The sequence below is a fragment of the Magnolia sinica genome, chromosome 8 (genome assembly GCF_029962835.1).
Source record: "Magnolia sinica isolate HGM2019 chromosome 8, MsV1, whole genome shotgun sequence".
NCBI lineage: Eukaryota > Viridiplantae > Streptophyta > Magnoliopsida > Magnoliales > Magnoliaceae > Magnolia > Magnolia sinica.
Window position 1 is genome coordinate 87,386,042 of NC_080580.1, and position 144,179 is coordinate 87,530,220.

The 144,179-nt window shown below is 41.3% G+C and overlaps 5 protein-coding genes across 5 annotated transcripts; 2 read left to right on the forward strand and 3 right to left on the reverse strand.

The window, feature by feature from the left end:
- Positions 1 to 6,039: 6,039 nt before the first annotated feature.
- LOC131253602 (probable LRR receptor-like serine/threonine-protein kinase IRK) lies at positions 6,040 to 11,625 on the reverse strand. The gene is made up of 2 exons (XM_058254670.1): positions 8,819 to 11,625; positions 6,040 to 7,813 (listed from the first exon to the last, which is right to left on the reverse strand). The coding sequence occupies exons 1-2, from the start codon at positions 10,276 to 10,278 to the stop codon at positions 6,361 to 6,363; spliced, it is 2,913 nt and encodes a 970-aa protein (XP_058110653.1). The 5' UTR covers positions 10,279 to 11,625; the 3' UTR covers positions 6,040 to 6,360.
- Positions 11,626 to 49,953: 38,328 nt separating this feature from the next.
- LOC131253603 (tRNA-aminoacylation cofactor arc1) lies at positions 49,954 to 70,651 on the forward strand. The gene is made up of 12 exons (XM_058254671.1): positions 49,954 to 50,109; positions 53,897 to 54,001; positions 54,384 to 54,554; positions 57,117 to 57,182; positions 60,350 to 60,415; positions 61,816 to 61,932; positions 63,771 to 63,922; positions 64,000 to 64,090; positions 65,019 to 65,087; positions 66,970 to 67,061; positions 69,713 to 69,776; positions 70,207 to 70,651. Exons 1-12 carry the CDS (start codon positions 50,017 to 50,019, stop codon positions 70,309 to 70,311), a joined length of 1,191 nt encoding a protein of 396 aa, XP_058110654.1. The 5' UTR covers positions 49,954 to 50,016; the 3' UTR covers positions 70,312 to 70,651.
- Positions 70,652 to 76,038: 5,387 nt separating this feature from the next.
- Positions 76,039 to 77,616, reverse strand: LOC131254361 (acyltransferase GLAUCE-like). Its single transcript, XM_058255351.1, has 2 exons — positions 77,448 to 77,616; positions 76,039 to 76,415 (listed from the first exon to the last, which is right to left on the reverse strand). Exons 1-2 carry the CDS (start codon positions 77,614 to 77,616, stop codon positions 76,039 to 76,041), a joined length of 546 nt encoding a protein of 181 aa, XP_058111334.1.
- A 10,663-nt stretch (positions 77,617 to 88,279) lies between these two features.
- Positions 88,280 to 112,190, forward strand: LOC131253604 (protein FATTY ACID EXPORT 3, chloroplastic). The gene is made up of 7 exons (XM_058254673.1): positions 88,280 to 88,518; positions 102,171 to 102,561; positions 103,124 to 103,291; positions 104,201 to 104,247; positions 104,365 to 104,402; positions 110,960 to 111,070; positions 111,833 to 112,190. The coding sequence occupies exons 1-6, from the start codon at positions 88,306 to 88,308 to the stop codon at positions 111,054 to 111,056; spliced, it is 954 nt and encodes a 317-aa protein (XP_058110656.1). The 5' UTR covers positions 88,280 to 88,305; the 3' UTR covers positions 111,057 to 111,070; positions 111,833 to 112,190.
- A 2,158-nt stretch (positions 112,191 to 114,348) lies between these two features.
- Positions 114,349 to 126,173, reverse strand: LOC131253605 (vacuolar-sorting receptor 1-like). The gene is made up of 12 exons (XM_058254674.1): positions 125,347 to 126,173; positions 122,466 to 123,158; positions 121,573 to 121,661; positions 120,794 to 120,863; positions 120,394 to 120,477; positions 120,221 to 120,297; positions 119,681 to 119,762; positions 117,793 to 117,875; positions 117,643 to 117,709; positions 116,367 to 116,495; positions 115,660 to 115,766; positions 114,349 to 114,773 (listed from the first exon to the last, which is right to left on the reverse strand). Exons 1-12 carry the CDS (start codon positions 125,636 to 125,638, stop codon positions 114,672 to 114,674), a joined length of 1,875 nt encoding a protein of 624 aa, XP_058110657.1. The 5' UTR covers positions 125,639 to 126,173; the 3' UTR covers positions 114,349 to 114,671.
- Positions 126,174 to 144,179: the final 18,006 nt, after the last annotated feature.

The window sequence follows — 144,179 nt, forward strand, 5'->3', positions numbered from 1 at the left end:
GCCCCACACCCATCTTTTCGAATAATCCCGTATGATGGTCCTTTTGGGTGGGCCCCACATCCATTTTATTTTATTAACCTCGTATGATGGTAGGGGTATGGTGATTCCACACGCGTGGGAGCCACGTCAGACCACAGGTAGGCACACGTGCTGATGTGGGACATTTTTGCAAGATCGGATCCTTCCATTGGATGGACCACAGTGTTTAGATATTCTTTAATGAAAATCAGGCCCAAAGGGACAGATGGCTAGAAGAAATTTTTTTAACCGTTGGTTGACTTTCTACATTGTGGCCCACCTTATAACTGTAGGTGGATGATTTTTTTTCTGAGGTAGAAGATCTAAACAATAATTTCAACGTGATGGAAAGCTCAGATCTCATACACGCGTTTTGATAGTGTCACCATTCTCTGTGGACGGGTAGGGCTCCACGCGCGTGTGGTATCAGCAAATCTGTATTATAGTAGTGGCTGTAAAAAGCTTAGTTCATCGCAGTCACATTGCACACGTGCCATACGAGTGCATCGTGTTAAACTCCCCCAGACAGTGGGACTGATAGGGTATAACCACAGGTTAAGATTGATTAAGTAATCCTGACCTTAGATTAATCAAGACAAGATGGTCTTACACTACATTTTAGTGGCTTTTATTTCAAAGGTCTAGATCATCCAATCAAGACCATATTTAGGAAATGTATAATCCTCAGTGGGACCCTTCTATCCAACGGTCTAAAATAATTATAGTAGGACCCACTCGGACCCATTTAGAAATATTCACAGTAATAAGGTACGGAAATTTGTACTGGATCATAGTCCGACGACGATTTACAAGCTGTATTTCCACCTATCGTACGCTAATTAAAGAAAAAAGATTTCGTACTGCCCTCATTACCATAACCTTAACGTACAACTGCATGTTATCTTGATTCTATAAAATTATTAGAAAATCAGAACCGTTCATTTGATCTATGTATCCTTTATTATCATCTTATTTAATAATATGGACCATCCATGTATTATATTTTCCATATCTACATGATGGCTCAGATTGTTTGTCCTTCCATGTATTTCTACGTTTTCACCAAAATAATAAGTAAATCGACCTACTTTTCATACTTAGTGATCTGATTGAAAGGTCCAACCTTTTGGACGGATTTGATTTTCCACACGTACGGAAGGTTGGCAGAAAATATGTGTAGTACCGTAAGCTACATGCTACTTATCATCTGTCAAAAATAAAACACCCAGCTCTTTTGAATGTTTTTGTCGGAGCGTATACACACACGATTCTCTATCTTCACAAAATAATAATCAGAACTATTTGATACTCTGGTCGAAGGTTCATACACGTGGCAGATATTGAATTCAATTGACCCGTCCAGATCATGGGGATATCCTTAGATAGGTCAAAACTCGGAGGTCAAATTCATTGGATGATCCTAACCTCTAATTAAAATGCCTTTCTTTCCCACCAACATGTCACTTGTGTAGAACATCTGGGCCGTTGAAAAGGTGTCCCACACCTGAAAGATCACTTCACTCGTTAGATCGGCCACACCCGTATACTGGGTTGGGCCATTGGCTGTTAGTTGATTTCTAACGATGTAGATTGCCTGATCATCATGGCTTTCGGTCCATGTGATCTTTCCTATCTGGGCCTTTTATATCTCTGTCGCATGCATTCGTAGACATGTGGATCTTGAGTTTGATTCGCTTGAACTACTGGTAGGTAGCGTTTGGATATTCTTAAATCGTAGTTTGTAAAAGCAAAATAAATAGTGATAGAAAAATCATCCACTCATAGTGACCGTTCCTTCTCAATCACGGCCACCAAATGAACGGTTAAAAGTAGTCCAGATGGTTTGGAAGGCTAGGATCATCTGATCCATCTAAATTTAGAGCTATGCATCATCCATGATGTAGCCTACAATTTAGATTGTCCGGATCGTGGTTGTATACCATATACAATGTAAGTACTACACTTGGTTGAAATTATCACCTGTCCACATCTCTGCACAGTACACATGGTTTCATAATCCAGACCGTTGGTCCGTTCAGTCCCATCACAGATGAACCATGACTCAAAAATCTCCACGACATGATAATCTCAACCTTTCAACTTGTGGTCTACAAATAAACGGTATGAAAAGAACTACAAGAATCATCCACACTCAAAACTCTAAATAACCATTACACCAGTTCCTTGCATCTAGGCATTGTACATCCACGGTGAAACTCACCAGATTAACGGTCTGGATTAACGAAGGCCCCATTCATTCAAGGTTGAAAATCGTGCAGAATGTGCAACTATGTGCGGCACATGTATATCTTATAAATCCTAAGTGGTCCAATCGCGAATCTTTGTGGGGCCACCGTGGTATGTGCATGACATTCAATGCGTCCATCACGTGCCCGTCATGTTCTCCTCGATACCCAAAATTCAGACAGATAGGGAACTCAGGTGGGCCACACCACATGGGAAAGCGAGGAACGGACCCCTTACATCGAAAGGATTTCAAATTGAATGTAGACTGAATCTGTTCTTTATATACCATCCAATCCATTCAGAAGAATAGATCCACCATGAAGAACGGACACCCTGAAATTCAGGCCATTCTGAAACTCAGATGGGCCACATCACATGATTCTATAAGATTTATATATGATTTTGCATGGTGTGTCTCACCTGAGGTTTGGGTCGGGCTGATTTTTTTTCTCCCAAGATAAAAATAGTGACAGCATGCGATGAACGGATCGGATGTCACACACACATCACGGTGGGCCCCACACACTGCATTGTAAGTTAACCTTAACCTACACAAGCTTTGTAGTGCATCCTGCCTCAATTAAGAAAGGGTAAGTTTGGCATTAGAAAAAACAAGACGAGGGCAAATTCGGAAATGAAATCTCAGCCCTTGGATAGAAACAAGGTGGTCGCTTTTTGATACAGGTAATAGATTCCATCACTCTCTTTGAGGCCTAAGCTTTTCCTTTTTCTTCTCTCTCTCTGCTTTTTTTTTTTTTTTTAAATACCTTTTCTTTATTCTCAGCCCTTTATTTTATATTACTTTGGTGAGTGCAGAGAATCTTAGCTAGGGTCCCTCACCCCATTCTCCTTTTGACTTGGAAAAAATACCCTTTTGGGGAAATTCTATTCACACCCACCCTTTTGATAGCACACCCCCCCTTCTTAAATTTTGATGACTAAAAGTATCAATTTTATATAAAAAAGTGTGTGCAAATATCAATTTGCATCACTATTCACACCCACACCTTTGATAGATATACCCAGTTTTGAAGTCTTTCCATCGTAAATAGAATTTGTTGTATCACTGTACTGCTAAAAGTTAGAAAAGTGGGCGTGTTTATGAAATTAGGAGGGTGTAAATATCATTCTCTCTGTCTATCTCTTTAATTTTGCAATGAAGTAGGATAAACACGATAAATGATTACATCCAACCGGTTGTAGAAGAAGCTGTTCTCCACCCAGCGATAACTTCCAACCTTCGTGTTCTTGCAAAATCCACACCATCCAATAGTCTACATCCACGGTATATATTACCTTAGCCAAAATTCAATCCTAATAATATGTTCCGCACCATAGAAAAATTTATATCCGTTGATAAATAACAAAATAAAATTATTGTTCATATATTTTTTTTGGAGATTACTTTTTATATAAAAAAATGGCATTTATGGTGTTATTAAGCTAGTGAACGGGTTGGATTTCTCATGTACATGAAATATTGGATGATATTCTCTGGTGGACTGAACATTTATAGTCCAACAGGTTGGATGGAATTTTCTCATTATTTTAATATTATATTATGCGTTTGTAACATGAAAAGGATAGTTGTTTGAATGATGTGAGAGAGAAGCACAAGCAGTACTTTCTCTTCTTCTTTTCTTTCATGGAATTGATGGCTGAAAGAACCCCAACCAGTGCAACGAACTGGACAAGTGAAATGACCAAAATGCCCACCTATAACCCATCCAAAGTGGGACCCACAGTTTGGATGGTTTGGATTGGTCAAATCCACGTCATGTCTGTACGGTTGTTGAGTGGCTGTCTACGTGTACGGTAGTGGGGTAGCTGTGCGTGGACCCACATTGGGATTGGACAGGGCTAGTAATTAGAGCTTTGATATGCTCGCACGCGTACAAGTCAGCTAATGCACACGCAGTCACATGTGCCAGCGTGGCAGATAGGTGAGATATCTGAACCATCCATCATGTGCACGGCTGAAATGCGATCATCGGGATGTGTGTTTTTCTAACGGTCCACAACACAGGAGAATCATGTTAACTTTCACTAGACAAAATTGGAGAGCATGATTCCGCATCTAGACCGTTCAATACACAGGACAGCTTTTGGGTTGTCTGCGGCCCAAAAATATCAGTAAATGGACTGTCATAACCATCAGATCTGGTACCAAATATAATTTTTATATAGGCTTAGAAATTCCGATGGCTACATCATGGCATTTTTGGATGGTGGCCCATCCAAGATGAAAGGAATCTGTGGAATGGTCCGGATTGAAGAGTCCATCCACGGCTTGCGAATGTAAATGAATATCAAACTTGGACCGTCCAGTTGATAGGCCACCTTGTAATTCGATCATCTGAACCGTCCATCAACTGCCTAACTTTTTGAAATGGCCATTGGTTATAGTTTTCAGTGCATAGCTTTTTATCAAAAAGCCAAACATTGCATTGGACGGTTCAGATGGATGAAAAACCGAGTAGGTGAACGTGAACGGTGCCGTGGAAGTTAGAGGCACCTGTCAAAAAACAACACGTGACTTCATTTATGAGTCTCGATAGCATGGAATCCCATCCACGTTATTTAATAGCGCGGAATTGTAGGAGTCGAGTATAAATGCACGTACTCGGGTTTCCCAGCTGGATGATCCAAACCGTTGGTTTTTTTTTTGTTTTTTTTTGGTGTACCGTCTATGGATCATGCTCGGACAATGGAATCATCACTAGCGTTGATTGCTTGCTATAGAAGGTCTACTTGACCAATCCAGTATGGACACGTGACTGCACGTGCGGTTGATGTGGACCGTCCATGCAATCGTAAATATCAGTGGATGGTCAGCCACTGCGGCCCACATGCTTAGTCCGATGATTTTAACGTCACTACTGTGAATAAGCTATTATCCCATACTCACGCTTCAGAAGCGATCCTAGCCTTTGATTTTTTCGAGTTGAATGTGAGCCAAATTTTGTTTTCATTGTTTTATATTCATTTACAGATAGTGGTGGCTGCAACCGTCCTTTCAGCGGAAGTTCTATAAGGTGGCCTGTATACCATCGAATCCAGAACATGGATGGCTCAGATCATCGATCATCATAGGATCATTCAGCAGGTGGGCCCCATTAAACATCAATGGATGCTCAAACCGAGGGAGTCAAAACGAGCTGGGAACAATTTAATGACAACTCAGGAACATCATTATCATTTGAGTTGTATCCAGTGAGTTACGTGCATGGAAAACTTACCATGCTCAAGGCTACATCACCTATCTGAGCCGTCCATTAGGTCCGGCACCTGCTTTTCAAATAACGTGCAACACACATCAATCGGTGGGCATTATACGTACATTCATGACTGGGCTTTCCTTCTATGAGCGATCTCGTACATTCATTTTTGCGTGACAAGGGTTCGATGGGGGTGGGATAGACCATCTGATCAGTATCATATGATCTCCAGCATGATTTTTCGAGCGAACTGATCCTAATGGACGGTCCAGACGTGCATGCGAAGTGGTTCTTCGCCCACTAGATAATATTTACTATCTTTTGTGACAACCATGTATCCAACAGCATTTTCACTCCAGCCGACAATTGAATTGTGGATAAAACCCAAGCCGTGAAAAAAGTGGGCCACCCCATGAAGATTTCATTAGATGGGTCACAATTGGATGAGTGGGCCCCACCTGATGAGTGGACCAATTGGATGAGTGGACCCCACCTGATGATTGGACCACCAAAAATCTACAAAACTACCACAAACAAGAAATTCATGAACGGAGAGTAAAGAAAACGTGGTAGCAATTCTCTTAAAAAGGGGTAGGTCTGAAACCCGAATTCGGTGAAAAGGAATCCGGTCTGTCATTACAACATCAATGAAGAGAGAAGAAATCAAAAGAACCAAAACTACAAACAAACACAATCCAATAAAAAAAAAACAAGAAAAATCGAGCCAAACAGGAACGAAAGAAAACAGCATTACAATAAATCCCCTTTTTACTTCTTCTCTCTTCAACAAGCTAAAAAACCGGATTCTTCTTCCCCTGAAAACCCCCCTTCTCTCTGTTGGAAAAAAAAGAAAAAAGAAATTAAGTAAAATTCAAATTCAACTCAGTTCATCCTGGCCTTCTGATGGACATCTGATCAGCTCAAGTATATTGACCACCTCTCCCATATCAGGCCGGTTCGACGGCACCTGTGACGTGCAGATCAATCCCAACTTCATCACTGGGACCGCCTCCTCTGTGGGGAACTCCCCCTGAAGCCGCCCGTCGACACATTCCTCCACCCGTCCTTCCTCCAATGCCCCCCTCACCATATCGCAAAGGACCACCACATCATCTTCCATGTACTCGACGGGCCGCCTCCCCGTGACCACCTCCAGGAGCAAGACCCCAAACCCATAGACATCGCACTTCTCCGTGATCTTCACTGTCCGGCATGCAAATTCTGGGGCCATGTATCCCAACGCGCTCTGTATCTTGCTGCTCAGGACGTAGCGGTCCAGCATTGGCAGCAGCTTCGCCAGGCCAAAATCACCTACCTTGGGCTCCCCGGAGCTATCGATCAGTACATTGCTTGATTTGAGATTGTAATGGATCACATTTAGCTGGTGCAGGTGGGCCAGGCTCTTTGCGGTGCCAAGGATTATGTTGAACCGTTCATGCCACGAGAGGGAGCTTGTAGTAGACCCCTCATGGAGATGCTTGTAGAGGCTCCCACCAGAGACAAATTCATATATGAGAAGCTGCAGTGACTGGGTCCAGTAATAGCCCTCAAGGGCGACAAGATTGTGGTGCCGGATCTTCCCGAGCCTCTTGACTTCCCGCTCAAAATCATCTTGGGACTTGACGAGGCTTGAGACAGTGAGCTTCTTGATGGCAACGGGGCGACCATCACGGAGGACAGTTCGATAGACAGCTCCAAAGCCACCACGCCCTAGCTCGCAATCCTTGTTGAGCAGCGCATGGGTGCTGGCACTGAACTCAGGGTCACCGGAGAACATGACAAGCTTGCCCGAATTGGCATCAGTGGCAGGGGAATGGCTGAAGTCCTCATCACCGGCGGAGAGGGTGAGGGCAGCGGCAGAGCGGGAGGTGGATGAGCGGACGCGGAGATTGAGGACAGTAACAGCAATGACGCCAAGGGCAATGAGAGCGGCAGCGCCGATCGCAATGAGGGCAGAGATGCTGAGGATGATCTTTTTGTGGCGGACATTAGACGAGAGGGGCCCAGCTCCGGAGGCATCTGAGGAGTTAGGATTGAGGACAATGGGCTTGGGGAGGACGGCGGGGCAGGAGCGGTTGACAGCAGATCCACAGAGGGAGGGGTTGCCAGAGACAGAGGAGGGGGTGATAGTGTTGAAGAAGCCGCCAGCAGGGAGCTCGCCCTGGAGGTGGTTGTGGGAGATGTTGAAGGAGAGGAGGTGAATGAGGTTGGAGAGCTGCTTGGGAAGAGTCCCTGTAAGGTTGTTGAGGGAGAAATCCACGGTTTGGAGGTTGGAGAGGTTTGCCATGGTTGGGGGGATGGGGCCTTGAAGGTTGTTATGTGAAAGAATCCTACAAAAACAAAACCAGAAGAGATGTAGAATTGTGTCATTTTGCTGAGAGCTTTCTTAGATGCATCTGCATTGAAATGAAATGTTTTGAGCTTAGGAAATGATCAGACTTTTTTAATTGTTTCATTGTTGAGAATTTGAATGTGGGCTGGAACAGAGTCCAACAACAAGTTGGAAACTAAAACTGTTGGTGTAAGAGTGTTTTAACATTTATAGGGAATTCTTTTATTAGTTTTTTGAAAGCTGAAAGAGTAAACCCAACTAGAAAATATGGCAATTCTGTAGATTGTCTCGTCTCTTTAAATGAGGAACTATCCCTACATAAACTACATGTCAAAATTCAGCATGACAGATATCAATGGTCCCAATCCCAGCACAAAAGGACAATTGATGTTCCAATGCATATGCGGTCATAACACAAAGTCACTGGTCAAAATGGTCCCAACCTGAAAACACAATCTGTGGAGATGTCTGTGTGGACCAGTTGTCAATTTGTCATAGCTTTGCTGGCCATGCGAAAGCAGGCACAATCTTTTAGGCTGTGGCCCATCAACTGGACGTAGAGATCGTTCATACAGTGAATTTCAATACATGATGCATACACTGGAATACGGGGTTTTTGTGTATCTGAAGACAATACTGATTACATTACTTACAAATGCCCTTGCTTCTGATCAAATACACCGGAAAATGAAGCGCCCATTTGGAATCAAACACTCCAAAGGGGCGTTTGAGGCATAAACCCCCTTTGAATAAATTAGAATGAGAATTTTGTGCCTTCAAATTTTCTGTTGCAGGTGGAAGTCATGAAATTCCAAATGACAGTCTGAAATCATGTAATTAATGAACAAGTTTTGATAGTAAAAGCAAATAGCAAAACTGTATTGTTTTTGGTTGGAACATGGAAGAAAAATTAGCTACAAAAGGAAGTTCATGTCTCGAAAGCTTAAGCAGTGCCAATTCAAATGAACTAAAATAAAAAGGCATGAAGTGAAAGATGACTTACAGTGTGGTTAGGGAAGAGCATTTTCCAATCTGGGTTGGGATTTTTCCACTGAGAAAGTTATTCTGCAATCTCAGCTCCCTGAGAGCAGCTGCCCCTCCAATTTCTGATGGAATGCTTCCATTCAATCGGTTCTTGCTTAAATCAATAGCATCCACAGCCTTCAATTCCCCAATGCTCACTGGAACCACACCCACAAGAGAATTCCCAGACATATTCAACAGCTGTAAGTTACTAAAAACCCCAATGTCGGACGGAATTTTTCCAGAAAACAGGTTTCCTGATAAGTCCAAGATCTTAAGGTTCTCATGCAATGCCTCCAACGACCCAGTAGGAGGATTTTCAATCACCCCACTCAAATTGTTGTGTGAAAGTGAAATCCTTTGCAAACCCAATTCGAATAACCATGCAGGAAGATTCCCCATCAATGAATTCCGGCTAAAATCAACTTCCAATAGGCTTCTGCAACTGACAATTGACTCTGGCAAGCTCCCAGTAAATCTGTTTCCAGACAAGTTCAACATCTTCAGTGTCATTAGGTTTCCCAATGAATCTGGAATGCTGCCTGAAAATCCATTGCACGACAGATCCAAAGACTCCAAGTTTCTCATGTCTCCCATCCATGATGGAACTTCTCCTGAGAATGAATTCGCATGTAAGCTCAAAGAACTGCACATTGTGAGCTTCTGCATTGAATCTGGAAGGGTCCCGGATAGTGAATTCTCACTGAAATCCAGTGACTTTAGAAGTAAACAGCCTCCAATGTCATCTGGTAACTGCCCAGTAAGCTGGTTCTTCCTTAAGCTTATCAGTCTTAGATTGAACAACCGTTGGATCCCTTTTGGAATCTCCCCGGTCAGAGAATTACCCGAGAGATCAAGCGATCTAAGACCATTCAGAGACCATAGCCCATCTGGCAACTGACCTGAAAGCCGATTTGATGAGAAGTTAAGAGCTGCAAGCGTTGAGCATGAGCCCAAACTGGGGGGGATCATGCCCGAGAAACTGTTCTTCGCGAGTGAGATAGCCCGGAGAGACTGACATTGTTGAAAGAACTCATCCGGGATGGTTCCAGAGAGACTGTTCTCACTGACGTCAATTGATCGCAAGCTCCTAAGGTGGGCAAGCTCAGGGTTTAAACTTCCAGTGAAATTGTTCTTTGCAAGGGATAATCGACGGAGGAATTGGAGCTGAACAAGGCCTCGGCCAATCCGTCCAGAGAGAGAGAATCCATCAAGGACGAGTTCAGAGACCCGGTTCGTCCTAGGGTTGCATTTCACACCAACCCAGTTGCAAGGACTGTTCTCATCCTCATTCCAAGAGTCCAGCTTAACATCTGGATCTTTGAGATCGGCCTTGAAGACGATCAGTCCAAGGACATCATCATTGAGAGTTGGATCTTCTGATCGGACAAGAGCTGGAAGAAAGAAAAGAAGGGCGAAGAGCTTCATTAGCTTTCTCATTCTAGTCACCGGTTGGCAAATGCTAGGCTGCCATTAATGGATTGTTTCCAGGATTTTCAGATTGGCGGAAGATTCTCAACACTAACCATTCAACGAAGCAGAAATGTTGATTTCTTGATTTCCAGAGATTTCAAGAAGGAGAGAAGCTCAAAAACACGAAAAAGATTCTAAAAAATACTCCAATCTTGAGAGTGTTTGCTGTGCCAGAGGAATGGTGAGATTGCTTCATAAACAGAGATTTCAAGGAAGCTGTTGCTTAGGAAACAAGCAAAAAGGCTGATTTTAGAAACTTCCAGATATACAAGGAGAGAAAAAAGCTATCCGCAGATGATTTTTGATGGATTTTGCAGGAAAAGAACAGCTAAAGATGCCAGCGCTAACCGTTTAAGAAGCCAAAAACCTCTATTTCGGCTGTCTGAGCTCAATCAAATCAAAGATAGCTGCATAAATGACGATCTTGTCGATCATTAACAGTACTTGAAGAATAACAGCAGAAAATCACCCGCATTTGGCATTCGAAACCGGATTTCTCACGGAAACCGAAACTCGCAAATGACGGAGGACACGAATGCAAAAGATTGCTGGCATTCAGCATCCAAAACGAGATCTACCAAACAAATCGAAGATATAGGAGAATGGCAGACAGAAACTAACCCTCGAAATCTCTCCAAACTGCAGATTCCAACCTTCGAACCACAGGAGAATCCGATAACCGATTTTTACACAGGATTTCAATTACAACACTAGGAAATCGCTGGCATTTATGTCGAGATACGAGATTTCTCACAAAAAGCAAAGAAATCGACGAATCGCGAACAGGTTCCAAAACAAAACCCTAGAAATCGGTTAAGACCGTCGATTCTGACCCTAGAAACACCCAAAAAAAAATTCAGAAAATCAGAAAAAATCGACGTTCCAAGTAAAAACAGGACGAAACCTCTCGCATTCGCCTTCCGAACGAGGTTTCTCACGGAAACAGGAGAAAAACCGAGCGATGCAGCTACAAAACCCTAGAAATCGCTCCACAAGGTAACGTCAAAGCAAGAAAAACCACCAGATTCCAAGCTCCAAAAGCAGAATACGTCGAGAAAATCCTCAGGAAGAAGCTTCTAGACTTCTCATCTCAGATTAGAAGATCAAATGCACGGCATTACCAGCCGGTTTTCTGCTCCCATCCGCTGGAGAATGCCGCCGAAATCTGACACACAGACGGCAGAAAGATAAAAAAGAAGAGGAGTATTCTTCGAGAACCCTATGAGTTGGCCGGAATCATCGACCGGAAACGTCGCCGGGAATCGCCAAGCTCTGCTCTCGTCGCCATGGAAAAGCAATTTCTTTGTCGGAAGAGAAGGAGTGGAGCTTTTTGTTAGCAGCGGAGAGGAAAAAGAGCCAGTAGCTCTGTCTCCTTTCCCCTTTCGCTCCTGAGCCGTACACGTGGCAGGATTTTCTCGGCGCAATTGGATCCAAGGTGGATGACACGTGTCGTTCGGTCAGAGCCGTGTACTGACGTGGCAGACGAAAGGGGGCCGCGCCTTCGGAAAATGCCCCTGCATCTGACATTTGAGCTATCGTATGCATGTGACATTTCAACATGTATATAACATCACAGCCCTTCAAAATATGGGCCATGGCATGAAAGATTTCAGGGCTGATCCACCCAATAGGTGGGCCACACCCCTATCCATCATGGAAATGGATTGGCTACTCCCCCTGCCACCCGCCAATGGCTGGTGGTCGGTGCTCTGTGGGCCCCACCATGATGTATGTATTTCATCCCTGCCGTCCATCTATTTTTCTAGATCATTTTAAGGTATCAGGCTAAAAATGAGGTATATCAAAATCTCAAGTGGACCACTTTACAGGAAACAGTGTTGAATGAACATCAACAACTAAAAGCTTTTTGGGGGCCATAAAAGTTTTGGATTAATCTGATCTTTGTTTTTTCCCTTCATCTAGGTCTGTATCACCAAATCAACAGATTGGATGTCAAATAAACAGTACAGTGGGCTTTAGGAGGTTTTTAATGGTGGATTTCCAATCACTATTGTTTTCCTGTGGTGTGGTCCACCTAAGATTTATATCCCTCTCATTTTTTGCATCAAGCCATAGAATAAAACACATACATCATCTTTTGATTTATTTTGAGGGAGTTTTGCTGAGTGAATCACTCCCAATATTTCCATCATGCAATCTTTACGGTGGTGCCCACTCAACCAACAGCTTAGATCAGACCATTGTGCCACGTGTCGAATTGGGCGCTGATTAAATACGTGGAAACCGACGGAGAAGAGTGTTCCAACATGGTGGGGCCCACTGGATGATGACTAAACTACAACGGCCCGACCCGTGTACACCCCTACCTATGGATGCGGATTGCATACTAATGCGTCGCAGGTAGGTGCTGGTCTTGTCGGTTCTATGTAGGCTCACCATGATGTATTTAATTTATCCACACCGTCCATCCATGTTTTCAGATCATTTTAGTATGTGAACTCAAAAATAATCCAGATCCAAATCTCAGTTGGACCACACAACGGTAAACAATGGTGACTGAAGGCCCACCGTTAAAAACTTATTAGGTGCTACAAAAGTTTTGGATCAAGCTGATATTTGCCTCTTGTGTTCGTCCAGTCGAGTGTGACCTAATCAATAGGTTGGATGGCAAATAAGCATTACGGTAGGTCCTAGGAAGATTTAACGGTGGGAGTTCAATCACCACTGTTTTCCTATGGTGTTGTCCACCTGAGAATTGAATCTTCCTAATTTTTTGTCTCATGCCCTAAAATAAGGTGGAAAAATTCATGGACGGCGTGGATAAAAACAAATACATCGTGGTGGGGCCCACAGAGCATCGACCGGTAGCGACCTGGGTACCAGCAGCCAGCAGGGTACTAGCAGAGTCAGTCCGCAATCCGCGTCACCTGCCCTATCATTGGGTTGGTCCAGCCAAGATGCTTTCAATTCAATCCATGCACATGCGTCTGTCAGTCACATCCACACCGTCCGATCAACAACCTGCGGTTGGATGGTCCCTACCATGGACAAACACAAGATAAGAACAAGCAATAATCCAGAGTCCATATTCGATCTGTAAAATTCCTTTGTCTGGCTTCATTTTAAGCTACCCAACGTACATTGCAGGGCCCACTTAATAGACGGTCAGGATCTCATCTACGCCTCACGCATGCGATTGTTGGTTACAGGTATTATCCAATATTGCTGACCACCGTACCATACCACTACTTCTCAGTTAGTACTAGTGGGGTCCATTAAATACCAATCAGAGCCGTTGTTAGGATCTTCCAATCAAGGGTATCTTTGTAAGTCGTTCATCTATGGCGAGTCCCATCATATCAACGCTTTGGATTACAGAAACCGTGGGCCCCAACTTTTAAAAAACCGTGCAAAAAACAAACTGTACCATACATGGGCAGAGCATCGTATTAATGGCGTTCTGGTAAATAAATGCAAGTGAATGGTTGTTTTCTTGAAATTTACGAAGAGATGAAGTTGGGTGAAAAGTAGATATGCAGAGATAGGCAATAAAGTAAGAGACATGTCTCGTAGTCCGCGGACTACTGAAATAAATTCGTAGTGCATTTATTTGGCCATCTTCAAAGATGATCAGAACCGTTCAACTGATAGATCTTTTCATGAATATACTAAAAAGCTATAAATTACCACAAATTATCTGATATTGAACGCTCAAATTTCTAAATTACCCTATACGGCCTATCCAAGTTAGCCTTGTCTCTGATTTGGGTTCTATAATAATCACATGGTCCAGCTAGCGGGGAGCCGTTCTACTTCAGAAGTCGAGGACTACCTGACATTTGCCCATAAAAAGAGAGAGAGTAAGGAATTTGCGGGGGAGGAGATAGAGAACGATCAATCCTACTCGCAACAGATCTAATCTCACTCACGTGCCAGTTTGGCAAGTACATGTAAGATCAACCGTTCATCCGGAAGGCTTACTGGTATTACGTGCTCCAGCACAAAAAACAGCTCACAAAATGGGCCACGCGTGTATGAGAAATAGACGGTTAGAAATGAATCAGCATTCTGCACAGTCAGTACAAGTGCAGAGGCCCTCATTTCGGGTGAGCTTCAATCCAAGTTAAACAGCCTTGATCATCCACCCGTGTGCCAAGCTGGCACGTGTGCTGCTAGAGAGTTAGTATAATACTCGCGCGAGTAGCATTTGAATTCCGTGCGGAGCAGGGCCTTTCGCTTTTATCTCTCTTTTCATAAATGGCCATTGAATGGAGGCCGTTCTTTGCCTTTACTCCTTTACCAGCACCGCATAAATGCGCCTGCTGACTAACCACAGGTAAAATTCCTAGAAATCCAATGTCGACTCGCAGGAGCAGCCTTCCCGAAACCTACTCTCCCCCGTATGCACCAACCAAGCACGCATGTCAGAGATCAGAGCCGTTCATACTGTACTTCCCACAATATTTATTCCCTACAATTAACCATAAAACGTTTTTTTATATGTACGGGTGGAAAAGATTGTCCTTAATCCTCATTGAACTTACACGTGTGGCCCACTTAGTGACTCTATCGCAATAAATTTTATTGGGGTGACATGAAATTGTGTTTCCCAATTGATGAACGGGTTGGATTTTTCACATACATGGTGAGCTAGCACGTGTTAAGATACTTGGAGAATGATGGATGGCTACTCTCTATTTTCTTTTTAGTTGTTCCTGGGGACCACGTAGTTATGGTGACATGGCAGGAGGGTTCTTTAAAGCAGGCCACAAGGGCAGGTGTAGGGTACCGCGTTCTTCGGAATAATCACATGGCTTTTGCTTTTTTAATTTTGAGTGATTATAGACCACTTACTGTATTAATTGGGAATGATACTCGCATGCTATTTAGGGGTAATTTCGTCATAAAATATTTCACTATTTTTGTACTGTGACCGGTTGTCATTGTCGGGATGGAACTAAGAGAAGGTCAGTCTAAGCTGTCGGACCACAAGTTTTGGTCCACCTCGGAATTAACTTCCAAAATTTTCAGTCTATATGAAATCTAATCCTTAAAATTTGTTGGTTCAACCAGTAGGATCTTATTATATAAAAATATTTCCAGTCTACTTATCATATGGGCCACACCAAAGAAATAATTTCAAACCATTGATAAATATAAAATACAATTTCGGTCCACTTGATGATTGGATATGGATGATTTTTGTAGAAGGTGATCCTCTTAATGGGGATAACCTATTGGGAATGTTGGATGTGGCGTAAACATAGAATGTTAGAATTTATAAGCTAGATGGACCCTAACGTTTGGTCCAGCAGGCTAGACTTGAGCCCTTACATTACACTAACGTACAAGCACACGTGCGAATATGGAACGCGTGTGCATAATCTAACCTTAAGTAATGCTTGGGTCTTCTGCCTAAGTAGGCCCCTTCACTCCTCGTGTGGGCCACATTGCACCAATTATAACCGTCCATTTCGTTGGTTTTGCTATGGCCCACCTGGGGTGTGAAATGCACTATCTGTAGGATGAATGAACGGTTTGGATCATCTATATGCTGCACGTATGGTATGAACATGGTAGCCCCTGGTGAACCAGATCCCATACTCCTCACGTGGGCTGCACGTGCTGTACGGGCAATGCCCAAAAAGACCCTGACCCATTTCACCGGTTGGTCGTTTCGTTCAACCAATAAGATCAGTGGGCCACCTACCCATGAGCTACCGTGTGTTCCACCCTTACCAAACACAATTAATACGAAGTTTTCAAATTCATCTGAGCCGTCCATCATGTGAGCTGCACTAATTTGATCTTCCATCCAAAATATTGGCCGTTCAACTCTTCTAGTGGGCCTCAATTTACCAAAAATTTCATAGCCGTCCATTTCTTTCGCGCACTACGGCCTGCGCAGGAATTAAACAGACGCCTGTGCTTTATGCTAGAAGATCTAGACATTGTGGCCCACCTGATGGAAAGCTCCGATCTCAAAATCCTCTGCCACATTGGCACGTGCGTTTGCTTGTAGATGGAAATGGAATGGGCTCTACTAGGGCTGAAAGTTGGGCGGGTTCAACCCCACCAACCGGACATTGGGTTGGGCTCCGGCAGCAGGTCCGATCTCAAGCTTCGGCTATACAAACACCAACCCGATAAAACTTGGGTTGGGCTTGAGTTGAGGTCTCGAGTTGCCCAACCTAACCCGAACCCGATCAATATATTAATTGCTTATAAAATATAATTGAGTGTGGATCATTTGTGCCAAAGGCATACTAGTAATGTCGGGTCTCATTTGTCCATGTTATTTTGAGTACTCAAGCTAACAAGAATTGCCAGATTTCTCTCTCCCAAATAGATTGCGTGCTATGCTACATTACTTTTAAAGGAGTAGTTGTCTTATATTTTAGCTTCTTTTTAAAAAGAAAAAAAGAAAAAAAGGAAGCTCTTTGTGATGAATAATTGCATATATAATTAATAAAATTATAGATATAAAAAATTAGTCTTATATTAAAATATAATAAACTAATATAATAATGAAAATATTAGCACGTATACACTCGACCAACGCAATCAACCCGACCGAGCCCGCTTGGGTTGAGAATTCTTGACCCGAGATTAGATTGGGTTGGGTTGGGTTGGATTGGATTGGGTTGGGATTGAGGTATAGGAATCTTGGGTTGAGTTAGGGTTGAACACCAACCCAACTTAACGCATGCGACTTTCAGCCCTAGGCTCGACACGAGTGCGGGCTAAGCAACCTTGATCGGTGGTCAAAGGGTGAATTGTACAATTAGGAAACCTTGAGGTCCCCACCTAAGGGAGTGGATTACAGTGAGGCCCACCTTGATGTATCTATTCTATATCCACATCGTCCATCCGTTTTGGAATATAATTTTAGAATAGTAGCCCTAAAATGAAACATATCCAGATTTCAGGTGAACCATGCTGTAGGATAGAGTGGTGATTGACCATTAAATTCTTCCTGTGGGCCACAAAAGTTTTGTATCAAGTTGATATTTGCTTTTTGCCCTATATCCAGATTTGTGTGACATAATCAACAGGTTACATGGAAAATAAAAATTAGGTGGGCCCCATAAAGTTTCAATAGTGGAGCATTCAATCACCACTCTTTCATATGAAACGGTTCACCTGATATTTGCATCAATCACCACCATTTTTTTCTGTAAAAACGGATGGACAGTGTGGATATAGAATATATACATTTAGGTGGGCCCCAAGGGGTGCACCTAATCGGCTCCCCCATTGAAATCTTGACTGTAGGATTCGTATACCATACCGTTGATCCAACGGCTAGGATCGTTCGTTCTTTCAAATTCCCTTCTTAACGTACGAGGATTTTGGAGGCTCACGTGATTTATAACATTTTTAGTATCTGAAAAAGAAGAAAGATCGGGTCTCGTGTGTGATCGTCATTGCGTGTAAATAGCATACTGGCGCATCGTAGCATGCGGGGTGTATATTAATGAGCAGCGCAGCGAAACTCGCGGTAGGTACCTCTCGCACCGCGAGCCACGGAAGTAAAAGTTTCATGAGATCCACGCCGTCTATCAGGAACGATGCCTCATGTCCATCTTCGAATCCGAAAATCATGAATTTACGGAACTTATGGTGGGCCACATCATAGGAAATTTTTGGGATGGGAAGCCCACCGTTAGTTTTTTCAGCGGCCACCGTGGTTTTTTTATGCCATCCGGTCCATTCATCATGTGCCACATTGGGAAGAAAGGATTATACGAATTTTACATCATTTCAAAACTCAGGTGGGCCATACCACATGAAATTAAATGTTTTTAAGTATAATTGTATGGGGTGGTCCACTTGACTGTTTAATCATGCTGGATTTTGGTATCAACGCTAGAAAAGGCGGGATGCATACGATGGACGGTGTGGATTTCATGAAAGTTAAGTTGTTTACACATGTTGGAGAAAGTGACTCCCCGGAGGTGGAAGCGGATTGACTGGTGTACCACACACCACCGAACTGGCTGGTGTGTTGACGTCACCAAGTTATGTGGGTCTCATCATGAGGTTTGTGTTATATCCAAACCGTCCATCTATTTGGAGAGCTCGTTGTAAATCTTCAACCGAAAAAATAAGACAGATCCAAAGATCAGTTGGATCACACTGCAAAAAGAAGTGGGGTATTGAACTTCTACCATCGAAAGCCTTCTGGGGGTCACAAAAGTTTTGGCTCAATATTATATTTGGTTTTCCTCTTCTTAAATGTATGTGTGACCTTATGAACGGATTGGATGGAAAATAAACGTTATGATGGGCCCTATAAATGTTTTAACGGTGAGAATCATTCTCCCACTGCTATTTCCGGTGTGGTCCAATTGAGATTTGGATATGGATCATTTTTTGGATTATACTCTAAAATGATATAGCCAAATGGATGAACCGTGTGGATATAATAAATACATAACTGTGGGCCCATATAGCTCGACGAGTGTCAACTCTCGTCTTCGCACGACACGTACACACACCAGCCAAGTGTGTGATGTGTGGAACACCAGCCAATCCGCTTCCCCCGGAGGTGCCTACCCGAGTTACGCAAGCGTCTTCCTTCAGGAGGCGGATTAGCTACTGACAGGTTGAGCAGCGAGACTTGCTACTGAAGTGACGTCACCAAGTTTTGTGGGCCCAACCATGATGTATGTTTTGTATCCACACCGTCCATCGATTTGGAGAGATCATATTAGGGCATGATCCAAATAATTAGTTAGATCAAAATCTGGAGTAGACCCCACCATAGAAAATAGCGGAGAGAGTGACGCTCACCATTAAAAAAGTTCTAAGGACCACAAAAACATCTAAGTGCTACATATTATGTATGAGGCATAATATCTAAGTGCTACATATTATGTATGAAGATGAATCTGGAACAAAGTTGTAAATTTTAATGGTCCATACTAAACTCTAATTATGAAAGTCTTGGATGATCAATGAAGCATGATGATACGGTCATGGCTTCTATAATACACTGAATAGAGAATGGACGGTTCATATCATTCTTTAAGATGCAGTCCGGGTTGAAAACCCATTCCTGCGGTACTCTGTGAGGACCGTACCCTGGAAAAAACATAATATGATCATTCGAGCTCTGACGAGTGTACTTTGTAACTGCAGTCGACTCACACATGGAAATTGGAAACTCGTGTGAGAGATCAGAGCCTCGTATCATATCCGGAAGAACCAATTAAGGAAGGATACATATCAATGTACCAAAAGTACAAAGTATGTCTAATATTTTTTAGGATAATTCACACCCATACTGTGGGACATATTTTGGGATTATAGTGGATGCCAATAGAAGTGCTACATGTTATAAATATACAAAGGGTGACCAAAAAGCGCAAATGGAGGACTTGTTAGAGAGAAAAGTAGTGTTGAGGTGATTACCTAAACAGGTGTCGAAAAAGGGCAAGAAGGCCAAAGCAATTGATATCAACTAAATATGGAGAAGAAGCACCTAGATGCTTGTTACAAGTATATGTACAAATATAAGAGGATTTCATGTATATGTAACGCCCAGAATTTCAGGGGCCAAATAAATACTTGAATTCCGATATTTCAAGTGTCACTTATGCCTTACAAAAGTGAGTATTTGAGTTTATTTAGTTAGTGCATGAACATTTAAGGAATTAAATGAATCATGTGTCATCAACCACGACTAAATTACTAAAATAAAGTGTGACTAATATAACGTATGATCATCAAAAAGAAATAGCATGTATGAGGCACGGAACAGCGTCCCAATCAAATATATGGTCCAAAAGAATACGCAAATGTCCTCTCGCCCTAAGGCCCCATCACTAGTCCTAGGGCAGTTTATGGTGATTCACCCAGAAGCTGAAAGTAGAAAAGCTCCTCCTTTTCGTTTATGCTCACCCCATTTAGTGCGTCAAGCTCTGTGACACCTACATCTAAGATAGAGTTTGGTTGGTGTTTTAAACACCGTCCCAAAGTGGGACTGAGTGATCAACTCAGTGGATTCCATTAATGATAAGTTACACAAGTTATCAATTCCATGGGTAGAATTAATGAAAAGCATATTTTTCGTTAATTGTGAAATGATGCATATGTATGTTATTGTGAAATGATGCATGCCCTCGTCATCAACACTCCTTCGAGCGACACCATCTAACATTTACATATGTCCAATACTCCCTCAGTGCGACCTCTATTGCCAAGTCGTCAACCTAACTAATGTGATGTGATCATGAACATGTTAGCCAAGTGTTTAGTTATGTTCATTCATCCAGTGGGTGGGGAAACTAAGACACCCTGACGAAGTCAATACCCTAACCCAATCGCGAGGCTCAGGCGGCCGCGGCAGCCTTGCACCCGCAATCTTTGATCTGTTTGGGTTCTTCACTCCCAGGAAACACATACGAAATGTGGCTTTGTAAAGTAGGCTTACTCGCTGTCACTACGGGGAGGCTCATCCCCCCAGCGTATGCCGATAGCTCGAGCATAGCATCCCATTTCACCATGCCCAGCTCACGAGATGGGTTTGTACCCTGGATTGCTCACGGTCACTATGGGGAGGCTCGTCACCCCAACGTAGGCCGACATCTCAAGCACAGTGTCTCATTTCACTATGCCCGGCTCCCGAGACATGTGGATCATATCATAATTGTTACTAGTAGGCACTACATGGGAGCAGGGTACCTTAGGTTCAAACAGGAGTAAACATACATGGTTAACGAATATAGTTGGTCACTTAGTAGGCCAATTTGTTCGATTCAGGGGAAATGCGGAACACTCGATATTGGATACGAGCATCCCATGTAGTTCAATTACTGCCGGCTATCCGTGTTCGACCTAAATTAGTCAAATTGGTCGTTGGGCGGCCCAACCAGTGGGAATGCCCATGCAGGCCCTGAAGTTTTGCTCGCCAACCAAAAAAATGATTTAAATTACTTAGCATCATATAGAAGATTATGAACTACTCCTAATTGTAGAAAATTCAGGCATGCATGTTAATAACCATATACATTTAACCCAATCTAAGCATATTGATGACATGCGGCACATAACCCCCAAATTGTCGTAGGTTTGAGGATAAATCAATTTCAAGTTTTACATAACTGAAAGGGAAACAAAGAAGAGGGCAACAATTTAATAAGTTGGCTTAATCTAGCATGGAAGCCAAACATTTATTGCTCTAAACATATTTAGGTAGATTCGTAGTGAAATAACTACTAATGAACTTCTTACAAATCAGCATGCACATCAAATTCACACACACAATCATTAATTTCGGCCTAGGTTCGATAATTGGCCACCTAAGGCTAATGGTCCACACCTAGGAAACGTCTGAGGGTTCGGGATGCCGCTCCTACGGTTCCGGTCCCGCGAGTTGGTGTATTGGTGCCTTGTGTCGATAGAGTTTGCATGTTAGAGCACGTTCAAGTGAATTAGGACACCTAAAATTTAGAAAGGGGGCTAGACTGATTACCTTCTGATTGCTAGTGGGCCGCTTCTACGGCGGCGGAGTCATGGGCCCCGATGTGAGTTGAGGTAGGAGGGAGAATTTCTCAAAATTCAGCTCATTTGGAGCTCCCTCTCTCTCTATTCTCCCCACTCTCCCTCTCTCTTGCAGCAAAATTCGTATGGGAGTGAAGGAGTGGATTTCTTGAACTTATATAGTTTGAAATTTTCATCTAAATGGCCTTAAGAACTCTTATTCTAACATACATGGCTCTAGTGTCTTGATTTCTGGTCCTTAGGGCCATTCCAGTGGCCCCCTGACCCATTTGTATCATGGGACAGGTGTCCCATTGTCGGATGAGTGGATGGTTCGAATTTGACAGCAAATGGATGACTCGTTTGGCAGAGGGGGCCTAAATAGCGATCAACGGTCACCGATATTCGATCAGGGCCCCCAGTTATACGGATATGAGCATGGAAATATCTCTGACTCATGGGCCGAGTCTGATTGCAATTCAACGGTTGGAAAAGTCGCAACTTTGCCATTTTAGTAGCGGGGCCGACTCACTTAAGTTTCAAATTTAAAGTCTCGGAGAGTCACGCCTTTCGAGCTATACCTTCATGGTCCAAGTTGTGCGGTTCGGGACATCGTTTGGGCCCCACCGTCCGCAATGGATGTCAAGCTCAGTGAGACGTACATTATTCTATAATTTCAGAACCAGTGGCCCACTAACAAGCAGTCTAAAGCTTGATCGAATAATCGGGGCATTTTTCGAACGAATTGGGTATGAAGATTTCTTCGGCGCAGTTGTTATGGTCTGGATTAACTGTGTTTATAGTGTGACATATTCGTAATTAGCGAAAATAGCGATTCGGTCATAATCACGCTAAATTATTGGTTCGCAGCTATATGAGTAACTGGGTTGATTTGATTTATTAATTAAGATCCGACTCATAGTTGTCTCGACTTTAAGTATGTCTTTAATTTAGTTGTGGTCATCTTCATTAGTCAGTGATAGGTCAGCTAGATTTGGACCCTATGTAAACAAATCACGAGGTTAAACTCGCTGCTTAAGTGATTGTGGGGATTCGTTGGCTTTCTATAGTTAATTGATTAATTGAATTTGTGCGATTCTGTACTGGTATCACCCACGTATAGGCTAACATCGAGTGTTAATGATCAATAGGTGATAATATAAGCTAATTAAAAAAAATTTAAGGATTTTTGAAAGATCCAAAATTAGCGAAAATCTGGGACGTTACTGCAAGACCCGTATCAGAGACTGTACTGCTCTGTAGACTCTCGCAATCCTCCCCATCGAATTTCGGCAACCCACGACCTGTAATCGGTATTTGCACGCAACCCTGAGTCGCATCCTGTATATCTGAGTTGACTCGACCCAAGACTTGTACCCTAGCGACTGCGCCATCATCGCGGTTCCAGCGCCGCATCTTGCGCGCCAATGCGATTCTCAGGCCAAGAGTTGTGAGCCCGCGTTTATTTCAAAGAAACGCCACGTATTTGCAAACTCAAGAGAATCTCTACCAAACATCAAATCGATCAATCAATATATAAGTCATGTACACATCCATCACTCACCCATCCCTCTCTCAACCAAAGTTAACTCTCAAGTCAAGTACACCCATCACTCACCCATCACACCCATCCCTCTCCGTTATAACCTCTCTCTCTCTCTCTCTCTCTCTCTCTCTCTCTCTCTCTCTTCCCTACCATTTTTCCAAACAACCCAAAGGAGAGAAACGTCTAAGCATTCTAAGAGAGAAAGGAGAAGCTAGGTGTGGCCCACTTCCTACCCCCATATCTCTCATCCTAGCCCTTCAATCATCATCATCTTTCATCAAAGGGAAAGCCTAAGAGCTAAGGAGTCCAAGGAGCCTAGGAGGAGCGAAATCGGTGGGTGCTCATAGCGCTAGATCTTGATTTTGATTTAGGGTCCACACAATTTTTAGGGCCCATCTTGATGTAAGCATGTATATAGAGGAGCTCATAGTGGCGGAGCTCCTCCCATCTCCATAATTTCTCTCTCTCTCTCTCACTCTCTCTCTCTCTCTGTAACATCCTGAATTTTCACTGTTTTGAAATTCCAAAATTCCTTTAATTTTTTTAAATTTAGTTAACTTATAATATTACTTATTAACCATTAGCACTCAATGTTAGTTTATATAGGGGTAATACCAGTAAAGAACCGTACCAATCCGATTAATTAGTCGTAGGAAGCCAATGAATTCGCCCGATCACTTGAACATCAGGTGTAATGTAACGTCCCGCCAACCAGAACAGTGTCCTGGGGCGTCCACGTAGGATTTGTCACAAGGCCATTCGTTTAAGCTACTCGTGGTGAGGTATCACAAATAAATTAGACCAAGATTTGCCCAATTAATTAGGCCAGACGGGTCCTGATAGAACCTGGTGCGGGCCTCCAAGCCAGATGGTCGTTTACACCTAGCGAGAGACCGTGCGGGCTGTACCGCGACGCGGGAAGGTTAGAAAAATCTAAAAATTTAAGGAACCATAGAGCTCATTGGACTTGTGGACCATCGTGGACCACGGACCCAGCAGACACCCAGAAGTGAGATCTGGCACTGACTGAATACACCCCACCAATGCTAGGACCGAAATCTGGCGCTTGCAAATGAAACTGAGATACCAGGCTATCCAACCGTCGGATCTCTTCCACATTCACGGTGGAGGTCTAATGAATTTTCCTAAACCTGTCCACCAACTCTGAGACCTGATCGTAGAACGGTGACCGTCGATCGTAAATTAGACCCGTCCGACCAAACTCCAGATCCAACTGTCTCTAAATTTTGCATGGCCCTTCATCGGGCCATGAAGCATCTATCCTAGAAATTTCATAGCCAGAGGGCCACCAGAACCACTCCAATCACCAGAATGGACCCCTTAGGGCCGTTTAAAGATCAGAACCGTTGACTCAAACCCCACAACCGTCCATCCGTTTGTTCCTAAATTTTATATGGCCCCTCATTGGGCCATAAGGCACCTACACACCAAATTTGGTGGCCAAGGGGGTGTTGCGTCCGCCCCAAAGCCAATGAGGAATCCTAAAGGGCCATTGTGGGAATTCATTGAAACTTAAGGCCAGAGGGCCCAAATCTAACCGACCCTTCGCTAACTAATCAAGGCAAGTATGACTAAATTAAAGATCTAACCAGGGCAGAGTCAGATAAGGCCCGGATCTTGAATAATAGACCAAATCAACCCCATTACTCTTTTAGCCTAAAACCAACGGCTTAGAGTAATCATGACTGAATCTCTACTTTCACTAGTTATGAATAGGCCACACTTTGAACATAGTTAATCCAAACCCTAATCATCGCCCACGAGAAATCTCAATACCTAATTCATTCAAAAAATGCCCCGATTTCCCGAACAAGCTCTAGACCGCTCGTTGGTGGGCCATTAGTTCCAAAATTATAGAGTAATGTTCGTCTTACTGGGTTCGACATCCATCGCAGGAGTCGGACTCGGGTAGTGTTCAGAACTGCTCAACTTGAGCCGAAGGATGAGTACATAAGAAGCGCAAATACCCTAAAGAAAGGATCTGGAACTTAAGTGAATTGAGTCATCCACTCTTATGTAAAGTTGAGGATTTTGGACCGTCGGTTTGCGACCAAACTTCACACGTGGAGTAAGGATATTTCCCTGCTCACATCCGTATAGTCGTGGCCCCGATCGACCATCGGTGACCGTTGAACAGATTTCTAATCATATCTGTCGATCGACGCATCCAAATGGCGGGCCGATCATGTTCATACGTAGATCATCATTAGGGCTAACTATCCTACGGTGTATATCAATATGTATACCGTATAGTGGGCCCTAGATCTTGAAAAGACCCTCCCATAGGTCTAGTATAGTAAAAACCCAACACTTGGGGCCATTTCCACCAAATCTGGCATTATAAAAGGGCCTCATTTGGGCACCCTCTCTCCCCATACGATTTTGCCCTAGAGAAGGAAAGAGAGAAGAGAGAAAAAGGAGAAAGGAGGAGAAAGAGAGAGGAAGAAGAGAGTGAAGGAGGGTGTTGTTGATAGTGGGGCCCAAGGGAGCTCAACCTTGCAACTCTCCACCTCTTCTCCAAGAAAACCCTCCACCACAACCACAAGAATCGTCCATTGGTCGTCTAGGTAAACCCCTTACCCCTTTTTCTTGAAATCCATGTATTGAGAAGAGATTGGCATGGATTCTAACATACAAGTGTTTGCTTTAGGGATTCCGGCCGTTCAACCCTAAAAATCCATCTTCCTAGGTCGTCTTTCAAGCCTTCAACAATCCGGAGGTGCGGACTATTGTTCTTAGGTGGCCTAGCACCAATTTTAATACGAGATTAATGATTTTGATTGCTTGGATGTTATATTTGAAAGCCTAGGGAAATCCTAGGAATTGTATGTTGGTTGGAATGGTATGGATTTATATGTTTGGCTCTCTCTCATGATGTCGTTTATGTTTCTTACATGATTTGATGTATGAATGATCATATGCTCATGCCGTGTTGATTTTTATACGTTGTTTGCTTCATATTACGTATGATTTCATTACTCTTGTGTACATGATTTTTCAACATGGAGGAAGTGTTAACTTCCTCACCAACCCACACCACACACATACACTTTATTCATAATGTTAATAGTTTGCTTGTTAGAGAAATTTGAATTGTATTTTGAGCAACATGAGAACATGGTGTTGAATATACTTGATGTTACTTTGGTAGTTGGCATGCTATGAGTCCCTATTCCTATCCTTGGGTTGGTCAGGAATTTGAGAAGTGACGGTAGTCCCATCGGTTGGACTATGCTATGGCTAGACCCGTGCGTTTGGGCGGGTGTGTGCAGGTGGCTGTAGTTCGACTACATGGGTCCTTTGTTCCCGATGTCACTCGCCTCATGCTCCCCCGACTCAGGTGGTCTAGCCTACTGTCTGACCAACCTTGATTGTTAACCCTACTTGTACACACTTGTATGGAACCTGAAACACCCTACAACCGTTGTAGCTCATCAATAACCCACTTGAAATTTGGTCCACAGCCTCGTGAGCCGGGCATGGTGGAATGGGACACTGTGTCCGAGCTGTCGGCCTATGCTGGGGTACCGCGCCTCCCCATAGTGACCGCGAGCGATCCCTTTCTCATGGCACTCCTCATGTGCTTAAAGTCGGGGATGAGGAACCCGACGGGATCACGGACCGCGGGGTCTCGGCCTCACGCATTGGGGGGTCTTGGCCTCGCAACCCGTTTAGGGCATTGATACGTGGGGTGTACCAGATTCCCAAATCTGCTGGATGAATGGACCTAACTAATCACACGGCTAACACGATCATTGCATCGCATTAGTTAGGGTGGCGACTCGGCAGTCGAGGTCGCACTGAGGGAGTGTTGGCATTGGCGACCGTTAGATGGTGTCGCACGAGGGAGCGTTGTGGTGAGGGCATGCATCATGTCATGCTGCATACATGCGCATTAATAAGATTACTTAGACGTATGTGATTGTCTGCTTTTCATTAAGATCATATTATAATTGATGTCTGTGATAACTTAAGACTAATAGCACCCACTGAGTTGATCACTCACTCCCACTCTGGGACGGTGTTTTAAAACACCAACCAGACCCGTTTATAGATGCAGGTGGCTCAGGGGCAGAGGAGCCTGGTGAGGCGAGCTTCGACGAGGAGGACGAGCCATCATACTTCCAGCTAATGGAGGGTTCTCCGCCAGCTTGATCGGCGGGATTGGGTCACTGAGCAGGGGGCTCAGTCCTATTCTTTTGGTCTTGCTATTCTTTTATGATTTTGTTGGGTAGCATCTTATGCAACCCATGTATTCTTTTGGACATGTATACATATATATATATATATATATATATATATATTTGTATTCGATCTATTTCATTTCAGTGAATTTGTATGGTTGTACTTTATGTTCCAGGAGATTCCAGGCCGCGCATTTAGACTTGATCGCATATTAATGAAAATTAGTTATAAGTGACCCCGGGAACTCGGGCGTCGAGTATATGCACGACCCCCGATTTTCAGGGCGTTACACTCTCTTTCTCTCTTTTATGGTGTTGATGATGTGTGTGGCCCACCCGATGTGACCAAAAATCTGGACTGTTCAGATTTTCTGGATGTCCAGTTAGTGTAGCCACCTTGCTGCCCATTTTTGGGCAAGCTCAGATGAAGGAAAACGCAAATGCTGGCCTACCGTGTGGCCCACCCTGATGGACCCCACCATGAAGTATGCATTTTATCCAAATCGTCCGTGAAACCACACCATGTTCGTGTGAGATCCACATCGTCCAGATCCTGGATGGGGGATCCCACCGCTGGTTGACGTCAACAAGTTCCTGGGTCATAAGGTTATGTGATATCCAACCGTCCATCCGTTTAGACGCATGGGGCCCACCCCACACGTGTGACACGTGTGGGCTGGTGGGACCCCACCTTGATGTATCTGTTCTTCATCTACACCGTCCATTGGGACAGTGCTTTGGTGCCAGCTTGATGTATGTATTTTATACATACCGTCCATCTGTTTTGAACGTGGGGCCCACCCCACATGTGTTGAACGTGTGAGGGTGGGACCCACCTTGATATATATTTTGTATCCATATTGTCCATCTGGACAGGTAGGTGAAGGCCACCGTGATGTATTTATTCTATCCCCACCGTCCATCTGTCCAGGATGGTGGGCCTGATCATGGGGTTGTGTTACATCCAAACCGTTCGTCCATTCATCCAGCAGTCGTGTGGGGCCACCCCACACGTGCTGCACCTGTGGGATGGGACCCATCTTGATGTATATGCTCTATATCCACACCGTCCATTTAAACGGTGTGCTGTGGGACGCACCATGTTGTATGTGCTTTGCAGCCACACCGTCCATCTGTTTTCAGCCGTGTGTGGGGCGCACCGTGATGTATGTATTTCTCCACACCTCCATCGCTGGACTGTGTGCTGCGTGGGGCCCACCTTATGAATGTGTTGTATATTCAAGCCGTCTAGCAAGGACGTGGTGCCCACTGTGATTTATTTATTGTATCCGCACCATTCAGTCTACTTGACGATGGGTTGCCCCGTGATGTGTGATTCAGGTTGCCCATCCATTTTTCTTAAGTTATGGGCTGCCCCATTAGGCCCACTTTATGATGCAATGGGGCCCACTTGATGTATATGAGGCCCATTGTTAAGGCCCATGTGATACAACCCACTTGATGTATATGAGGCCCATGTGATGCAGCCCATTGCGATTTATTTGAGGCCCATGGGATGCTGCCCAATGTAATGTATTTGAGGCCCATGGATGAGGCCCAATGTAACGTATTTGAGGCCCATGTGATGTAGTCCATTGTGGTGTATTTAAGGCCCATTTGGCGAGGCCCATTGTGGTGTATTTATGGCCCATGGGTTGTGGCCCATTGTAATGTATTTGAGGCACATGGATTGTGGCCCAGTGCGATGCATGTGGCCCAATGTGATGTATTTAACCCATATGATGAGGCCTATTGTGATGTGTAAGGCCTATATGATGAGGCCCATTATGATGCATTTGAGGGCCAGGCGATGAGGCCCATTTTGATGTATATTAGGCCCGTGTGAGCAGCCCATTGTGATGTATATTAAGCCCGTGTGAGAGGCCCATTGCGATACATATGAGACCCATTATGATATGGATTAAGCCCATTAACATCCTGAATTTTTACTGTTTTGGATTTCCAAAAATCCTTGAATTTATTTTTATTAATTAAGTTATAATATCACTTAATGACCATTTGCACTCAATGTTAGTTTATATAGGGGTGGTACCAGTAAAGAACCGCACAAGTCTTTTTAATCAACCGTAGGAAGCCAACAAATTCGCCGGATCAGTTAAACAACAAGTTTAGCCCCATGATTTACTCACATAGGGCCCAAATCTAACCGACCCATCACTAATAAATCAAGATAATCATAACTAAATTAAATATCCAATCGAAACCGAGTCAGACAAGGCCCGGTAATAGACCAAATGAACCCCGTTACTCTTTTAGCCTAAAACCAACGGCTTAGAGTAATCATGACCAAATCTTGACTTTCACTAGTTATAAATAGACCACACCATGAACATAGTTAATCCAAACCCTAATCATTGCCCACGAGAAATCTCACTACCAAATTCATTCCAGAAAATGCCCCGATTTTTTCAAACAAGCTCTAGACCGCTCGTTAGTGGGCCACTAATTCTAAAATTATAAAGTAATGTCCATCTTACTGGGCTTGACGTCCATCGCAGGAGTCGGACCTGGGTACTACCCAGAACCGCTCAACTAGAGGCAAAGGACGAGTGCATGAGAAGTGCAAATACTCCAAAGAAAGAAGTTGGAACTTAAGTGAATTGGGTCATCCACTCTTATGCAAAGTTGAGAATTTCGAACCGTTGGTTTACGATCAAACTTCACACCTAGAGTGAGGATATTTCCCTGCTCATATCCGTATAGCCGCGACCTCGATCGACAATCGGCGACCGTTGAACAAACTTCTCATCATATATGTCGATCAGCGCATCCAAATGGCGGGACGATCATATCTATACGTAGATCCTCATTAGGGCTAACTATCCTACAGTGTATATTGACTTGTACACCCCATAGTGAGCCCTAGAGGCTAAAAAATCCTTCCATAGAGTTAGTATAGTAAAAACCCAACACTTAGGGCCATTGACACCAAATTTGGCATTATAAAAGGGCCTTATTTGGGGCACTCCTCTCCCCATACCAATTTGCCCTAGGGAAGGAAAGAGAGAAGAGAGAAAAGGGAGAAAGAAGAAAGGAAGAAGAGAGGAAGGGAGAATGAAGGAGAGTGAAGGTGGGCCATAGATCAAAGTGGGGCCCAAGGGAGTCCCATCTTGCAAAACCTTACCTCTCCCTCAAGGAAATCCATCATCCACAACTTGGAGAATCCCTCTCCGCCGATTGGATAGGTAAATCTCTCATATTTTTAGAAACCCCTCATATTGAGGGAGGTTTTGCATGAGAATCTAACATGCAAGTGCAATGTTTTAGGATTCCAGCCAATCGGCACCGGGTTCGGCATTTCTAGGTCATTTTTCTAGACTTCAACAATCCATAGGTGCGGACTATTATCCTTAGGTGGCCTAGCACCAATTATAGTAGGAGTTTAATGATTTTGTTTGCTTGGTATGTAGTAGGGACGAATTTAGAGGAACCTAGGAATGATATGTTGTTGGAATTGTATGGAATGATATGTTTAGTTCTCCTTGATGTTAATCTTGTCTCACATGATCTAATGTATGGATGATTACATACTCGTATTTGTTTGATTTCTTATTCTCACATGTGTTGCTTCATGGTGTGTATGATTCACTACTCTTGTGTATTTGATCCCTTGAGGTATAGGAAGTGTTTAACTTCCTCCCTAATCCACACCACTCACATGCACCTTGTCCATGTTGTTGTAACATGCTTGTTAGGAATAATTGAACCGTATGTTGTGATGTATGTAAACATGATATTAGTATGCTAGTTGGTAATCTTGATGGTTGGTATGCTATGAATTAACATTGGACCCTTGGGTTGGTCGAGAATATGAGAAGAGACGGTAGTCTCATCGGTAGGACTATGTTATGGCTAAACCCAAGGGTTTGGGCGGGTGTGTATGGGCGGCAGTAGTTCGACTACATGGGTCCCTTGTACCCAATGTCGTTCGTCGCATGCTCGCCTGACTCATGTGGTTTGGCCTACTTACTGTCCAACCCTGTTTGTTAACCATGTTTGCTCACTTATGTATGGAATCTGGAACACCCTACAACCGTTGTAGCCCATCGATAACGAATAAAATATTGATCCACAGTTTTGTGAGCCAGGCATGGTAGAATGAGACAGTGTGTCCGAGCTGTCGGCCTACGCTGGGGTGACGCGCCTCCCCGTAGTGACCGCGAGTGATCCCACATTTCAGCACCCCCCATGTGCTTGAAGTCGGGGATGAGAGAAACCCGACGGGATCAAGGATCACGGAGTCTCGGCCTCACACGTTGGGGGGCCTTGGCCTTGCAACCAGTTTAGGGTACTGATACGTAGGGTGTATCAAATTCCCCAACCTGCTGGGTGAATGGAATTAAATAAGAACTTGGCTAACATGATCATTGCATCGCACTAGCTAGGTTGGTGACTCGACAGTCGAGGTCGCTCTGAGAGAGTGTTGATCATACGCGATCGTTAGACGGAGTCGCTCGAGGGAGTGTTGTGGCGAGGGCATGCATCATATCATTTGTTATGCATGCGCATTAATAAGATTAGTTAGGCGTTTATGAATGATTGTTTTTCATTAAATTCTTATTATAACTGATGTCTGTTACAACTTAAGACTAATAACACCCACTAAGTTGATCACTCACTCTCACTCTGAGACGGTGTTTTAAAACACTAACCAGACTCTCTCGTAGTTGCAGGTGACGAAGAGTATGAGGAGCTTGACGGCACGAGCTTAGACGAGAAAGACGAGCTGTCCTACTTTCAGTTGATGGGCGACTCTCCATCGGCTTGACAAGGGGGTTTAGATTGCTGAGTTGTGGTCTCAGCATTATTTTTAGACATATCATTCTTTTTGTGGTTTTGTTGGGCAATGCCTCGTGCAACCCGTTTATATATTTTTAGACCTATATATATATACACACACACACACTTGATCTCCTTCATTTCAGTAGACTTGTGTGGTTGTGCTTCATGTTCTAGAAAATTTCAGGCTGCGCATTTAAACCTGATTAAACGCACAGTAATGAAAATCGGTTATAAGTGACCCCGAGAACTCGGGAGTCGAGTTTATGCACGACCCCCGATTTTCAGGGCATTACACCCATGAGATGCGGCCCATTGTGATGTATAAGGCCCATGTGATGTATATGAGGCCCAAGAGATGCAACCCACTTGATGTATATGGGGCTCATGTAATGCGGCCCATTGTGATATGTGAGGCCCATTATGTTGTATGTGAGGCCGTGGGCCCCACTATATGTTTGGCCCTATAAGGGCCACTCCTTAGGAGTAATGTTGGTTGAATGTCCACATTGATGGGCAATGATGGTTAAATGTCCACATTGTGACCTTCCCTTAGGCCTCATTAGGCCCATCCTTGATATGAGTAGGTCGTCTAGGCCCATCCTTGATATGAGGAGAGTACATCATCATCATATAATATACTTAGTATAGCTCCATGATCCATGACCATGCGTATCATATGTATGCTTGATATGATGAGTAATTGATCATATCACATGCTATTGGGCAGATTATTATGGGATTCCCTGAGCGACGGAGTTGCCCACATGAGCGCACGGTACGCGCAGGTTTGATGCATGACTGGATGGTATGACTCATGCATCTCGCATTCTATGATATGATCACCGTACGCCCTAACGACATCAGGGCTGTGACCTCCATCGGCATGTCATGGATGGCCAGATGGGATACCGAAAATCTTTGGTTCGAGCATCTGAGCACGTTGGATGTCCGTGAGTGAAAGTCTCTAGACCTTCGTAGCCAGGAGATGCTCCAACGTCTAGACCAATTGGATATACATGAGCGCCCTAGTGCCGAATACCAGTAGGTCGCGTCTCTCACTGTGTCGTAGTCGGTTGGAAGGGGGTGTGGTCTTATCCGTCCGAGTGAGGGGGCTGTAAGCTAGGCTGAGTTTGACCAGCTCTCAAATGGGTCCGCTATCGACGAGTTGGGTAGGTATTAGTATACTGCTTGCAGGCAGGTAGTGAGGTCTTTCCACTTACATGACTGTGCGGCTAGGGAAGCGACAATCAGTGTAAAGTGTACTAAAACCCGATGATGATTCCAGAGATGCACAGTACTAATATGTGGACTTACTGAGCAGGAGTTGTGTACTCAGCATTATATTCATTCATTTATTCATACACTATCCACTTGGGTTGGTGGTGCGCAAATAAATCATTATGTATACCTTCGCAATAGCCAGGATTTCGGTTGGGGCGTGCGACCAACCTAAGATCAGGAGTTTACCACATTGAGTCTATCTATCCAAATTTAGGTATGGGACTAGTTTGGATAAAAGTCTCTTATGATGGACCCCATAGCTTGCGATAATACGTACTATCATCGCGACTTCACACCCCAACTTGGTCATCTCATTCGCACCACATATTGCATTACATCCATTACATATGACATTTTGGGTTGCTATGTTTCTGTATATATATGGCCTAGATATGACTAACGGTATTCGTGGACTCGTAGGATTTGCATATTTCATTGCATCCTCAATATCTATTATTTGGCTTACTATGTCTTCGCATTGCATAGCTGACCTATATTGCTTCCTTAGTATATGATATTGGCTTATTATATTTTTATATTGCATAACCTGGATAAGGCTGATGATATTTATGAACTTACCAGCATGTTTCCGCATTGCTCTAATATTGCATACTTGACACTTACCTTGTGCACACACTTACATCACCCTTTAAGCTTTCTATAAGCTTATGCACGATAGATGCGTGCAGGTAGCGTTAAGTCATAGCAGTGTTGAGTTTGGAGCGTGCAGCTGTCTTCTGGAGCTTTGATTTTCAATATATGTATTTTCCTTTCAGCACTGTATTCAACTGATTATATTAGTGGATATATAATGATGATGTTGCCTTTGTGATTTGGGTAAACTTGTAGTTATGCTTATTACGAGATAAATGTACGTTGAAAAATCTTCCTTATAAGATCCCAAGATCGAAAGCTGGTGTATGGGTGCTGAGAGTCGAGAATGGAGTACTGTGGAGGCTGTCGGTACCGAATTCAGTGATCGGGAATTCTGTGAGTCCAGTTTCCGAGTTTGAGATGTGACAGTTACAGTATAATCAATCCTTTATGTTTCTTAGTATGACCAAGTAATTTATTCTTACATTAAGATTAGTGGTAATCCGAAACTATGCTCATACGCTAGATGATTCCATTGCAATACAAGTGGTTCTTCTCTTAAAAATGTGCTTTTGTAGTTACTCGCCGTAGTCGACTGTAAATGTTTTTTTTTTTTTTGTGACATTCGTGTTTAAAAGTCTTTTTGTATGAAAGACAATGTATAACCGATTCTTAATTCTTGGAGGACGAACCCTACATTATGATAATCATCTGATTGTTTTAAATAACATCGTGCAAGCGGTTGAATATGCAACCGGTCTCTTTAGGGCTTGGTCATGTATGTTCAATTCTAACTTATTTACTTGTTTCAACGCCGGGGGTAAAAATTATTCGGTTGAAATCGAGCTTGAGAGTCAGTTTTAGCATGCCTGCAAATATTATACGTGGCCGGCCTCTACACAGTGTTTATATATAATTTCCTCCAAAAATAAGATCAAATGAGCGGTGGTTATAACCATGCGAGAGAGTGGGCGACCTCATTACTCGACCGTTGTGGTATTTTGTGACGTCGAATCTACCCATTAATTGATAAGATCTTTCCTAACTGTTCCTTATTTCCACACGTGTGAATATGATCTTGCAATGGAGAGCTAGTGCACTCAGCAATCAGCATCCCTCGAATTAGCATTTGACAGCACATGCCGGCCGATACGGAAGCACATGCCGGCCGATACGCTTCCGTATCGCCCGATATGTTGGACTTTGGTAATGACTCATGTCAGCACATCACGAGTCTCATTGACGTATGACCGTATGACCATGACCAATCGTTTACTAGCCGTTAGTTTGGTTTTTAACGGGCGAATAATGACAGTGTTTAAACCCATTGCATCGGTGGCGTGTATCAGGTGGAGAATACCGTCCAGATGACTTAGCCAATAAAACAGGTTGGTCAGCTCATCAGGTGGGCCACAGGTGAATGATGAAACCATTGCTTGATTTAATACACGGCTCTTCTGATGATTGGACCGTCCTGATTTATTCCAGCTCGTCTTTGTTGTGGGTCCCACCAATCATGTCTCAGATGGCCCCCTCATGGGCACGAAATGCGTGGGTGACCTGCCGAACAGAGCCCGTCCATCATAAACTCTGTGGACCCACTGGAATTTCCATGTACATCAATTTCTCAACCAAAATATGTGGGCCCACTGTGATGTCTATATGCCATCCAGGCCGTTGATTAGGTGATTCCCACAGATGAAGGGACAACGTATACCCATCAGCCTTATCCAAGATTTGTGCGACCTCATGCCTTCAGTCCCTCTGTTTCTCATCATGTGGCCCACCTGAGCATTGGATCTGCCTCAGTTTTAATGCCACATCCTAACATTAGCCAGGAAAAAATATATATATATATATTTGAAAAGATTAGCACCGTAGGCTCTTCCCTCTTATGCTTTTTTTTATTCCGGTTCCTGAAGACTTTAGTTATTAAAGTAGATTTTTAGGGTATAAAAAGAGAGTCGTGGATGAAAATATCCCTAGTTTTATAGGGTAAAGCATAGGTATATCAATCTTGATGAGGTCTTTCGTATAAATAAAGGTCTAATTTGATAAAATAAGTTTTGTTTTAGTCCAATGAAACAAGGTGAGGTCAAGTCTATGATAAAAAATTACCCAAAAAAATTTATACCAGGTGGATGTCAGACGGACATCACGGTGGGCCCACCCACTTGAAACCAACATGATCCGGTGCCTCCATCATGTGGGACCCACTATGAAGATGCCACAGCCTGAAAGTCATACTTCGTGAGCAGTTCTAGCATTTGGATCGGTGTAGTTGAATCAGGACCGCTGCTGTTGGGTTAATTTTTACCGTCCATTTTTAAGCTCCATATCTGATAGGTAGGATCATCGGATGTCTGTGATAGGCTATTGCGCTCCATGGTGGGGCCCACCTCTTTTCACGCTAAATGGGTGTTAGAAAAGAGGCCAAAAGAGATTCACATTCTATCATCAGCCGCTGTGTTGATTAGAAAATGTTAATCGCCGATCATTAATAAACATACCTCAACGGCTGTTTTGGAGTAATATGGACAGGAATTAGGTGGAGTCGTGATGTGTTGGCCGCTGTGGGGCCCACCTTGTTGTATATGTTTTACATCCACACCGTCCATCCGTTCTAGCATCTCATTTTAGGGCATGATCCTAAAAATGAAGCAGATACGAAGGTCAAATGGACCACACCATAGGAAAAAGTAGTGATTGAATGCCCACCAGTAAAAACTTATTGGGGCCACGAAAGTTTTGGGTCAAGCTGATATTTGTGTTTTCCCTTCATCCAGGTCTGTTTGACCTGATCAACAGATTGGATGGAAAATAAATATTACGATGCACCCCTAGGAAAGCTTTAGTGGTGGATGGAGCATTGCCCGAGATCATGGGATGATCTTAACCATCTGATCATGCCCAGTGGACATATCTACTAATTGGATTGCTAGGATTGTTCAATCGATTGGATTTTTCCGAGGGCCCAGATTGTCATTTGTGCATGCCGCATGTACGGTGGATGACTCACCACCCTCTTGAAAGTATAGCACTCTATGTTTTCATGCAATATGTTTTTTTTTTTTTTTTAGTACAATAGACTCTATGGAAGCGGATTGCAACTCCTACGGAATAAACTCGTTGAGGCCCACCATTGTGTATGTAACTTATTCACGCCGTCCATCTGTTTTTTAACCTGATTTTATGGGAATAGATCAAAACTGAAGAATATTCAAGTCTCAAGTGGGCCACACCTGAGGAAACAGTGGGAATTGAACACCCACCGTTGAAAACTTATTAAGGGCTACAGAAGTTTTGGATCAAGATGATATTTGTGTTTTCCCTTCATCTAAGTTGGGTGTGACCTTATGAACAGGTTGGATGACAGAGAAACATTACTGTGGACCCTTTGAAGGTTTCAACGGTGGATGTCATTATCTCTTCTGTTTCCTGTGATGTGGTCCACTTAAGATTTGGATATGCTTCGATTTTTGTATCATATCATAAAATTATATAGTAAAACGGCTGGACGGCATGGATAAGACAAATACATCACAGTAGGGCCCACAGAGTTCACTTAGTACGTAAGGGGCGTCCCACCAGGATTGTTTCCAGTACATTGTCTATGTATGTATTCTCACATTCGCTGTTACTTTCTGCGCCACTGCTCCATCCCTGGTGGGGCCCACAATTTGGGTGGGCTGGACAGCTGTATGTAAGTGGCAAGTGTGAGAAGGATGTAACTTTCATGTTTTAAATGGTGCAAAACTAATATATGAGTCTAGGGCTAACCAAAGCATTTTTAAGCAGCTAGACTCGTCCATGAAACCGGTTTTCATGTAATGTGACCCGAGCTTTGTGGGGCCCACCATGCTGTATAAGTAATTCCATTTCATTCCATCCATCAGGCGACCAACCACCAACGCGAATTGTGTGTTGAGTAACTCAGCACGCGTGTTGAGTTAACTCTGTGATGGCTCACCCTGATGTATTTGTCTTATCCACACCATTCATCTATTTTTCCAGCTCATTTTAGAGCACAGACCCAAAATTGAAGCATATCTAAAGCTCAAGTGGAGCACAGTACTACAGGACTGTGGGAATTACACACCTACCATTGAAAACTTCTTGAAGGGCCACTGATATTTGTGTTTTTCCTTTATCCATGTCTGTACATGACCTTATAAACAGGTTGGATGACAAATAAATATCACTATGGGCCCTAAAAAAGTTTCAATAACGTATGTTATTATACTTATTGTTCTCTGTTGTATGTTTCACTTGAGCTCTGGATGTACTTTGATTTTGGTCCTCATGATCTAAACTAAGCTGGTAAAATTGGTGGGCCACATGGATAAGACACATACATCATGAGTTTGCTCTGCATGCAATCCATGTCCATAAACCTCTTGAATTGTGTTCAATACGCATCATGGTGGGGCCCACACAGCTTAACCTCGTGGGAAGTTCCCATGAGCTCCACCGCATAAACCTTATATATATCCGGAGAGAGAGAGGCATGCTCACCTATGCACCAACGCACATGTGCACTTTTGCACACGTGTCATAGGTGTCAAATCCAAATAGTTCATAAGATGCGGAATCCCATGAAGCCTCAAGGAGTGAGTTTTCACCGTGTTCTAAGATTCTGCTGGGCCATAGCAAAGAGAAATTCAAATCAAAGGAAGAAACTGTTTGCATTTATCATGGCCCACAAAAGTTTTAGTTCAAAGTAAAAATTAATACCGAGGGTTTCATGAGGTTCTACTTCATGTGGACCGTTTAAATTTTCGAGACTCATCAGATATGATGAGTTCTCAAAAAAGTTCATATGTTGCCAGCGCGAACAGGTTCACGGGTGAGCGTTCCGCTCTATACATATCAGGTTTACAAACCTCAAAATGAGAGTGGATACATACCGAGTAGCTAGCATATCGAGTAAACTTCAATTCAAATCATGTTTACAAACTTCAAATTGAGTTTTCCCATCCCATGTTTTCTGTGGTATTGCCTGCAGAGTTTTGATTTTTGGGCTCACGTCCTAAGATGAGCCGGCATAGCTGATGCCATAGAAACATCACAGTAGGTCCCACAGAGGTTAAGAAATCAGCATCTAAGTTCCACTTAGCTCTCTTACACGTAATAATCTCCCACCTATCTTGATATGAACCCTTCCTTAAGTGGGCCGTGAAAGACAACCTAGTGCGGACTCACCACATGGCTGGCCTGGTTTATGGTCAATGTACTTGCACGGTGGACCCAACTGTTACACCATCCGAGAACTCGCACGTGCCACACTAACACATGTGAGGAGAGTAGGATTTGAGTGGCCATCACACCGTACCGTTTTCTACAGGTGGGCCCCACAATTCAGTTACCAAACCTCTGTTACCCATGCACGCAATCAGCGTCCCTTTTCGAGGTCCAGCGTCCAGCAACTGTCCGCTTCTATTTCTTTTTTCTATTTTCCTGTTAAAAAATGAGGACCGTTGATTTGCAGTCTCGAATGTTCTATGAAGTTCAAAACTATCCATAGATCAAAACCGTTTCTCTGGTGGACCACCATGTTGATATACAATTTACCGAAAATAAAGATTTTTTGGACGGTGCTATGGCTCTAAGCATGGTCACTAAATCAAATTAGAAAACATGCACACAAAGAATGAACGGTCATTGTCATCTTATCCTGGAAGATTCATCTAAAACATTCGATCCACATAGTAAAATACCGATTCAAATCTCTCGATCGCCAGAAATATTTTTCCACGTGTACGGTGAGGATGAAGCTGTACATAACTTCCATGGAACGACATGCATAGTATCATTTTCTCCTTACAAAAAAGACGACGCTCTGATTTGTAGAGAGGCTGGCGGTGTTTTATAGTCAATGTCGTTTGGCTGTTGGGGAGATGATGCCGTCAAGGTAACGGCGTTACTAAAAAGTCAGAGGAAAAAACAAACGGCGTTTACCGTTCGCTTTCTCGGGAAACACGGCAAAACGTTGCATCCGTGCCGTTACCGTTACTTCCCCGAACAGTAGCTTTCCCACTCAGATTGTACTCGCCAATATTTTAAAAATATCGCGATAAATATGAGACATGTTATCGAGATATTTTAAAAATCTCGGATGATTTGCAATATCGCTTTAGTATCGAGATATTAACACGAAAAAGTAAAAAAATAAATTAATAATATGTTATATGTGTGTGTGTATATATTATTTAAAATTTATTTAATAAATTAAATAAATGGTTTTTATATTTTTATTTTAACGAGATTTCCCCTCGATAATACCCGAGAAAAAGCTCAAATTTCAAAATATCGCGAGCGGAGAACGGAATTTGTTACTATGCCCCGCGGCTGCGTCTGTCCGTCGGCACTGTGTCGTTTCATTCCAGCTTCCCTCTCCAGATCTTCAAGCGCCAAACATAAACGCATAATAATTGATAATTTTCTTGTATTTGGAGAATCTGAAACATTCATCAAATTAATAAATTCAAATTCAGTTATATTGTTTAATATTTAATTTCGATCACCAAACAATATAATTTTTGATATTCACCGTCCATTTGATGAACATGTAAAGTGCGTATAATAAGCTATAAAAATTAATATTTTCAAATATTAGTTGTGAAAACTATATGAACGTTCCAGATCACGTATAAGTATGACCAACAGGTATGTGAAGTGCGTGGATCTTTAGCGCTTGAAGATTAGGCGTTTGGAATTATTGTTCCTACTGATTGATTATTTATTCGACGACAGTAAAAAAGAAAGAGTAAAAAACAGTAAGACGACAGACACGATTCCCGCGATTTTGACGATTTCCGAGAATGTCGTTTCCGTACGGTTTACTTTCCTCGGCAAAAGATCGGATTCCGGGATTTGCCGTCCTAAGTCGAGTCGACTCGGGAGATTTACGTCTGACTCGACGAGCCATCGCTATCTCCCTACACGGGTCTCATTCAAATGTCCTTATTACATCCGCTTTGTCTATCCATTTCCTCAGTTCGTCTCAGGACCTCAGACAAAAACATCAGATAGATTCAAAATTCAAGTGGGTCACACCATAAAAAGAAAATAGATTGAACGCCATCGTAAATGTCAGGAGTTTTGGATTAGACTGGTATTTGTATTTTCCCTTCATCCTGAAGGAAATAGCATTATGAATGGATTACATGGCATATAAATGCCACGGTGGGCCTTAAGAAGGTTCCAATGGTGGAAGTTTCATCCCCACTACTTCCTGCTGTGTTCTTATGATACATTGAAATTGATGTTTGTATGGATGTCACAAGAACGTACCAGTGGACCCCACAGGGCTGCTTGTACCTAGATAGAGTTTTAGTATGTTTTTGTTATTTTTTTTGAACATTTTGGGCTTTTCTCAAGAATCTACCACATTGCGCTTGTTCTTGAATAGAGTTGGGCGGATTTAGTGGTACCATCGGACATCAATGTAGACAAGTTGAGGCTGAGTAGCTTTGAGTGTGTAGAGCTATGGTTTTTTTTTATCAAATCGGTCAGTCCTAACTATATTGGGCTCATCCGATCTTAAAACCATTCTTGTAAGGGACTTAAATGCTAGCCATTTAACAATACTAGCCATAAAAAAATGGCATTTTTTAAAACTTAAGTATGGAATGTTGATTCTTTTTAAAATTTTTATTTCTATTGACACATGGAAAGATGTGAGGAGTACGATTGTAAAGTATACAAAACGTTGAATTCAAAAGGTTACCTTTGAATTCACAAAATAAAAAGAAAATTTTGAAATTTTATTAATCAATAATGCTCAGGCTTATAACTACATCACTTATAAAGGAAAGCAAAAACTCTACTAAGGAATCATAATTCAATTAAACTAGAACTTACCTGAACTACTAATATTTACTAAAAATAAAAAGTCATAATTTAATCATGCCAAATGATTTCTAGCAAGATTAGAAGTAATTCATAAAAAAATTACATATACTAAAAACTCCAAAACAAACAAGATATGCCCACGATAAAACTTAACAAAAATAGTAAGTTTTTTCTAAAATTATGATTTTGAATTGGAATGAAATGTTTTCCCGCGATATGAAATGAATTTTTCGATCTAAATGTGCTTAGGGAATAACTCCCTCATTCTAGGTCAAATTAGGGTGATCTATTATTTGTTGAAAAGATAATTTGATACACTTTCAAATAGAATTTGAATCATCTCATTTGAATACTTTTTTTTTTTTTAAACACACCCCCACACATTCACACCTTAGTGGGATTTCACCACCTATGGGTACTCGAACCCTTGACCAGTTGTTGAAACTCTTGAGAGTCTACCACTGGAGCAAGAGTAAGGACCCTCATTTGAATACTATTTGCTTGTTCAAAAGTAAGCCCAAATTTTATGATGTTGTTAGATCGTGTTCACACTCGTTTCCAGCATCGAGCGGCCCATAAAAAACTATCGTAACTCTTTCTTTTTTGTTTTCTCTTTTCTTTGGCTCTATCTAATTATTGGTAAAAGATTTATCTATGCAAAAGAATTAAAAAAAGAAGGGAGACTCATTTTCTAAGGTGAGTGGATTAGATGTGGCCCCAACTTCACCTAATGCGATGTGCCTATTATCATGGGGCCCGCTTTAATGTAGTTATTTTATATCCACGTCATGCATTCGTTTTGCCATATCATTTTAGGCTACATGCTTAATAGTGAAGCAGATCCTAATCTTATGTGGACCATACTATAAGAAACAGCGGTGATTGAACATCCCACACTTAAAACTTCTTATAGCCCACCATAATTTTTCTGTAATGTTTATTTTTCATCCAACTTGTTTATAAGTTCACATGAACCTTAATGAAGTGATCAAAACAAAAATATCAACTTCATCTAAAACTTTTGTACACCATTATAAATTGTTAATGGTTTATCTCCACCATTTGCTATGGCATGGTTCACCTAAGGCTTGGATTTGCTTCTTTTTTAGGCTCATGCCCTAGAATAATATAAAAAGATTGATGGACAATGTGGATATAGAATCCATGCATGGAGGAGGCCCCACAATAAGGGCATGACCGTCTTGGGTGAGGCAGGGTCACACTAAATACTTACTTTTTTTAAGATGCATAAAAAATTGAAAAACAAAAATAAAAAACTAAATAAATATGTATAGATAGAAGAGTTCGTTAGAAATTGATGACAAAAAACTATACCATTATACAAATTTTCGAAAAATGGAGTCACTGCATAGCCATATAAAAAGATAATGTTTTGAAAAGCAATGCTATTTAAGCACTCTTAAGATTCGGTGGGTATACATTAGCTAAAAACCCTATAAACAATGCCATTATTACAATAAAATGTAACTAGTATTATTGAACAAGTAAAACAATTATAATCATTATCCATTTCCTTTATTAATTAGTGAAGCAAACAAATCCTAATATAATCGTACCAATCCCATCAGACCCGGTGAATGTGGATTATTGAGCAGTCACCAAATCGCTAAGATCATCTAACATGAATCCAACAATGAAATAGCATTTCTTTGGACTCAAAATTGTTTGTTACTCTGGTCTAAAGTGATCCTTGATACACGAGCTAAGAAATTGTATACGTGGCATACAAGCAAATCAAATTAAAACAGTCCAACTTGCAACCCCCAACCTATATGGATCATGAACCCAAACGCAGACCAAATTGATTGGCAAATTAGCTGATTGGTGGACATCTGTCGGACTGTTGTAATGAAAAGGGTCCAAGAATCAGAGGTTAGGCTGTTTCAACACGTATACAATTTCTAAGTACTTGAATATCAACCATCCTAGTCTGCCAGAGTATAAAATAATTTAAGGAGAGAAGAAAAACAAAGAAATTGGGTGTCAGTAGATAAAAAAGGGAGGGTAAAAATATCAACTCCCTGATGGTAACTAGTAAAAAGGGTAGGGTGATATAGTAATTTTGTGCCGATTTTTTGAGCTGGCCACGATCCAAGTCCTTCTCTTTTGGCGATTTTTTAACTGTTGTGGTTGACCTTTACGATTTCCAAAACCATACACGTGCGAAGTGTGTTGCAAGCGCGCGAAATTCAAAAGGTTCTCTGTTGGGAAATTGGCGGGAATAATTTCTTTATACAGGAGGATAGTTGTTCTATACAGTTACCTTCCCTGCTTACACGTGTAAATCGTTTCTGTGATCCAGACCGTCGTTCTGGTGGGCCATAGAGCGGATGGACCATACCAAAAATGAAGATGATCGTAGTCTGTGTGGTACTAGCCTTTTAGTGGTCTGTAAAAGCAACGGCAGAGATGCAGTCCATCTTTAACCGTCAAGACTCACCACTACTAGATACTCAATAGTTATTTTCTCAATCGATGATATTTTTCTCCTATATCCCATCCACATGGTGGTCTACTAGATCAACGGTTAGGATCACCATAGATGTTTGGCAGTTGTACAGTGTATAGCAAATGCATACAAATATGTGCACCGAACCTGCATTCTCCACAATTTTCTATTTTGGATATCTCCATCGCAATGTATCTCTTTATCCACGCCGTCCGTGCGTTTTATCATATCATTTTGAAGTATTAACCTAATAATGAGGTAGATCCAACGCTAAAGACGGTCACGCCGGAAACGGATTGGCTACTCCCCCTGACACTAGCCAATGGCTGGTGTTCGGTGCTCTGTGGGGCCCACCATGATGTATGTGTTTCATCCATGCCGTCCATATGTTTTTACAGATCATTTTAAGGTATGAGACCCAAAATGAGATACATCCCAATCTCAGTTGAACCACATTACAGGAAACAGTGTTTAATGAGCATCGACCATTAAAAACATTTTGGGGCCATAAAAGTTTTGGATCAAGCTGATTTTTGTTTTCTTTCTTCATCTGGGCCTTTATGACCTAATCAACAGATTGGATGTCAAATAAACAGTACAGTGGGCCTTAGGAGGATATTAATGGTGGATATCCAATCACTATTGTTTTCATGTGGTGTGGTCCACCTGAGGTTTATATATCTCTCATTTTTGAGATTCAGCCTAAAATGATCTTTAAAAATGGATGAACAGAATGGATGAAACACATACATCATGGTGGGGCCCACAGATCACCGACCATCAGCCCCGGGGCTGGTAACGGATTGGCTACTCCCCTGACACCAGCCAATGGCTGATGGTCCGTGCTCTGTGGGCCCCACCATGATGTATTTGTTTCATCCATGCCGTCCATTTATTTTTAAAGATCATTTTAAGATATGAGACCAGAGACGAGGTATTTCTAAATCTCAAGTGGACCACATTACTGGAAACATTTTTGAATGAGTATCGACCATTAAAAACATTTTAGGGGCCATGAAAGTTTTGGATCAAGCCTTTTTTGTTTTTTCCCTTCATCTGGGCCTGTATGACCTAATCAACGGATTGGATGTCAAATAAACAGTACAGTAGGCGTTAGGAGGATTTTAATGGTGGATATCCAATAACTTTTGTTTTCATCTGGTGTGATCCATATGAGATTTATATCTCTCTCATTTTTGGCATCAAACACTAAAATGATCTTTAAAAATGTATGAACGGAATGGATGAAACACATACATCATGGTGGGGCCCATTTAATGGACAGCCCAGATCTTCAACTAAATTGGGTGGCTGGGTCGGGCTCCATCTAGACCAGTCTCAGGCTCTGTATAAGAGCCCGTTGGCCAGGCCAGCTACAAGGGCATTTTTGTCATATATCATGAATGGTGGGGCAAACTTAATGAACAGCCCAGATCTTGCATAGTCTCGTGCTCGGCCGTGTATAATTACTATGGTCCGGGCTCAGGTCAGCCCGAGCGAGCTCAAGCCCAGGTTTTACTTTGTGGGCCGGATGTAAATCTCGGCTCCCGGCCCAGCCCAGCTTTGTCAATGAACAGCCCAGTACTTAACCAAAGGAAATTTAGGATTCTGGACTAAGGTTGCACCGTTCATTTCTTAAAATTGGGTCCATGATCTAGAAATCCAGACCGTTGATTTTATTGTGTCTATCTTGGATGGACCATAGGGGAAATTTTTTTATTTAATAGAGTAACCCAGACCTTTCTATTTGCGGTAAACAAATCAACGGTCATGATGAAGATCCAACAACTGTCCATTTTCTACTAAAGAAGGCTGAAGCTTGGTGGGTTCATCCATGACGAGATGGAACAGACCAATGGTCTGGATTTCCGTACCATGGCCCACATCTTTTCATAATCTACACAGGTTTTTAAGTTATGATAAGTGGGACACATGGTTCAATAATCCAGACCATTGGTCTGATTATTCCCAAACTAAGATGAAGAATGTCCCAAAAATGTACCAGATTGGAAGATTAAAGCGACCAATATTTTGTACTGTTTTCAATTGAATGTGGACAGTTATCTTATTGATCACTACCTGCATCCCATCAATTGAAGGGTTAAGATTGTCCCATTAAACAGAATTTTGAAACATAGTTCATCCATTTGGACTGGGCGTGTTTGACCCTGGCCTGGCCCATTGAGGTCATGGTTTTAAGACTCCGGTAACTCTCATGCAACTCGCTCGAGTCGACTCGGACCTGGTCGGACCAGATCTGGTTCAATGCCCGAGTCATCAACAAGTCACCTTCAACTCGGCGATTCGGGTCAATTAACCCCTGACTTGGGTGCGTTGCGACTCGACCGAGTCGATCACGAGTGGCTGAGTCAACTAACCATGATCGACGGTCCTAGTTGAATCGAATGCTACGACAGAAGTGGGCCTGATTAGCCCTTGCGGATCAATGTCCAAGAATCTTTGGACTAGATTTTTACTAGTTTGGGCCTATGTTTCTATATGCATAAAGACCTTACATGATGGCCCACCCAAGCTGGACTCGCTTTAATAATACTTGAAACGAATACTTGGATGGTCCCAATCCTATACACCTCCAGTTATAGCTGTCAAGGGACCAGACTAACCCTTAGGGCTTGGGCCTGACCCGCTTCATGTGGCCCAATTAATGGGCCTAGGCCTATGGTGGTGTCTGTATGACATCTAGAGCTGTACATGAGCTGAATCAAGTCGAGCTTGGCCCAGCTCAGCTCGGCTCGACCAACAGGCTACCCCAATTCGAACTCGGCTTGGCTCGGTCTTCGAGCCTGACTGGCTAGCTCGGCTGGGCTTGGTCAGCAGCTTGGCCAACTTGAGTCTAGTTCGAGCTCAATTTTTCGAGCCAAGTTCGATTTTGAGCCAACGAGCTGAGTTCAAGTTTAAGTTTTAGAATATATATATATATATACACACACACACACACACAAAACATTTATTTTAAGCGAAATCGATCCAAGTCGAATCGATTAAACGAGGTCAAGTTTGAGTCAAGTTCTGAGCCAAGTTGAGTCGAATTTGGTCTAGCTCGGACTCAACTCGAAATTTTTTCAAGCTAAAAAAATCAACTCAACTTGGCTTAAACTCAATTTCGAGCTGAGTTGAATCAAGCTTTTTCGAGTCTAGTCGAGCAAGTTGACCGAGCTAACTCTGTTCATGTACAGCTCAACTTGCTTTTTGGGACACCCTAGAAATCATGTGGATCCTATCTGGTGGGGCACAGCGTAGAAAACCATGGACAACCACTGAAAAATCTCCATATTCACATGAAGTGCATCTAATGGTTGGGTCCACTTTCTTTTTGGAGTGCCTTATTTTTATGGTGGGACAATCTCTGGACAGGCTAGTTGTCATACAAACACCATGGTGGGCCCACACACGAACTTCCACATACAACTAGTTATATATGAGCATTTCTCAAAATTAGAAATGGAAAATGTCCCTCATGCCGCTAGTTGTAGGCAATAAGACATGCAACTAGCCATGTAGCTAACATCAAGTTACAATTTTGGAAACGTTTAAATAAAAACTTTCCAACTCTTGACAAAGAATAGAGCCTAATTAACAACAACGGTCTCTATATCAACCTCTTCATCCGTGTTAACGACAACGGTCCATATGTCAGCCTTTTCATCCATGTCAATGTCACTCAACACCTTGGAATTTCATATACTTCATAGCAGTATTTAATATGAGAATTGCAACCATCCCACCCATGGCCTTGAAAAAGAATGGTTAAAGGAAAAATATATATTTAATATATTTAATGAAATGTGTCATAGATGTAATAGACAATTGAAGTTGATTGATTGGACTGTCCAAGTAAATTGATGAAACTAAGAGCCGGATAGCTTATTACTCATTTAGGGTTAGTTAGGTTAGGTGTAAATGCATTTAAGTAGTGGTAATTAAGTAACGGTGACTTTAGTATTCAAAAAATATAAAGATATTGACAAGTGTGAATTTTGAAAAGAGACTTTCATAAACTTTATGGACTCCACCATGATGTATGTATTTTATCTATGACGTTTATTTGTTTTGTCAAATCATTTTAGGGCAAAAGCTAAAAAATGAGGCAAGCTCCGACTTCTATAGCCCCCAAAAAGTTTTATGTAGTAGGCATCCAATCCCCATCGTTTTATGTGATGTGGTCCACTTCGACTTTGGATTTGCCTCATATTTTAGCTCATAACCTAAATTGATCTGAAAAGATAAATAGACGGCATGGATATATCACATACATTACGAAGGGATCCACTTGTTATGAGGTTGAGTTTCATTGAATTTGAAAGGTGAAAATTCTACTTTAAACCAAACATCAAGCATAATTATTTATTTATCACTATTTACGTCCATTTATAGCTAACCAAACAAGCATATTTTATTTTGAAAATGACCTTAGGTAATTGGGTGAGTGGATATACGACTACTTAGAAATTGGGTAGTTAAATAATTGGGCAAACATTTTCTGGCAGGGATATGTTGCATTTGGGTAAATGGATATCCATGAACGTCCCCAAGGGAGTTTGGGACCAAGAGACTTGGGGGATTTTGAGGGTATTTTTTAATCGCTTGACAAGTAGACCAGAGAGTATTACCAACCCAAGTGACTTCAAATCCTCACATTGGTTGAGTTTTGCAACCTCTTCTATTTGCTTGAATTAGCAATTCTCCCTTTTGTTTGAATCATTTTCCAAAGCTAGAGAGCTGCATGTGTAACATATGTATCACTAAGCTACTAATCTAGTGTACTTGTGACCTATTAATAGTATCCTAAAATAATTATATTATCAACTGAATTAATAAAATTGCATCAATAAAATGATTTGAGTAATCCAAACATTGAACATACAAATCAATGAGTATAAAAAATTAGTCAATTAGGTTGTGATCCTATGCTTGTGGTCCATCTCAGCATTTGAAATTTCATCATTTTTTATTGAAGTATATATTTCAAGGGCCTTATTATAATCATTGTCAAACATTATATATTTATACAAATTAAGGATATTAAAGTTGACTTAGTGAGTAATTTCAAACTTTTGTAAATATACTATATAATTTAAGTGTATAATTATTTTTGGATTACATGGATTCTAAATATAGGTGCTCAACACAACCAGAGATTTCTAAATCCAAGGTATTTCAAAACCATGGAAATTCCACTATTTGCATTTGCAGGGCAAAAATGTCCAAAGCCTAGTTGCATCTTATATTATAGATATAGATCACTATTAAAATAATCTAAATGGACCCGGTTAGACATTATTTTAACCGGGTCCAAAATGCTGGACCCGTATCCATTAGACCGGGTCCGGTCCAGAGGAATACCCGCGGGCCAGTACCTGATTTTCTCGCTGCTAGATGAGGCCCGGCCCATTAAGTCCATTAAGCCTCTAGGCATGGAAGGCCGCCTCTTATAAGCTAGTGGGAGAGCATCAGAGAAGCGGTAGACAGAGAAGAAGAAAGCAATGGCTTCCAACGACCCTGCAACTGAAACCATCCTCTCAAAGAGAAACAAAGCTATCATTTCTGCTCTCTCCAAGCGCCTCTCTTTCGATCCTGTAAGCACCAAAAACCCCTCCCAAAACCTCTCTATCCTCTCAATCCACTGATTCCTCTCATCCATTCAAGCAGTTGGGTAATCTCTTTTTCATCTGTTATTGCCACACATCATCGATTTCGGGAATTTCCGATTGCTGGGTCCTCACTCCCATGGTCTGAAATCTGTGTATTTGATATTTATATTGAATTTCTTGAATTGGGTATTTTGATTTTTTGATTTTTTTTGAGAGAATTATTTGTTGGACTGGTTGTAGATAGAGATATTTGTGAAATGTCATGATGGTTATATCAGGTAATCAATATCTACGCCCATCCCGATTCACCAATTTTTCATTTTTGGGTATTGAATGGTACAAGAGTGTACTGTTTATATACCCAAAATGGAAAATGGGTGTTGGTCGCAGCTCCCTTATGCTATTGGTTGTAGGCCGAGATAGAGATTACAAATGTGTAAGGAGTCATTTGGATGCCTGTAAGTTTTTAGTTGTAAGGGACTTTCACCTGAAAGTGACTTTCAGTTGTAAGTCACTTATAGGGAAGTGACTTCTCACGCCAGCCCCACGAAGTTTCTTGGCAGTTTTGCCTGTGATTTACAGGTGAAATTCTTCCCCCAAACACCACTTTTAAGTTACTTACCTGTAAGTCATTTCCCAGTTACGTAACTTATAGGCATCCAAACGGCCAAGTGACTTTCACTTAAAAGTGTATATGCTGCCTGTTTGGATATAAGCTGTAAGTCACTTATGTTTATTGCGTTTGGATAAGTTGTTAGTCAGTTATAGGTAAGTAGCTGTCTATTCACAACACTTTCGGGTGAAAGTCACTTACATGCTGCATATTTAGATGCAAGCTATAAGTCACATTTTTTGTGCTTGGATAAGCTATTAGTTAGTTATAGGTAACTAGCTGTGAATTCACAACAAGTAGAGGTTGGAGTAGGGAATTGTTTCAAAATGTTATAATCACGTAAAAAAGTTTGGTAGAAAATATGCCATTTTATTAAACCAATCTAGATGAATATTTGATCTGATTCGTAGGCTAAGGCAATTATCAAGTGTGCTATGAAAGTGGGCCCATGGATTAAAAAATACCTGTAATGTGTAGTAATAATTTAATAAATTGTGAAAACTGTTATCGCCAAGTCACATCCCAAATCAGATTGGCTGAACCATCTCAACTCTAATTTGTGAACACTTTTTTGTTGAAATAGGACTAATAGATATTTTTCGCTTTATCCATCCAATAAATGCCCATCAATATGATAGTCAGATAACCAAATAGGCGTAATTTTCTGTTCATGGTACATCTAAACTGGGACCCATAATTGGAAATTTGAATTACTTGTTTGTCAATTGCCACATGCAATTTCTAAGTAACTTCTAAATGCTCATAAATATCGCTTTCCTCAGCCACTGTATGATTGATACATATTGATTTCAGGGGTGACCGGTACTGTAGACCAAAACTGATTTTTAACACTTGCTATATTGAGGCATTGTTTCATTTTGTGTGATCACCATTCTTTGGGCTCCATCGTGAAAGTGCCATGGTCGAACAAGTTCAACAATTAAATAGTCCTAAAGGGCCAATCAGTACTCGAGAAACCAAATAGCTAAAGACAATTTAGAAAAAAGAAAAAGAAAAAGAGCAACGGTCCACATTCAATCAGTCAAAATCCATTGATCAAAATGGAACCATAGTCCAAATTTTTGCACCCATCTCTTGTACCCCACAATGAATGAACCACAATCAACTTTGGCTAATCAAATGGTAGTAACCGCCCAAAAACATAAACAACTAAAACAAATTACACTAATCATATTACACAATGCATTTCACTGGGAAAGAGAGAGATCATGAATGGTTCAAATCATCATTTAGGATTTGGCGAGGCTGTGACCATGGGGCCCACCTTGACGTATGTTTTGTATATCCACGTCGTCCCCCAGCTTTGCCAGCTAGTTTTAAGGAATGGGTCAAAAAATGAAGAAGATCTAAATCTCAGGTGGGCCACCATAGGAAACAATGGTGATTGAATGCCCATCGATAAAAACTTCTTGTGGGCCACAAAAGTTTTGGATCAAATTGATATTTGTGTTTTCCCTTCATCCAGGTCTTTGTGACCTTATCAACAGGTTGGATGGCAAATAAACATTACGGTGGGCCTGAGGAAGTTTTTAATGGGCAGAATTCAATCATCACCGTTTCCCGTGGTGTGGTCCAATTGAGATTTAGATATTCTTCATTTCTGGGCCCATGCGCTAAAATGAGCTAGCAAAACTGATGGATGGCGCGGATATACAAAACATACATCAATGTGGGCTCCAACATATGGCCTCATTGAAGATTTAGGCATCTCGATTGTGGCTTGATCAAATGCACAAGAGGAAAAAAAAAACACATTATCCTTCCACTCAATGCCGATTGCAGAAGCGGGGGGGGTGGGGAGAGAGAGAGAGAGCCACATGAAGTTTTCTAGCAGTTTTGCTTGCATGTAGATCATTGAAAGCTTTTGAAATTTAGGCCACGTTTGGATGCGCTATTGAATTGAATTACGATTATTGGTTCGATTAAAGTGGAGTTGACTGTAATTGTGATAACCTTTTATGGTATTCATATTGAGGGAGTAGGCTGTAGATTGCAAGTAGATTGGATTGCAATTTGAGGGCTACTTCCTCGTTATGAATACTCAGGAAGTTAACCACAATTTTGGTAATTCCTTGAAGTTATCATCATAGGTTTGTGGCATGAGCCTCTAAATAGTAACTAGTAAGAGGTCTCGTGTTTTCAGCTGGATTCTGAGTGACTGCTGAATCATTTGTAGTGGTTCAGGGGCTTGTCAGATTCTACATATCTATATCACCATAATGATTTTATCTTCTTCTTCTTTTTAAAAAGAAAATTATCCAATAAAATTTTCAATAGAAAGAAAAAAAAAATTTGTGAATAATTCATGAATTAATTCAATAATTCTAGAGAATAAAAATCAGAAAAATTTATGAGAAAAGGATCCTTTTTTGTGGTCACCTATCTCTCTCATACTATAAAAATAAAGTTGTGTTTTTTTAGGGCTTTATGCCTAATACTTGCATTGAACACCACTCATCCACCTCACGACAGGAAGAAATAAAAAAGAAGAAGATATGAAAAAGAGAGAATCTTTTAATTTTCTGGATTTTAACCAAAATTATTCCCCTCTTCATTTCCAGAATCAGGAGTACATTCCTTTCCTGCTTCCAAATCTGGACATGGCAAGCAATTTCTGGACAGTATTTGTCCAATTACCATCTACTGTCTGAAACTTGGAGACGATTTCTACTTCCATTTAAGGCTGCCTCTACTAGTAATCTAGTTTTTATGGTAGTGCAGTGATCAGTTATGTCTAGGGTAGCAACTCGGCCTGGTTGGGTTGGGTTGAGGTCCAACCCGAGCTCAACCCGACCCCAAGAGGACTTTACTTGCAAGTTGCAACTTGACCCAAGTCGAATTCCAACCCAATGGATCCAACCCAAACCCAAGTAACCAACTGAAGTCCTTTATACTTGACAAAGCCCGACCCAAACACATGTGATTATTCCCAACTGACCTAAAGCAACCTGAATTTGCTCAACCCGGACCAATCCGAATTCGAATCAGGTTAGCGTTTTCCAACCTAAGGGCCTTGAAAACCGACCCAACCAAATCAGAACTTGGGTTGGTTTAGCCGGGTTTTGGTTGATTTGAACCAAGTTGCAGCCCTAGTTATGCGTGTCTGGTTACTAAATTGTGCAAATGAACTTTGTGCAGAAAAGCTTGTCAAGTGAAACTGTCAACGGGCACGACATCAAGAGCTTGTTCTCGAACATTCTGCAGCTGTTGGGAGATGGTGCCCATCTAAAAAACAAGGATGAGGTAATCTTTAGTTGTATCAATATGAGAAACATGAAGGATATTTGTGCGAGATGGATTTAGGATTTTTGTGGCACACGCGTGAGATGGGCTGTTCATTAGGTGGGCTTCGCCATGAACATGCCCTGAGCTAAAAAAGTATGATGGTATGCTCACCAGAGGGATCATGCATACATTTTGATCGTAGACCATTCGCCATTTTATTTATACTGTTGTTCTTTGGATGAGTGGACTGACCTGGTTTTTGAGCCACGATAGCTACACCCTGTGGTCCGCGTGGGGAAAAGCCCGGACCTTGCACACATGGCCATTTTATTTTGAAATTTCTGATGTCTCAAGCTTTAATGATATTTTACCACCTGAACAATTTTGATTTTGGCTATAGGTGATGAAATGGGTAGAATTTGCAAATGGTTTTCCTGCTGAAGCCAAAGATTGCCACACTATACTTAAAGGATTTAATGAAGGTTTGACCCCAAAATCAGTTCTTTTGGCTGATGGGCTCAAGCCCTCTGAGGCAGATATTATTGTGTTCGCAGCACTTCATTCTTTTGTGGTATGTGATGCAATCCTTTTATATCAATTCATTGTCATAACCCGTACAAAAATTTTTCATTTTATTATTGTTCTTTGTAAGTTCCTTGCAATATGTGGCTTTCCTCACTTCATCTTCTCAGTCTGAAAGCTTGTGCTCTATAATAAATTAGAGAGTACAACTGTACAAGTTTCATGTAAATCTTAGCTTCAAAGAGATTTTTTTTTATTTTTTTTGAACAGTTTTAATATAAAAGGGCAAGGGGAAGGCCCAAGGGACGTGGGTGGAGCTAGTAAGAAAAGACTTGATGACCTATGCTCTAATTGAAGTTATGGCCCTAGATAAAAGGGGAATGGCAAAACATGATTCAAGTAGCATAGCCCAGTTAATTGGGATAATGATGATGATGATTATGATTTTTGACTAAAAAAATATGTTTTCAATCTATGCCTCATGTAGGGTTTAGCATCAATCCAACTTGACATCATGCATCACACTTTGTATGAGCCATCAAGCCATGCTTGTATTGAGCAGCATGTCCAATAGGTTTTGAGAAATCACACAAAGAAGCATAGAGAGTCTCTCACTCTATGCAGAAAAAAGTTTTTCAATTATTCATTAAGCCATTCGTAAGAGTCCTTTACATGTATATATACTTTCTCCAAAGCAAAAGAAAACCTAATCTAAAGCATGATCACGTAAAATTTTGATCCTAGCCATGTATTTTAATAAAATATTAATAACTAAAAGCTGACACCAAGTACCAATAGCAAAGAGTCAGGTTATTTCTATGGTAGTTAATAGAGCTGCAAAAAGGATTATCTTTTGCTTCTTGATCTCTAAGAGCATGTTTGGATACATGTAATCCGAGATAGAGGAAAGGAAAAAACAATAATTATCTAATGATGAGTTCCATAATCACTATTGAGACATAAATTCCCATTTTAGAGTCTTATTTGGATAACTAGTGGAAATCTCATATTACTTTCACAAATGCCACGTAGTTTCTTGTGCCAAGAATTCAAATTATGAAAATCTGTAATGATTGCTTTGCAAATTCATCCTTTTCTTTGCTATCCAAACAAGATAAATCGTCACATCAAAGAAAAACCCTTTTTCCTTTTCCATTGTTTGGCATGACATCCATGGCATACAAACATGGAGGAAATCAGAGAGGTTCCCTTGGACAATCTTTGAAGTAGGGGTGAATGGGGATCTATGGAGCCTGATCATAAGAGATGTACTATTCATCCAGCCAACATCATCAGGTCGCAGGGAAGCAACGCCCCCTTGCTTGGGGGTCCGAGGGCATAACACCCAACCTGGATGGCAATTCCGTAATTTCACATAGAGTTTTATGTAAGCCTTTGTTCGTTTGGGGTAATATATATTCTGTCGTGAGAGAGAGAAAGATAGAGTTGTTATCATATTGAGAGTTGCTTCTTTGTTTTTTTGCCTTTGAGCATAGTGGATCTTTGTGATTTTGTGTACGTACCAAAAGGGAAACACGTAAATCTTTGTGTTGTGGTTTGCATCTTTTTTTCTTTTTTTTTTTCTTTTAATCGATATTGCCGTGTGTGTGGTCAAGAAGGGATCTCTTCTCCCAATATTGTGGATTGGTGTAGTAGGCATGTTATCCATAGAGAGTGGTCTCTTCCTCCTTTTGGGAATGTGGTACGCTCAATTTTGATGGCAGCTCCATGGGTAACCCATGCTTGTCTGGAACTAGGGGTGGCATTAGAGATGACCAGGGTAGATGTCTATTCGCTTTGGCAAGGGAATCCAGCTAACGTCGTTAGATGGGTGGCTTCTTCCAATGGTGTTCCTTGGCATTTTTCATGCTGGATCAATGACATTATAGAGAAGGGGACTATCTCAGTCACCTTTTTCGCATGTCGTTAGCGATGCTAATGATCTGGCTGATGATTTGGCTAAAAAGGTCTCTTGCCTTCAAAGTCTCTTGTTCAGAGACTCCCTTCCCATATTTTCTTTTTCTTTCTTTTCTAAAAAAAGGTTTACTCTTCAAAAACGATGATCATCAGTAGATGAAATACCAGCAAACTCTTCACAACCATGTTACCATCTCATGAATGAACCATAACACATTCAATTGATGCCAAAACTGCGTGATGCTATGCTTGTACGAGAGAGAGCCCAGTAGGTTTTCAGATGTGATCAGCCATTGTTCGATAACTGAAAAGTGTCCAGCAAAATAAGTGACGAAAATGCAAACGCATCAATTGAAAATAAAAAGTATTCGGGGCCCACCAGATGGACTCAGCTATTGTTCTATATTATCATGGCCCAGTTTAGGATGCATCAACGCTACAATTGAATTTAGTATGCACACAAACGCCGCTTGTATGACTGGGAAGGTGGATTACATGTGCATGTTATACCGTCTTCCGAGCTGTTTGTTTTCTCGGTTTATGTCATGTTTTATTTACGTGCACATGGAGACAATGTGATACTGACATTGTCTCCATGTTGCTGCAAATGATCTAGAAAATTAGCCCATTTAGCTTTATCAACGTAATCGTTGTATTTTCTAACTATTGTGATGGGTTTGTGCTTCATGGTCAGAGTTGTCTTTCGAAATCGGACATGCAAAAGCTCCCGAATGTGGTGAGGTGGATGGACTACATTCAGGTAAAATGATGGGCCCTTGCATCTTTTCATATTCCTGGTTGAGTATCGTTTAATTGGGACTCTTCAAGTGATATGCCTTATAGACACGCCACTTGGGAATTTCTATAAACACATTATCATGCATGTGCATCGAGCAAACTCTATGGTAATAATTATGAATTGCTTGTTGCACACCAGTGTAGATCCAGCCCCTCTATATGTGGCTGCCACATGTTGGCACATGGATGCAGAACAATCTAGTTATCCATCAGATGGTCCTTCTGTCTAAATGCACTGGCCCAATAAACAGGCTGGTTGACTAATCAAGAGGGCCACGATGTAAGAACAAATGGATGGCTAAAGCACATAGACATGTTTTTCTATCTACCCATTCGTGATGTATGCTGCCACCCACCTTATGGGTGGCTGCCTACATTCTTATGCCAAGGCATCTAAAACATGGAGCTTACTTGATGAATTGCCCTGATGTTCTTCACGCTTGTGCCATGTTCTCACATGTGGCAGCCTCTAGAGGAGTTGGGATCCACATGTGTGAAATTAGGAAACCTCATCAACCATAGATTGGTGGAACCTTTCTCATGTTATTAGGCTTGATCATCCACTGGCAATCTCCTTTCATTATTGGTGAATTTTACAAAAAACCATCTACTTAATATGGAAATTACATCCCAATAGTTCAATACCTTTTCAAGAAGGCTTTCAATAAGGTACCTCATTAATCCTAGTACTTATCAGAGTACTCTGTTACATTTCTTAATGGTAGCTCGGGTCGTAGTGCGAGCAAAGGGCTTGGTGGCTCAGATGGGCCCCATCTTAATGTTTGTATGAAATCCACCTCGACTACCAGGTGCATCACGCCCTGTTAGGCCCATGGCCTAAAACTCGGCTCCATTTGTGATACACGTGGACCGCACATTTGGAAACAATGCACAGGGCAATGCTTACCCTCCAAACTGTTTCCCTTGGTGTGGCCCACCTAAATCACAGATTGGCATGATTTGTGGGCCCCGGGCCTAAATCTTTGTGTCATCTAGTGGTTAAAGTGGATTTCATATCATTATCACGGTGGGCCCTGTAAAAATCAAGGGTGTACTTCTCTCTCCCAACTGTTTCCTTTGATGGGGCCCTCCTGAATCATAGGTCAGCCTGATTTTTTGGCCCTGGAACTAACATGGGATTACGGATCGAATGGTTAGACTGGATTTCACATGCACATCATGGTGGGCCCCATCAAAAAATCAAGGTGGGCGTCCCATAAAATTCCATTTCTTAAATATATCAACAGAAATCTCTCTTCTTTTTCTTTTTTAAACAATTGCAAGTGGGGTACTGGCTCTTGATTTTTTACGGGGCTCACCATGATGTGTATGTGAAATCCAGTCCGACTATTCGATGTGTAATCCCACAGCCAAAAAACTGGCTGACTTGTGATCAAGGTAGGCCACACCAAAAGAAACAGTTGGGAGAGAGATGTCCGCACAAGATTTTTACGGCACCCACCATGATGATTATATGAAATCTACTCCAATCATTAGATGCCAAACCAAAATTTAGTCCTAGGGCCTAAAAATCAGGCTCATCCGTGATTCAAGTGGGCCACATCAAGGGAAACAATTTGGAGGGAGAGCATTACCCTTTACATTGTTTCTAATCATGTTGTTCACTCGAATCATGGATGGGGCTGAGTTTTGGGCCCTAGGCCTAACATGGGGTCACTTACCTAGTGGATGGGGAGATTTCACATAAACATCACGATGGGGCCCACCCAAGCAGCTGACCCTTTTGCTTGCATCGCTCGACTGTCATTAATAAATTTAACGGAAGCTACACTAATGATAATTACTTAGATTGATGATGTAGCTTATTGAAAACCATTTTGAAAAAAGGTATCTAAATGTAAACTCTACATTAAGTAGGTATTTTTTAAAAATTCCCTTATTGTTAGCATATGACTAGATTATTTTCTCAGGCTCCTTAGTACCATTGTTGTCATGTGCGACCACATATGCACATATGCGGTCGCATATGCGCATATCCATATGCAAATGGCATATGTGATCATGACATATGCGATCATGGCACATATGCGATCGCATATGTGGCATATGTGAAAATATGTGATCGCATGTTGGCCATGGCACATTGAATTTTTATTTTTATTTTTTTTGCAAAAAAACAACATTTTGCCTATAAAAAGGCTTCCAACTCTACTCCATTTGCAATATTCTCACTCCAAAACTCTCTTACTCTATTTTTCTCTTACATTTCTTAATTACAAGTGGTCTTAATCTCTCTCTCTCTCTCTCTCTCTCTCTCTCTCTCTCTCTCTCTCTCTCTCTCTCTCTCTCGTATTTCCTACTTCCAAGTGATCTTAATCTCTCTCTCCTATATTCCCTCTCTCTTGGTTCAAGCACTTTCAAGTTTCAAGGAAGATAGCTTGTTGATTTTCTACAATAATAAATAAATTGCTAGTTGATTTTGTTGTTACTTCTTGTTAATTATATTGTTAAATGTGGATGACTTGATGTTTAATTCATTGTTTAATTGATTTTATCTCTCTCAAATGTATTTTAAATATGTAAAATTAGTTATCTATTAACATAGAAAAGTTCTCCTTAGTTTCTTATATTTTTTTACATTTTTTTGAATTTTTCCCTATATATATATATATATAAATTTTCAAAAAAAAATAAAAATGCAATCGCATATGCGCATAGCCATATGCGATCGCACATGATCGCATATGCGATTCGACAACATTGCTTGATACCAAAGCTTTTTTGAATTAGGGACCATTTGGGCACACCCTCCAAAAGGGCATCTGAGGCCTAAACGCCATTTCGATCCCAACAGCAGTTGATCTTGTGTGTTTGGATGCACTTTGCGGACCTCCATCTCATCTCCCTCTCAACAAAATAGGCGCTTGAAAAGCTAACTCATGAAAAAACCAACCCAATTGGTTTTTTCTTAGTAGACTGAAAAAGCAGTCTTGAAACCTCCTTTTTCGAAATCCCCCCTTATGAGGAAGTGTGTCCAAATGGGTCCTTAGTTCTTGTGAAATGCTTATTAGTGTTGTTGTGAACTTCAAGTCTATTTGGGTTTCAAATCATTCTATCATTGTTATGAATCACTGCCTTTTGAGCTTCTTTTCATTCATGTTCTTTTAGAACAAAGAAGACTTCGGCGAAGTATTCAAGAAGATCTCTGTGGAGAAAACTGGCTTTGAGCCTCATGTAAGTAAATCTCTACAGAAACATGGGTAGTTTGATTGTCACGTCTGAGACCGTTGGTGGTTCTACTGTCATGCTTTTAGTGGTATCTTCAATTCTTCATTTCCTAAATTTGTTAGACAATCCATATTGAGTGTTGCGCATCATTTTTTTATGAGAAAAACTTTGATACTTGGGCAGGGTGTGGTGGATGATATGCATGCAATTAGAAAATGCACACGTGGCATGGAAGTAGTCAAATTAAATAATCCAAATTATGGTACCCAGTGTAGATGTATCTTGAACAAAAAAATTAAGCTTATTTGATTATCTAACTATCCGATTGGGGACGTTTATTGGATGGTCAAAAATAAAAAATATCTAATGGTCTTATTTTCACAAACAATGTCCATGAATCAGAGGTTAGAATTGTTCAACCAGTTCAATCTTTGGATTGTAACTTTGCTGACAATGGACTGGACAATTTAGTCAGTTTTATTTGAGTTAATATATGCCACGTATACAATTACTCAGTGCCCGCTTATCAAGCATCATACGCTGCCTCACCATCACCACCACCATCATGATCTAAGCCTTATCCCAATTAATTTGGCCGGCTGCATGGATCCTGTACCGCCCTTCCTCTCTATCAACACCTAGACCTTCAGTTAGACCATAATTCTATCAGGTCTTTTCTTACTACCTCCATCCACATCCTTTTGGGCCTTCCCCTTGCCCTTTTAGAGCCGTCAACTTGTACCAACTCACTCCTAACTATCATGGTTCTTGGTCTCTGTTGCACATGACCAACCCATCTAAGTCTACTTTCCCTCATCTTATTTAAGTTCCCTCAAATGCATTCATTTCTAAATTTGTGCTTGCTCATCTTGCCACCCATCCATCTCAACGTCCTCATTTCAGCTACACATCCTATGAACATGTTGTTCTTTAACTGCCCAACATTCTATCCTGTAAAGCATGGTTGGTCTTAAAGCTATCATCTCTCTCTCTCTCTCTCTCTCTCTCTCTCTCTCTCTCTCTCTCTCCCTCCCTCCCTCCCTCCCTCTCTCTCTCTCTCTCTCTCACACACACACACACACACACACAATATCATCTGAAGCCAAAGCCTTGCATCTTGATTTCGTTTTAGTGACAGCCCGGGTCTGTTTTACACCCCTCTCTCTCTCTCTCTCTCTCTCTCTCTCTCTCTCTCTCTCTCTCTCTCTCTCACACACACACACACACACACACACACACACACAAACAATATCGTCTGAAGCCAGAGCCTTGCATCTTGATTTCGTTTTAGTGACAGCTTGGGCCTATTTTACATGGTCCACGCTTAGAAGAAGTCATTTCTCCTTGCATAAAATGTGGTCAGCGGTTAATGTGGTTCTTGATGTTATCTCTTGCTCATTTTGCAGGTCCCAAAACACGTAGATAAGTTAGAAGTGGACCCAAATATGAAAAAAAGTGGCCAGGGCTCAAAGAATGTTGAAAAGGTAGAAGTGAACTTGAATTCAAACAAGATTGTTGCTGAGGTAATTTGCTTGTAGAATCCACCTGCATTTTCTTCTGTAGTTTCATGTATATAATGGTTAGGAAAATTAGTTCTTTTGAAGAATTAACAGTGTGCTGAGACAGTGTGCAGAAGATATTGGAGCCTTTAATACTTGAGAAAAACTTTGATACTCTGCAGAGGGTGATGGATGCTATGCAGGCATTTATAACTTAGAAATTGCATGCAAGTGAAATTAAACCGTCCAAATTATGCTTTCTGGTTTAAATGTATCATGAACCAAAAATCCGTGCTAATTTGGTTACTGACTGTCAGATTGGTTGGCACTCAATGGACAGTTAAAACAGAAAAATATCCAATGGTTCTATTTCAACAAAAAAGTGTCCACCAATCAGTTTTGGATCATTCAAACACTTTGATTTTGGGCCTGTGACTTAATGGCAGTAGGTTCCACAATCTAGACAGTTTAATTTGAGTTAATGTATGCCTCATGTTCTGAGGGCTTGCATATCGCGTGTCATAAGCTGCTTGAGTATCATATAACTCCCCTTAATGCTTTTCACTACTACTTTTAAGGGCCTGTTGGAAGCACCATGAAAAGCAGATTGGTTCAGTTTGGCTTAATTTGACTTAATGTATGCCACATGTACAATCTCTGAGTGCCTGCATATCAGACATCATAAGTTGCTTGAGTATTATATAAATCTCCTCAATGCTTTTCATTACTACTTTAAAGGCCTGTTAGAACTTGGAAGCACCGTGAAAAATGGATTGGTTCCGTAACTTGGGTGGAACCCCTCTTCTTTGCATTTGGGTGGTGTGGAAAATGGAAAATTGCATTGCCTATTAAAAAAAAAGTGAACTGTGTTATTTGGGATTTTGGTTTGTTCCTTTTTCACTTCAATTGGCAACTGGGATAAGAATGGGTTCACTTGATGTTGGATGGTGTGCATTCCACTCACTGCTTCCTTTTTTTTCTTCAAAAAAGAAAGAAAGAAAGAAGCGGAATGGCCATAGGCCCAAATGGTCATTTTGCTTGTTTCTTCTAATCAAGGAACCCAACTCACTTGCCATTTGGAACTGTTTTGGTGAACTTTCTCCATTCAGCTCAATACAGAGTGAGTTTCCAGCCTTTCAAAAAAAGGAAAAAAAAAAAAAAAAAAGGAGGAAAAAAAAAAAAAAGAAGCCTTTTTCAAGGGTGTGTGCTCCAGTGGTACTGGTACAACTGTAGATGTGTGTCCACATGATACATGCATAAAATCCAACCCATCCATCACATGCTTCAATGCATGCTGCCCTGACTTACCTAAAATTAAGCTGGTCCGTGAATTAGGTGAACCACAACACAGGGAACAAGTTTGTCAGGGGGTGGGCTGGAGGGCCAACCATGTAGTGTATATGAAATCTAGGCCTGTCTGACCCTTCGTTTGAGCTGGATGAAGGGTCAGGCTGAAAATCAGGCTGTTTTGATTTTCAGGTGGGCCCTTGTGTAAATCAAGGGTGGGTGTCTCTTCTTACATTTTTCCCCGCGTTGTGTTGTGTCAGGCTGATGTTTTACACCTGGGGGTACCATGAGGTAACGCATCTGATGGACGGGTCTGATGGCCTTCATACATCATGTGGGTCCCACATCTACCTGATACCACCATAAGCTTACGGTGGTACCCTTACCACTGAGTGTGTTCCTTTTTCAAAATAGAGCAGGTGCCATTTATTTGTCTATATGGGTGAAATTGTAGTTTGTTCCTTTTCCCAAATGGCAAATCTATAATGTCTATTTAAATTGTATTTTGTAGTTGTGGTTTTTCAAGTAGTTTACACACTATGATAATTTTGCATGGTTGCTTGAGAAAATTCCAGAAAAAGGCTGCAGGTGATAATAAAGCCTCTGAGGAGAAGAAGAAAAAACCCGAAAAAGAATCTGTTGAGAAGGACACAGAAGCTAGTGTTAGTCTCCTCAATATACAGGTTGGCGTTATTCGGAAGGCCTGGAAGCATCCATCTGCAGACAGGTATGCCCAAACGCTTGCCAGTTCTTTTTTGCCATTTCAACAAGGGCTTAAATTATTGATTTTGATTTGTTCCGCAGTTTATTGGTTGAGGAGATAGACTTGGGGGATGGGAACTTGCGTCAGGTCGTCAGTGGCCTTGCAAAGTATTTCACTCCCGAACAGCTAACGGTAAGAACATTAGTTGGGCTTTTATTTCTTGCCTTAGTTTGTATGGGAGGGGCCCATGATTTAGTGATCTGGACTGTCAGTCTGTTGAGCCCAACCATGGATGGAACATGCTCCAAAAATATCCTCGAGAGAACAATCATAGGCTTTCAATTTGTAGCATGCAAATAGATTGTTGAGATGAGAAATATAGCAACAATTCAGATTCAACTGGAAAAAGGCTCAAGATTGGTGGGTCCGATCTTCCATGATGGGAGATTTCAGGGCATGGATCATCCATTGTGGGGCACGATGGAGTGACAGACCGGTAGTCTCATTGTGGGGCACAGTGGAGTGACAGACCAGTGGTCTGGATAAGTGAAGCATTTGCCCACCTATAGCAACTGAAGACCCAAGAATAATTTATATATACTTGTATCAAGGTTCATATAGTTCCTCTACGATACCATCCATCAAAATGCCATCTTCATCTTGTTAGGGTAGTGTATGCCCTGAAGCAAGCAACTCATTTGGCCAACAGGAGTCGACCTTCTGTTATCCTGCTCTTCCCACACATGAAAATATTGCTCATGTCTTTGACATGTGGAATGTCCATCATGGGGCCCTGAAAAGCAAGCCCATCAGTCTTTAAGTGGACTCTACATGAACAAAAAATGGGCGGTTATCGAGGATTGAAACAACAGTCCAAATTTGGCCTTCACTTACAGCCCACCTGACATCTGCCTGGCCTCATTATCAGCACACAAAACATGAATCACCTGGCTTTCTGATTTAACAAAAGTGGAACTTCTGTAAATTGGACGGTGCTTGTGAAAAGATCAATATTTACAGTCCCGTCAATTATCAGAAAAGATGTTAAGATAATTATAGTTTACTATTTTAAAGAGCACTTTGCACTTACAGATTGGAACACTTTGATGCATGCATGCAGAACCGTCATGTGGTGCTTGTTACGAATGTGAAGCCTGGAAAGTTACGGGATGTTATGTCTGCTGGACTGGTATATCTGTTGTCTGTCTTTTATTTTTTGTTTATTCCTTCTTTCGAATCAGATGCTTATGTTCTTAACTTTCTGTATCTTATTATCTGTCATAAAACCTTCTCCATATTTTATTGAAAGGCCATTTGGGTTGAAGTTTGGATGTTAAGTCGAAATGAATTGCCACGAGAGGAGGAAATGCTCAATGTGGGGCTAGCCCCACTAAATTGATATCAAAAGACAAGCCCCCAGATTACCGCTTTGATTGTTTTTAAGGGCCCATTTGAAAGGTTTCCAGAAAGAGGGGTTGCCACCCTGCTTTTTCAGTCGACCCGAATTGGTTTTTGCAGAGTCGGCATTTTCACACCTATTTGCGTGCGTGAGACGGGAGTTTGCAAAGTGCATCCAAATGGAAAACAAAAATGGCTTTGTATGGATCAAGACGCATTTAGGCCTCGAGTGTCCCTTCGGAGGGTGCCTGCAAACGGGCCATGAGTCTAATTGGAACGTGTGGGATCATGGTCATTTCCTCTTAATGGCATTGATTTTGTTACTATTAAACTAGATTGAACATCCAAACACACCCTTTATCTTTCCATAATTTTTAACAGTTTCTAGCAGCTCTCATATCACCTAACAATCTGAAATATTAATTACAAAAGTCAATTAATTGTTGGTTAGTCTTTAAAAAAAAAACTAGGAATCGACTCAAAAATATTCTTTCAGTTTCTGTGTTGGTTTGGTCAAGTCAGTGATTAACTCTCTGATTTTAATCATAGTTCTAAAACTTGCTGGCTACACTTGAAACCCAGTTGTATAACTCAACTCGTCTCTGAGAGATTTTGAGCTGAGTCAATGGAATACTCAGTCCTGGGACTGACTTGCTGCACACTTGGGAAGACTCATTGGGTCAACTTGATCATGTTGACTCACACTGAGTCACTTCCCTTGAGAATCAAACTCAATTCCTACCAGCAGAGCAGTGGGTCTTAAGACTCTTAACCAGTGGACTAAGTGCCGTGTGGCTGTTTGTTGTTGTATATATATATATATATTTTTTCCTTATACTAAACGAAACTATTTTAAACATTTATTGCTTCCTAATATTTTAATTTATAATTATTAAATATCAATTCAAGTCAGGTAAAGACTTTTTGACCAGCCCGACATGACCCGGCTGAACTATCGATTCGAGTTGAGTTGAGTTTTTGGGTTTTTGAAGTATGATTTAAATAGGGCTTGCATCTGCCCACTTGGTGACTGAGCTGGCTGACTTAAAGAAAGAAAAGAATAAAAAATCCGGTAAAAACTCAGTACTTGGTGCTTGGAAAATGGATCCAACTCGGCCCTGATTCCGATCAACTCATTTTTGACATCGTGTTAGTCAAATTATGGGATGCAATAAACTGTTCATATAGGGCTGTTCAAAGTCAAAATTTCGAATAGGCATGGCCCGGTCTCTTCAAAATCCAGGATCAAACCAACCTAGGGTGGCCAAAATTGTTTAAATTATGGGCCCTATGTGGACAGGAGATGAAGCAAAAAGTATCAGCTATTGAAAACCATTCAAACTGGGGCCCTGTTTGATGTAGCCCATTGGTAGTAACTGTCCATCAAATGGCTAGGATCATCAGATTGGGGAGATAGTAAGAGATGACCCATACAGAATGGACCACACCAGAGCAACGGCTTGGGTTACTAAATGGTGGGATCGATCTGTACCTTTGCTATGTCAAACAAAAGAACATTGTTTCTAGTTACTTTCGAATGTGGGATTGCGCTATTCATGTATGGTTTTCATCATCGTATCATATGAGATTTAGATTTAATATAAATAGTAGGATTATAATCTCAAATGGAGGGATTTTAATAATGCTCATGTTTTTGGTCCATATTTTTTCAGGTCTTATGCGCCTCTAGTCAAGATCATACGGTTGTGGAGCCGTTGCTCCCTCCAAAAGGGGCCAAACTTGGGGAGCGTATTTCATTTTCAGGGTAAGGTTGTAAAGCCATCAGATAAAAACATGATTCCTTTGCTTTTAATGGTAGTTTTGCATTTATTTTATGTTGAATTGCTTCTTGCAATTTGCAACCATGTATTGTTGCTTGCCAACCAAAAAAAGGAGGATAAAGGAGAGACTAGTCTGTGCAAGTGGGGTCCATGATTCAGGGAACCCGAACATTGAGATGATGAGCCCCATTGTGGATGGTGATGCTCCAAAATCTCACAAATTGGAGTTTCCTAATTCTTGGTGGCCCAAAAATGGATGGTTAAGAAAAGAAGACGGCAGTGGTCTAAAAAAGGCCAAAGATATGTCAGGCTAGGAATCATGGTCTTCCAATCTGGAGGACTTTTGGATCATCTTTCATCCAAGGTGTGGCCCGTTAGGTCAATGGTCTGGATCAACTAATGGGCGTATTTATGAGGACAAGGAGCATTAGACTGCTATTCCTATTCCAATAATGCATCAAAATTTCTCAAAGGGAGAAAAGAAAAGGACCAAAAAAAAAAAAAAAATCACTGGCAACTCATTTTGTGAATGCGAGTTGAACAATGGCGACTAACAGGCTCGATGAACTCAAATGTCTGATTCTCATATTTGAATGACTTGGGTGTGGGGCTTGAACCCATGAAAAAGTACGACAAGAAATAGTAATTTGGTAAGTCTACATGCGTGTGTGTGAAATAATGCTGCCCACATTGCGTTTGCTTTGTTCATTTAGGCAGGCCCGCACGGTATTCTTTTGCAAATCCTTTAGCGAAATCGAGACTGCTCAACCTTAGAAGATTACGTACCATTGAGCTCTACATATATTCATTGAACCATAGGCTTGTTACCTCTTTTTCCAAGAATTCGTGAGCTGCTCAGAGAAAGCCCTTCCATATCCGTCAAATAACCCATCCTCCCCCACCTCTTCCTCATGTTGGCAACCAAGCAAAATGGGCACCATACTCGGATGTGTAGGATCAAATGGGGTTTGGGGAATGCAACTCAGGCATGGCCGCAAGGACACAATGTATCAGTCATGAGACCCTGAAAACCTGCCACTGCGCTCATCATCATTGTCATCTAAGCCTTATCAGTTAGGTGCATGCGTGCAGGTATTGGTGCATGCATGCTTGCGTGTGAACTAAACTTTATCCCAACTACTTCGGGTTGGCTACATGTGTGTGTGCGCGCATGTGTGCACACGCGTGATCTAAGCCTTATCCCAATTACTTGGTGTTGGGTACACGTGTGTGCATGCGCGGGTGTGCATGTGTGTGGTGTGGGTCTTTGTGTGCATGCATATGTGTGGGTGTGTGCACATGCATGTCAAAAAATGACCTCATGATCAGCTACTTGGGGTGGGTTGTATGAATCTTGTTTCACCAATCAATCCTAAGGCCCTATCCCGGCCAGTGAACAAGCCTTAGTGTCCCTTCTCAGATCTTCACTCAAGTCCTAGGTCTTCCTCTTGTACACACGACATCAGAAAATGTATTGAGATATAAACTTTTACTTCATTTTTCTTTAAATTCATGAAAATATATAAATCCAAGTCCTTGTATTCTTTTTTCAAAGTCATATAACAATGCATTAATATATAATTTTTTTGAAATATCTAAAATTTTCTTTTTGATGTTCATATCTGACACTCACAAATAAAAATGTGTGCACTCTATAAAAAAGATAGTTTAATAACTATATAAAAAGTATAATAATAATAAATACAGCTAAAATACAATTATAAAATATAAGTTATCGACGTGTATCTGACATGTTGGACACAGGCAGCCTAGGGCCATGACAGGTTTTTAGGAAAAAAAAAACGTGTACTCGTTATGTAATTCTCATGCTGTTTGGTTACCCTCTTTGGATTGCATTAACATATCTACTTCCAATAGTTAAACCTGGCTTAGAAACTTGAAAATTTTGGACATGGCTAGGCCGAGTTAACTCCCCTCCACCAGATTTCTTCAACACCGGAGAAAACTCAATTAGGTCACAATCAAGGCTTGAAAAACAACTCTACTCAACAAAACTCGGAAGAAACTCAACTCGATTCACCATGACTTGACAATATGTCAGTATTGTTATATGTATAAGTAGAACTTTGCTAAGCCCACGCGCATGTAATACAGCTCAAGTACATGCCACACATGTGCCATCATGGCACATTGATCTATGATCCAGTCCATCCATCGGAAGGCCACCACATTTTGACGCCCTAGCCCAAGAATCAGGTTGATCCACTGGTCAGGTGGGCCACAGTTTGCAAAACAAATGTACAGATGTGAAAATGTCCACCTATTTCCATTATCGGGGCATAGCTGCTGAGTAGACCAGATTTATATTTAGGAAAAATCTACAAGGATGGACCAACCTAATGGATGGATTGGATCTAGGACCTACCCGCCATTCTGGCCCAAGTGTGGCGTGTACATCAGCTGTATTGCACACATGTATGGGCTTAGTAGAGTTCCTATAACTCTTTAAATATTACCAACAAGCTCGAAAAAACTCATCTGAGTTACTTGAGTCAACTTGACAGACATTCAAGTCGAGTTTTCCAGCTACCGTGATTTTGAATGGTGTAAATGTTACAATTTTTGCTTTGGGATTCGATGGATTTCACTCATCTATGCGGTGTTTGAATCTCAGGCATGACGGGAAGCCAGAAGATGTTCTAAACCCCAAAAAGAAGCAGTTGGAAAAGATCACACCGGTATATGAAATCCTCTCTCTCTCTCTCTCTCTCTCTCTCTCATTTGATTATCTTTTCATCATTTATAGAAAGGATGATAGGTACCACGTGGACCCCACTGTGTATATAACCCCAGGTGAAAATTGGACCAGTCAGCTCTCCGGTGGGTCCTGAGTGTGAAAAGGATAGGTGTTTCGGAACAATGTAGCTGATGGTCCAAATCCTGCCTGATTTTTCAGGCCAGGTCTTCTCCAGGTGGGGTGCACTTGACGCACGGCTCAGATGACTAAATGTGCTTGGTGGGGTGCATGGGCTGCAAGCAAGCCTGATTTTTGCATCAAGGGTCCATGGATGGCTGTCAATAATCTCTAATTTACCATCTATGCATGGCATGGTCTGTTTCGATGTGTTGTGATGCATGTGATGATGCGTCTGTCTTTTGTGGATGCAGCATCTATACACTAATGAGAATGGCGTGGCAACGTATAAGGGAATACCATTCATGACATCTGATGGGCCATGCACATCTTCCATTCCCAGTGCAAGCATCAAGTGAGCATGTGGACCTCTAAACCATAGGAATCACAACGCCCATTTTCATTTCCCTCGAACGATTTTGGATCGTGCTGAGGTGAGTAGTTTTCCAGTTTTGTTTTGGGTCATCCGAAGGACATAAATAGTAGATTTTAGCTGGCCCATGGCCCTTTTTTCCTTTAAAAAATGTAGTAATTTCTCAATCTCTTTGATAGAAAGGAGAACATGTGGGCCCACGGTTTGTAACATCTGATGTGTCATGCCATGAATGTCTAGTAACCATGGCATGGTTACTTTCATAACCATGATATCTGATAAATGAGGAATTCATGATCCTTTAGTGGGGCCGTGGCTCTTTTTTTTCAAGCTTTCTTTATTTATTATTTATTTTTCATGCTCCATCTATGACAATTTGATGAGCTTTGCTAAGCACACCCGCTTTGTATACACCCACATAGGTGTGAGATCCTATCCATCCATGAGGTTTCCAAGAATAAATCTGGTCCATGCAACATGTGGGCTTCTATATTGGAAACATGTGGATTGGCTAGATAACTTCAGCTGAGTTTTTCAGAGCCGCACATTTGTTTGCTGTGGCCCACCTGACCTGTGGATCAACCTGGTTCTTGGGCCAGGGCATAATACAGTGGTGCTCTTCAGGTGGATGGATTGGATTTTCGACTTATTGTGCCATGCTGGCGCATGTTTGGTGGGTACATGAGCTTTGTTGCAAACTCCTGTGGGCTTTGCAAAGCTCTAATTTGATATACCTCCCTTCTGTTTTTCATTTTTGCAGATACCTCCCTTGAAAATGGCCAACTGATGTGGCTACTGGATGGTGTTCTGTGGGCCCCACCATGATATATGTGCTTTATCCACGCCATCCATTATTTTACCAGATCATTTTATGTCATGAGCCAAAAATTGAGGTAGATCCAGATCTTAAGTGGACCAAGTGATTGAACGGCCACCGTTAAAAAATTCCTAGGGCCTACTATAATGTTTATTTGCCATCTAACCTGTTGATTAGGTCACAAAGACCTGGATGAAGGGAAAACACAAATATCAGCTTCATCTAAAACTTTTGTCACCCTCAAGAAGTTTTCAACCGTGGGTGTTCAATCACCACTATTTCCTGTAGTGTGGTCCACATGAGATTTGGATCTGCCTCGTTTTCCAGCTCATACTCTAAAATCATCTGGAAAAATGGATGGACGGCGTGGATAAAAACACATAAAATCATAGAGTGGCTCACAAAGCAACATCCAAATAGCTACTTCAAAAATGATGGGACTCGATACTCAAAAACTACATAGATTTGAGCTATTTCAAACCTCTTATCACCTATCTCTATTCCTGTTAGCCTGGCCCGGTCATGACTTTAATCAGGCTAAGAAGGCATTGGCTTTGACCCAACCCTAGAAGATAAGAGTGAAATGACAAGGATTTGAAAATAATTTAGAACGATTGGGCACATCTCCTTCATGCGCGATGTCCTGTCATGTAAATGGTGTTTATCATTGAAGCATGACCATTGTAACGGTAGCCAACTTGATGATAGTAATCATCCATCTCATAGAGCATCATGTGTGCTTGTTAGATGTTGGTCTTAAATTATATACAATAATGACATGACTTAATGAAAAAAATGTAGTGTGCATTGATGAAATATAAAAAACAAATGTATTATATCTTAAAAAACTTTTGCTTTAAAGAATAAATTTACATTTAACAAGTACAGAGTATGCTCTTTAATTGAAATGTTATAGACCATTCATTCATATTAAGATTTCCTTTTAACCATCACCTTAAGTATGATAAACATATATGACACTTTTTTATTGGGCCACGCAGGGCTGTACAATTTTATATAGCTTATTGCATGAAATCTACATTGGACCTCGAATATAATTAGGGCAAAACATTCAATAATCTTGGTTTATACACCCCAAATCATGGGGCCCCGCTGTAAATGATTATAAGCAAAATCTACACTGATGGGATGATCTGAACAGCGTAATATGGCCCGTTTGCAAAACAAATGTACGGCTCTAAAACTTGGCTGAAGTTTTCTAGCCCATTGAACTGTTTCTGATATTGGGGCCCACATGCTAGACAATGAGATTAAGGTCGTACTGACATGATAGATGGATTGGATCTCTCACAAGGTTGCACTAACCTGATGGATGGATTGGATCTTGCACTGTGTGCCTTGCTGGGAGTGGGGCTTCTGTGGCGTGTGCATGAGCTTCACTGCACCCGTACGTGCGCTTAGCAAAGCCCGTGGGAAATTGTGCTATAAAGCTCTTGTACACGCCACACGTGTGCCACATGGCATGATAGGTCACAGATCCAATCCATCTGTTAAAATGGAAGCACCCTACTGATGCTCTAATCCAAGAATCAGGTTGATCCACTGGTCATGTGGGCCACATTTTGCGAACCAAATGTACGGCTGTGAGAAGACTTAGCTAAAGTTTCCTGACCTGTTTCCAATTTTGGGGCCCACATGTTGAGTGGTCCAGATTTGTTTTTGGGAAACATTTAAAAGGTCGGACCGACCTGATTAGTAGATTGGATCTCACACATGTGCCATGCTTGCGCATGGGTGTCCGAGCACGACTTGGCTGCGACCTCAAATCAGCAACGTGGGTTGGAGGCTGACCTAGGGCTCACATCAATGTATGCATTGTATATCCACACCGTTCATCTATTTTTCCAGCTTATTTCATCGCACGATTCCAAGATTGAAGTAGATGCAAATTTCATTTGGACCACACCACATGAAACAGTGGTTATTGACCATTAAAAGCCTTTTTTGGGCCATAAACGTTTTAGATCAAGCTGATGTTTGTTTTTTACCTTTCATCCGGATCTGTATTATCTTATCAATAAGTTAGATGGTCAAATAAACGTTATGGTGGAACCTGGGAAGTTTTTAATGGTGGGCGTTCAATGACCACTGTTTCATGTGGTGTGGTCCACCTGAAATTTATACCTGCTTTATTTTTGGCAACATGCCTAAAATAAGCGGATAAAATATATGGAAGGCGTGGATATGCAATGCATCTATCGAAATGGGCCCTACGGTCAGGTCCCACCTATACAGCTGGTTCGGAGTCGCAGCCAATCGCGCTCGTGGCACATGAGTTTTTATTCCAGGCGTGTGCGCTTGGCAATGGGTTTTTACGAAACAATACAAACTTAACATACGTATTTAGACCTCCTCGTACGGCCACCGAATTTGAGGACAAAAATACCCCTGCCTTCCTCTGGCTGGCGTGCAGAGACGAGCGCTGACGGACGGTCTGGGCGATGGGAACTCAGGTGGGGCCCACTGTGATGTTTGTGAGAAATCCTCCCCATCTAAGTTCATTCATAGGGTCACAAAGACCTGGATGAAGAGGAAAAACAAATTTCATAATGATCCAAAACTTCTGTAACCCCTAAATGGGTTTCAATGGTAGACGTTCAATTACCCACTGCCATTTACAGTGTGGTCCACTTGATAGCTAGATTTGTCTTATTTTTCATCTCAAGCATTAATACGAGTTCTCCAAATAGATGGACGGTTTGGATATAACACATATATTATAATGGGACCCACAAAAATTGGTGGGGATTAAAACTGGAAGAAAGGAAAAAAAAAAGGGACCAGTGAGTTGGGGTCGACCGGGTTGAGGCTGGTCAACTGGGTCAGAGCTAGGCTGTGGCTACGGATTATAACCTTAGCCATAACTGTAATGCTATGCACCTTTTTCTCTCTTTTTTTTATTTTTATTTTTTTTTATTTTTTACATGAAGCACTTTTTCTCCCTTACATTTTTCTCTAATACATAATTATATAAATATGTATATATAAGTATATAAAAATGTTTTTCTATCTTTTAATTCATTTCTTTGTCTATTTATTTAACAAACATATTTCCTAAATTAGAATGTTTTTTTTTCTTTTTCTTTTTTCTTTTACACATGCACTCACACTAGTAGAATTTCACCATGTATGGATACTCGAATGCTTGACCGGGTGTTGAAACTCCTAAGAGTCTACCACCCGAGTAAGAGTAAGAATCCTAAACTAGAATGATTTACTTACAGGGAAAATTTTGGGAAAAATTTAGTTCATGGTGCGACCCATTAGACGACTGGCCTGGATCACCAAACCATGCATCACAGTTGAATAAACTCAAGACCCGAGAGTACTATTCATATTATCTTGTCAACGATCATATCATTCCTCTCCAAGTTTTACTGTTGGCTTTGATTTTCATGTTTATTTGAATAGGTAGGAAACCATTATGAACTCACAATCATACGGTTAATTAAAAATGTGAAAGCAATAAAGAAAATGGGGAACACGTGATTTATGTAGTTTGTCATGAAAGTGATTATGAGATTATCAAGTAGAGTTAACCATATGAAGATTACGAGTAAAAGCTGTGAACGCGTCATTTTTTGTGTTCTCAAACCCTATTTCAATTGGGAGCAGAAAGAAAGATTCAGACCCCAAAAACTCCAAAACAAAAGTTTCATACAAACAAGGAAACTATGTGGTTTATACATGACGAAATCACCCATGAAAATTAGCGGGGCAAGCATGAAAATGAGCGGGGCAAATTGAAATATGAGCGGGGCAAACTAGAAAAACAGCAGGACAAACTAGAAAAACAGCGGGGCAAACTGAAGTATGAGCGGGGCAAATTGAAATATGAGCGGGGCAAACTAGAAAAACAGCAGGACAAACTAGAAAAACAGCGGGGCAAACTGAAGTATGAGTGGGGCAAACTAGAAAATGAGCGGGGCAAGCATGAAACTGAGCGGGGCAAACTAGAAAATCAGCGGGGCAAACATGAAAATCAGCTGGGCAAGCATGAAAATGAGTGGGTCAAGCATGAAAATGAGCGGGTCAAGCATATGAATCGTCATTTTTGCAAACACAATTTTGCTATTTGCCTGTGTCATATATAATTGCTACACCTACATATGAATCGCCATGCTAACAGTGTGTAACAATAAAGCCAATTTTCTCTTCTTTTTTAGTGCAATACTGACTAAAATACGAAAATCTCACGATTTGTTACTAGACACTTTTGGTGTCCTGCTCAAAGCTATCAAAAGAGGTTTGATGCCATTGATGAACCGTCGATGACATCAAAGTCCCATCGAGAAAATCCGAAAAATACATGTTTAGTCGCTAGAACATTTTGGTTAGTTCGATAACATCGAAGATGTTCGATGCCATTGAAGTGTCATCGAATGTTTCATCGAACGATCGTGTGGGATTTATTTCCTATTTCGATTGTGATTCACCTAGATGCCATGCATATATATATGGGTGTAATCAAGAATATGGGGTATCAAGAGCTTTCTAATTCGTTCGTAGGGTTTCAAGCTTATAGCTTAGGTGATTCAAGACTTGTTCGAATCGGGTAATCTCTATCTCCTGTAATTTTATTCTTTTATAGTGAATATATGTCGCTTTGTGCCTTGATACATCCTCAGTGGAAGTCAACCGACCAATGAATTGTTCTGCATCACCCAAAAATGTCTCCCACTTGTGAAAATTAAAAACTATGCATTCTGTACAAAGATGTGGACCACTGTAATCAAACCATTGTACAAGGACACCAACAAAGTGGATAGTCAAACACTATAGTTTGTACTCTTTTCACTACAGTACAACTCATACACATGATAAGGACACTACCTATTTCACGTGTATACCAACATCTAATATATAAGGAAAGGACTACATCTCGAACACATGCATCATGAATTTCTCTATCTTCTCTTGTTCTAAGGCCATCCATACATTGTCACCTCCACCTCTCCTCACCCCAATACCATCAGAGAGCAACAACACAAACTCATCCATTCCACTCACAACTGGGCCACCATAGGTGGGCCTCCCATACCCAAAATCCAACTCATGGAAGGGCAGCTTCCACCAAGCTGACACATAAAAATTCTCATCTAAAATGGAAGGGACCCCTCTATAAACCTCTAACCAATCCACTACTGATTTCACATACTCATCTGTCACCATCTCTATTGCTTCTTTCACCTTCTCAACACAAAATCCCAAAGACTCCTTATTCAAATCCACCACCTTTGCACTTGCACAAGCTGTTACAACAGCATTCCCAACAAACCCCGCTCATATTTCAGTTTGCCCCGTTGTTTTTCTAGTTTGCCCCACTGTTTTTCTAGTTTGTCCCGCTCATAATTCAGTTTGCCCCGTTGTTTCTCTAGTTTGCCCCGCTGTTTTTCTAGTTTGATGTATAGCATACTTTGTAATTTTGGTGGATAGCATACTTTGAAAATTGTTTGCATATTCGTCGGAATTGTAAGTTATGATGTATAACATACTTTGTAATTTTTGTGGATGATGAAATGAACTTTATACTTTGTCCCACTATATTTTCCGTTTGCCTCGCTATGCTCGTCGATCAAATTCAATGTACATGGAACTCAATGCTTGAGATTGGCCTGCTGATTTTCTAGTTTGCCCCGCTGTTTTATATTTATACTTTTACAATTCAAACCGAGTATAGTGGTAGCCATCTCACAAACGAACCCCTCGATTTCTTGACACCCAGCACATGTCCCCATCAAAATCATTGTTCGTCATCTCATCTGCCAATGATTGCGGCCCTTTAGTTGGAAAGAAAATAACATATTAAGAATTTCCAATGACATTCTCTAGATATATATGATTCATACCTAGTTACATGTCCCCATCAAAATCACTGTTTGCTTTGCTGATTTTCTAGTTTGCCCCGCTGATTTTCTAGTTTGCCCCGATGATTTTCCAGTTTCCCCCGCTGATTTTGTAGTTTGCCCCGCTGATTTTCTAGTATCCCCCACTGATATTCTCAACGAACAGGGAATTCACTATGATGAAAACTGAGTATTTAACCACGAAGGTTTCAACTTGAGGCCTGTTTGGATGCAACTTTCAAAAGAGGTTTTCCCGCAAAAGCAATCCAATGGGTTTTTGGCAAGTGGGTTTTTTTTGGCGTCGATTTCGACAAGTGGCAGGATAAAATGGGGTTTGCAAAAGTGCATCCAAATGCACATCACGAGAAGAGGTTTGACTCAAAACGTCAGCTAGGCGTCAAAAGCCCTTTTTGAGATTGCATCAAAACAGAGCCTAACAAGGTTCGAAGTCTTCTTCAATTTCAATGTTCTGAATTTTCAATTTCATCACCAGTCTGTGATAGATAAGAAGACCCATGGCCTCTGCCACCACCATTCTAAAGACACTGAGGTGCTTCCTAAATGCTGCAATATAGGCTTCCAAGCTATTTGTGACTAAATCTCCCATTCTGTAATGATTGTTTGAGACATTGACTGAGCCGTCAAAATTCAATTTGAATCAACCCGTATTTGGGGGTTGCCATATCACTAGGGCCAAACATTGCCCAAGGGAAATTGACCACAAACTAAATGAAATGGATTTTCGACCATCGACCCGATGGAATCTTGGAAAATAACTAGGTTGGTTGGCTAAATTAGCTACTCCTACCCCCAAAATCTTATGTGGTAAGTTAAGTAAATCATTCTAATTTAGGAGATATGCTTGTTAAATAAATAGACAAAGAAATGAATTAAAAGATAGAAAAATATTTTTATATACTTATATATACATATTTATATAATTATGTATTATAGAAAAATGTAAGGGGAAAAATGTTCTCCATGTAAAAAATAAAAATAAAATAAAAAAGAGAAAAGAGAAAAAGTGTATAATCCGTAGCCATAGGCCAAGCTCTGACCCGGTCAACCGAGTCCCAACCCGGTCGACCCCAACTCGCTGGTTTTGTTTTTAAGTAAGGCAGCCTATGGCTACGGATTTAGCGGCCTCTATGGCTACGGATTATAACCGTAGCCATAGGTACCGCGAATCCGTAGCCATAGGTACCTTGGTCCAGGGACCTGATAAACTGGATCAGCTAGTTGGGTTCGACCGGGTTGGGACCCGGTCGACCGGGTCTGTTGTCTTGCCCACTTGTTTTTTTAGATTTGTCTAATTTTTTGTCTTATCTCATAATGAGAGTAGTCAATTCATTTTTTTAGATTTGTCTCATTTTTTGTCTTATATCATTTTTTATATTTATTTTTTATATTTTTATTTTTTACATGGAGAACTTCTTCCCCCTTACATTTTTCTCTAATACATAATTATGTAAATATGTATATACAAGTATATAAAAATATTTTTCTAACTTTTAATTCATTTCTTTGTCTATTTATTTAACAAGCATATCTCATAAATTAGAATGATTTACTTACCACATATGATTTTGGGGTAGGAGAAGCTAATTTAGCCAACCAACCTAGTTATTTTCCAATATTCCATCGGATTGGAAAATCTCTTTTGACTCTTCTTTTCAACTATAAACGATGGAATTCTCTATTGCGATATATAAAAAACGATCACTTTGAGAAAACATTGAGTGGGGCAAATTAGAAATTTGATCGAGGGAAACATGAAATTTAGTAGGGGAAACATGAACACATATCCCCATACACTCACACTAGTGGAATTTCACCACCTACGGATACTCGAACGCTTGACCGGGTGTTGAAACTCCTAAGAGTCTACCACCGCAGTAAATGTACCAAACAAAGAGGCAAACTAGAAAAGCAGTGGGACAAACTGAAATATGAGCGGGGCAAACTTAAAAAACAGCGGGGCAAACTGAAATATGAGCGGGGTAAACTAGAAAAACAGCGGGACAAACTTAAGTATAAGCAGGGCAAACTGAATTATGAGCAGGACAAACTAGAAAAACATCGGGGCAAACTAGAAAAATAGCGGAGGAAACTGAATTATGAGCTGGGCAAATTAGAAAAACAGTGGAGAAAACTGAATTCTGAGCGGACAAAGTAGAAAAACAGCGGGACAAACTGAATTATGAGCGGGGCAAATTAGAAAAACAGCGGGGCAAACTTAAGTATGAGTGGGGTAAACTAGAAAAGCAATGGGACAAACTGAATTATGAACGGGGCAAGCATGAAAAAGAGCAGGACAAGCATGAAAAAGTGCAGGGCAAACATGAAAAAGATCGGGGCAAGCATGAAAAGAAGGGGGCAAACATGAAAATGAGCGGGGCAAACATGAAAATGAGCGGGATAAGCATAAAAATGAGCAGGGCAAACATGAAAAAGAACGGGGCAAGCATGAAAAGGAGCCGGGCAAACATGAAAATGAGCGAGGCAAACATGAAAATGAGTGTGGTCCATTTAAACATTGGATACGTTTAGATTTATCGGCTCAAGCTATAAAATTATCTGTTAAGTTTGCCCCGCTGATTGTCTAGTTTGCCCCGCTGAATTTCATGTTTGCCCCACCGATTTCCTAGTTTGCCCAGCTGATTTTCTAGTTTGCCTCACTGATTTCTTAGTTTGCCCTGCTGATTTTGTTTGCCCCGTTGATTTTCTAGTTTGCCTCGTTGATTTCATGTTTGCCCCACAGATTTCCTAGTTTGCCCCGCTGATTTTCTAGTTTGCCCCGCTGATTTCTTAGTTTGCCCCACTGATTTTCTAGTTTGCCCCACTGATTTTCTAGTTTGCCCCGCTGATTTTCTAATTTGCCCCGCTGATTTTCTAATTTCTTCCGCTCAATTTCATGTACGGCTGAAAGTTGGGTAGGTTCAACCCGACCGAACCGTGACCGACCCGACATTGGGTTGGGCTCGGGCAGGATATATCGGGTCCGATCTCAAGCTTGGGCTATACAAACACCAACCCGATAAAACTTAGGCTGGGCTTGGGTTGAGGTCTCAGGTTGCCCGACCCAACTCGAACCCGATCAATATATTAGTTACTTATAAATTATAATTGAGTGTGGATTGTTTATGTAGAAGGTACACTAGTGATGTCGGGTCTCATTTGTCCACGTCATTTCCAAGGACTCACGCTAACAAGATATGCCGGATTTCTCTCTCCAAAATAGATTGCGTGCTATGCTACATGACTTTTTAAAGGAGTAGTCCCATATTTTAGCTTGGTTTTTAAAAGAAAAAAATGAAGTTCTTTATGATGAATAATCACGTATATAATTAATAAAATCATAGATACAAAAAATAAGTCTTATATTGAAATATAATAAACTAATGTAATAACGAAAATATTAGCACGTATACACCCGACCAACCCAATCAACCCGTCGAGCCCTCTTGGGTTGGGCTTGGGTTGAGAATTCCCAACCCAAGATTGGGTTGGGTTGGGTCAAGGTTTAGGTATAGGAACCTTGGGTTGGGTTAGGGTTGAGCACCAACCCGAACCAACCCGACCGCAAAGTGATTGAAATTGACCACGAACTGAATGAAATAAGATTTTCGACCATTGACCCGATGGAATCTTGGAAAATAACTAGGTTAGTTGGCTAAATTAGCATCTCCTACCTCAAAATCATATATGGTAACTTAAGTAAATCATTCTAGTTTAGGAGATATGCTTGTTGAATAAATTGACAAAGAAATGAATTAAAAGATAGAAAAATATTTTTATATACTTTTATATATATATATATATACATAATTATGTATTATAGAAAATGTAAGGGGGGAAATGTTCTCCATGTAAAAAATAAAAAATAATAAAAATAAAAATAAAAAAGAGAAAAAAGTGCATAGCACTACAGTTATGGCTACGGTTATAATCCGTAGCGATAGGCCAAGCTCTGACCCGGTCGACCAGGCCCCCAACTCGCTGGTTGCATTTTTATTTTTTTTTTGTTCTCTGAGACCCGGTCGACCCCAACTCGCTGGCTTCGTTTTCGTTTATTTTATTTTATTTTCTTTTTCTATTGTAATCCCCATCGATTTTTGTGGGTCCCATTATGAGGTATGTGTTATATCCAAACCATCCATCTATTTGGCGAACTCGTATTAAGGCTTGCGGTGAAAAATAAGACAGATCTAGCTATCAAGTGGACCACATTGTAAAAGGCAGTGGGGAATTGAACGTCTACCATTGAAACCCTTTTAGGGGTTACAAAAGTTTTGGATCATTATGAAATTTGTTTTTCCTCTTCATCCAGGTCTTTGTGACCCTATGAATGAACTTATACGGGGAGGATTTCTCACAAACATCACAGTGGGCCCCAACTTAGACGGGGGAGGATTTCTAATAGTTGATGCTCATTCAACCCTGTTTCATGTAATGTGGTACACTTAAGATTTGGATATACCTCATTTTTTGTCTCATACCATAAAATGATCTGGAAAAATATATGGACGGCATAGATGAAAAGCATAAATTATGGTGAGGCCCATGGACCACGACGATCTGCCATGGGCGGTTGACACGCGGAGTAGCCAATCCGTTTCTGTGAAAAGGAGGGGTATTTTTGTCCTGAAATTTGTCGTCCGTACGAGGAGGTCTAAGTGTGTATGTTAAGTTTGTATTGTTTCAATAATATCCAATGGATTGGTTCGGGGTCGCAGCCAATCGCGCTCGTGGCACATGAGTTTTTATTCCAGGCGTGTGCGCTTGGCAATGGTCCTTTTCATGAATAGCGTGCTATTTCCCGCCAAAGTGTGGCTTATATGCACCATCTGATCCGTGCAAAAGGTGAATTGCATCAAATAGATCATCTGGAGGAGAAACGAAGATGATCCATTAATCAAGAAGCCTACACCGTTGAAATAAATGTACAGATACGGTCTGGATCATTGCATTTTTGTGGCTTAAATAATAATTTAAATTCTTCAATTTTTTTTCCACGTGATCTACATGTCATGGCCCACCGTTTCCTCGGATTGGATTTTCCATTGAAGTGAGATGTTAGTGTTTAAAAGAAAAATTGCATGTAAAAATGCATGCATATGAAACCATGACTGTTGAGGCCTGATGGGTAAACACAAAACGCAAGCAAAGATTTCATGCCTCTGAAAAGCTCCATGCAAATGAAAGCAGGGATCTGATGCTTGCCTCTTCTTGCGTACCACAGGGTAATCGTTTTGGACGCGGTTTCGCTAGTGATCCCAACACCAGCCAGGTAGCTGATGCAAAAGCTTCACGGGGCCCATCATGGTGGGGCCCACTGTAATGTTTATTTTTCAGTCACCTGTTGATATATCTGTGCAAAATCACAAATATTAGCTTGATTAATCAATTTGAAATTTTCAAATGAAAAAAGTGCAGGTTTTTACTTTAGTCCCAAAGGTTAGGCAGGTGAAGCAATCGCCTAATGCCCTGTAATTATGAAGGCCCTATATTATAGCAAAATTAAAATTTTTTAATTATAAAAGTCCTATATTATAGTAAAATTAAAATTAAGGAGAAGTAAAAAACTTAAAAATTTTAAAATAAAACTTATTAAAAGGACTACAAAATATGAATATCTAAAAATTAGTTTACAAAATTGAAATTGAAAATAAAATACAAATTCTAAAAACTAGCAGTATCAATAATAGCAGCTTAATTAAATCGTCTCTTTTAAAAATAATAGCATCTTTCTTAATAAATTCTTCTCTTAAAACTTAGGATCGCAACTACCTACTTTATTAGTAATTAAGTTCTCAAAATATTAAATTCTAATGTCATTTTAAACTAAAAGGTCTAATTATTATTTTTATGACTTCAGCACAGAAATACAAAATGAAGTAACTAGCTGGCTACCGTGGACAAGAGCACATCATTGGGATATGAAGTTTCCTAATCCTTGCTCATTAACTGGATTTAACTTAAGATGAAAGAAACTTTGTCTCATTTGCTGTGAGAGGCGTAGCTGAACTGCTTCGAACTCCAAACCACGTTTCAAACTCAACATAGCTACAACTAGCATGCACTGGGAATGCATCCCAACGAGGGCTTAAGGCGGATCACGCCAAAGGCACTCAAAAATGTTCCCTATTCGTGGATAGAGGTGTGTAGTATTATCACTAAGAGTGTTCGAGGCTGAGATGATCGGATTGCTTGTTCCACGCTCCACCAGAGTAGTTTCTCAAGTGGGGTCCATTCAATCCACGTTTTTCATCATATATGATGGGGAGAGGTTTGGTAAAATTCTTTCAACCATCCATTTGCAAGACAAAACTCAAGAGCCACATTTACAAAATCAGTGACATTTTCCACAAAACCCCACCATGGGTGGGTCCCATTTGTTTTTAACGGTCTGGATCTCTGCACAATGGTCCCCAATTACAAGAAAGAGATTCTCAGGACGCTAAACAAGTCCCGAGTCCCAACATCCTAGCATCCTATGTTACAGTTGGTTGATACTCTGGCAGCGTATGATGCCTGATACGCAGGCACTTAAAAATTATACACGTGGCATATTTTAACTCAAATTAAACGGCTTAAATTATCGAAACCACTTCAAACAAGCCTCAACCGTAGAATCATTTTGTACGAACAAGTATAGCCTCTGATTCGTGGAAGCTTGTTACCTGAAAATAGAGACCGTTCGATATCGTTATTTCAACCGTTGATTAAATGTCCACCATTCCATGGTAAATTTAGTTCTTGGTTTATGATACACCTAAACTTGGAACTGCAATTTGGCATATTCGATTTGAATTGCTTGTGTTCCAGGTATACGGTTCCTGAGTATCATCCATCACACTGCCGGAGTATCAAAGTTTTCCTCTCCCTGGGACCCACCGTACGCTTTTCCCGCCTATATGTAGAATGTATCACGCCAAAGCAAACTGTGCGTATTACGCCCTGGGGAGAAAATGACCACTGTAGACAAAACCTTTTATCCAGCGGTTTTTATGGAGGAATACAAACTTAAGTTACCAACTTAGACTAGCACGTGCGGACAGCGTCTACGACGACGAAACTAACCCTCCTTTTCACTGCGAAGACGAGCGCTGACGCTCCTCTACCTGAGAGTTGTACGAACGGCTTAAAAGAGATCAAAGTTACATGGCCCCACAGCTATGTATTTATTATATACACGACGTTCATCCATATTTCGAGATCATTTCGGAGAATTATCAAAAAAAAAAAAAAATTTCATATCCAAAGATCAACTAGACCACACCACAAAGAGCAGCAGGAAAATTGACTAGGAGCTTATGGCTACAGTGTCTTCTATAGCTACGGATTATAACCGTAGTGATAATTGTCCAATGAGTTTGCCTCAAAAATCCTGCAGTTTTCCCTATTGCTATGGATTATAACCGTAGTCATAACGGTAGTCCATTGCAGTCTATATATTTTTTTTTTACATGAAGAACTTTATTTTACCTACATTTTTCTCTAAAACATATTTATATAAATATGTATATATAAACACATAAAAAAGAAATTTCTCTCTTTTAATTCATTTCTCATTCTATTTATTCAACAAGCATATATCCTAAACTAAAATGATTTACTTAACGTACCACATATGATTTTGGGATAGGAAAAGCTAATTTAGCCAATAAACCTAGTTATTTTTCAAGATTCCATTGGGTCAATGGTTGAAAATCCATTTCATTCATTCCGTGGTCAATTTCAATCACTTAGTGGTCAAACTGAAAATTCAACAGGGCAAACATGAAATTGAGCGGGGCAAACATGAAATTGAGCGTGGCCAATGAGAAATTGAGCGAGGCAAACATAAAATTGAGCGTGGCCAATGAGAAATTGAGTGGGGCAAACATGAAATTGAGTGGGGCAAACTAGAAATTCAGCGGGGCAAACATGAATTTCAGTGGAGCTAACATGAATTTGAACGGGGCAAACACGAAATTCAGCGGGGCAAACTAAAAATTCAGCGGGGTAAACATGAAATTAAGCAGGGCAAACTAGAAATTCAGTGCGGCAAACTAGAAATTTAGTGGGGCAAACATGAAATTCAGCGGGGCTAACGAGAAATTCAGCAGGGCAAACATGAAATTGAGTGGGGCAAACATGAAATTCAGCGGGGCAAACTAAAAATTTAGCGGGGGAAACATGAATTTCAGTGGGGCAAACATGAAATTGAGTGGGGCAAACATGAAATTCAGCGGGGCAAACTAGAAATTCAGCGGGGCAAACATGAAATTCAGCGGGGCAAACTAGAAATTGAGTGGGGCAAACTAGAAATTGAGCAAGGCAAACTGAAAATTCAGCAGGGCAAACATGAAATTAAGCAGAGCAAATTAGAAATTCAGTGGGGCAAGCTAGAATTTGAGCAGGGTAAACTGAAAATTCAGCGGGGCAAACATGAAATTCAGCGGGGCAAACTAGAAATTGAGCGAGGCAAAAATGAAATTCAGCGGGGCAAACTAGAAATTGAGTGGGGCAAACATGAAATTCAGCGGTGCAATATATGAAATTCAGCGGTGCAAACGGTGGGAAATAAAATATATTTGTGTTTTCCCTTCATTAATGTTTAAGAGACCTTATGAACCAGTTAGATGGCAAATAAACATGTTAGGCCTAGGAGCACTAGTCTGTCTGGAACTCAGAACTGGCGAGGCAGTACCTAATCCACCGTTAGGCTTTCTTAACATGTCAGCGCCTCAAATGATCGTGTGTTGTGCCGGAGAGGGAAGTTGATTAGCTGGTGCACAGCTACTGTAGGTACTTGTTGTTGGAAGAGGAGCACTGATGCTCCTCGATCTCCAAGTTGTATGAACGGTTCAAAGGAGATCAAAGTTACATAGCTACATAGTGATATATTTATTATATCTAGATTATTTTAAAGCATTATCTAAAAACTGAATCATATCCAAAGATCATTAGGACCACACCATAAATAGTAGCAGCAATAATGATTTTCATCGTTAAACAATTTGTAGGGCCCACCGTAATGTTTATTTTACATCCAATCTTTTCATAAGGTCACAAACACCTGAATGAAGAGTAAAAACAAATTTCATATTGATCCAAAACTTCTGTGACCCCAAAAAGGGTTTCAATAGTAGAGGTTCAATCCTCTACTGGTTTTTGTAGTGTGGTCCACTTGATAGTTAGATCTATCTTATTTTTCATCTCAAGCCTTAAGACAAGCTCCCCAAATGGATGTACGACCTGGATATAACACATACTCCATGATAAGACTCACAAAACTCTCTCCCATAGCCACTCTCCTATATAAAATGCACTCGATCCCTAGCACAAACCTCATGTTTGCCCCACTCAATTTCATGTTTGCCCTCTGAATTTCATGTTTGCCCTCCTTAATTTCACGTTTGCCCCGCTCAATTTCTAGTTTGCCCCGCTCAATTTCATGTTTGCCCTGCTCAATTTCTAGTTTGCCCCGCTCAATTTCATGTTTGCCCCACTAAATTTCTAGTTTGCCCCACTCAATTTCATGTTTGCCCCGCTCAATTTCTAGTTTACCCAGCTCAATTTAATGTTTGCTCCGTTGAATTTCATGTTTGTCCTACTCAATTTCTAGTTTGCCCCGTTGAATTTCTAATTTGCGCCGCTCAATTTCTAGTTTACCTCGCTAATTTTTGACCATCGACCTGATGGAATCTTGAAAAATAACCAGGTTGGTTGGCTAAAGTAGCTTCTCCTACCCTAAAATCATATGGGTACGTCAAGTAACTAATTTTGGTTTAGAAGACATTCTTGTTAAATGAATAAAGAAAGAAATGAAAAAAAAAAGAGAGAAAAAAATTTTAAATGCTTATATATACGTATCTATATAAATATGTATTAGAGAAAATTGTAGGTAGAATAAAGTTCTCCCTGTAAAAATAAATAAAAAAAAAATAAATAAAAAAAAATTTGCATAGACTTTTACGGATTGCAGTTATGGCTACGGCTATAATCTGTAGCTATATCTTCAATACATATCGAATACTTTTCGATATGTATCGAAAATTACAGGATTTTTGAGGCAAACTTGCTGTACAATTTTGGACCTTTTTCGATAATATTGAAAGACCTTCGATACATTGAAGTACATATCAAAATACCTTCGATATATATCGAAGGACATATCGAAAAAGCAGAGGCTACGGTTATGGCTACGGTTATAATTCGTAGCAATAAGGAAACCAGCTTTCCAAAATCACATTTCTTTTGTGGTTCCCATCATGAGGTCTGTGTTATATCCAAACTGTCCATCTATTTGGCGAGCTCATATTAAGGCTTGAGATGAAAAATAAGATAGATCTAACTATCAAGTAGACCACACTGTAAAAGGCAATGGGGAATTGAACGTCTACCATTGAAACCCTTTTAGGGGTTATAGAAGTTTTTGATCATTATGAAATTTGTTTTTATTCTTCATCCAGGTCTTTGTGACCCTATGAATGAACTTAGATGGGGAGGATTTCTCATAAACATCATAGTGGGCCCCTAAAAAGTTTTATGCCCCCAAAAAGTTTTTAAACATGGTTTCCTGTGATGTGGTACACTTGAGATTTGGATATACTTTATTTTTGGTCTCATATCATAAAATGATGTGGAAAAATATATGGATGTCATGGATGAAAAATATACATCATGGTGGGGGCCACATTCCACTTACCATCCGCCATTGGCTGGTGGCAGGGGAGCACCCAGTCCGTTTCCGTGAAAGGAGGTGCCTCAAATTCGCTCTCCGTACGAGCAGGTCTAAGTTCCCAAACGATGTTTGTATTGCTTCAGAAAACCTGCTGGATAAAAGGTAGGGTCCACAGTCCTCAATTTCTCGCCCTGGGCGCACTCAAAGGGGAAAGGCTACGCGCAACGCTCGGGTGCATTTTGTAAGTGCAATCGCATTCTCACACAAGGAAAAAGACCCATATATGTAAAATCCAGTCCGTTCAATAGGATAAATCGACTGTCATTATTACATATCTTTAAAATAGGTTCTAAAAATATATAATATCCACCACATTTTTAATTAATAAATGGACGGATATGATAAACATACATCTAAATGAAATGAAAATCAACGGTTGACATATAAATCATATCAGCCTGATGAAGTGGGCATGACTGAGGAGTGTATACGATACCATACACGTGTGCCACCTTCCCACGTGTGAGGCGAGCGCATGTAGCATTTTGTGACTCAAATCCAGCATCCATCACATATAAAAACCCCACCAAAACCCTCTTCTCTCTTTCCATCTTGCTCTCCGCCATGAAAGCTCTTCACGCCTCCCACATTTTCTCTCTGCAGAGGCCTTACCTGCCTCGTTCCATCCGGGCCGTCCGTTTCCTCCATCCATCGCATCCGTCCGTTGCTCCTAAAGGCCTCGGGCTTCGTTACCTAGCCCTCGATCCCCGCCGCAGGCCGGGGTTCTATCTCAGCCGTCCGATCGCCGCTTCTGCCGCTTCTCACAAAGAAGAGCCGGTAAGAGGAATCCGACTTTCCCACTCTCTTTCAGCCTTTCATTTCCTGAACACGAGATGCCGGCGGTAATCCCCATGCTCATACGAATTGGGATTTTTCGGATCCCGTTTCATCAATGGACGGTTGGGATTTGGTGAGAAAGTGCGGTTTTTTCTTATTGAATTCATAGGAAGTTTCAATCTTTTTGAGTAATGAGAAAAATCCTCTCCTCATTTCGTGGTGAGAATGTTGAATTTTGGGGGAATTTTAGAAGCGTACGTGGGATTCAATATCTAAGATTCCGATATGTGAATGAGGTTTTCGTGTAATTTAGTGTGTTTTTGGGGTTTTTTCGGATGAGAAATTGGTTTGGGTAGATGTGGGAAATGGATTTTTCATGAGAGGGTACGGTCAGTATGTAATGCAAAAGGCAGAAATGAATAGGATTGATTGGGGCCATTGATCTTGTGGCCCTCTGCATCAATGCTTTGCGTGAAAAAAAAATTGGTTTGATGGGATGCCTCTAGCTGTTAGATAGATGCAATTCTACTGGCTGGCTGGTCGATGGAGGAATTCTGCGATGAGCTATTATCTGGATATGCGGCGGACAGCATAGGTAGATTTGGGTGGGACGTGAAGAAATGGGGATAGCATGAATTCCTCTTGAGTAGTACTAACAGTTTATGTTCTCCATATCGGGTGGGAGGGAGGGCCCGGGGACCTGCTCCAATTTTCATTGGGTTGAGGAGGAGGCTTAGGGTCCAAAATTGTGGCCTGCTCCATTTTTCATTTCTTTCAATTCGGTGATTGCAACCATTGTTTTCTACTATTCTGTTGATGATCTGAAGCCAATCCATACTGTCTTGTTTTTTTCTGCAATTCGTCAACCCTTTTCTTGGCAGTTGCTTAGAAAAATCTAAAAGAGATGAAAAATAAAAAAGAAAATAAACAGAAAATCATAAAACAGAAGTGTGAAAAGTGAAGTATAACTAAGAAGCTAAAAAAACAACTGAACAAGAAAGCTGAAGGATAAAACACAATAGAAGTTCAGGGATATGAATATGAACCTTCCTTCAAATGGCTGCACTATAAATGGCCACAGCGTACGATGGCATTGATTGGTTTCTAACTGTTTGAGTCATGAACATTTTAGCTTATTTAACATGGTCAATAGTCCACATTCAATTGGCTAAAATCCGTTGGTTGAGGTTGTCTCATGTCTTACTGCTGACCTATAATCCAACATTGATGATTCTAAACATTCAATTGACGCCCCTTAAAATGATTAAACATAGAAATGATCAATGGTCCTTATTCACTTATGTGGGATTGGTGTATATACAATATTCACAAGAATTCCAAGAAAATGAAGGGTATGGATGGTGGAGCCTCATGAAGTCATGATTTATTTTGGTGGTCCTGCATATCACCACTCACTGCGAGGGCATTTGCTTGATTAACTTGCAAAATAAGGTACTGATATTGATAAAAAGGAAAGATCATTAAAAAAGCAAGGAATGATATAGCTTTCATCACACAAAACTTGGTAAGAGGAACAACACAATATAGACTTCATCAAACAAATTTTCAATAGATGACATTGCCGCTATTGTTCTTTCATTATGAAGTATAGACATATCAGCTGTCAACTTTATGTTAAAAAAATTGTCACTTCTTTTACCCACATGGTTTTGGCAATAGGTCACCATATGGCCATATCAACCATTTCGTGATTTTATCAGCCATCCCCATTATGTGATCCACAGGTGAACTGGTGTGTTAAAGAAAGGAGGAAAAAAAGGGTGTATTGGCATTTTTTGCTGTATCAGCCAAGCCAATACAGGCTGATACACCTCTTATTGGCATCAATATGGCCGATAGTGTCCAATACAGCCATAAAGGCCCCTTTTGAAAAAGTTTTCCTACCTCTCTCTCTCTCTTCTCTTGCTTCTTCATTTCAATTATGGAAGAAACTAAAACTCATTTTTACCAGATTTGAGTGATATTTGATCTAGAGAAAAATTAGAAGCGGAAGACTATCATTTTTTATTTTTCATGTCCTTTTTTGGCATTTGAACATGACGGGCCCTAATATATCCCATTCTATCAAACCATGCTTGATTTGTGTTTGAATAGGGCCAATTTATTTGGTTTTTAGCAGGTCAAGCTGACAAACATCATTCTTATCAATGAATGGTCTGATATACCATTGAATATAATGGGCCCTCAAATATCCTAATCTATCATTCCATGCTTGATTTGCGTTTGATTAGGGCTAATTTCGTTGATTTTCAGCATGTGAAGCTGACAATCATCATTCTTATCAAAGAATAGTCTGATACACCATTGAGTACATGTTAAAAACATTAAAAAAAAAAGATAGATTCCAGCATTAAATTTTTTTTTTCCTATTTTTCTGGTAACTCTTCAAATTTTTTGGGCAAAGATTTGTGTGTGTGTGTGTGTGTGGCTGGTACGAGTCTTTATTTCCCAACATGGTTGTATTGTGCCATTTTTGGGCTCTGCTGATATGGTGGCCAAGGTGTTCCGTAACGGTAACGGTCATCGTAACGGCCACCACCGTTACCTTTATGATACGGGGCATAACGGCTGTTACGACCCTGTAACGGCTGTTATGGTCTCTCTTTTTTATTTTTTTATTTATTGAAAAAAACTCCGAAAAACTTATATCTGCCTCGTAATGTTAATTAAAAAGTATAAAAACATGTATGTCTCGTAATTAGTGTTTAAGTTATCGGCGAAATGTCGATAATATCGACGATAATATCGATGTCGCCAGCGCTGCGACACCGAAACCCCCTTTATTCTTTTCTTTGCCAGTTGTTGACAAAAAATCGGCGAAATATCGGCGATTTTTTTTTTATATGGGTGATATTATCGGAATATTCCATTTTGTACTACATTATCGACGAAATATCGGAAGATATTATCAAAATACGAGCGATATTATCAGAATATCGACTGTAGTCACCAACCACATAACCTATCATGAGAAAACTATAGCTAACTACCTCTTTTCTCTGATAAATATCGGGAATATCGGGGCTGAAATTGCGTGAAAACGTAAAAATTTGGGAAAAAAAATTTCATAGTGATTTTTGTACCGTCAATCGGAAGTCTGAACAGGAGTTTCTCGATCGACAGAGCTGGTTCGTGTACGCAAAACCCCTTTTATCTCGCCATCTCCTCTCTCTAGGGTTTTATTATTATTATTTTTTAATTTCTTCCTTTGAGCGAAAATCCCTCTCTCATTGGGAAATTGGATTTCGCACCGAGCGAAAATCACTCTCACACTGGGAAATCGGATTTCGTTGAGTGAAAATCCCTCGCGCGAAAATCCCTCTCGCACTGGTGAGGAGTTCGCACCCTGCGAAAATCCCTCTCGCCCTGGGAGGTAAATCGGACGAACTACTGAGTTATCGGCAAACGCCTCAGTACGCTCCTATCATATTGACTAAACTCAGTTGGGCCCACTGTGAATGTATGTGGTCTATCTAAGCCGTCCATCTGTTTTTCCATCTAATTCAAGGGGTTGAGCCCAAAATTGAAGCATATCCAAAACTTCTGTGGTCCGCAAGATTTTTCAATGGTAGATGTGCAATTCAACTGTTTCCTAGGTGTGGTCCAGCCATGATGTATGTGGGTCCCACCATGATGTGTGTATATTATCCATTCCGTTCATCCATTTTTACAGATCATTGTAGGGCTTTATCCCAAAATCGAGAGGGATAAAAATCTCAAGTGGATCACACCACAGGAAAATAATAGTGATCGGATATCCATCATTTAAATCCTCTTAAGGCCCACTGTACTTTTTAAAAAAAAAAAGAAGTAATGGCAATATATTAAAAAAGAGAGAGCATACAAACAGGGCCTGCTGAGATAGCAGAACCGAAAGCCTACAAACCTAAAAACCGAAGATTATAGTCCTTAAGACCCATTACATTAACCACCCATTCTATAATCAGATATTTTGCAAATGAACCCACTGCTTGTGCCGAGGTTTGAATATCATTGAAACATCTATCATTTCTTTCCTTCCAAACAGCTCTCCAAATGGCGAGAATAGCCATCCTCCAGATACGGGATTTGATTTTGCCCATCTTAAAACCATGCCAATATGCTAGCATAGAAGAAACAGAGTTCGGAATACATCTGCTAACGTTGAACCTGATGAAGAAGTCCCGCTAGATCTGGGAAATGAAAGGGCAGAGCACCAGAAGATGATCCACAGACTCCTCACTACTCATGCAACAACGGCATATATTAACAAGCTGCATACCTCTCTTTCTCAAATTATCAATAGTTAAGATCCGATTTTTAGGTTGCCAGCCAACCAAAACAGGCATATATATATATATATATATATTTTTTTGGGGGGGGGGTGGGCAGACGAATGGAGAAGCCTGAGCTAATAGACTAGATTTATCCCTTTTCCAGAAGAGATTATCTGCAGCAGACTGATCCGGGACCACATTAGATAAGCAATCCAGCAGGAGATCTCTAACACAAGTAATATCCCACACCACACCAGCGACAGTTTGATTATAGTAGCTTGCAACCATACTCTCTTTATCTATGGTGATACGGAAGATATTAGGAAATCTAATTCTCAGAATGCGATCTCCCACCCACTGATCTTCCCAGAACCTAATCGCAGCTCCATTCCCCAGATTGAAACCAATATTTTCAATCACAGATCTTTTAGAGCAAAGAATGCCTCTCCAAATGAAGGAAGCTCTATAAGCTAAGGTGTCCATGGTCCACCAACCACCTGGGGAAGAACCATATTTACCTTTGACGATAATATTCCATAGAGCATCCGCTTCCATCCCCAACCTCCAAGACCATTTGCCCAGAAGGGCACTGTTCATAATCTTCAGATTTTTTATACTCGCGCCCCCATCCCGAAAATGATTGCAGACATCTTTCCAGTCTAAAAGGTGGAGCTTCTTCTGATTCTCCCTGCTGCACCAGAGAAAACCTCTTGTAAGTTTGTCGATCCGATCAAGAACTGAGGAGGGGCATCTGTATAGAGACATGAAATATATTGGGAGGTTGGAAAGAGCTGCTTTTATGAGGGTGAGCCTACCTCCCATCAATAAATAACGGCATTTGCATCTAGCGAGCAACTTTTGGAATTTTTCCACTATTTTGTCCCACATAGCTATCAGAGGGTGCCCTATAGCAAGAGGAAGACCGACAAAAGTAGTAGGAAAAGAAGCAGCTGAGCACCCCAAAGAATCAACGAACGAAGATAGCTCCAGATCCGAGATGTTAACACCGAAGACCTTAGATTTGGCCATATTAATTTTCAAGCCCGAGACAGCCTTGAAACACCTCAAAGTCATTTGCAGATTTTCTATAGAATTTGGGTCCGCTTCCGCCATGATAAGAGTATCATCTGCGAATTGGATATGAGAGATAGGGGTGGAAACACTTGGCATCAATATACCTTTGAAAAGACCAGCACGTTGCCCATTAAGGATCATTTGCGATAAGGCTTCACCAATCATAAGGAAAAGGAGAGGGGACAGAGGGTCTCCTTGACGCAATCCTCTCGTACTGGGGAAAAAACCTTTTGGAACACCATTTAAAAGGACCGAAAAGTGAGCCGAACCCACGTAAGACCTAATCCAACTTCTCCATTTTTCTCCAAATCCCATACGGACCAGCATATGATGTAGAAATTCCCAGTCGATGTGGTCGTCTGCCTTTTCAACATCCAACTTACAATAGATACTTTTCTTCCCAGCCCTGTGGCATGAGTAGAGACATTCATTAGCTATCAGCGCACCATGAATAATCTGTCTACCCTTTATAAATGCGTTTTGATATTTTGAGATAAGCTTCCCCATAACTATCGACAATCTTGATGATAGGATTTTAGCCAGAATTTTATATGGACCTCCGATTAGGCTAATTGGCCTGAACTTCGAGAACGTATTAGCACTGGCAACTTTAGGAATAAGTGTTATGAAGGTTGCGCCAAGACCTTTCGACAACTTTCCCCCAGCATGGAACTCATGAAGGAAATTCATGATGTCGGCACGAATGGTGTCCTAAAAGACTTGAAAAAATGTCATTGGATAGCCGTCTGGGCCTGGAGATTTGTCTCCTCCCAACGCAAGAAGAGCAACTTTGGTTTCTTCTTCTGAAAAGGGGGCCTCCAGCAGGTCCGCCTCCGATCTTTCAAGGGCAGAGAAAGTAATCCCATCGAGGCGAGGCCTAGACCAACCATCCGATGAGAGAATGGATCTGAAATGATCTATCGCACAATCAACAATCTCATCTTTATCTTCAATCTGTCTTTCATTGACTGTGATACTTATAATGGCTTCGGTTCGAGCTCTCATATTAGCTCTGCTGTGAAAATATTTTGTGTTTTTGTCTCCCTCGGCTATCCATTTTGCCCTTGATTTCAACTTCCAAGATAGTTCATCTTCCAGAGCTCTCGTCGATATGGACTGGATAATCTGAATTCGCCTGGATAGAACTTGTAACGGAAGTGCATGATCTACTACTGTGGCATCAATCTGTTGTAATTCTGCAAAAAGGGCTTCTGACTCCTCTCTTTTTCGAAGCTCGTCTTCCTTCCAAACCTTAATTTTCTCTTTTAGAAGTCTGAGTTTACACGTTAGTCTATGGCCCACAAAACCATCCGCCTGAAAAGAAGATCACCACTCCGCAATTTGTTGTTGAAACCCCTTTATTTTGAGCCAAGCTGGATTGAATTAAAAAGGTTTAGGGCCCCAATTTTCATCTTCCATAGAAAGCAGGATCGGGCAGTGGTCGGACGTTGTTCTGGGTAAGGTTATTTGACACACCGAAGGGAATGCCTTTAGCTAGTCCGTTGATAGGAGAAACCTATCCAGTCTAGACTGAATAGGAGTTCTTTGACCATTAGACCAAGTGAATTTGGCTCCTGTCAGTGGCAAATCGACTAGCTCCTGTGACTGAATCTAGTCAGAGGAGGCTTCCATGGCATGAGTGACTCTCCTTTTACGGGTATGTTCCTCAGTGAACCGAATAACATTGAAGTCCCCAACAGACAACATGGTCCTGGAAATGACTGTCTAATAGTGGTCAGTTCGTCCCAAAAGAATGACCTATTAGAATCATCGTTAGGCTCGTAAACAGCAACAATGATACAACGAAAATTAGACGACTTATCTTGAAGGATGGCTGAAGTCAAGAAGGCCCCCGTGGAGGAATTCTGCAAATCCCATTTGGATGATTTCCAAGCAATAAGGATACCTCCCGAAGAACCGACTGCATCCAAAGTAACCCGCTAAGCATCTTTAGCTCTCCAAAGCAAAGCCAGCAGTCTGTTTGAAAACTGAGGGACTTTCGTTTCTTGAAGACATGATATCCGGGTTTTTCCTCCTGATGGATTCCTTGATCAAGCCCCGCTTTTGTTTAGAGCCGATCCCCCTGACATTCTAAGAGAAAATATTCATTGGGGAACAGAACTGCCTCGGAATCCCTTTCGGCCGCGTCTAGCAGTAGACGCTGATGCTATGTCTGGAGTTGATTGAAGGTTTAGCAGCTCTTTGTTGTTGGAGGATCGCTGCACTTGTTTACAGCTCTCACTGTACTGTTTATTTGACATCCAATCTGTTAATTAGGTCATACAGACCCAGATGAAGGGAAAAAACAAAGATCAGGTTGTTCCAAAACCTTTATGGCCCCCAAAAAGTTTTTAATGGTTAAAGTTCATTCAACACTGTTTCCTCTAATGTGGTCCAATTGAGATTGGGATATACCTCATTTTTTTTCTCATACCATAAAATTATCTATAAAAATAGATGGACGGCATGTATGAAACACACACCTCATGTTGGGGCCCACAGAGCACGGCAGGGGGAGTAGCCAATCCGTTTCCGCAGCAGATGGGCGCAGATCAGGGATGCGGATTTCCTGCGAAAGCCTTTCCCTGTACGTTCCTGCGTTGCAAACTCAGGTGCGGCCCATTGTGATGTTTGTGAGAAATCCTCCCTGTCCATCCGTTTTGTAATTTCATTTTAGGACATGTTGCCAAAAATGAACCGTATCCAAAGCTCAAGTGAGCCGTACTAAAGAAAAATGTGGTTAGGGAAATTCCTACCGTTGAAACGTTCCTGGGTTCAACGGTGATGTTTAGATGCCATCCGTACCATTAATAACGTCATTCCTATTGGGATGAACTGAAAACAAAAATATTAGCATGAATCAAAACTTCTGTGGCCCCACGAATATTTCAACTGTGGACGTTTAATTATCACGTTTTCAGCTCACTTGAGCTTTAGATACGGTTCATTTTTGGCAACATGTCCTAAAATGAACTTGCAAAACGGATGGACGGGGAGAGTTTTTCACAAATATCACAGTGGGCCCCACCTAAGTTTCCAGCGCAGGAAGGAAACCACGTCCCGCGGATCAGGATTGAATGCCCTGCCATTGAAACGGGCGCGGATTGGATACTGACAAGGTCCGTAGCCAAATCCTTACTGAAGTGACGTCACCAAACTCTATTGGCCCCACCATGATGTATGTGTTGTATCCATACCGTCCAACCATTTTTAGAGATCGTTTTATGGCATTACAAAGAGAATGAGATAGATCTAAATTTCAAGTGGACCCACCACAGAAGACTGTGGGAGCCGTCACACCCACCGTTGAAACATTTATAGAGCCCACAGTGATGTATTTTTGAGATCCATCCCAGTCATAAGTTAACATAGAGATAGATGAAGTGAAAACAAAAATATCAGCTTCAGCAGAAACTGCCGTGGCCCCTAAGAAGTTTTGAATGGTGGATGTCACTGTCCCCACTATTTTCTATGGTGGGGTCCACTTGAAGCATCGGTGCTGAGGCCCACCATAATGCTATCTTTCATCAAACCCGTTAACCACGTTTATCTCACTGAGATGAAGTAAAGATGCAAAAAAGATGAGCCTGCTACAAAAATCAAGCGGCTCCCACCACGTGAACTCGGTGGTTTTAAGAGAATTTTTACATCGTTTTGATTGGCGTAGCCCACTTCAGTTTTCTATAAGGCTGATTTTTCGTTTGTACGGTTCAAATAATGGTTCTCATCTGATGGATGGAGCAGATTTACATATTCTATCAACAAAGTGGGCCCAATAGATCTCATTTGTTTTACTCGCCTAGTAGTAGTGTTGTAGACAATTCCGACCACAGGAGGTTTCCTAATATCAATAGATTCTAGATTAGAAGTTCGTCTACGAGTCTTGGTAGAATTATAAGCTTGGTCTACAAGTCATTCACCTCCTTATTCACTAGTGCTTCTTTGATTCTCCGCCTTGCTCCGCATGTGCCATCCAACCACACACTAAGTGAGCCCCACCATGATGATGATGATAGCATGCTTTAAAAAAAACAATCCTATCCATTTATTAAGTGAACCATATGCTAGGAAATAATGGAACACCACCGAAAACCTTTGATGGATGGGCCAATCCTATCCTTTTGGCTCCCATTAAATGGAAACTTTTAATTTAATGCATTCTTTTTGCAATTTTTTCATTCCTGAATATGTAAATATGTGTATTTAGGCATGTCCTGAAGTTTCACTGAAAAATTCCACCATTTGCTCCATGTTTCCCCCATTTTCCCTACATATCCAGTTATCGGCGATAACGATATTATATCTTTATCTCCGGCTAGCGAAACTTGTAGCGATACCGACAACTCGAACACTGCTCGTAATATATGGTAAATGAGTAATGATTATCATGACGACAGTGCTCAAAGACCATAATAGTGGCCGTACGCAATACACCTCCTACAGCTGCCACCATTACCTTTACATAACGGCCTTTACAGCCCTGTAACGGCCTTTACGGCACACCATGATGGTGACTGATACCTTTATTTAAAACCTTGATTTCCCACAAATCTTCATAGTTTTCCTTACACCACCACCCACCATATAAGAAGTTTTTATTTTTATTTTTATTTATAGGAAAAAGTTCACACTGCATAGCTTGATATGCTTGCATTCAACTTGATCAACTAGCACCATTGAGGGCTACCTGGCTTGCATCGTTATACCTGCTTCCATTCTACAATCTTTGGCTGTTTTCTCCTTCTTCATCCCATACTTAGTGCTTTGAGCTCTAGGTCCTTTCTTTTTCTTTGTACTTCTTCCGTACCTTTGGTTGGCACACTCGTTTTGCTTTAAGCTCTAGGTCCTTTCTTTTCTTTGTACTTTTTCCTTACCTCTGGCTGACACACTCGTTGTGCTTTGAGCTCTATGTCCTTTCTTTTCTTTGTACTTTTTCCTTACCTCTGGCTGGCACACTCGTTGGTCACTATTGGACTCAAAATGTGTATGCTCGTAAAAAGTGGTAAGGATTGTGGCTGTGTATGGAATGCAATTCGATGAAGCATGTTAACACATGCAAATATCAAGAGGCAACACATGCCACACACAAAACCAAAGCTCTCTACAAGGCCGCCACATAAAACACAAAGCTCCCTACAAGGCTAATTCTCAAACTTTTTGAAAACTTCAACTCTAGTAGGCTAGTTTCTATCACAACCCAAAATGAGCTTTAAATACTTTAACACAAAAAAATTAAAACCCTACTATGATGGAATTACTTAACTAACCTCACTCAAGCACTATTCCATGTGGATCCCATGTGCACAGTTGAATGGTGGTCAGTTTCATAGCAAACCTTTGTGTTCATGTTGTAGGGGCAATGTAAACCCTGAAAGGGGAAGCAAATTTGATGCAGGACAATTAACCACTTGCTCTAAAAGCTCGCTCTGTTAGAGCATGGCGAATTAATCCCTTTATCTCATAGCTAGAGGTGGGCATTGAGTCAAGTCGGACTGGATTAGGTCCAACTTGACTCGATCCGGGTTTTGCAAGTACCTGACCCAAACTCGATCTGATTCAGGACCAAGTCCAGCAGGGCTGACTCGATTCGAACCGATTCCTTGCTGGCCTGACCCGAACATTTTATTAGGGCCAATGGCCAAAAGAAAAGAAAACAAGCAAAACTAAGAAGGAATTTCATCCCGAGCAGGTTTCGTCTTGCCCAGCATCAAGACATCTCAGTTGCTGACAGCTATTCGGTTATAGATGGAAAGATAATCTGGAATCTGCTGTGTAGAAGGAATTTTGAGGACTGGGAGATTGCGGAATTAGTGCAGCTGCTGGATTATATTTATAAATCTGCTCCAAATCAGTTGAATGCGGATAGGATCATTTGGAGACTGGAAAAGTCGTCCATCTTTTCAGTAAAATCATTTTATAATCTGATCCAAGCCAACCACAGTTCAACAGAAGAGCACAATTCTTTCCATATCTGGAAGTATCCGGTCCCTCCTAAGATTCAGGTTTTTGGTTGGCTGGTTGGAAGGGAAAAAATTCTGACGATTGACAATCTGAAGAAAAGAGAGATGATTTTACCGAATGTTTGCCTTTGCTGTATCGGGGAAGAAGAGTCGGTTGATCATCTTCTTGTGCATTGTCCTTTTATTGTTAGTATATGGGCAGATTTTAGTTTTCGTTTCGGCATTGATTGGTGTCTCTCTGAATCGGCGGATCTCCTTCTAAAAGCTTGGCATGGAATCACAATGGGAAAAAACAAGACCCTCATCTGGAGAATGGCTCTTCTTGCAATCTGTTGGGCTGTTTGGGTAGAAAGAAACAGAAGATGCTCCAGAAATGTCTCCAGTTCTGCTGATGTTGTTGCATCCAATGCAAAGCGTATGCTGATAGATTGGGCTGTCCATGTAGATGCCTTAAAGGATTTTGATTTTATCTTCCTTGGAGCTTAGTTTTTCTCGCTTTCTCAGCCGAAATCTGCTCCTGCTTTTGTTCTTTTCTCCTTTTTATTAATATATAGTCATCTTTCAAAAAAAATAAAAAATAAACTACGAAGACACAACACAACACAACCCAACCAGAAAAAACAAACATAGAAACACAGCCTACACAAACACCCTCAAGGAGCCCACTCCCTAGGAGCATGCGAAACTCAAGAAGCAAGTTGATGAGCTTCTTAAGAAATGGTTCATTCAGGAAAGCATGAGTCCATGTGCCGTGCCTGCCCTTCTGACGCCCAAGAAGGATGACACGTGGCGTATGTGTGTAGATAGCAGGGCCATCAATAAGATTACTGTTAAGTATCAGTTTCCTATACCGCATCTTGACGATATGTTGGACATGATGGCCAATGCCACAATTTTCTCCAAAATAGACCTCAAGAGTGGTGTTAATGAGAAGGAAGAAAAAGGAGAGAAGCTCTTTTGTGTGAAGGAAATTTCCTCTTTATTAAAACCCTCTCTTCCAATTAAATTGTGGAAGGGTAGAAGCTTATTTGATAGTGGATTCTAAGGTACATCCTTCCTCTTCCTCTTCTTCGAAAGGTATTCTTCGGCTTATATCATTCCTCTCTTCTTCGAAAGGTATTCTTCTTCTTCTCGTCTTCCTCTTTTCCTTCCCATTACAACCTTCTAAACCCTAGATCTTCAATTTCTTATTTTCTCCAATTTCTAAAAACCCTAATTCCCATGAACCCTAATTTTCCTAATTTTAAATTTTCCCTTTTCCTAACCCTAATAATAAAATCTACAAATCTGTCCATTGAGTGTGGAAACGTGCCTATGCTAAATCAGAAGTTCTATCGTTCTATCGGTCCTAGTTTTAATTGATTAATGTGATTTCTTAGCATGCGGGCATGTGATTTAAGTTAAATTAGATTTTATTTCCTATTGTTTACTCTTAATTAATTGGTAGGTTAGCATCTTTTGTTAATTGAATTGCTTTATGGACTCTTTTATAATCTCCACATTGCATGCTAGCATTAAATCATGTGTCCTGGATCAAAATGGATCAAAGAAAAGAAGAGAGAGATTGTGGGAAAGGATCCAACAATCGTCTAGCTGAATGCTAGAGACCGTGAATGTAAGACTATGAGCAAGCTCAATAGTCCTCTAGTCTTGAACTAGATATCACTCCCCCCACCCTTTCAACAATTATCGTAGAAATACGAGAATTACTCATAAAATATCAATCAACTTGTCTTATTCCATAGGCCTTATTTATAATCAGCCCGTACAATCTTCAATAAAACTATGGAATCTAAAAATAGAATTCCTAGCTAGCTAAGATATGAGAATATAAGAAACTACCTAAATAAGAAAGCACCTAAATAAAAAAGTACTTAAAGAAGAAAAATCTAAAATTACTTCTTGCCTAACATAAAGATATGAAAGAAAAAGAAAATTTCCTAATGTAAAGATTTGAAAGAAAAGGAAAGTAGAGATGACCTAAAAAGGGAAATTGGGCATTTTCTTGTGTGCACGTGTGGAGCATGCATGTGTGAGATGTGGGCCTTTTCCTCAAAATCTTGATCAATCGATTCGTGCGACCATTTGCTTGCATCAAGGGGTTATCTTCTTCACTAGAACAGCATGTTTGATGTGTTTGGTCCATGTTTCAAGGCAATCTAGTTCAAGCATAGATTCAATGCTACATTCTGTTCCTTTTAACTCTTGACTTTTCTTTCATAATTTGTCAAGTTTCCTTTATTTAAGGCTTCTTGTTTAAGCACATGACACAATACTAGTTGTTTTATCAATCTTTTCTTTCATTTGTTAATATTCAATAGTATATCTTTTCATTCAAAAGCATACAGAGATTGAAGTGGAAAAAGGGAATGGGGAGGTCAAAACAAATACTGAGGAATCACAGGAAGAATGGGAAAAAACGTTAGAATCTTTTAAAGAGCAAGCATTGAAGATGCAAGCCGTGTCAAAGGAAGCATATGAAGTGTACTCTGAGAAAGCAATGATAATTTTGATGGAAACATCGAAGCAGTTGAAAATTCAAGCGGAGAAAACAAGACACGATTTGGCTGTAGTTGCCAAAGAAATCAGCGAAGAAAGTAAAGAATATCTTTCTGCTGCAGCTGAGAATTCCCCTGAGCCTGTGAAGGATATTGTGGAAACTTTCACCTCCTCATCTGATGAACTGAAAGAAGTGTCTGAAGTTCGTGACTTTTACCTTGGAATTCCATATGGTATGTATGACAAACATTTCGTGTGCGCAAATTCCAATGTTTTTCTGTTTCCCTTTATTGGTGTTAGTCTCTTGAGTTACATGACGCTTTTTTGATGAGAAATCAAAAGGAGATTCTAGGGAAGATGATCTTTGCAGCACACCTGCCAACATGAAAATGTGTACAAGACCAGGCCATTCATCAAGTTGGGCTCACCATGAACATAACCTGCTCAAAAATTAGGCTGGCCTCCTCAGAAGGTATACCACATGTATGAGATAAATGGATGTTTAGAAAGATGACCAATGGTCTTTATTTAGTCTATGCATACAGCCCCCTTATCGACTGGACTGGCTTGATTTTGGGCAAGGGCTTGTTCATGGGAGGCATCACTTGATGAATGGCGTGAATCTTGCACTTACGTGCCAAGTTGTTGGTACATGTGCAATAAAGATCCTCTTCAGTTTTCTTTGTGCAAATCACCTCAGCAGGGTGCTATTCTGATTGTTGCTTGGATGATGTTGAGGTTTTTCGCCTTTCCTCTTTGGACATCTTTGCTTAAGAAACTGTTTATTTCATGCAGGTGCACTTCTTTCTATCGGTGGCTTTCTTTCCTTCATGCTAACTGGCAGCATTTCTGCGATTCGGTTTGGTGTCATCCTTGGTGGCGCTCTTTTGGCACTAAGCATATCAAGTTTAAGATCATGGAAGCATGGAGAGGCATCTGCTCCATTCTTGAAGGGTCAAGCAGGTTAGTTTGTCAAGTTACAGTGTTTTTTGGTGTCCGCTTCTGTGGAAATATGTAAAAGATCTAAAATGATGGGTTTACCTTTTTTATATTCAGTTGGACTACAAAGTATATGCAATGCAATTTTAGTAACAATAGGGGTGGAAACATGTAAAGGTTTAAAGAGCTGTCATTGCACCTAAATTCAACCCATATTCTTTAGCATCTTTTTGAGGCCGTCTTACTCAATGTTTGGCTTAAGAGTTTCTACAATATGCTTGGATTTTCAGTTTGTATAAGTCTGGCCATGGTCCGGTTATGCATCACATTGAGGGTCCTGCTCATAAAGAATCGACATTGGGCCTCTTTAACAGGGGGAAAAATTCTCTTTGCCATCGTATGAGGGGAAGAATATGGTGGCTCATGCCATTGGTCTATTCTTTTACTAATAAAAATTATTTAGAAAAGAGGTTTTGTAGTCCCACATGCACCCCTTCTTCATGGACACCTTCATAAGTAGGATGTGCCAACCTGGCAAGTATGCGGAACACCTGAGTGGTGCATAAAGTGGCCCCCACCATGAAGAATGAAAGTATGAAAAAGCCCCTACTGTCCACTCAAAAGTGTATGTTGAATTTGAACACTGCTTTTCTTTTTTCTTTTTTAAATAGGGGTGACCAATCCAATGAGTAGGCTGGCCTATTTTTGCATATGATCATCATCATGGACCAATTTATACACCACTGAGATGTTCCACATGCTTTGCAGAATGCCACATTTGCTGCATGAAATGGTGGGGGGCTCTTTCACTTGAGGAAATTTGGCATTGATATCAAATAGTTGTGATTAGCTTCATGTTCTTTTGTAATTTACATTTTAGAATCAGTATCTCGATTCTCGAACCACATTTTCATTGGAACTTTTCTGCTGCAGCAATTGCAGTTATAATCTTTATAAGGGAGTTGCGCTTGCTGTGTCAGGTAAGGAATTCTTTTTATCTTCTCACAAGTCATTGTATATTAGTTGAATTGATGTAGCTTCTTTGATATAGGAGTTATTCTGCAGTTTCTAATAGTCTGTTTTTTTCTTTCTTGCAGAGGCCATCTTTTCCCACTTCTTTTATGACCCTCATCAGGTTCCATCGCTTCTCTTGATATTTTTGTTGTGTTTTATGCTTATGTGCTTTTCTTTTCCTTTTTCAAAGACACATTATAGAATGTTGGGTCGAGAGTTTGTGCAATATCCTCTGAATTTCAATTTGTACAAGTGGGCCCTCGTGATTCCATTGTCCAAATCATTGATGTGATTGGGCCACGTTAGATGGCCCATGTATCAAAAATCTCTCAGATGGGAAGAGAATGGCCCTTCAATGTTTCTAGGAAATAGACGTTAAAGAAACATGATACAGCAATGGTCCATATTTAACTGAAATAAGGTGAGATATTCTGCAGAAAATAGACAGTTAAGAAAGAAAGCACAGCAATGAAGGGCTGTGGTGCTGTCTTTAGTTACTTGCAGTTTCGTGGTCGATAGGAAGGATCACAATAATGGAAGATTCTGTAGTGATGACAAATTGCATGAAATGGTTTTTTAGAAGGCAAGAAACAGGGTTGTAAGTTGGGCTTTGGGGCCTAAATTTTTTTGTCAGTGTCATAGGGAGTCTATTGATGAAGGGTTGTCCTAGCCCCGAGATATTGATATTAGGCATTGGATGCTTCAGGCTGACCAATAAGGAGCATGAATGCCAGGAATGCCTTTACTTTGTGGGCTATTTGTCACGGAAATGGTGGTCCATCAGTTTTCCGGTTCCAATCACCTTGGACATGTGACATCAGCGCCATGGAGTGGGGGAGAGCGCTTAAGCTGTCTAGCTTTGGAGGCAAGAAAGTGATGAGCTAGGGTTCAATCTTAAAAGACTGACTGGGGAAGCCATTGGGGCTGGATGGCTACATGAGCAGGAAACTTGGCAAGGACATGGGGGAGAGGGAGGGAGACCCAAAATTGAGAACTAAGTGTTTGATCAATTTGGCAAGGAAGAGGTGGACTTGAAAGATTGACTGGGGGAGGCATTGGGGCTGGATGGCTATACCATTGTTTTCTAAAGGATGTTGGCGGACATTGTAAATGGGAATGCAATGAGCCTGGTTGTGGGATTCTACAAGGAGTGGGAAATTTGGCAAGGACATTGGAGAGAGGGAGGGAGGGAGAACCAGAATTGAGAACTAAGCGTTTGATCAAATTAGCAAGGAAGAGGCTGACCTTGACAGACTGATTGGGGAAGCCATCGTGTCTGGATGGATCATGGTATTCAATAATGCTAACATTGGCTGTTATGGCCCTATAACAGTCTCTCTCTCTCTCTCTCTCTCTCTCTCTCTCTCTCTCTAAGGAAGTTACAGTAAAGGCCCTGTATCAGATCTGTACAGGTCTGTATTGGCCCACTATGCCCCTATATCGGCCCATTACAGGTCTGTAACCTTTACAAACCCGTTAGGGGCCTTTTTTTTTTTCCCGACGAGGTGACGCATCACTACCCTGTTACGCGTAATGTGGGTCCCACTGTTATCATTACGTTACCATTTTTGAATACTATGGGACTGATATCCTGTCACATTGAAAAGGATGTTTTAGGACGTGGTAAAGGGGGATGTGATCAGCTTTATAACACGATTCTACAAGAGGGCAAAACTTGGCAAGGAGATGGGAGTGTCATTCATTGGGTAATTTTGAAGAGAGGAGCTAGAAATCTTAATGGAGTATAGGCCCATTAGTTTGATTGGAAGCATGTATAACGTTCTAGTGAAGCTGTTGGCATGTAGACTTGAAAGAGCGTTAAACTTATCATCTCATTGTTCCAAGGCGCGTGATGCATCTTGTTGAAAACTATAACGTAAAGTTCAGCAAGATGAGAGTATACTTATCAGATGTAGAAAATCAGAGAAGTTAAAGCAACAAATGCTGAGACAAGGGAGCAACACATGCTTGAACATAAGTTTTTCTCAAAAACAATCATTCATCATTCTATGGGTTTGCTGTGCACGTTCAAAAGCTGCAAACAGACCTTAGCAAATAGTTCCACCAGATGCATCAACAATCTACTTTCCCTATTGGCCTTCCTTATATTCCATATTACTCTAACATGAAGAAAACAAGAATCGTTGAGCCTGATCTAGTTACAACAAAATAAAAGACTCCAAAAACTTTCCAAAACAACAGACACTCTAATTCTTAGTTCCACGATCATTCCAATCAAAACTGTGCTCTTGCTCCTGCTTCCTAGCCGTTTATACTTGCTAATGTTTTGGAACAAACACTCCCCCTTTCTTGCACCCGAATCTGTTGCACCAGTGTTTTAAATAGCGGTAGCATGTTGCGTATCGTTCAACCCTCCGTAGCGTGTAGCGTAAGCTACACAATACTTCTATTTTTTAATTATATATATATATATATCTTAAATAGTAAGAAAAAAGCAAAATATATAAATGTCACATTCTTCAAAATCCCAAAGTTAAGAGCATTAAGTACAATACAAGTATAAAGAACATAAAACCGACAGTAACCGGCATTTTAAAAGGGAAAAAATGAGGAAAAAACTGAAAATACCAAGTTATTTTGTCTCCACATCGAAAAAAATTCAAAAAAAAGGAACGAGCGTACCTTTTTTTTGGTCTCCATAGCCGATCGGTTTGTGTTTGGAAGCAGTGTTTCGAACTCAAGATTGAAGAGAGGGGAAAGGAGCAATGTCAGCACCATCGGTTCACGTCTAGAAGCATATTTTCGATCTTGAGATTGAAGGGTGGGGAGAAGAGCAGCGTCGGTTTGGGCCTGGAAGTTGATTTTTGATCTCAAGATCAAAGGGTGGGGAGAGGAGCAGCGTCGGCTGGCTGTGTGGGCTGCGTGGGGTGCGTTGGTTTTGGTCTAGAAGCCCTTTCGAATAGGTTTTTTTTTTTTTTTTTAACTTTAGTTGTTGGTTGTGGTGTGAGTTCACCACTGTTTAACACAGTGAAAAAACAAAAAAACAAAAAACACATTACAGTTAGTGCACGCTACGAAGCTGTAGCATATGCTACGACCCATATAGCGCACGCTGCAGGGGATATACGCTACCTACTACGCTACGTAGCGCTTTTGCTACACTACGTAGCGTACGCTACCGCTACACTACCGCTACGCTACGCACGCTACCGAAAACACTGGTTGCCACTTTGCTTCATGCAACTATCCTCCAATTGTAGGATTCCTATTAAACTCGAGAGACGACATTGTGGAAGAAAAGAGAGGAGAATATTTTCTTCATCATTCTATCCCTCTGCTAGCTCTAATTTATAGACCATTGTTAAATTGACAAGTCCAATCATAGATACTGTCAAATCTTAAAAGATATGCACCAATATGTGGTGCATTGCAAACACAAAGACATGTTTACCCTCACACGTACTTGCAAGTCTGTGTGCTCTAATATTGCCTCTCAAGCTGGAGCATGTATATCCATACATGCCAAGCTTGCCAATGACTCTAGAGGCTGCAGGAGAGGCTGTCTGCATTTCCAATGATCGTGGTGGTTGGGATCTGAATCTAAAGCACTTCCGGTGGCTGGATGACGTTTTGGCAGGGGGCTGGATGATGATAGGGTAGCACCTCCGGTGGTTGGCTGATGTTCTGACAGCACTTCTGGTGGCTTGCAACACTATGGGGCCCTTGTTATTTCTGGTTAGATTTAAAGAAGCCATTATATCTCCTGGTGAGGGAGATCCCTTTGTAGCTTCAAGATAGGGTTGTAAGAAAGGAAATAGGGGGCAAGGGAAAACAATCGAGATTTGAAGGAGAATGGATGAAGTAATGAAGGTATGCCATTGTCAGTCAGTTTGACACATTGTACAAAACAAATGGATGGCTGGAAATTTTTGTTTTAGCCGGTTATTTTATTATGTACATTGTGGTCCACCCGAGGAGTGAAATGGCCTGATTTTTTAGGCAGAAAAAATCTAACATGTCCCACGAGATGGAAAGCTAAGATGTCAAATGATTGTTATATATACGTCAAGGTTTGCCATAACGGTGGTTACGCAATGGTAATGGTGCCAACCATTACGCATTATGGGGTCGTAACAGTTGTAACGGCTGTTATGTAAAAAAATGCCAATACAAGTTTTTCGAGGGAGGGAGGGAGGGAGTTATGGCCACTGCCACTGTTACTGTTACGGAATTCCTTGAGGGTCTGTTTGGGCGGTGGGATTAGAAGGGATTAGGTGGGATGGGATTCAAAAAACATAATTATTACCCATGGCAGGGATTGTCCCCTGTTGCCATGGGATAAGATTAATGCCATGCTTTGTTGATAATACAGTGGTACATTGAATGGATATACCCACCATCATTTGAAATTACTTAGAATAACACACGTGTTATATCTAAACCGTTCATTTGTTTTGTAACCTCATTTTATGGCATGAGCCTAAAAATGAGGTAGATCCAAAACTTATGTGGCCCCAAAGAAGTTTTCAACGGTAAGTATTCAATCCCCGTTGCTTTCTATGGTGGGGTCCACTTGAGCTTTAGATTTACCTGATTTTTTGGCCCATGCTCTAAAATAATCTCAATAAATGGGTGGATGGTGTGGATATAGCCCACACATCATGGTGGGACCTACACAATTTGCTAACATTGAGTGAAATTGGCACAGGACCCAATGCAATTCCATTTAATGTAATTCCAAGCTTTTCCATTCTTCCCAAACATGGAGTGGAATTGGCACAGGACCAGATGAATCCCATCCCACCTAATCCCTTCTAATCCCACCGCCCAAACAGGCCCTGATATACGTACATGTGGAGTCCATGATGTTTGTGTGACATCCATTTTGTCCGTTAGTTGCGCGACCTCATGTTGGGATGTGAGCCAAACAAAAAAAAGAAGCAGATCCATAACTCAAGTGGGCCATTTCACAAGCAGCACTGGGATGGGGATGCCTACCACGAAACCTTCTTGGGCCCCATCGGAGTTTTGGATCAAGTTGATATTTGTATTTTCCCTTCATTCTGGTGAGAATTATCTAACTAATAGGTTGGATGGCATATAAACATCACGGTGGACCCCATAAAGGTTTCAATGGTGAGCATCTCCATTCCCACTATTTCTTTTGGTATGGGCCCACTAGATTTTTGGATCTTCCTGATTTTTAGCCTCACATCCTAACATGATATGAAGCAACTGATGGACAGAGTGGATATCACAGTGAGCCCCATAGCTTTTTGTTGCATGGCTTCCTACAGCGTGTCGTAGGAAATTTCCATCTATAAAATCCTTTCGTAATTCAAACAATTCCTAATATGCCTCCTCGTAATTACTGCTTGTAATTATTTATTATGTATAATATCAACCAGGTACTTGTTTGGTTCCCGATCCTTCACCAGACCTGGGTTCAAGTGGGTACAAGGCAGTGGACCCAAACCTGGCCTAGTGTTTTAAATGGGTCAGAAATCAGACCCATGTCCATTTACACTGGGTCAGGTCCCTTGCTGACCCACGGGTCCTGGACATCTGTTGACAGTCCTAAGGCCAATCCTCTAGCTGACTCTTTAGCTAGGGAGGCGGTCTCTGATTCCCCTCTAGATTTTTTTTGTTATTCCTATCTGTTTACTTGATGGATTTTGTCGCTTTTCACCCTCAAAGTGTGTTTAATAAAATTGTTTCATCTTTCAAGAAAGAAAAAATGTGTGGACCATCTACTCATTGTCCAGCATGTGCTAGCAGTGCTTTTAACTGTTTGCAACTGCATGGACGATGCCAAGAAGAGGCTTGGTACACAGGTCCTGGGGGTTATGCCGGAAAATTTGTTTGGAATCTTTGTTTGTTAGCAATTCTGTGGGCGATATGGAAGGAGATAAACAGCAAGGTTTGGAAAATGTGAGTGGCCCATGTGATGTATTTAGGCCACCCAACCTGTCCATCAGTTGTGTCACTTCCTAATACCTCACCATGACAAAAATAAGCCCAATTCAACACTCACATGGGCCATAAAACAGAGGGAAATGTGAGTGGACACTCACCTCAGATTTTCCAAGGAGCCCACCTAAAATTAAAATAGCATGATTTTTATCTCAAGCCTAGATGAAGTGTCTGAACGGCCGGATTCCATATAAACAACATGGTGGCCCCTCCATGCAAATCATGGGTGAGCATATCCTACCCAAATTGTTCCCTGTGGTGTGGTCCACCTTACTCATGGATCAGCTTGAGTTTCAGGCTCTGGGGGTAACATGCATTTAGGCATCTGATGGACGGGTTCAATTTCACTCATGCATCACATGGGCTCCTCACCTGGCTGGTACCACTGGAGTGTTCCCCTTTCAATAATGAATGTGAAAATGTTGAACCGATGATAGAGAGATTTTGTTAGTTTTTCTGTGATGCCCCTAAAGGAATTTTTGTCTATAGAATGGGATCTTAATAGGGTCTAGGACGCTGTTCTTATGCAATGTGGGTGGGTTGGGTTGTATGCCCCCTGAGGCTGTTCTCTTGCCTTTTAAAGGTCCGGCTAAGAAAAAAAAACCAAAAAACTTGTGATTTTGATCCAATTCTTTTTTGTGTGTTTTTTTGAAAATCAATTTTCAGAACATTGTTCTGAGGCTTTGGGCTTTATCTTTCTAGATTTCATTTGCATTGTCTCACAAACATAGCATATCTTTGCAGTGGCGGGATGGTAGTCTTCTATCTGTATCGGATTGGACTAAGTGGTCTAGATGGTCACAAGGGTGGTCCTAGTGCAGAGCAGATTCCAGAAAACTAATGCCCTGAGAAGAGGTCAGTATGCATGCTGCTTTTCCCTCTCTCTCTCTCTCTCTCTCTCTCTCTCTCTCTCGTGCAGAGCAGATTCCAGAAAACTAATGCCCTGAGAAGAGGTCAGTATGCATGCTGCCTCTCTCTCTCTCTCTCTCTCTCTCTCTCTCTCTCTCTCTCTCTCCCAAGCCTCATGAAGCATCAAACCATGTGTATTTCCACATCTGTCCTCTCATGGAACCTTTCTGATTTTTAGGGGCTTTTCGCTTCCATCTGTGCTCTTAATCTAGTTTTGTTTCATGGAGTATTACACAGCGCATGCCCTGGATAACCTGCCAACCTGCATTCTTGTTTGGGCATGCATTGCATTAAGTTAATCAAGATGGAGATCTTGGTGGGCTGTTTTGTGCAGGCGGAGGTATGCCCAAAAGCTCTGGCGGACATAGTTGTTTTCCCCATTGCATATGGGCCATTGACTGTTGTTTTGTGGTCACTATGCATTTGTGTGCCCACAAACTTGTAAAAGCTTTTTGGTAGGAAGTTGTTGCTTTGAAGTGTTGCCCATCGATGGTCGGGCCCACCAGATGAACATTTGGATCAGAGGAAGGTGGTGTCCCTATATGGTCTGAATGCTGGCTTAAACCTGTGAGGCAGTCAGGCGGGCCACTCAGTGTCCTCTAGCATGTCCATTTCTTCTAGTTAGGATTGTATTTGTTGGTTTGGTGTTTAATTGTGAGGCTCTTTTAAGTTCCCCTTACACTGTGTGTGCCTTTTGTGTTCCATCAGGTAGGAAGGTTTGCTGTGACTTTTGAGGGCTTTTGAATGCATTGAGGAAACTCTGACTCGGAATCAAGAAGCAAGAGACATTGGTTGAGAAAATCTGGCATTTGTAAATCAGCTTTCTATCCCAGTTTCGCATTGTATTTGATAAAAGCTAGGGAAGTTCCTCTGGAAAAAAAAAAGAAAAAAGGATGGATTACAGAAAAAGATTTCCCCCACTCTTTCAGGGATTAGTACGGTAATGCTGTTGGTGTTTTCTCTATAAATCAGTAGGCTAGTAAGCTGCCCACAAAATAATGAAAGATGTGTAATTTTCAAGGCTTGGGTGCCTCTAGAGGTGGAAAGAAACCTAAAGAGCAGATAATCGGGTCCCATGTTTTTTGTGCGCTTCTGCCTGCTTTTTCCTACTCTTTAGCTAGTTGAATAGTGTACCAAAAAGGAGGAAAGGGTTTTACGAGTCAGAAGCTGGGTGTTTGCAAATACAGTTACCTTTTGTTTCTAGTCATGGTAATCCTTAAATGAGTGGCTTGTGAATGGATATGGTTTAACGCTCGACATTGAACAGAGAAAGAAGCCATAGTTCAGATGGGTAGGATCTTTCAATACACATGACGGTGGGGCCCACAGAGCTCAACCTCAGCTTCCCACGAAGTCAACCTCATGGTACAATTTCCACGCACACACACACACACACACACACACACACACATATATATATATAGGGGAAAGGTACTATGCGCTCGACCTCACGGTAAGCTTCTGTGAGGTCGTGCTGTGTGGGCCCACCGTGATGCGTGTCGACCATCAACACTGTGCATTTGATGGGTCCCCTTTAAATTATGGGATATCCCAAAAATCAGCCGTATACGGAACTCAGGTGGGCCATACCATCTAAAATCATGTGAAGACACCGTTAAAACATATAAAAGCACTTGGTGGGGCCCACCTGAAAATTTCATGCGTCTGAAACTTGGTCTGAACCCTCATCCAAGTGGGACACACATAATGGATGGGCTGGATTTGCAAACCACATCTCGGTGGGCCCAAAAAATGATTATGAATGTTTTAATGGTGCACGGCCCCTCTCCACTTCTGTATGTGGTGTGGCCCACACAAGTCACGGATTGACTTGATTTTTGAGACCTAGGCCCACGATGGAATGGTGCATCTGACTGATGGGGTAGATGTTCGAAACGCATCACGGTGGGGCCCACACAGCTCGACCTCATGGGACGGACTCGTGAGGTCGAGCGCATAGTACCTTTTCCCATATATATATATGTTATCAATGGAGGATGCCTTGTAAACGGGTCAAATCCATGATGTAGGTGGGGCCACACCACATAGAGGAGTTACTTGTCCATTAAAATCTTCGTGATCTTTGGCCCACTAAGATGTGGTTTACAAATCCAGCCCATCCATTGTGTTCCACTTGAATAAGGGGCCAAACCAAGTTTCAGCCGCATCTAAAACTCAGGTGGCCCTTCCAAGTGCTTTTATATGTTTTAGGCATGTCTTCACATTGTTTTAAATGATATGGCCCACCTGAGTTCCGTATATGGTTGATTTTTGGAATATCCCATAACAAAGGGGACCCATCAAATGCATGGCGTTGATGTTTGACAATTATCAGTGGGGCCCACAGCTGCTCAACCTCATGCGAAATTTAGGTCACTTTATAGTACCATTGAGAGAGGAATGTTCACCTTTGAGAACTCGTGCGGCTACGCAGGTGTCATAAGGGAGCCATAGCAAAAGGGAGAGTAAAATCAAGCGAGTATACCGTTTACGTTTGTTTTGAGTTTTAAATCAGGCTAAAATTTGCCCAGCAGGGGTTTAATGGGGGTGCTGCATCGTGTGGACCGTTTGGTGCATAGAGAGAGAGAGAGAGAGAGAGAGAGAGAGAGAGATCTTTGGCAGCAAAACACTTGTTAATGTGCATTTGGTTACATGAGTATCATGAAATCTTCCACCAAATTAGACTGATTAATCATGAGATTTGATGGTATTTTCCGCAACCATACCCTCCCTTGGTTGGTTATTGGGTCCCAGCTGCAAATCAATGCTGCTCGTGTTAATTCTGGAGCTGTGCAAGGCGCATTTGCTGCGGTTTCCAGTCCTCAGCAATCTAGTCCCCCACCATGTGTTTGACCATACTACCAAAAAATTCAATTTTGTGGCTGGCCAATAAATATCTACGTTCATTTAAAGTCCCAAGATAGATGTCCTACAGCCCATCAGCAAAAGAAACCAATGGACTGGATCATCAAACCATGGGTCCCATTTGTGCAAAATCATGCAATGCATAACCTAAGAGATCAGGAACGAGCATTCAACCCCTTCTTGACAGACCAAAGCAGCCTGGAATCTAACCATCCATATCTCCTCGCATTGCATTCAATAAATCGAATTGAAAAGCTTAATAATCCTGGTCCACCATTACTATAATGAGCCGGAGACACTCACCATGGATGATACAAATATTTCCTTCAAGAAATAAGAGATCTGAATGGTCCCACAAATGCCTAAAAATAGATGGGTTTTAGCTTATAGTTCCATTCAATCAGAATAAGCTCAATGATGTAGGGCTAAGATTCTCACTTGGTATGGGTATCAGCTTCTGTCATAAGAAATTTATCCAAGTATAGCTCTAAAACCGTGACAAGGAACAAATCCTCTCATGTAAGTGCAGAGTGCATGTAATAAGCTTCAAATAGATTTACATGATTACCACCAACAAACTATCCGACGTGCACATAGTGGGGCGTCGACACCCAACCTCAAAGAAACATGACCCATTATAAAATATCATGGGAATCTCGATGATGACAGTCTGTACGTCCACTTAGATGTCTGTTCCATGCTGGATGTGATTTGGGGGTTCTCCTTGATTATCCAGCGGCATGTATTGCGCCATGATAGCCCGGATCTCAGAATCCATGTATCGCTGCAAATTCATGATGCATGACACAATGTTAACAAACAAACATTTAACAAAAAGACAGACGGTAAGTTCGGATGTAGATGAATGCATGGAAGCACCAATATGGCATGATTGATCTATGTATGCATTGATCATAATTCCACGAGTGCATGGCCACCTTCATGTCATATGAAAAATGAGAACCCATGAATGCTTACAGTTTGAAAATTGCCTAACCTTTAAACCACAGATGGTGCATTTGGATGCACTATCAAATTGAATTGCAATTTTCAGTCTTGTTTCACCGGGATAAGCAAATTGCTATTTCCTTGACATTCATATGGAGGGTCTGGGCTCTAAATTGCAATTATGTTATGTTTGACTTGAAAGAAACCAAATTGCGATCTGATGATTGATGTTCGCAATTCAATTCAATTGTTCATCCAAACGCAGCCTATGCAGGCTATCATCATTAGAGCGGATTTCCAAGAGCCAGGCCAGATGCTGCCAGGGGTTGGAACTCGGAAAACAGCCAAACAAAGCAATACTAACCAAGATAGGATTACATTGATGTGACCACCTCCATTATCTTGGACAATGAAGTTTGATGTTTCCTTGTTTTGAAATGAGTGGAAGTCTTTTTAGAGATAGTAATGGATCTATTAGAATAACCTTCTATGGACCGACTGGGTAGGGCTGCAACCTGGGTTCAGATCCAACCTGAACCCGATTGACCCAACCCAAGGTCATGTCGGGTTGGGGTGGGCAGTTAAGGTCCTCAGGTTGGATTAAGGATTTAAGGTAGGAAATTGGGTTGGGTTAAGCAAGAACACTTGAAGAATTGCCAACATTGCATTTGTACCGAAATATGGGGATTTTGGTCCACACGCAGCCTAAGATAGGGGCTTACCCTGATTCTGTACTTGTACAAGGCATAGCCTCCAACTCCAGCTGCAGCCAAGCCTAAGAAAATGATCCACACAACGCTCCAGCCGACCTCCGACGTAGATTTCTTGCCTGCATCTTTCAATAGGAGAAGAAAATTAACAGCTGTGGCATCAATTGAAAACAAACTGGACAATACCAAGATATCCAACAGTTGGAGAACACGTAAAAGTATACAATGTCCAATTGAGCAAAACTCCCCAACAAACCTTCCATGATGGCCCGAGTCGCTGATATGGTGGGCTCACATCATGGATGGGAGATAGCCCAAAAGTCTCTCACATTAGATGATCCTAACAGTCCGGTTGGGCCCCTCTGAAATGGGAACCGTGGGTTTTAATCATCCATGAACATCAGATGGCTAGGATCATATGGTAGGAAATATATTGGTGTATGGCCCATTCAATGATGGGGCCCACCAGATCAAAGGCCTGTGCTACTGAAAGCTGGGTCCTGCCTTTACCATTGTTGGGTAAACAAGAAAGGCCTCTGATTGAGCATCATATACCACCTCTCTGCTTCAGCAGATTGGGAAAATACCGAGTCCTTTGGAGTGATTATATCCATGATTTGTGGGATACTTGCAAATGGGTGCCTTGCTACCAAACCATCAAATGGGAAAATTCGAACATTTTTTACAAAAAAGAAAAGAAAAGAAAAGAAAGTTCTCACTTATGCATGTATCGTGTTCTCTCATGTACAAAAGATCACCGCCACAGCTGCATTCATAACTTCCCCACAAGTTCTTGCATTTGCACTCTGGGCATTGGCAGGCAGTCTTTTCCTTGCACTCATCTATGTCTAAAACATGTCGAAATAAACATAGTTAGAACCAATGGCATGTACTGATGTACCTCATCATCAATTATCACCATTGAATTCACAAAATGTTGGTCAAAACTGAAATCGAAAGAGCTGGACAAGAACTTGAATTCGGATCAAGGTGGAAAAAATGCTTGAAATAGCTAAGGCGATCAACCCCTCGGTAGGTGATTGCCATCACAAAAGCAGATGAACCAACTGATGATCATAAATCTTAAATTTCAAACAAATCAAACCATTGGAATTCATGTGTCCTAAACCAAAAATAAGTCTCAACTCTTTCACTCCTTACAACCAACGCTTATAAAGCCCACGGGAGATAGGTCTAGTTTTGGTGGCCCAGGCAAATTGCCTGAGCACGTTTGGGACCATGACATCAACAACAACAATCCTCAAAGTTACAAAAGGTGATGAATCTCAATGAATTGTAACCCATGTAACAAGGTGGTCCATTTTTGGGTTCGAGTCGTTCATTTCAACATTGAGGTCTTGGGTTCGAACCCAGCCTACCTATTGAAAATCAGTTTTGGTGGACTATACTGGTTACCACCCAAACTGAGTCATCATCCTGTATTGGGCTGTTTCTGACATACTGTTCATGGACGAAACCAGTTCATATTTGAGGATATGTACTGTTTTTTCGATGATATTAAACCATCAGTTGCACACATCAGATCAATATAGCTAAGAGACAAACATTTAGCTCGTACTATATCTGTCAATATTATTTCGGCCTGACACCTTATCTACATATCTGGCAGTGAAGCAAGTATCCATGCCAACACTACCATGACTTTTCCTTTCTCATCACTTTTGTAATGGTAGGAAAAGAAAAACACGGAAGATATCTGAGACCATAACATCAAGATGATGGGCCCACGAAAATATGAACCAAGGTCAGTTACCTCAAATAAACAACGGTCTATTCACCATAACAGCACATTGCCAGTGGATCGGAATGGATGGGTTAATTGCGTTTTCTTTGCCCATCCTGAACTGCATTGTGTAGAATGTAGAATCTGCTCTCTCTCTCTCTCTCTCTCTCTCTCTGTTTTATTTATTTTTTGGCCAGCCCAAGTTTCTGGTACATCCAAATGCACCCTTAATGAGTTTTTAAGTGAAGTACCTTCACATTCTTTGACCCCGTCACCCTTGAATCCTTCTGGACATACGCAACGATTGGCATGATCTTCCTGCATGATCGATCACAGAGTCACTTCAATATAACAATAAAAACAAATTGAGATAGCAAAATATCCATTTTTGGTGCACTTACAATGCAGGCAGAGAAAGTCCTGCCATCTTGGGTTTTCTTCCAACAGCCCCCGTTGTTGATTTCACAGCGTCCAGCTCCGGAAACTGCATAAAGACAATCAAAGAGTCAACATAGAATAAATGGAATTAATGAAATAGCTTTTCTGTTGCCAAAAAATAATAATAAACATTCGTATTTGCCATATTCTACTGTGATAAGATAACTAGAATTTAGAAACTGTAGCTAAAAAATGCATCAGCCAATTGAATGTTCCCAGCTACAATGAAAAGTAAGTGACTGTGAACAGGATATAAAGATCTATCTTTCAGTGGGGTGCTAGTGAAACGGGAATTTCATGGTATCTGACCTTGCAAGAGATTGGGAAGTGGTAATTGGAAGAAGCAAGATGAAAGAACATCTCATTGTAAAATGGCAAAACTTCTTGCCCAAGTTTTGAAACCTCCATCACTTCTAGAACTGGCAGTCATTGGAGACTAGAAAGGAGAAGTCAATATGATTTTATAGGACTGGTAGGCATGGGAGATTTGAAGGGAGGGGGTGAATTCGGGTTTGGCAACAACAGAAGGAGAACCACACAATGATACTAAAAAGGGACTTGAAGATTTAAAAAACATGGAGATTGTCTTCCATCATTAATGAAATCAGGAATCTAGCATCGAATATGATTGCCCATCAGATACCGAGGGGAAGCTAACAAAGTTATGTTCTGATCTTCCTCATGTATAGCTGCCAGCCCCCTTGCATGCATGTGAGATTCAAACTATCCACTATGTGGGCCCAAACATGCAGTTGCTCAAGAATCAGCCCTTTCTGCTCATCAGACGGGGCACATTTATATTGAATCGGGTTTGTTGGTCAACTTTTTGTAGCCATCCATTTGTTCCGTTCATTTGCCCCACCAGATGAGCAGACCGAACTGATTCCTGGGCCCACCTAATTGACAGTTTGGATATGACACGTGCCATACTGGCATGTGTGTACATGAAGGAGAGACTGGGTCATAGCTGCATCAGCAGTTAATGAACCTTAGCTGTCTAAAACCCAACGAAAAAAAATAAAAAATAAAAGTACACAAAGCTGACTGGAAGAATAAGGGTGTCATGAATGTTTGTTAACCTAAATAAATTAATATTTTTGGCCGTTATCTATAAAAGAATGCAGTAGAAGACTAATTCCAAACACCCATCTTCAAGTGCCAAACACATGCATCATACTGCCAACATGCACGTCTACAGGATCCAAGATGTTTATATGGTGGTCTGTTCTTTGAACAACCATTTGCCAGCCTAAAAATCAGGCAGGTCCATTTCTCAGGTGAGCCTTACGGGAATGAAGAAAGGACAGTTTAAGAAATGATTAGCATCATTCAATGTGCATGGCTTCCTCACCTGATGACTGACCAGCCTGATTTTTAGGATATCGCACTTGACTGGGGGGCTTTCTTATGGATTTCCCCATTCATGCACACATGTGGAGCGGTTGTGCTTGGCATCTGAAGATGGGGTGCAGAACCATCTCTCCTCGAGAATGCATTGTTTCAGGACTCACCTAACTTTTTATCTAGTCTTTCTATCATCTAGGTTCATGAAATAAGATGCATTCATCTTCCATCAATGAAGTACAATATAATCTTATATAATATCACGACCTCAAATTTGAGAACATTTACCAGCTGTAAATACACAGCCAGAAATCCTGTTAGAAGTAGAACATAATCTTCAAAAACACATGCAGGGTTTTGTCTTCATTCCCATAGGAACAGATCAGCACAAGCTATTTCAAGACAAAAGACAGACAGATCTAAACATCGCATTTGGAAATTCCAAGGAAAGCAAAATATTACTTTGATACTCGATCCTATTTTAAGCATACAATGGTGGAAGTTTACCTTCACAATGACTATACCCATCACCCACAAATTTCACTCCGTCAACAACAGGGCATTCACACACCCGTCCCCGGAAAGTGTCCTACAATCAAATGCAGATGCAATTAAAAAAAATCAGATAGGAATTTGCAAGGACAGATAAAGATTGTATGGAAAAGCTTGTGTTAGGAATTCTTAACAGAATGAGGCAATATATAACGTTCGACTGAGCATTTGCTCAGACCAAAGAACTGTACAAGTGAAGCCCGCCTTTGGTGGTCTGGATCATTCATATGGTGGGCCCTACAATGAAGGATCTATGCCAAAATCTCCGGCATTAAATGCAAACCACTAGTTTTTGTCCACTTCCATTGATGGTGGGTGGGGATCGTGAGATAGGGGAGATATTCGGGCGTGGCTCATTCCCATGACCGGGCCGACCAGATCCACGGCTTTATACCTACCAAAAGGGAAGCCCCATTTATACCATCGTTGGTTCGAAGTCGAGAAAAGTCGCCACTCCTTTCAATCGAACATCACCTACTACATCCAACAGCATACCTTGCAAGCAGTAATATTAACAGCCTTATCAAGCCAGCATCCACCATTATTTTCCAAGCATTCATTTGTCTCTAAATCTGTTTATTATACCATTTCAAAAAAGGAAAACGAAGGTTAGGAATTGATCAACAAACTACGATGAACAAAGAGATGCTTAGGAAACTGTTACTGACCTTCGCTCAAACAAACGGCTGGCTCAGTGGTCTCTTGGAAACCCGCACAGATGGCTTTGAGGACAGCGCCTTTGTCCAACTTACCTGAAAACAATTGGGAATTTTCAGGTCTACATTGATTTTTCTACATCTACCATACCATGCCATACTGATGAAAATCATGAAAGGTGCGTTTGGGTGTTCATGATTCCTGAGGCCAACATGATGTGCTAGTGCCAACTGCCAAATCATGGTTGTGAATGGAATGTGATCCGTTGATTTGGGGGCGGAAAGAAGCGGCTAAACACTAGCCCACTTGACGCTAGTTCTGTTTCTGCACTGATTTAGTAAAATATGATTGGGAAACCCATGCCAACCATGATTTTGGTGGTATAACCAAAAGCTAACAAAACTTGCTAACCTCTATATTGTCGGTTGTTGATTACGAGAGTTGGCAGTATCGTCACATCTCCTCGAGAGCCTTTGCCAATCTAACATCATGAATACCAAGTTTCAGATGGTCTTGAAATGGTCAGTGAACAGAAGCCAAAAGAAGAAGAAGCAAGGCCACTAAAGAGAATGATATTACAGCTCAAAAACATGATTCGGTCGTTGAGCCTGCGGGCCTTTGGACATAGGCCTAAATAAGACTGCTGAAGAGATAATGATATTACGGGCCTGTCTCAGGATTACCAATTACCACAGTAATGTAAAAGAAAAGTGTCATCATTACAATTTTACCACCGCTGAACCAAACATGGAAATCATTAGTCAAATGCAGATGTTTTCAGTAGACAAGTAAAGAAATTTGTAGTCATTGCACTTTTTCATGACATTACCATTGAAATCTTGAATCCAAACAATGATATCAATGTATAGATGTGATGATTTGACATTAAAATAATGAAAAAAATGCCATATTTACAATTTAACCGCCAATAAACCAAACATGAAAATTGGCGGTCAAATGCTGGTTTGTCAGAAGACAAGTAAATGAATTTGTAATCGTTGCACTTTTCCTTTACTGTGGTAATTGGTAATCCAAACAGGCCCTACAGGTCAATAAAAAGACTAGGTCATCGAGCTTCAAGGCCCACCAAATAAAGAACTGGACATGGGCCTAATCTTGGCAAGTTTTTCTAATGAGATCTGCCTTATAAATGGGCAGCTCAGGATGATTTTGACAAAGTCGAACAATACCTGTGCATCCTGTTCTGCTTTAAGCACCGGATTCTCTTCATTTGCATTAGGATCTCCTATGCATTTATTTATCGCGCTGAGATCAACACCTACAAAGATCCATCCAGAGTAACACAATGAAAAACATATATAGGAAGACAGCAACATATACTAGCATCCTTGGGACCTTCATTTTAACAAGTGGAACACATGTTTCATGCATCAAGTCGTTGATCTGATGGGACCCACAAATATTTTAGATAGGGAGATCCTAGCCATCCAATCCTTAGCTCTTTAAAGGCCACCGGTTCAAGGGTTTCTCCTAGGGATGATTTTAAGGAATGGGCCATCTGCTGGTCTCATCAGATCAATAGTTCGGACCACCGAAACATTGTCTCCACTTATATAAACTCGGCCGAGGATCATAGAATCATGGTTTAAAGACTTGGTGACTCAGACTGACTTGTTTAGTCATGAGTCAAGTTGGGACTTTCCTGAGTCAGGGTGACTCGTGGTATCTAATGGGATCAGGTGCCACCGAGTCTGAGTTGAATCGAATGAGTCATACGGGACTCGTCTGAGTCTTAAAACCATGCATAGAATGCATCACAATATTCTTGCAAAACTTGAAGCAGTAAAGAATCCTACTTATTAATAATGTAATGTAGTGGATTTCGATGTAGTACTGGGTTGAATTGCAATGTATAGAGGCATGTTTGGTGGCACCAAATTTCATGAAATATACACCAAATTAGACTAATCAGGAAATATCATGAAATTCAGTGCAACACCCTAGAGTAATAAAGCAGAAATAACCGAATTGCAGTTTCCTTGACATTTCCTATTGACGGAATCAAATGTTTATAATTCAATTTGTTACTGCATACAAACACAGCCGAAGTCTTGAGACCTACCCAAAGATTGAATGACATTGTTCGCGCACTCGTCCGTATATTTCTGATGTTTCATCGGGCATCTAATCGCAAAGTCTGTGACGTAATCCCACCATAGCCAAGGCTTGCCGGACTCATTAGCAACTTTAAACAAGCAAACCTGCCGCAAGTTCTGAATCACGACATCCTTCCCGTCGTACCCTCGGGTGAAATCCTGTTCGGGGTCGGGCGCACAATACCGCCCATGGTTGATGCACTGCGACTTGCACTGCTTGCTCAAGACAAAAGCTTCAGGGCAGTACCACGTGATGTAATGCGGGGTGAATTGGGTGTACCCCTTCTTCTCGAGTATCTGGGCTGGACCCTTGAAATTCTCAACAAACGCCATCTGGCTATCACACTTTGGCCCGCACTCATCGTTGCTGTTCGTCCAGAACTCATACTCGACCCGCTCGTCGGGGTGGGGCAGCGATTCCCTCCAGTCCAAATTGATGGTGACCATCTCGCTGTTGGATAGAGCTTTCTTAATGTTGTCGCCTAAGGTTTTGCTGATAAGAGCGGAGGGGATAGTGATGTTTTGGAGATAATCTGCATTGGCGTTCTCTTCTTCAGGGGTGTCCATCGTGATTAACGGTTCCATCTTGTCGTCTGCAACAAGGATAGCAGCTGCTCCGGCAGTTTGCGCATTCCATGCCTTCAACGTGAAGTAACAGTCTGCACCAACATGACAACCTCATTGGTTATAAGCTACTTTTGTATGCGGGCCATAACATGCATTCAACAGCTTAGATGAACAAAACAAGGTGAATTCAAACTCACAAAAATCCAAAATTATAAAGTTGACTGGGACCAGTTGCTACGACTGAAAGTTCACCTTATTGGAGTTAGAGAAGCATTAAACCATCTTAGAAGAATTCAGTAACCAACAACCATTCTCATGTAATACAATTACAGTTCCTTAACAAGATCAAACACACACAACCACAAATTTATATTGGGGCCAATCCACACTGTCCAAATTTTGGGCCTCACTGTGAATGAAGCATGGCCTGAGAACCACATTGAATTTATTCATTTATTTTTATTTTTTTAAAAACACCATCTGATTCTGCCCATTCAATGACCGATGACCATGTCTTCTTAACCATTCATTTGATGGTGGCAAACTGAAAGGTCTGGATCGCTTGGTTGACATGATTTTTGGGCTATGCTCCATACAAAATCAGCCGGTCCATGAATTCGGGTCCCCTAATTGGCTTGCGTTATGCTCTGGGTTAACCATTTCTAATTTTAGCCTGTTTTAAAGAGAAATGCTCACACACAACTAGTTGCACATCCAACTAGTTGGCATGTCGGGTCCACCATCGTGTTTGTATGGCATCTCACCCCTCCAACAAGGTTGTCCCACCATGAAAATGGGACACCCAAAAGTCCGGTGGATCCAACTATCAGATGGGGCACACCATAGAAAACATTGAACCGCCCTAGAAACTTCAACTAGTTGATGTGGGGTGCATCTAATGGTTGGATGAACCTGATTTTTGGGGCAACCAATTTTTATGGTGGGACAACCTTGTTGGATGGGTGAGATGTCATATAAATACCATGGTGATTGGTGGGCCCCACATGCAACTCATTTGTTTGTGAGCATCTCCCTATTTTAAATTCAGTATTCAGTGACCAGGGATTGAACCCTGGATCACTCACACACTATACTGTCTCTACTATATTGAACCTAGTTCATCTAACAAGCAGGAGATCAAGATTACTAGGGTTAGCATGCTTAGTTATCTACGACTATCACTAGCAACTTTGTTGGCGTATTGCGATGAAGCATCCATTTGAAGCGTGGTCTGAAAATCACATTGAACAGAAAAATCTTAACCATCTGATTCCGCCCGTTGAATTTGGACCTCCACCCATTTCTTCGTAGCCATCCAATTCATAGTGACCATCTGTAAGGTCAGCACCGCTTGGCTGAAATGATTTTCAGGGTATGCCCCATCCACAATTGGACGTCCCAAAATACAACGGTCTTAATTGTGGGCTCCACTACAAATGAAGCATGGCATGGAAACCACACCGAATAAACAATCTTAACCATCCAATTTCGCCCATCGAATTTGGACAGCCAACCATTTCTTCCTAACCATCCATTTGACAGTGACCACCTAAGGGCAGGATCACTTCATCAACATGATTTTCAGTCTATACTCCACCCATAACCAGGCTGCCCACAAATTCAGACAGGCAGAATCACAGGCCTTAACTGTGAATCAAGCATGACCTGAAAACCACAAGAAATAAATAATTCTAACTATATGGTTTCTTCATAACCATCCATTTCATGGTGACCAACTAGATGGTGAGGATCGCTTGATGGACATGGCATCCAGGCCATGCTCCATCCATAATCGGGTGGCCCATGAATTCGAGTGCTGGATTCGCCTGTCGTGCTCCAAGTTATTTATTTCTAATTTTAGCTTACTTAAAATTCAGTATCCAGGATTAGTAGGTTTAGTTTGCTTTGTTATGAAGTCAGGACTATTATTAGAAGTTTTGTTGGGGTATTGTGATGACTATCTATATTCTATAACAGAAACCAACAACTGTTGCTTTTGAAATAAAGAGGCCAAAATCCTCTCAAACTGGTCACCCTTTTTACCTCTGATTTGAGAACATCCATCCATCGTTGTGGCCAACATACAAGTGGGGCCCACAACTATATCAGCCTAATGTATGCCGCACCTATAGCGGCAGATTTCAGCTCATTCTCTCATTGAATTAAATGATGCCATATCCAAAATTCACACGCCCAAATCAAGCAGATCATCTAATATCATTTCAAAGAGATTTTTTTTATTTATTTAAGATATATATAAAAAAAGCAAATAAATCTCACCTCCTCGATCGGCAAGAACGAAGGTGGGCCGCCCGCCGGGCTTCGATTTAAAAGAGATATCGAACTGATCGAAACCGGTGCACCCCTTCTGATTGGCCTTTGGGTAGATGATGGTCCCCACCATCGTCCCGCCATACTGTGGGATCCCAAAATTCCCGATCGCACACTCATGGTTGCCTTTCAATGAGTCTGGAGAAGTCACATGCAAGCTGTTCTTCTCCACCACAAATCTACCATAACAAGGCCCCCAAAGAAACAAAACCCAAATGAAAAATCCAAGCTTCCCTTTCATTCTCAACCCTCCAATACAGAGATCGCACCTCCAAAACAGAGAGATGAAAAAAATCCAATCTTTTTTCTTTTTTCTTTTTTTTTCAGAAAATGAATAATCAAACAAAACCCAGATCGAAAAATCTAATGTTTTCCTCAAAATCTCAATAATTAAGTGAAACCCAGATCGAAAAGATTCAACTTTTTCCAACCAAAGATGAAAAAAATCTGATCTTTTTACTCAAAACACCCCAAAAAATATATAATATTTTTCCTTGATCCAGATAAAAAGCCCCCAATAACTCTGATAATGAAATGAAACACAGATCGAAAAATCTGACTTTTTTCCTTCACAAACTCAAGAATAAAAAAAAACCCAGATGAAAAATCTGATCTTTTCTTCAAAAGCTTGAGTTTCCAAGAAAATTTTTCTTTTCTGGGTTTTTTCCTTCTCACTGTATAGAATTCAAAGAGGGGTCGAGAGAGAGAGAGACGTGTTCTCCTCTTCAGTAGCTTTTCTTTGTCTTTGTATGTAGAAAATGCCTTCCAAAGGTGGGATCTTTTTTTTTACGATAAGGAAGTCAGGATTTTTTACGAGAAGAGGAATACATAACATGTTTGCTATTACCTGCACGTGCCAAAGCGATGCACGTGTATAAGAAGTTATGTGGGACCCATTATTTTATGGGTGCGGCCCACCTGATGGGAAGCTTGGATCCTTCACACTAGTGGCGTGTTGGCACGTGTGCTTGTGAGTAGATGGGCAGGTTCTTCTACACGCGTGTAGAACTAGCGACTCCATAACCGACTTTAAGGAGGTTTGCTTGAATACGTCGAGGCTTGCTTGAATACATCTCGACGTATGGCGATAGGATGCGTCGGGACTTTGGGCTTTGAATGTGAGTCATCTTTCAATGATCCAAACCGTTCATAAGATGATTTTCACCTTTTATGATGGATGGGAAATAAAAGCTTCGGATTATTTTATCCCTTCCATCATTTGGATATTTTGTTTTGAAGATGAACAGTTCCGTGCCATTTGTATAAGAAAAAGGTTAAAATATTAAATCCCATAGATTTTTTCGGGAATTGCCTACCCGAGGGAGAGATTTCAAATGAATAGTTTAGATTATTAAAAAAAAAAAAAAACAAATTCAACTACTAGAGTTTCGAGGTATCTTATTTCAGTACATCGGCATGTATTTGAGCAACCTATCAGAGGACACGTTTACCATGAGCGTACGCCCGACGTGCCAATGCGATGCACGTGTGAAAGATCTAAGCTGTCAATCATGCGGAGTAGAAGGTTTAATCGGTGTGGCCCGCCTGGAAATCTTTGATCGTTCACACGGGCGACGTGTTGGCACGTGTGCTTCCTCGTGGATGGAATAGGTTCTAGACGCGTGTGGACGTAGAAAGCTTCTCAAGATTCGAAAACCGCCTCATGAGGTAGCCGAGCGAATTGCAGGACGCGAATAGGGTCCTGATGCGCGGTAGTGGATTAGGTGTTACCCAGGAACACCTATCTACGGTTGTTACCCTTTCTGTGGGGCCCACCTTGATGATTTTTCATATATCCAATCCATCCATCCGTTTTTCAGAACATTTTAGGACTTGTATTATAAAATTTAAGCATATCAAAATCTCAAGTGGACTACACCATACAGGAAACAGTAGTGATCGAACGTTCACCATTAAAAAGTTCCTAGGGCTCACCGTAATTTTCATTTTCCATCCAACCCGTTGATAATTTCAAATAAAAATGGACGGAGTGAATATATAAATATCGGCTTGATTTAAAACTTTTGTGGCCCACAAAATGTTTTTAATGATCATTCAATACTGTTTCCAATAGTGTTGTCTACCTGAGATTTTAATCTTCGGGATTACGACCAAATGTGATCTGGAAAAACGGATGGACGGCGTGGATATGCAGTACGTTCGTTAATGTGGGCCCAGACGGTAAGGGTGACACGTAACACCTAAGCCGCTCTCCTGACGCCGGACATGTACGCAAGTGGGGCCAACGGACACGGTTCCTGATCTCGGATGGATGGTGGGTGTAATACGCTCCGGTCTTTGTACGGACGATGTGGTTTTCGCGCCTGTGTGGTTGCCCAACCGGAGACTGATTGGCTACTCCCCCTGACACCACCTCCGTGGCCGGTGGTCGGTGCTATGTGGGCCTCACCATGATGTATGTGTTTCATCCATTTTTACAGATCATTTTAGGGCTTGATAAAATAAAAATAAAAATGATAGGGATACATGCCACATGAAAATAATAATGATTGGACATCCACCTTAAAATCCTCCTAAGGCCCACTGTACCGATTATTTGACATATAATTTGTTGATTAGGTCATAAAGACCAAGATGATGGGAAACAATAAATATCAGCTTGATCCAAAACTTTTATGGCCCCCAAAATGTTTTCAATGGTCAACGTTCATTCAACGCAGTTTCCTATATCATAGACTAGAGATTTCGATATACTTCATTTTTTTTTTTTTCTCTTATAGCATAAAATGATCTATAAAAATAGATGGACGGCATGTGTGAAACACATACATTATGGTGGGGCCCATAGAGCACCGACCACCAACCACTGGCTGGTGGCAGGGGGAGCAACTAATCCGTTTCCCACCCCACTGGGACATAGCTAGATACGGACGGTTTCGGAAGGGTTATATAGAGCCACCGTGATGTATTTGTTTTACGTAAATCTATAAAGATTATTTTAAGATATTAGTCCAAAAGACGTAGATCAAATGCTCAAGTTGACCACAAGCAGTGAGTAGGGCTGAAAGTAGGGCGGGTTCAACCCAACCGACCCGACATTGGGTTGGGATCGGGCAGGATGTACCGGGTTTGGTCTTGAGCTTGGGATATATAAACACCAACCCGATAAAGGTTGGGTCAGGCTTGGGTTGAGGTCTCAGGGTGCCCGACCTAACCCGAACCTGATCAATATGTAAGTTATAAATTGTAATTGAGTATGGAAAATCTACATTGAAGGCATAGGAAATTCCAATTCCCGCGGGTCTCATTGGTCCACACCATTTTCAATTATTCAAGCTAAGAAGATATGCTAGATTTCTCTTTTTCAAATAGATTGCGTACTACATGACACGACATTTAAAGGAGTAGTCATATATTTTAGCTTGTTTGTTTAGAAAAAAAAAGTTCTTAAACATAAATAACTACATATATAGTTAATAAAATCATAAGTACAAAAAATAAGAAGTGTATTGAAATATAATAAACTAATGTTATAATGAAAATATTAGCATGTATTCGCGTGACCAATCTGCCCAACCCGACTGAGCCCTCTTAGGTTGGGCTTGGGTTGAGAATTTCCAACTCGAGATTGGGTTGGGTTGGGTTAGGGTTGAGGTATAGGAACCTTGGGATGGGCTAGGGTTGAGCACCAACCTGACCCAACTCTGTAAGACCCGTGTCCTAGTCCGTACCGTTCCATTGGCTTCTGCGGTCCTTCCGGTCAAATTCCGGCAACCTTCGCACCGTATCCGACGTTTGTGCGCGATCCTAAGCCAGGTCCCGCACATCGACTTTTACTTTAATTCATTTTAATATATGGGGACCCTCTCCTTTATCTACTATATCTGGTGTATGGTGGTTTGTGATATTTATTAATGATTGCACCTAGATGACCTAGTTATATTTCGAGGGAATCTCTACAATTAGTCCCATCAATCAACCATAAATGCATCCCTTACCCCAAGTACAACAACCCATTCCCTCTTTTTCCAAAAGTCCACTCTCTTTCCACCTCACCATTCCTCTTTTTCCAAATTTCAACCACAACCATACTACTTTTACAAAATTTTCAACCCAACCCATCACCCATCACACCTCACCCATCCATATCTTCTCTCTCTCCCTCATTCTCCAAAAAAAAATCTCTCCAAGCAACTAAGAACCCCAAAACGTCCAAGTCTCTCTCTCTCCCAAACTACAAGTGTGGCCCACCCTCTCATCTTTCATCTCAACCATCCAAACCCCATCATCCACCGTCCAAGGCAAAGGCAAGGAGCATTTGAGGCCAAGGGAGCAAGAAGGAGGCCAACGAGGTGGGTGATCCACCGTTGAAATCTTGATCTTTAGGGCCCACTTGTTGTGGGACCCATTTTGATGTATGAGTTGTATCAATGGAGGGCCCATAGTGGCGGGGTCCCTCCTCTCCATCACCGTCTCTCTAGTTTCTCTCTCTCTCTCTCTCTCTCTCTCCATTGTGATGGTGAAGATCCACACCATCCACTGTTAAAATGGGCCCAATGCCCTTCTTATTATATGATATATTTTATATAATATATATGATATATAATATAATATATATTATATATATAATATAAGATATATATATATATATATATACACATATATTATATGTATATAGGTGTTGGTGGGCCACATCCACGTGGGACCCACCACAATGATGTGCCTTCCTATGCCGTCCAGCGTCCCTGGACGCTGGACGTGCTATTGGCCGAACAGTGTAGTGTAAACTGTCATGGGAGGGTACTAACGAGCTAGCAAAAGGAGAAATAAATGGTGGGCCACTCATGTAGGCCCCACCTTGATGTATGCATATAATCCAAGCCATCCATCCTCTTCCTCAGATCATTTTAGGCGTTGAACCGAAAAATGAGGTTGATCTGGTTTCCTGGCGGGCCATGGTATAGGAAATAAGTGGGAGGAAGACTCCCATTCTTTTGTATATTTGAAACAGCCCAATATTAGACTCTATGGGATTGTATCGATCTACAGGGACCAGTGGCTCGGTCGGATCGATCTGATGTTGGTCCCACCCCAGAAAAACTAGTTTTAAAAAAAGAAGAAGAGAAAACGACAACGAGCAGCAGCGCTGCTGCTGTTGTCAGGACCACGCGCAGGCGCTGCCTGCGGCACTGGTGGACGGACGGACGGACGAGGCAGGGCCTCACGGTCCAACTGTGGGCCCCACCTTGATGCTTTTCGTCCATCAGAACCGTGCATTTGATGGGTCCCCACGGACCAGCCGTCCATCCCAAAAATCAGCCGTATACGGAACTCAGGTGGGCCACACCATCTAAAATCATGTGAAGACCTGCCTAAACATATAAAAATACTTGGTGGGGCCTACCTGAAATTCGGATGCCGCTGAAACTTGGTCTGAACCTTCAGCCAAGTGGGACACACAAAATGGGTGGGCTGGATTCGGGAACCACATTCGGTGGGTCAGGTCCTCGTGACCTTTTAAATAGGTTGGATGCAAATAAACATTACGGTGGGCCCCTCCCTGACCGCGTGGCCCTCTGAACGGGTTGGGTGGAAATAAACATTTCCAGTGGGCCCCAGTCCAGTGGGCCCTACCCCAGGTCCACGTGACCCTTTGAAGGGGTGGTGTGGCAAATAAATATTACAGTGGGCCCTACCTGGTCCAAGTGACCTTATGAATGGTTGGATGGTAATTAAACATTACATTGGGCTTAGAATAACCGAACCGAACTGCTAAAACCGTCTGCTCCGGACGGTCCACTGCTTCGCTTTTATACTCCAACCCAATCGCACGCCCATGTCCATCCACGTTGTGGTCCATTTGATGAATGGTTTAGATGTTGTATAAGGTGTTCAAAAATACATTTATGAAAATAATTATTCCAGAAAATATTATTATAAGATATTCAAAAATACATCGGTTCGGTTCAAGGTCTTGCCCACTGCCTCTTCTACAGACGGATCCACGCTTGGTTCTACTTGACGGTTCACTGCCTTGGTCGGTTCTACATACCCCCAAACCGAGAACCGAATCGTCACCGGTTCTTTGATTTTGAACCTGAATCGAATCGGCACTCTGGCACTACTCAAGGTCCACATGATCTTGTGAATAAATTAAATGGCAAATAAATAGTACAGTGGGCCCTACTTGGTCCAAGTGACCTTATGAATGGTTGGATGGTAATTAAACATTACATTGGGCTCAGGTTGGGTGGAAAATAAACATTATGGTAGGCCCCACTTGGGACCCACTTAAGTATATATTGTGATCCACACCCTCCATTAGTGTGGGTCCTACCATGATGCATATGTTTTATCCAATCGTCCAATCATTTTGGAAAAAATATTTTAAGGCCGTGTGATAAGGCCCTTCTTGGTGTGTTTGTGGGCGGCCTGTTGAGGCCCACCTTGATGTATTGGTGGTCCTTGTTGAGGCCCGCTTTGATTTGTATAAGGCCCATATTATGGGGCCCATTGTGATGCATGCAAAGCCCATGTGACTAAGCCCATGTTGATGCATTTGTGGCCCGTCATTGAGGCCCACCTTGATATGTATATACGAGACCCATGTATGGGGCCCATTTGTGGTACTGGAGGCCCATGGGTCAAGGCCCAATAGGACATACATAAGGCCCAATATAGTATAATTCCACCATGGTATAAGTGTTGATTTTGTAGTGGGCTACGCCTTAGGAGCAATGATGGTTTGACGTCCACATTGAATGGATAATGTTGGTTAAATGTCCACATTATAACTCTCCCTAAGGCCCACGGATAGGCCCATATTTGTGGTAAGTAGGCCGTCTAGGCCCATCTTCATTTTGATCAGAGCCCATCACCACATAACATGTAGAGCATAGATCCATGATTCATGATCATACGCATTATATGTATGCTTGATATGAGAGGTAATTGATCATAGCATATGCCGTCGGGCAGATCGTTTATGGGCTCCCGGATAGGCGGAGTCGCCCCACATGAGAGCTCGGTACGCCCAGGATTGTTGCATGCTTGGTAGGGTGATTCATGCACTTGCATTTGTGTGATCATGATCATTGTATGCCCTAGCAACATCAGGGCCATAACCTCCACAGACATCCGGATGGGCTAGATGGGACACCAGAAATGTTTGGTTCTAGCATACGGGCGCCATAGATGTCCCTGGGTGAAAATCTCTAAACCCGATGGTACCAGAGGATGACTCCAACGTCGAGACCGAGTGGATATATGAGCGCATGAGGGCCGAATACCAGGAGGCCGCGTCTCCCACTGTGTCGTGGTCGGTTGGAAAGGGGTGTGGCCTTACTCGCCCGAGGGTAGGGGGCAATACTAGGCTGAGTTTGACCAGCTCGTGAATGGGTCCGCTATCGACGTGCCGGATAGGTATTGGCAGACTATTGGCCAGGCGGATAGTGAGGTTTCTTACGCTTATTTGGACTGTGCGGCTTGGAGAGCGGCAGTGCCTCTTGGAGTGTACTAAACCTCGATGATTATCCATAATGAGAACTGTACTGATACATGTTGAGGATTGGCATGCTTGAGTTGCATCTCGCATCGCATGGCCGTGTTATGGCCGATGACATTCATATCTTGCACCGCATAGCCTTGGTACGGCTGATTGCATTCATGTGCTCATCACCATGATTTCGCATTACTCTGACCTTGCATTTTGAGTACACTTATATTACGCACATACTTACACCACCCTTTAAGCTTTCTATAAGCTTATGCACAATTGATGCGTGCAAGTGACACCAGGACGCAGTCGCAGCCATAGTCTTGCCGTAGTTGGAGCGTGCAGTCGAGCTTTGGAGTTTCTATCTTTTGCATTATCTTTGTATTTTCCCTTTCAGACGCATTGTACTCAAAAGTTTTTGATCATAGTGGATTTTGTGGTGGTGTTCTTGTGGTTATTGTTCGTGGGTTATGCTTTTGGTTATGCTCATTATGAATCAGACTGATGATTATAAATCCTCCTTGTAGTATCCCAAGTTCGGAACCTGGTGAATAGGTGCCGAGAGCCGAGAATGGGGTTCTACAGAGGCTGTCGGCGCCGGATTCGGCGATCAAAAATTTTGTGAGCCCGATTTCCGAGTTCGGGGCGTGACAAATTCGCCCGACTGTCAGCCTTAAAAGTGAGCTTGAAAGATGTTAAAAAGTTATTGGGCCATAGAAGTTTTTGATCAAAGTGGTTTTTATATTTTTCCTTTTATCCAATCCCTACTCGTGGCTTAGTGGTAGGCTGTGTGTTGTAAGGTCATGAGTTCGAGTACCATGCGGTGTTGGTGGGTACGAGAGTGTGTGTATAAAAATAAATAAATAAATTCATTTTATCTAAATTAATGTAACCTTATAAAGAGTTTATATGACAAATCAACATCACATTAGGCCTTTAAAAGGTTTCAACGGAACCTCTTTAATCTTGGCTTTTGGGCTGCCCTAAAATGATCTTTTAGAATGGATGGGCAGTGTGGATAAAATAAATATATCATAATAGCCCCACGGTGCCCTTGCTAGGACCATCCACCTCTAGCTAGGTCTTGATAGAAGTACTATGTCACGCCCCGAACTCGGAAACAGGGCTCACAAAATTCTCGATTGCCGAATCCGGCGCTGACAGCCTCCGTAGTACCCCATTCTCGGCTCCCGGCACCCATACACCAGGTTCCGATCCTGGGATACTACAAGGAGGATTTATAATCATCAGTCTGATTCATAATTAGCATAACCATAAGCATAACCCACGAACAATAAGCACAAGAACACCATCACAAAATCCACTATGATAAAAAACTTTTGAGTATAATGCGTAAGAAAGAGAAATACACGATAATGCAAAAGATAGAAACTCCAAAAGCTCGTCTGCACGCTCAAGCTGCTACTATGCTACGGCTGTGTCCTAGCGTCACTTGCACGCATCAATCGTGCATGAGCTTATAGAAAGCTTAGAGGGTGGTGTAAGTGTGTGCGCAATATAAGCGTGCTCAGAATGCAAGTCAGAGTAATGCGAAATCACGGTGATGGGTACATGAATGCAATCAGCCGTACCAAGGCTATGCGGTGCAAGATATGAATGTTATCGGCCATAACACGACCATGCGATGCGGGATGCAACTCAAGCATGCTAATCCTCATCATATATCAGTACAGTTTTCATTCTAGATAATCATCGGGGTTCAGTACACTCTAAATGAGCATGCCGCTCTCAAGACAGCTAAGTGAGCGTAAGAAACGCCACTATCGCCTGGCCATAGTTCGCCAATACCTATCGCACGTCGATACGGACCCATTCCGAAGCTGGTCAAACTCAACATAGTTTTCCTACTCCCTCGGGCGAGTAAGGCCACACCCCTTTCACGACCACGACGCGGGAGACGTGGCTTCCGGTATTCGGCCATCGCAGCGCCATATATCACTCGCTAGAGCGTTGGAGTCATCCTCAATACCATCGGGTTTAGAATTTTCACCGGACATCTATGACGCCGTATGCTGAAACAAACATTTTCGGTATCGATCACCAACGATGTGTATGTGGAGGCTATGGCCCCGATGTCACTAGGGCATACAATGACCACAATCACACGAATGCCAGTGCATGAATCATACCATCGGACATGCAACAATCTACGCGTGCAGCCTCATGTAGCGACTCGCTTATCGGGAGTCAAAACCATCTACGAGGCATGTGCAATGATCGCAATCCTCACATCGGCATACATAGATGTGTATGATCATGAATCATGAATCTATCTTAAGCATGTTATGTGGTGATGGGTTCTGATCAAAACGAATATGGGCCTAGACGGCCTACACATTACAGGAATGGGCCTATTAATGGGCCCTAGGGAGAGAGTGACAATGTGGACATTTAACCAACATCATCCTTCGATGTGGACATCAAACCATCATTGCTCCCAGTGAATTCATATAAAATCAACACATATACCATGGTGGAATCATACTACTGGCCTTATGTACGTTCTATAGGGCCTTGACCCATGGGCCTCAGTACATCAAATGGGCCTCATACATGGGTCTCGTATATACATATCAGGTGGGCCTCAACGAACGGCCCATTACGTCAAGATGGGCCTAGTCATATGGGCCTCGCATACATTACAATGGGCCTTAAATCATGCATGGACTCATATATCTCAAGTGGGCCTTAGTGGGCTGGCCACAAATACATCAAGCTGGGCCTAATCACATGAGCCTTGCATACATCACAATGGGCCTCATAACTTGGCCCATTGTGACGTATGCAAGGCTCATGTGATTAGGCCCAGCTTGATGTATTTGTGGCCCGCCCACGAAGGCCCACTTGAGATATATGAGACCATGGTTTGAGGCCCATTGTAATGTATGCGAGGCCCATGTGACTAGGCCCATCTTGATGCATTTGTGGCCCGTCGTTGAGGCCCACCTTGATATGTATATACGAGACCCATGTATGAGGCCCATTTGATGTACTGGAGGCCCATGGGTCAAGGCCCTATAGGACGTACATAAGGCCCATTGTAGTATAATTCCACCATGGTATATGTGTTGATTTTATAGCGGGCTACACCTTAGGAGCAATGATGGTTTGATGTCCACATTGTAAGGATGATGTTGGTTAAATGTCTGCATTGTCACTCTCTCCCTAGGGCCCATTAATAGGCCCATACCTGTAATGTGTAGGCCGTCTAGGCCCATATTCGTTTTGATCAGAACCCATCACCACATAACATGCTTAGTATAGATTCATGATTCATGATCATACACATCATATGTATGTCTGATGTGAGGATTGACTGATCATTGCACATGCCTTCGAATAGATGGTTTATGGACTCCCTGATAGGCGGAGTTGCCCTACATGAGCGCGCGGTACGCGCAGGATTGTTGCATGTCTGATGGTATGATTCATGCACTTGCATTCGTATGATTGTGCTCATTGTATGCCTTAGTGACATCAGGGCCATAGCCTTCACAGACACATCGTGGGTGGCTGGATTGGATACTGAAAATGTTGTTTCTAGCATACGGGCACCATAGATGTCCCTGGGTGAAAATTCCTAAACCCGATGGTACTAGAGGATGACTCCAACATCTAGACCGAGTGGATATATGAGCACACGAGGGCCGAATACCAGGAAGCCACGCCTTCCACTGTGTCGTGGTCCGTTGGAAAGGGGTGTGGCCTTACTCGCCCAAGGGTAGGGGGCAATACTAGGCTGAGTTTGACCAGCTCGTGAATGGGTCTGCTATCGACGTGTCGGATAGGTATTGGCAGACTATTGGCCAGGCAGATAGTGAGGTTTCTTACGCTCACTTGGATTGTGTGGTTAGGAGAGCGACAGTGCCATTTGGAGTGTACTGAACCCTGGTAATTATCCAGAATGAGAACTGTACTGATATATGATGAGGATTGGCATGCTTGAGTTGCATCCCGTATCGTATGGTCATGTTATGGCCGATAGCATTCATATCTTGCACCGCATAGCCTTGGTACGGCTGATTGCATTCATGTACCCATCACCATGATTCCGCATTAATCTGACCTTACATTCTGAGCACGCTTATATTGCGCACACACTTATTGTTGAAATAGTAAACTTGTTGGAACAAGTCAGTCCTAATAATAAGCAAGTGGTTGCCGACTGAGTTTGAATTTGTACCGTTGCTGAAAGAGTCTTTCAGTTACAGTTTAGTTGAGAAAAAAGAGCAAAGAAAGTGGAGTTGGTTTTACTTTCAGCTATTTATGTATTGCAGTTTTTGGTAACTGTGTGTGCAGTGAAAAGTACAATAAAAGTTAAAAATATTGCAGTCGTTTCAGCTAGCTATATTCTTTTTAAAATTGAATATACAGAGGTGCACCACCAGTGACCTCAGTTTCGTACTCCTGCTATCAGCTGCCCACTTTTGCTATCAGTGGTATCAGAGCCAATTTGAAGGTATCCGGAGCTCTTTATAAATGGCAAATGGCAATGCACAGGTTATTATTCTGAAGCTCACCAAAAGCAACTACGACAACTGGTGTATTCAAATGAGAGCACTATTAGGCACTCAGGATGTTATGGACATCGTCGAGGATGGCTATTCCGAACCAGTCTCTAAAGAAGCAGAAGTTGCTTTGGAAGAAGCACAAAAGGTACTCCTCAGATCTGATCGAAAAAAGATTGCAAAGCAAAGTCTATCATATACCAAGGACTTGATGAATCCATGTTTGAGATCAGAGCATCTACCAAGACGTCCAAAGAATTCTGGGAGACTCTCTACAAAACACACAAAGGAGCTGATAAAGTAAAGAAGATTCCTCTCCAATCTCTTCGAGGTGAATTCGAATCTTTGAAAATGAATCTCCCAGAAACTATTGCTGATTATTATACACGAGTCATGATAATTGCAAACCAGCTTAGAAGGAATGGTGAGACTCTCACTGACATGAGAATCTCAGAGAAAATTTTGCGATCTTTAGATCCAAAATTTGACTATATTGTCGTGGCCATAGAAGAGACAAAAGATCTAGAGACTATGTCCGTGGAAGAACTTGTGGGCTCGTTGCAAGCCCATGAACAGAAGGTGCATAAAAGGAGTGATGATAAAGCATTAGAGCAAGCTTTGCAATCAAAGCTATTAATCACTGAAGAAAGACATGATCGGGGGGAGACATCACAACGAGGACGAGGTCGAGGATCTCGTGGAAGAGGCTCTGGAAATTTTGAACCCAGAAATGGTGGCTATGGTAGAAGAGGCTTTAACAAAGAAGGGCGTGGACAACAAAACTATGTTCCACGAGGAAGAGGACGAGGAAGAAGAGGCGGTTACAACAATCATCAAAACACTGACAAAAGAAGTGTTCAATGTTATAACTGCTACAAGTATGGCCATTACAGCAATGAATGCAGAGGTAAGTTTCCATCAAATGAAGTTACTGATTTTGCTAACTATGCAGAAAATGATCAAGTTAAAGATGATTCGCTGAGTCTTATGGCACACAATACAATCGATCCGGATCAAAATATTTGGTACCTCGATTCTGGAGCCAGCAATCACATGACTAGCAGAAGGAATTTATTTATCAAACTCGATGAGAAGATTCAAGGAGAGATTTCATTTGGCGATCTCTCAAAGGTCCCTGTTCAAGGGAAAGGCGATATATTGATCAAGCAGAAGAATGGAGATCATGCTTTTATCTCCAATGTTTATTTTGTCCCAGACATGAAGACCAACATATTGAGTCTTGGACAGCTCGTAGAGAAAGGCTATAATATTAGCCTTAAAGATATGCAGCTGACTATTGCTGACACTCAAGGAAGGCTGGTGACTCGAGTCAAGATGGCAAAGAACAGGATGTTCCCTCTGTCTATTCATCATGACACTCCAAAGTGTCTAAATGCTATCATCAATGACAAAGACTGGATCGGGCATCGCAGGTATGGACATCTAAATTTTGAAAGTCTGAAACAATTGGGAAGGAAAAATATGGTGAATGGCTTGCCCAACATCCATCATCCAAATGAAATATGTGAAAGCTGTGTTCTGGGAAAACAACACAGAAACAGCTTTGGCAAACAAAATGATTGGAGAGCAACCAAGCCTCTCGAACTAGTTCACACAGATGTATGTGGTCCGTTAAATCCAATATCAAACGGACATAATCAATACTTCCTCACCTTTATCGATGACTTCAGCAGAAGAACGTGGGTATATTTTCTTAAAAGAAAGTCAGAAGTATTTGGTTTTTTCAAAGAATTTAAAGCTCTTGTGGAGAAACAAAGTGGCTATCTCATCAGGACATTGCGATCAGATCAGGGCGGAGAATATACTGCAGACATTTTTCAAGAATTCCTTAAGCAACAAGGAATCAGACATCAATTCACACCAGCTTATACTCCTCAATTAAATGGTGTAGCCGAAAGAAAGAACTGCACTATTCTTAACATGGCAAGAAGCATGTTAAAAGATAAAAATATGCCGAAGAGTTTCTGGGCCGAAGCTGTCTCATGTGCGGTATATCTGCTAAACAGGTGTCCTATGCGAAGCTTGCAAACAAAGACTCCACAAGAAGCATGGAGTACTCACAAACCAAAGGTGAGTCATCTAAGAATTTTTGGTTGTCTTGCCTATGCCAAAATTCCAGAAGCAAGAAGGACCAAGCTTGAAGATAAAGGAGTAAAGTGTATCCTGGTTGGATATGGTGACAGAATTATGGGATACAAGCTATATAATCCCATCACCAAGAAAGTATTTTTCAGCAAGGATGTCATTTTTGAAGAAAATGAATCCTGAAACTGGGATCGAATTGAATCCTCCAAAAATGCAGAGGTAATTCTTGAAGAAGAAGAAGAGCATGATCAGTCGAGAGAAGTGGTTAGAGAACCACAACAAACACCTCCACGCGGTTCCCCTTCAGCACTAAGGAATGAAGCTCCATCATCAGAGGAACGAGAATTTTCAGATATGAGACCTCGTGGTTATCGAAGCTTGAATGATCTGTATGCAGAAACAATGGATGAGGACATCACTCTGTATTGTCTTCTGATGAGCAGTGACCCAATTAGCTTTGAAGAAGCTAACAAAGAAGATAGATGGAAGAGAGCAATGGATGAAGAAATTAGATCCATTGAAAAGAACAAAACATGGGAGCTGACTACTCTACCAAAAGACCGCAAGACCATTGGAGTGAAATGGGTCTACAAGACAGAGAAATGCTCAAGGAGAAGTCCACAGATACAAAGCAAGGCTTGTAGCAAAAGGATACAAGCAGAAAGAAGGAATTGATTATGGAGAGGTTTTTGCTCCTGTTGCCAGACTTGAGACCATCAGGCTGCTAATTACATTAGCCGCTCAAAACAAATGGAAGATTCATCAGCTAGACGTAAAATCAGCATTTCTGAATGGATATCTCGAAGAAGAAATCTATGTGGATCAACCACCTGGATATATGATTAAAGGCCAAGAGGATAAGGTATACAAGCTGAAGAAGGCATTGTATGGTTTAAAGCAAGCACCTCGTGCATGGAATACAAGGATTGATGATTACTTTCAAAGGAATGGATTTGAGAAGTGTCCCTATGAGCATGCACTATATATGAAGGAGTCAGACGGAAGCTTGTTATACGCATGTCTATATGTTGATGATCTGATCTTCACCGGCAACAATTCAGGTATGTTTGAAATTTTCAAAAGGAACATGGTCAAAGAGTTTGAAATGACTGACATTGGCCTAATGACACATTTTCTCGGGATCGAAGTTATGCAAAGCGAGAAAGGAATCTTCATCTCCCAAAGCAATTATGCAAAGGGAATTCTGAAGAAGTTTGGAATGGAGAACTGTAATCCTGTCACTACTCCAGTAGAAACGGGATTAGAGTTGAGAAAAAATGAGCAAGGAGATGTTGATTCAACTTATTTCAAGAGTCTGGTTGGAAGTTTAAGATACCTGACATGTACTAGACCAGATATACTTTATGGAGTCGGGTTAGTCAGTAGGTACATGGAGACTCCTGACCAATCACAGTTGAATGCAGCGAAAAGGATACTTCGTTACATTAAGGGTACCATCAATGATGGTATGTTCTATACTTCCAGTGAAGCTTGCAAACTGGTTGGTTATTCTGATAGTGATTGGGGAAGAGATTTGGATGAAAGAAAGAGCACAACAGGATTTGTGTTCTATATGGGAGATACAGCATTCACATGGACATCAAAGAAGCAATCGATTGTAACATTGTCATCATGTGAAGCTGAGTATGTTGCTGCTAGCTCAGCTGTCTGCCATGGTATATGGCTAAGGAATGTTATGAAGTATTTGGGATTTCCACAGAATCATCCTACAGAGATCTATATCGATAATCGTTCAGCAATTGCACTAGCAAAGAATCCAGTGTTTCATGAACGCAACAAGCATATTGATACTCGATATCATTCCATCAGAGAGCATGTGAAAAACAAAGAAGTTGAATTAGTTTCTTGCAGGACGCATGACCAGATTGCTGATATTTTTACAAAACCGCTCAAACACAATGTGTTTACAAGATTGAAGGCAATGCTCGGGATAATGAAGCATGAAGAGACAAGTTTAAGGGGGAATGTTGAAATGGTAAACTTGTTGGAACAAGTCAGTCCTAATAATAAGCAAGTGGTTGCCGACTGAGTTTGAATTTGTATCGTTGCTGAAAGAGTCTTTCAGTTCCGATTTAGTTGAGAAAAAAGAGCAAAGAAAGTGGAGTTGGTTTTACTTTCAGCTATTTATGTATTGCAGTTTTTGGTAACTGTGTGTGCAGTGAAAAGTACAATAAAAGTTAAAAATATTGCAGTCGTTTCAGCTAGCTATATTCTTTTTAAAATTGAATATACAGAGGTGCACCACCAGTGACCTCAGTTTCGTACTCCTGCTATCAGCTGCCCACTTTTGCTATCACTTACACCACCCTTTAAGCTTTCTATAAGCTTATACACGATTGATGCATGCAGGTGACGTCGGGACGCAGCCGTAGCATAGTAGCAGCAGGAGTGTGCAGTCGAGCTTTTGGAGTTTCTATCTTTTGCATTATCTTGTATTTTTCTTTCTTACACATTGTACTCAAAAGTTTTTGATCATATTGGATTTTGTGATGGTGTTCTTGTGCTTATTGTTCGTGGGTTATGCTTATGGTTATGCTCATTATGAATCAGACTGATGATTATAAATCCTCCTTGTAGTATCCTAGGATCGGAACCTGGTGTATCGGTGCCGGGAGCCGAGAATGGGGTACTATGGAGGCTGTCGGCCCCGGATTCGGCGATCAGGAATTTTGTGAGCCCGGTTTCCGAGTTCGGGGCGTGACATACTACCCCATTTGCGTTAGCAGATGGGCACATCGGGCAGGCACATATTTTTTGCAAACGCCTAGTATTGGAGCTGAGGAAACCATAATATTTGTGGGCCACCATAACACGTGTTATATCCACTCTGTCTAACTGATAAACTAAATCATGTTGAGAAGTGACTTAAAAAATAAGGCAGACTCAAAATTAAAGTGGGCCACACCACAAGAATCAGGGGAAATTAATTCCCCACCATTGAAACCTTCTCGGCCAACATAAGTTTTGCATTAGGATAATTTGAATTTTTTCTTATCTAGGTGAGTAGCACTTTATGAATGGTTAGGTAAGGTATAAGTGTTTCGAAAGTTAGAAAGGTTTAAATCGTGGATATTTCTACTCCTATTGTTTCATCTATGCAAGTTGCTTGAATTTTGTCCTTTTCATGGCTAATTGACCAAAATAAGCTAGCAAAATTGATGGATGAAGTAGATGTCACCTTTACATTTAAGTGGGCCTTGTAGGGCTTTTGGTTGATGGTATATTTATTTTACCAATTACCACAGTAATATAAAAAGAAATATATAATGGTTGTAAATTACCTTATCAATTTCTAAGCAACAATTGCATTAGACTGTTGACTCTTCAATGTAGCTTGTTGACAGTAAAATTATATTATGGCATTTTTGAAAATTCCGTGGTAGGATAGTCTACTATAATACGTGCAGAAGCTTGGTGGAACTATACAATTTTGGTTAAGTGCTAGAGGGCGAGGGGGTAATTGAGACTAATTTAAAATTATACAGATAAAACCATAAATACTTAAACAATTTATCAATTTAACTAAGGCAATTAAAACTAACACTTATAAGCCAAAGTGGGTCCAATCACATAGACTACAAATAATATATCAATCAAGTAACTATTATATAAAAGAGATAGTTAGCTTGTGCATTCTTATGAGTTAAGTGCCTAGTATACAACTCAATTTAAGCATTCATATGATTTAACTAATCAAACATGTAGGCATGAATTGGAATTACAAATATTCACAATTTCAAATACAAGAATGTATAGTGGTTCGGTTTCCTTACTCCACTCCTAGTGGACACACTCTCCTCGAGTATACCAATATTTATTATTAGAGGTTTTAAATCAGGTTCACCTCTAACATTTACAAGCGTACACTCTCGCTGGAGGCCTACATAAGGACTTGTATACATACTCACTCTTGTCGATAGCTCCTGCAAGAGACTTTAAATGGTTTTCTATAGGCTAACCAACAATCATTAACGATCCTAATCGAATGCCCTACGTACACTCCTGTCGGAGGATCTTACGAAGACAAACACGTACACACCTAGTGTTCGGTGAATTCGCTCTACACAAGAACCTATGTCATACAAAAGAACTTAACAAACGTACACTCTCGTTGGAGGCCTACACAAGGACTGACATACGTACTCACTCGTGTTGGTGGCGATATGGTCCTATACAAGAACTTACACGAATTTGGACCACAAACTCTATACTTAATCCTACACAAGGAAAGAGTATGTTTACTATTACAACTGATAACTTACTTGCAGAATTAAGCCCATTTTGTAGTGCCTTACTTGAAATGTTTATTCAATACTCTCCCGTACATGAATTGACTTCTCAAATGCTCCATCGATCATTGATGCCGATGCTTCAACTCCTACGAATGTCCACCTTACATGTGATGTGCCAAGGAGGTGACTAAGCAAGAGAGGTGGTAGAATCTCTTACAACTTATGAGAATGTTGTAAACCTAGGGGATTAGCCTGGGTAATCCAGAGAGTTTAGACAAGGATTTAACTATAGACATAATGTCTAATATTTAGAAAGGTGAGAGTTTATCCAATACTTTGAATATGAGAATGGAATGCTCCTTATAGTGACTAATCACAAAAAGATCGGCACGAAACTCTTTGGAATATGGGGTAGGATGTGTGGTGTGAGTAGAAAAT

Bases quoted from the DNA above. Each gene is read 5' to 3' on its own strand.
- LOC131253602 (XM_058254670.1), bottom strand. From the start codon at position 10,278: ATGAGAAAGCTAATGAAGCTCTTCGCCCTTCTTTTCTTTCTTCCAGCT. The intron at 7,814-8,818 runs GTAAGTCATCTT...TTGTTTTTGTAG, and splicing joins TGCTCTTCCCTAACCACACT to GATTCTTTCACATAACAACC.
- LOC131253603 (XM_058254671.1), top strand. From the start codon at position 50,017: ATGGCTTCCAACGACCCTGCAACTGAAACCATCCTCTCAAAGAGAAAC. The intron at 61,933-63,770 runs GTAATTTGCTTG...AGAAAATTCCAG, and splicing joins CAAACAAGATTGTTGCTGAG to AAAAAGGCTGCAGGTGATAA. The intron at 65,088-66,969 runs GTATATCTGTTG...ATATTTTTTCAG, and splicing joins ATGTTATGTCTGCTGGACTG to GTCTTATGCGCCTCTAGTCA.
- LOC131254361 (XM_058255351.1), bottom strand. From the start codon at position 77,616: ATGGGAGATTTAGTCACAAATAGCTTGGAAGCCTATATTGCAGCATTT. The intron at 76,416-77,447 runs GTTAGGCTCTGT...CTGTTGTAACAG, and splicing joins TGAAGAAGACTTCGAACCTT to CTTGTGCAAGTGCAAAGGTG.
- LOC131253604 (XM_058254673.1), top strand. From the start codon at position 88,306: ATGAAAGCTCTTCACGCCTCCCACATTTTCTCTCTGCAGAGGCCTTAC. The intron at 88,519-102,170 runs GTAAGAGGAATC...TTCATTCAAAAG, and splicing joins CTTCTCACAAAGAAGAGCCG to CATACAGAGATTGAAGTGGA. The intron at 104,248-104,364 runs GTAAGGAATTCT...TCTTTCTTGCAG, and splicing joins AGTTGCGCTTGCTGTGTCAG to AGGCCATCTTTTCCCACTTC.
- LOC131253605 (XM_058254674.1), bottom strand. From the start codon at position 125,638: ATGAAAGGGAAGCTTGGATTTTTCATTTGGGTTTTGTTTCTTTGGGGG. The intron at 119,763-120,220 runs GTATGCTGTTGG...ATTTGATTGTAG, and splicing joins TTAATATTACTGCTTGCAAG to GACACTTTCCGGGGACGGGT. The intron at 114,774-115,659 runs GTAAGCCCCTAT...ATGAATTTGCAG, and splicing joins TGTACAAGTACAGAATCAGG to CGATACATGGATTCTGAGAT.